Below are 132,277 nucleotides of genomic sequence, written 5' to 3' on the forward strand. Positions count from 1 at the left end.
ATTTTTTTAATTAGATTTGTTTGTTGCATTGACACGTGAAGCTAACATCATCTGACTGTATCATAGCTCTAATTACCCACTTGTGCCCCAGCAGCCTGGGCCACCTCAGCTTAAAGTGTCTGAGGCCACATACCTCTTCCCAGTAGCTGTAATCCCTTGGCCTGTCTCCCTCGAGGCAACATAATTCCATCCCCTATCTTTTAAGAAGCAAATGCCAATACTTCATCACTACACCAGACCGGTTGTAGAAATCCCAGCATGGAAGTTCTAGAACATAATGCTGCAACTTGGTAGCCACGAGCCACGGGTGGCTGTGCACTGAAAATCTGACTAGTGCACTGTAAGCGTACAGTACACACAGTTTTGAAAACTTAGTACAAGAAAAGGTAAAGCATATTATTAATAGTTTTTATGTTACATGTTGAAATGATATTTGGGGTTAAATAAAACAGACTGTTAAAATAATTTTACCTGATTTTTTATAGTGTAGCTACCAGAAGATTGTAAATTACACATGTGGCTGATGTAATTTTCCTGTTGGACAGTGCTGGTCTAGAAGACCAAACTGCAGCCCTGGCCTGCCACTTGTTTTTTGTAAATGGAGTAAAGCCATACCCGTTAGTTTCCATGTGGCACATGGCTATTTTCAAGGTACAACAGCAGCGTCGAGGAGTTGAGACACAGACCATATGGCCCACGAAGCCCGAATTAGGTACTCTTTGTCAGATAGTAAATAGTTCCAGAGAAAAAGTTGGCTGACCTCTGAGCTGGAACAATGGTATGACCTGTGCTTTAAAGCTACCAGAAAGAAAAAAAAAAAATTTTATAGAAAAAGCTTTTTATAGCACTGTTTTGTAGCTAAATCGTATTATTTCTCCCTCTGTAATTTTTACAAAGTCTTCCTGTTCTTCCACAGCCCTTATCCATAATTTATGACTTAACCTATTTCATCATCTCTGCTATTTAAAGGCACGCACAATTTGTTTTTAAAATAACAGTGCACAATTAAATAAAAAATAATGCTGCACTATAAAGTCCTGTCTCGTTTTCCTCCTGACGGCCCAACAGTGTTGCCGGTCCCCTGCCTGTTTCACCCTTCGGGCACCCTGGGCGCTTCAGCTGGTGTGGCTGTTCTACCCACACCACGGAGCGCGGTGCCTGGCAACCTGGTAACCGGGTCACTGTGGAAGCCACGCCCCTCACCCTGGGGAGCGCTGAGGGAATAATCCAGGATACACAGAAAAGAGTCTTTGATGCACCTCTTGGTGGTGGATAATAGCTTGTCTGAGTCTAAAGCCACATTCACAGAGGTTGTAATTGGCTTTGGTGTAATCCGTTGACCAAACTGGCAGAGGGAAGAAAAAGTCACAGTACTTTCCTTCCTAGATGTCTTCCACATCAGCTGGCAAAGATGTAAAACAAACATTTTCAGCCATATCGGTGCCATATGACGGGCTTACGTAGGTAGTGTGTTTGGGTTTATAGCTCAAAATCCAAATGACTAAGTAAGGTGCTTGAGCCATTTCCAGGGGCCTACCTGTGCAGCAAGACCCAGTTTGTATATTGTGTTGGGGACTAGACCTCATTTTGTCGTGCTGCATTTTCCTATTTGAACCATAAGTGTTTGTAAGATTATGACATACTTGGGGCGCCTGGGTGGCTCAGTCGGTTAAGCGACTGCCTTCGGCTCAGGTCATGATCCTGGAGTCTCTGGATCAAGTCCCGCATCGGGTTCCCTGCTCAGCGAGGAGCCTGCTTCTCCCTCTAACCCTCCCCCCTCTCATATACTCTCTCTCTCATTCTCGCTCTCTCAAATAAATAAATCTTTAAAAAAAAGTTTATGACATAATTGATTTTCTTGTCTGCTGAGTATTCTTTCCATTAATGGGTAATCACTTTCACTTGTTTGCCTTACAAAAGTAGACGATAGTAGATCTTCCTTTGTTAAAATTAAAGAGTTTAATTTTAGGCATCTAATATAAATTCTTACCATTACCTAGCTAAATTATCAAATGTTGCTGTCTTTTGGATTCCTAACTCAACAACATTTACACCGATTGTCACCTAATCCAGACAGTGAGGCACCCTTGAATAACAGTTTGCAAAACTGAATGTAAATCAGGGACTTCCAGAGTAATACTGAGGTACCTGGGTCCTTTGTTTGGAAAGGACATTGCATGTTAGGTAGATGGGAATTTGACTTACACAAATCAGAAGAAAATGAATCCTTGACCATGAGCTCAGACTTACCTAGTTATCTCATCTTTCTGATTTCTCAGCTTTATCTTTTGTTAAAAAGAAAAATGAATACTTACCCATGTCGTTGCCACTGGTATCAATAATAATGAAATGGGGTTTTTAATTATTAATCTTAAAAATTGTGACCTGAAGAGACCCTCAACAACATAAGTTATTCGTTTTTCAGGTCTTTTATTAGTACCTAACAGCGTTATTTAAAGGCCTATTATCACTACAGTGCACAGCTCCAGATTTTTATATTTTCCACTTGTCATTTTGTCAATTTTTGTATCTGTATTTCAGAAATAATGTGGCTGCGTTTTTACTGAAATAGGCACATCAATCCACATCTTGCTCTTTTTGTTTATATCTGCAGTCCTATTTAAATTCAGTATTTCCAACCACAAAAGGTGTTAGAAAATTCTATTTCAGGCTTGAGAAAAAGTACAACAGGACGTGGTTCAAATCTTAAGCTGTATTTATTTCTGATCTCCTACAGCTCACATTGTACAAAAAAACAGCCCTGCCAGAATAATTAAATAAATAAACCAGTGGTTTCAAGGTTACCGTCATTGTTTCAGCCCTTCTCCAGTGTGAAGCAGGAGAACACAGTTGGTGAGGTGGTGTCTTTCCAGAATGCTGACATTGGAGTCCATGCAGAGTATCACCATATTGGTCAAAAAAAAATCTGAAATAAGGCTCTTCAGAACCTGTGCCCAGCTGGAGCTTCCTTGTGCCCGGTGCGTGGATGCTGATGAAGCCGCCCCAGCAAGCTGCCTGACAATGTTTAAAACTAAACTTCGTAATAGCAGGGGGAAAAAAAAGTGTGACTCTTCTTTATGGGAAAGCGGTGCCCGCGTTCCCATCTGAAACCAGGGGAGGAAGGTCCGGGCGACAGCCCACCAAAGCTGGGCACGGAGCGGGTGCTGCTGCCTCCACCGGGTTGGAACACGGCCTGGCTTTATACGTTTAAATAATTTTTTTAAAAGATTTTATTTATTTATTTGACAGACAGACACAGCGAGAGAGGGAACACAAGCAGGCGTCCCACGGAGCAGGGAGCCCGATGCGGGGCTCGATTCCAGGACCCCGGGATCATGACCTGAGCCGAAGGCAGACGCTTAACGACTGAGCCACCCAGGTGCCTGGCTTTATCCTTTCTAATCTCTTAGAAGTTCAGCTATTTCTTCGGCTTTCTGAAACGTAAACCTACTTCACAGAGTTACCTGGCTCAAATGAGATTGTCTCTAAAACAGCCAAGTCCTGACACAGTTCTGGACACAAGTCTGGGTTCGAAGCCATGTGACCTTGAGGAAGGCATTCTAGCTTTCTTGAGCCCCCGCTTCTTCATCAGTAGAACAGAGGGCACTACTGAAGCCTCACAGGGCGGTTGTGAAGATTAGGAACCACACGAAGAGAGGGCCTGGCTGTCTAGGAGCTGGACAGGGGTTGCTTCGGTTGGCGCATTGAACTGTGAGGGGGGCTGGAGACGAAGCTTGCCCTTAGAAATCATAGTAGCAAAGATTCTTGTTACAACCTTGGAAAGGAACCTAGGAACCCTGCTGGCTTGTGTTTTGAGGCAGGATACTCAGAATTATAAAAATCATAATTTTTATTATAAAAATAAAAAGGTAACAGTCCAAGAGAAAGTGTTAGAACATCACTCTGTGGCCATCGCGTTAAGTTCATATAATCTTTTTCTCACACCTATCAAGTGCCATTAAGGACCCGAGACCGACCCTTTCCCTCAATGAGCCGGTGAGCTGGCAGCGTCGGCGACACTTCGGCCCAAGGAGAGTGGATCGGATTTAGGGTTGTGTGCGCTCCGCATAATCAGCCGCTAACTGTATGGGAGCGAGTGCACGCGCTGGACCGTCTGGGGGGACGGCAGTTCTGGGGGATGAGAGGAGACCTGTCCTGTCTCAGACCGTGCAAGTCCCTCACACCTAAGTCAGTGTCCCCCCGTCTCCCGGGGCGCTTCCAGCTGCGAGACTGGGACACGAGGGCAGTCCTAGTTCTGAGGCGCAGCCTCTTCCCCTTGGGGGTCTGTCCTCAGGGCCCAGGGCCTAGCAGTGCTCCTTCCACCAAGGGCGCGTCGTGATCTGGTGGGAAAGTGACAGAAGGGGCAGAGAGGAAACCAAACGGCATTCGTGTTTAACCGTTCTCCGCTGGTCTAACTCGCTCTTAAGAATAAACAGAATAAAAGCTTAAGGCTTTTATTTTTTATTTACTTCCAGGTATGAGTTACCCCTTACAAAACAAAAGGATATGTATGGAAGTGAGATACAAAGGGCATGGTTTCCAATTAAAACCTTAAAACATGACACTCATTTTGTCTACAGTAGAAATGCAGAATGAAATTCTAGCTACACCCCTACCTTGTATTAGATACCCCTAGGGGTTTGTGTCTGAAATTCCAAGAAGACACCAAATCTTACCTCTACAGTAACTTATAGCACCCTTCAGCTGATTTACTCAAATACTTAACAAACATCTACTAATTTTTTAAGTAATTTTTTAAGTAATTCAAACTGACTGTTCCTAATGTCTCCAAGTGAGCTCTCCTGATAAAGCCTATCCCAATAAGATTAAATTTCTGGTTAAAAAAAAAAAAGAAATCTATGGGTTTCCACAAAGCAGGGGCCACCGGGGGGAGGGGACTGACAGCTTAGGGAATCCTCATTTAGTAGCCAATTCGACAATCAGGTATCTTTTGGATGGAGTTGGGACCCTTCAAAATACACGTTAACTATGAGTTGCTCTGGTTCTGCTTCACGGTGGTGAGCCATTCCCACGCTCTAGCTTTCGAGAAGGATTCTCTACTGCTGGTGCTCCCAGAGTTTGTGACCGTCAGAGACGAGACTAACAGTGTGCGTGCAACAGCGCACGTTCAACCTCGCCCTGGGGAAGAAAGTACTTCCCACGTGGGCTGTGGCACACGCTCCCACATGTTCCCCAACACCCACTCTCTCTCATGGCTGGAGGGTTTCTAGACGGACCCACATGGCTAGCCGGCTTCCCCATCTCCCTTGCGGCTAAGGTGAGGCCGTGTGACCAAATGAAGGCTAATGGGGTATGAGCAGAAGTGACCTGAAACTACTGGGTTGAGCTCCCTCCCCTTCCCTTCCGTTTCCTACTGTCTGTTTTGTGACCATGGTGAAGAGCCCGGGCTGACTGCAGGAACAAGTGTGACATCCTGGGGAGAGCAGAGCCCCGACACAGACCCGGGGTCCCTGACACTGTGGAGCTGGGCTGCTTCCATGACAGAAATAAATGTCTTGTTGAAGCCACTGTTTTTTGAGGTGTGGCTTCAGCAATCCAACCCGTATCCTGATTAATACTGAATCCTCAGCCATTATTTCTAGCCGCCCCCACCCACGAGCCCATATCTGTGTATAGAGAAAATCCAGTAAAGGGAAAAGCATACCTCCAGGTTGTGGGCAGGGCTCCGGCCACCAAAATTTAACCCGTATCAGTGTCTTAACCTTTTTTTTTTATTGTCACCCCTCTAAGGATATTTTTTCTCTAATCAGCCCCCCAGTCCCTGAAATTTAAATACCTTAAGATATACTGTAGATCTGTGCTTGATACATAAAAAGAGTAAGATTTTTTTCAGCCCCCAAGACCAGTTTCCTCCCTATCAGGGGGATATTACCATGGAGAAGGCCGGCCTTTATATGAATGACCTAGCTGATGATTATTGTCGGGAAAGTAAGATACTACTACAAACTGTTTTCTGGTATCCAGACTGAAAATTCAAAAGGTCATCAAAAGATTTTGAGTAAAAACCTCTCCAAGGGGGCTGTATCTGCTCCCCGATCGTGTGGGGATCACTAAAGTACTTAATTCACCCAGTACACAGTCCACCCAGCTGCTGGGGGTCATGTGAGCCCTGCCTGGCAGGCCTGGAGAACTGCAGCCATGCCTGTGAATTTTTACACAGAAGGAGTCCTTCCGGCTGGCTTACCAATGCTCATGGGGGACTCAGGAGGGTTGCAGAGGAACACTTAGTGTTAGTGACGAATCCAGCCCAGTGCTAGATTAGACATAATTTAAGGCAGAATAAAATAACTTAGTTTGAGAGTGTTAGAAACATATACATTTCTGGCTCAAAGTCCTACTTCTTCCTACGGAAAAAAACTCCCAAGCCAGACAATACGCTTTGGCATCCGTTGGTAGGAAATGTGTACTTCTAGGAGTTTAGACACCTGTTGTGTTAGGCCTGTTGCAGGGAATGACATTAGAGCAGTCCAAAGGGACAAACTGCGAAGACCAGCCAAGGCCACTGGTTTGTGGACTAGAACAGCCAACACCTAGGAATCATCACATTTGGCAAAAAGCTCATATGATAAAGCATCACCATCTGCTTTAATTGAATAACTTGACTATTCATGTCCTCATTTATTTTTTTTAAAGATTTTATTTATTCATTTGAGACAAAGAGACACAGAGAGAAAGAGAGAGAGAGAACATGAGCAGGGAGAGAGACAGAGGGAGAGGGAGAAGCAGGCTCCCCGCTGAGCAGGGAGCCCGACGTGGGGCTCGATCCCAGGACCCTGGGATCATGACCCGGGCCGAAGGCAGACGCTTAACCATCTGAGCCACCCAGGTGCCCCTCATGTCCTCATTTAAAATATGTAAGTCCAATGGTTATTCTAACCATGGAAATGAAAAAAGAAGGTGTAGGTGGGAACAAGAGACAAGGAGAGGTATGAGTAGCAGGTATTAAGAAGGAAAATGAAACAAAACTAGTAATGCTGAAGTACTGTTAACTTTAAGAGTCGGATAATTGCGCACCTATGCTGATCTGCCTATGAGTTTCACTATTTTATTTTATTTTTTTATTTTAAGGAGCCTCCACACCCAACATGCAGCTTGAACTTACAACCCCCAGATCAAGAGTCACATGCTCTACCAACTGAGCCAGCCAGGCACCCCTGAATTTCACGGTTTAAACCACTACAAATCTAGTTAGTACAAAGTTGATCAAAGGAAGAAAAAAATCAATACTAACGATATTTCATAATGCCTTTCTAAAGAATTGCACAGGGAAGGAGCCATATACTGACAGATATCTTCTTTTTTTTTAGAAATAGAAAGAGTGCTCTATGTGTGCACAAGCAGGGGTGGGGGTGGAGGCAGAGGCAGAGGGAGAGGGAGAGAGAGAATCATAAGCAGGCTCCACGCCCGGCATGGCATGGCGCCTGTCCTGGGGCTGGGTCCCATAACCTGAGGCAAAATCAAGAGTAAAATCAAGCTTAACCAACCTAGTCACCCAGGTGCCCCTATATTGATAAATGTCTTAAAGGAGGGAAGGACTCCAGTGTCAGGTCAATTCCTATGCAACTCTGTAATGATCTGTAAGCACTGAGGAAACGTTCCCTTGGACTCAGCACACGTTCCCAAAGACGAAGCACGCCAAGCCAGGCTCAGAGCAGCGCTGCAGGCACAGCCTATCTCTGTGGTCTCTCGTGTGAGTCTTACAGAAGAATGTATAAAACAATCCAGTGGAATGCACGCAGAACATACTAGCATTTCTATTTGTATTTACTTTAGCTAAATATATGTATGTATATACAATTTTTATCCGATAAAGGTATGAGAGCAAAAAGTCTGCTCTTTTATCAAGACACTTGAAAAGTCAACCCTTGTGGAAAAATATGAATTGGATGAAAGCACTGTTAGAAAAACATAGGTGGTTGGCCAAACTGTCTTCAACTGAATACATGTTCCTATAAAAGAATACACACTATTAGAAAGACCTCACTTCGCCCAAATGTTTCTATGCATTTTATACAATGCTAGTAAAAACCTCCATGGATTCTTTCTTGAAAACTGGTAAATAACCAATAATGAAGCAGCAGAAAAAGAAACCAAGGGATTGATCCCATTTACAATTGCACCAAAAACAATAAGATACCTAGGAATAAACTTAACCAAAGAGGTAAAACTCTAAAAACTACAGAACACTTATGAAAGAAATTGAAGAGGACACAAAGAAATGGAAAAACATTCTATGCTCATGGATTGGAAGAACAGACATTGTTAAAATGTCTATACTACCCAAAGCAATCTACACATTTAATGCAATCCCTACCAAAATACCAACAGCATTTTTGACAGAGCTAGAACAAACAATCCTAAAATTTGTATGGAACCACAAAAGACCCAGAATAGCCAAAACAATCCCGAATAAGAAAAGTAAAGCTGGAGGCATCATGACTCGGGACTTCAAGCTCTATTACAAAGCTGTCGTCATCAAGACAGTATGGTACTGGCACAAAGACAGACACATAGATCAATGGAACAGAATAATGGACCCACAACTCTATGGTCAACTAATCTTTGACAAAGCGGGAAAGAATATCCAATGGAAAAAAGTCTCTTCAACAAATGGTGTTGGGAAAACTGGACAGCAACATGCAGAATGAAACTAGACCACTTTCTTACACCACACACAAAAATAAACTCAAAATGGATGAAAGACCTAAATGTGACACAGGAAACCACCAAAATCCTAGAGGAGAGCACAGGCAGCAACCTCTTTGACCTTGGCCATAGTAACTTCTTATTAGACACATCACTGGAGGCAAGGGGAACAAAAGCAAAAATGAACTATTGGAGCTTCATCAAGATAAAAAGCTTCTGCAAAGCAAACAATCAACAAAACTAAAAGGAGGCCTATAGAATGGGAGAAATATTGCAAATGACATATCTGATAAAGGGTACTTCCAGTATCTGATTTGGGTACTTCTAAAATCTATGAAGAACTTACCAAACCCAACACCCAAAAAACAAATAATCCAGGGATGCCTGGGTGGCTCAGTCGGTTAAGCATCTGCCTTCGGCTCAGGTCATGATCCCAGGGTCCTAGGATTGAGTCCCACATCCGGCTCCCTCCTTGGCGGAGAGCCTGCTTCTCCCTCTGTCTCTTGCTCCCCCTGCTTGCACTTGCTCACTCTCTCTCTCTGACAAATAAATAAAATCTTTAAACATTTTTTTAAAAAAGAAAGAAAAACAAATAATCCAGTTAAGAAAAATGGCAGAAGACATGAACAGACATTTTCCCAGAGAAGACATCCAGATGGCCAAAAGGCACATGAAAAGATGCTCAACATCGCTCATCATCAGGGAAATACAAATCAAGACCATGATGAGATATCACCTCACAGCTGTCAGAATGGCTAAAATCAACAACACAGGAAACAACAGGTGTTGGCAAGGATATGGAAGAAAGGGGAACCCTCTTACATGTTGGTGGGAATGCAAACTGATGTAGCCACTCTGGAAAACAGTATGGAGGTTCCTCAAGAAGTTAAAAATAGAACTACCATATAATCCAGCAACTACTATTTACCCAAAGAATACAAAAATACAGATTCAAAGATTCACCCTGATGTTTTTAGCAGCATTACCAACAGTAGCCGAACTATGGAAAGAGCCCAAATGTCCATCGACTGATGAACGGATAGAGAAGATGTGGTGTGTGTGTGTGTGTGTATATATATATATATATACACACACACAATAGAGTATTACTCAGCCATCAAAAAGAATGAAATCTTGCCATTTGCAACAACGTGGATGGAGCTAGATGGTATTATGCTAAGTGAAATAAGTCAGAGAAAGACAAGTACCATAGATTTCACTCTACGTGGAATTTAAAAAACAAAACAGATGAACATAGGACATAGAAAAAGAGAGAGAGAGAGACAAACCAGAAAACAGACTTAACTACAGAGAACCAACTGAGGGTTCCTGGAGGGGAGGTGGCTGGGGGGATGGGCTAAATAGGTGATGGGTATTAAGGAGGATACTTAACGATTAGCACTGGGTGTTGTATATGAGTGATGAGTCACTTAATTCTACTCCTGAAACCAATATTACACTATATGTTAACTAGAATTTAAATAAAAATTTGGAAGAAAAAAAATGAACAAGCAAAAAGAAAAAAAAGAAAAAACTGGTAAAAGACTATAAAGTTCATCTGGGCAAGTGAATATGCAAAACTTGCCAAGACATGTTTAAAAGAAGTATAATAGGGGCGCCTGGGTAGCTCAGATAGTTAAGCATCTACCTTTGGCTCAGGTCATGATCTCAGGGTCCTGGGATCGAGCCCCACGTCGGGCTCCCTGCTCAGCAGGGAGTCTGCTTCTCCCTCTCTCTCTGCCTCTCTCTCTCAAATGAATAAATAAAATAAAAAAAAAAGGGTGCCTGGGTGGCTCAGTTGGTTAAGCGACTGCCTTCGGCTCAGGTCGTGATCCTGGAGTCCCGGGATCGAGTCCCACATCGGGCTCCCTGCTCAGCAGGGAGTCTGCTTCTCCCTCTGACCCTCTTCCCTCTCGTGCTCTCTATCTCTCAGTCTCTCTCAAATAAATAAAATCTCAAAAAAAATAAATAAATAAATAAAATAAAATAAAATAAAGAAGTATAATAAAGGGGCACTTGTTTTCACAAGTATCAAAGCTTTCTAAAAGAAACAGTAATTACAAATGCATAGAACTGTTGTATAGAGTCCCTTTTTTTAAGTCACTTAAACATAGTAGAGTTAACAAATAGCCCATATACATACAGGGATTAGGGTGTGATACAGGTAATTCAAAGCAATAGAAAAATAATGTTGAAGCAGCCGACCAACCAGCTAGAAAGAAATTATGTCAGATCCCCATTTCGCCCCATATTAAAAAGATGCCATATTTTTAAAAACTTGAACAAAGTATTTTTAAAATTTCACAATCTTACAATGGGAACAGTTTTCCTAAGTATGACAGAAAAACCCAGAAGCTATAAAGGAAAGGTGATAGATTCCACAACATAAAAATGGAAAATTGCTCCGTAGCGAGATATCTGACGAGGCATTTGAGAATGAGGAAATATCTGCAGGGCATAGAACTAAAGGCTGATCTCCATAATCTGTCCCTTCCTATCAATATCAAATCCATGACTGGTCAAAGAACACAAAAAGACAAATCCTAGAAAAAGAACCACAAACAGCCAATAAACCCCTGACACAACTGTCTCCACCTCACACAGAGCATTTCAAGTGATCACTCATTTGTCACGTAAGATTGGCAAAGATTAAAAATATCCATTGTTGGGGGGGCGCCTGGGTGGCTCAGATGGTTAAGTGTCTGCCTTCAGCTCAGGTCATGGTCCCAGGGTCCTGGGATCGAGTCCCGCATCGGGCTCCCTGCTCAGCAGAAGCCTGCTTCTCCCTCCCCCACTCTCCCTGCTTGTGTTCCCTCTCTTGCTGTGTCTCTCTCTGTCAAATAAATAAATAAAATCTTTAAAAAAAAAATATCCATTGTTGGCAAGGACGTAATACACATCGGTGTATTGTGTAGAGTAATAGAATCGTTAACCTTTTGGGGATGTTGTTTGCCAGTGTTCATCATCATTTCAAATAGGACTTCCAGCAATTCTGTTTCCTGAAATATGTCCTAAAGAATTACATAAATATAAGGATACATAAGAATTACATAAATATAAGAGAATTCTACAGCATTGCTTGTAACAGCCTATTATGTCCAACCAGAGGGGAATAGTTAAGTAAAACTATGATACATCTACATGGAGGAATATAAATGGATTGATTACCTACCATTGTGTAACAAAAATTACCCCCAAACTCAAAACCACAATAAACATTTATTATCCTTATTGTTTCTGTGTCAGATATTTGGGAGTGGCACAGATGGGCATTTTTGGCTCAGGATCTCTCCTGAGGCTGCAGTTATCTGAAGGCCGACCTGGAGCTGGCAGACCCTCCTCCAAGGTGATGCTCGTTGCTGGCCAGAGGCTGGGTGCAGCCCAGGTGGCCTTCTCCACTGGCTGTTTGAGTGTCCTCACAACACGGTGGCTGGGGGCCCCGAAGTGAGCAATCCAAGAAAGGCTAAGGCTGAAACTGGGACGTCTTTTAAGCCCCACAACGTCATTTCCACGGTATCCTATCAATCACACAGAACAACTACAATTCAGTATGAGGGCAGTCTATGCAGGTGTAAACACCAGCAGCAAGGACCACTGAAGCTGAAGTTCAAAGGCTGAATAGCAGGGAAGTCAGGTAAAGAGAGTGCAAGGGGACACCTGCCAAAACCTTGGAAGAAATTTACCAATAGGAAGTAGAGATGAGGCTGGAGAGGTAAATGGAAGCTAATTCATGGCAATCATTTCAAGCTGTGTCAAGGCGCTTGATTTTTATATAAAGCCGCAAAGCCACCAGCAGAGTTCTATTTCAGTAGGGTCACCCTGGTTATTACATGGAGGGTCGACTGAGTGGACAGAACAAGGGGGTAAGGATGGAGGTTAGGCCGTCCGCTAGGAGGCCATTAAAATGATCCTGACAAGGAATGGTAACTTGGATGAGGGTGGTGGCAACAGAAGAGAAAAGTCAGGCAAGTTCTGAGATATGTAGGGACAAGTCCAACAGGACTCAGGGTTTAGATACATGGATTACACGACAGGGGGGAACCACGTTTGGCTCCTAGGGTTTTGACTTGAACAATTAGGTGATTGGGCACAGGGGATGAAAAACAGGTTTGGGGTTTAGGAAGTTTATTTTTTTAACAAGTTGAGGCGGGGATGCCTGCACACATGGAAAATGTCGAATAGGCAGAGGCCACATGGCACCTGGAGGTCAGGAGCTAAGCCTGGGCATAAAAACTCATGAGCCATCAGGATATCGGTGGAAACTGGCAGCCATGAGCCAGAGAATCGTTGCTTTTAAAAGGAAGAGTTTACAAGAGACTGAAAAGGAATGAGAGGTAGACAGGAGGAACACCAGGAGAGTCTACTGTCACAGACTCTCATCATTTGGTGGTGGTGATCAAGAGTGGTCACACTAAGCCAAGCAATTCAAAACGGAACAAACATTGTACATCAGCTAAGAAAAAGACAGTAGAGACAGAGAGCTTTCTCCCTCAGTCCCAAGACAGAATACTTTTCTGGGAAGGATGTGAGCAGCATTGACGACTTCTGGTGTGGTGCTTCTCAAAGTGGGATGTACATACAAATGACCTGGGGATTATATGAAAACACAGAGTCTGGCTCAGTAGGTCTTGGGGAGGGCCTGAGATCATGTTTCTAAGAAAGTTCCAAGTGATACTGATGCTCCTAGCCCACAGCCATTTGGAATAGCAAGGCTCTCAAACTTCACTGAGCACAGACTCACATGGAGAAGGTCTTGAAACAGATTATTGGGGCCTGCCCCTACATATTAGGATTCAGTAGGTCTGGGGCAGGATCTGATGATGTGCATTTCTAACAACCTCCCTGGCGATGGTGACAGTGATGCCACAGGTCCCCAAGACCATAGTTTGAACTGCACCATCCTAGAGGGTCACAGTTTAACGACTGCTGGCCACAACAGAGAGAGAAATCCATTTGGATCTCAAAACATAATGCAAACAAGTATCCCTGTATACCACTGCAGTCAGTCCGTGACTAGGGCTCACTGAGGGCAGGGCCTGCTACTTGCTATCCATCACCCTCATGGTTACTCTATCACAAAGAAGGACTCCTTCTTAATTGACATATTCGCTCTGAAGACTTAACTCTCAGCAGTGGATGCCTCTTTTTTATTGTTATGTTAATCACCATACATCATTAGTTTTTGATGCAGTGTTCCATGATTCATTGCTTGTGCATAACACCCAGTGCTGGATGCCTACTTTTTATAAATCTCAAAGCTTTATCTTGCTGGTAAAGCCATTTCATGATATTAGACCAAGCAGCTGCTAATGAGTACTACTTCCTTTACTCAGAGGATGTACATTGCACCACAGACACAATCTTCCCGAGTGACACAGTTTTAGACAAAACCGTATATACAAAAAGGGAAAAATTTTATTGAAGGAGGAATCAATTCACGTATGTATTTATAAAGGACCCCAATGCGTTTTATGTAAGGCATCTAAACATGAAAGAGACGGATTACAAACATAATCCCTGCTCTCTAATCCGTAACACCAAAGACACCAACAATCAAGTTAAAACATGACAAATGCCATCTGAAAAGACAGCTACTTATTTTTCTTAAAGCCATCCAGCAGCTACCTCAATCCATTTGCACAGAATGTATGCTTGTTATTAATGGCAACAGACACAGGAAGGAAGAGAAAACACCCAACAGGGGTGGCCAGGAAAGGCCTCCCGGATGAAGTAATTTCGTTGGAATGAGACAGACGGACAGTCTTTTCACACGTGGAAGACCCAGACGACCAGACCATCCCTTAAGAAAAATCAATTAAACACGTGGCCTGAGCATCTGCTGACAAAAGGCTTCATCTACCGTTCCTCGCAGGGTGAAGAACGAGAAAGACACCCAGGTAAGAGCACAGTACCTCCCCTCAAAAAACGCTTACACTCTAGTTTGGAGAGCAAGACAAGCGTATCCGTGAAGGCGGGATTAAGGAACGAGCGCGCCGCCCCCACCCCAACACTAGGGGGTAGTCTTGGGAGAGGCGAAGGATCCCCGGGTGCTCTCACAGGCAGTCAGCAAACGCCTTCCCAGCACACGCCAGCGGGCACCGGGGCCTGGGGGGCGGCCGAGACCCGGGAGGGGGCGCGCCGGGCCGAGCGACGCGGGAGGCGGGGAGAGGCCCGAGGGGTCGGCCTGCTTCGGTCCGCCCGGCCTTTACAGAGTCCCCCGCTCCACCAGCACCGGGGGGGGAACAGGCGGCCACGGGCGCAATCAAGAGATTTCCGCGGCCCCACAGGCGCGCCCCACTCTCAACCCTGGGGGCCTCAGTGGGGCCACCGCCAGACCTGAGGCGACCCTTCCTCGGAGCCGGGCTCCTCCTCCCCCTGAGCCGCCACCTCTCGCTCTGGCCTGGGGCCGGCGTTAGTCTGCGGGGCCAAGAGCAGCCTCGGAGGCTCAACGCTAGCACTGCCAGTCGGTGGGCGGTGAGCTCCGTGGTGGCCGCCGCGCGACCTGGGGGGCGGGGCCGGAGCGGCGAGCGGAAATGCGCTGCTTCCTTCCGGCCGGCGCCGCACGAGACGGGGCGGGGCGCCCCGGGAAGGGGCGGGGGCTCACGCTGACGGACGGCTCCCGGGACCTATGGGTGCGGCCGCGGCGGCCCGGCCTCCCCGGCGCGCCCCTTTCTCGGGGCCGCGGACGCCCCCCGGTTGCCCATTTCTCGGGTGTAGAGCGAAGCTCCGCTGCTGTCCGGTGGCCGCTGCCTGGTCCTCTCTGTCCTCGCGGCGCGTTGCGGGCTGTCCTGCGGCCCCGCCCCCGAGGCCCTCGGCGCCCCCCGGCCGGCCGGCCTCCTTCCCAGCCCGGAGCCGCGCGCCAGGACGGCTGAGGCCGCAGGTCTGTGGCTGCGTGTCGGGCCGCGGGCGGCGCGAGGGGACACGCGGGCGCGAGGCTTCGGCGGCGGTCCGCGGGGTGTCCGGCGTTCCGCCAAATGCGCCGCGACCACCGAGAGCCCGCGGGCCGCCCCGCCGCGCAGTCGGGGGGCGCGGCCCGGGCCCCGGGGCGTCTGGGGGCACCCGCGTGGGGGACGCGGCGCACACTTGTGCTCGGCGCGAACTGCGGGGCAGGGGGCGGCAGGTCCGGAGTGAGGAAGTTTGCGGAGGGCGGGGCCGCGTTCGCCGGCCACTTCTCGCTCCGGGCGCGCAGGCCTGCTCAGTGCCGGCCTCGGCGGCCGCGCGACTCTGCCCAACCCCAGCAAGTCCCCGAACTTGGGCGGCCGCCGCCGGCCCCTCGGCGTCCGCTGGGGACACCCGGAGCTGTGGGGCTGGGGTGCGGTGGGATGCTGAGTGACGTGCCCTGCAGCTCCCGGGACGCTCGGGCCGTGCTGGCGCCTCGGAGTAGAGGACAAGCGTCGCTTTCATCTACCTTTTCCAGTGTTTAAGATGGCATTCCCTTTCATTTGGTGGGGAAACTTTTGTTTCGTAGTTCGTGCGATTATCACAGTTGACTGACACAGAGTTGGCACGTAAATATTTGTTGCCCTTCTGTCCTAACTTGTTAGAGTGTATCCGCTGTGGGATATTTACAACTCCTCCCGAGCCCTTAGAAAGGGCATGATTCTAGGATAAGGTGACTGGGGGATGAGCCCATCTACAGCAGTACGACTTTTTGCCTGCACTCCTTTTTCCTCCCTCGCTGCTACAGGTTCTCCAGTTTCATTGTTTGTACTTAACTGTTTTTGCGTCTCACAGTTTTTTTTTTTTTTTTTTTTGTATGAATGACTGAACGAACGAATAAATTGTATAATTTTGGTTGGTTTGTTCTTTCTATAAAGCAAGTTGTTTACCTTTAGGAATTGATAAACTGCCCAACAGTGGTGCCCGGCACCTGGGCATGTTTCATAGTAATTAGTAAAACGCTGTTCATTATTCAGAGGAGTGAAGCAAGATGTTCTGGAGGACTGTAGCCAGCTTACTCACTGCCACCACTCCCTCGCCTCCCACTCGCTGCTTCCAAACCAGGCTTCTGCACCCTGCCTTTACTCCCACTTTTGCTCCCTGGGATAGCAGGCTGCCCTGATTGGCACACCCCCGCTGCCATCACCACTGAGGCGTATTCCTAAAGCTTCCAGTATGACTTGTTTTTAAAGAACATCGGTGTTAAAATTCAGATACCTGAGACAAAAGAATATTTCACTTCTTCAGAATCTGGCTCTCAACAAATTTACTACTGAATACCTCCTCCCGTGGTACGAAACTGTAGAACATAATCCAGAACTGCATAATTATGTGACCAATTGCGAGGTAACTGCAGTGGCTCAGGAAGGAGAAAGATCAGTGGCCCTTGGCACAACCACAGACAGGAAGGCTTCTTGGAAGAAGGGCTGGGGCTTGTCTGGGATGCCCACCTGTATTCATAATTCTTGATGGGATGTATTAAGTAAATATTTGTGTTGTGTCTTGACAGTAACTTTGAAGGCTGGTTAAGATGGGAAAGTGGGAGGGCATGCTAAGTCAGGGACAAGGCGTCAAGTCACTTGAGCACAGATGAGCACAGGGTGTGTTGGGGAGAGGGTACTGGCTTATGGACAGGCAGCTTACTTTTCTGTCGTTTTGTAGGAGTGGTTGGAAGAACAATGCATGTAAGTCTTTGACACCATGATATCCATCAGGCAAAGAAAAGGAGTAAAAACCACAGAAGTTTCTGAGGATTATGCAGCACAAGAAGCAAATGTGAAGTTGGAAAATAAATTGCCATCTGGTAGGTGATTTAAATTAAAGCAGCATTTGGGATTGCTTTTATTTCTGCATATTAAAATATCACTCTCCAATAGGATAAGAATTTGGTGAGACCTAACAGTTGAGAAGACTTGTTCTAATACCCTGATGTTTTAGTTGGACAAATTATTTGATTGCAGTTTGATAATACTGGCGTTTCAGTTATGATCACATAAAAGGTGAAACAGCTCTGATTAGAACCCCTTGTTTCTCAGCTGTCTGTTCAGTAGGTTCTGGTTTTGCCAATCTTTGACTCTCTAAAATAATGCTTTCCCCCACAGTTCAGATTTTAGTCTGTTTCTTATTTTTCTGGGTTTGTGTATGCTGTTCACTCTAGACACCCTTACCTTGGGAGACTTTCTCATTTCATTAAGGTATTGAAAAATGAATCAAACCTTTTTTTTTTATTCTTTATATGAATTCCTGAAATTTTCTCCTTTGGTTTGGTGAGGGAGGATGGTCAGAATTTGGTGAGTTGTTTATAATATAATGCTGAAGACTCTTCCTAAGCTGTACATCAAATATTAATTACCAACTTCCTGACTTCAGAGTTGCTTTCTTACCTAAGCATGGTCAAGGTTTTTAAAAATAAGCATGAAAAATTCCATGTCTATCAACCATTTTGGATATCTGACAGAATTTACGTTAATGGCAGCTATGTTAATTCTTTTTTTAAGATTTTATTTATTTATTTGAGAGAGAGCATGAGGCGGGGAGGGTCAGAGGGAGAAGCAGACTCCCTGCTGAGCAGGGAGCCCCATGTGGAACTCACTCCCAGGACTCCAGGGTCATGACCTGAGCGGAAGGCAGTTGCTTAACCAACTGATCCACCCAGGCACCCAGCAGCTATGTTAATTCTTATCAGCCAGAACAAGTAAAGTATTTGGGGGAACAGTTTTATAAAATAAAATTAATCTGTATTGAGAAGTCATACCATCCAACTCCGCTGTTAGCAGTTTTGGACAAGACAGAGTACTGTCTAAAGACTTAAACAATGTAACTTCAAGTTTGCTTTTTTGTTTATTATTTATTTTTTAAAGATTTTTTTAAAAAAATTTATTTGAGGGAGAGATAGAACATGAGCGGGGAGGAGAGGGAGAAACAGGCCCCCTGCTGAGCAGGGAGCCTGACTTGGGGCTCCATCCCGGGACTCTGGGATCATGACCTGAGCTGAAGGAGCTGAAGGCAGATGCTTAACCGACAGAGCCACCCAGGTGCCCCAAGTTTGCTTTTTTATATTAAAACATAATTTTGAGGATTCTTCATTTTACTGAAGCAGCATTTATTTATTCATGTCAGAAAAAAACCCCTGAAAACTAAAGAAAAGCAAAAAAAAAAAAGAAAAAGAAAATACTCCCACAAACAAATCCATCCTTAGACTTCCACCCATGAAACTTGATCTTGCTGTCTAAATGTCTCTGCCCGTATATAATTGCAAGCATTCCTATGTGGTTTTACAAAATTGAGATCCCAGCTGTTTTGTAACTTGCTACATTTCTTTTATTATGTTACAAACATAAGTCAATGTATTTTAAAAAAGTTATCAATGTAGTCCGTTGTGTGGCTATAGCATAATTTATTTAATTCCTTGTTGAATATTTAGATGGTTTTTAACCTTTTCCCTATATAAGCAGAACTATGATAAATATATTTGTGGCCAAATGTTTATTTAAAACTTTTATGTCTTTGGGGTATATGTCTGCATTTAGAATTATTGGTCAAATAGTATGCTCATTTTGGTAGCTTTTTACTACTTATTGCCATGTTGCATTCCAGAGAGTTACCAAGTTACTCTTCCACCAGCAGTGCTTGAAAAATACTCATATTTTGTACCCTTATTAAAACAGTGTTAGCATTTTTAAGCTGTCAAATTGGCCAACATCTAGAAAGTTATAGCTCATTGCTTTAATTTGCATTTCTCTTTTTTGAGAGCGAGAACAAGAGAGAGAGAAAGAGAGAGAGAGAATGTGGGCCGGGGAGGGAGGGGGGGGCAAAGGAAGAGGGGGAGACAAATCCCAAGCAGGCTCAAGGGCCAGCACAGAGCCCAATGTAGGGCTCAGTCTCAAAACCCTGAAACCTGAGCGGAAGATCAGGTGCTCAACCCACTGAGCCACTCAGGTGCCCCAGTTTGCATTTCTTTAATACTGATGAATGTGAATATTTTTGTCTAGTATTGGCCGTTTTTTTCTTTTGTACTTTGCCTACTCGTATGTTTAATCTATTTCCAACTGAAATATTTATTTTTTTAATCCTGAAAGTGTTCATCCCATATTAAGGATAGTTAAACTTTCTTATATGTACTATAAGTACTTTTTCCGAGTTTATGTGTCCTTTAACTTGAGTTGTGATGGATTTTTCTCCCCTGATGGGTTTTTGGATTTTAAGTTGTCAAGTTTTTTGGTAGCTTTTAATGAATAAACCACAAATTATATGTAGACCATCTCAGAGATTTTTTATATCCTAGATATGCAACCCATTTACTCCTCCGAATTTCATAGGTAAACTACGGTTATTGAACTATGCCAAACACAGACCCTATGTATTAAAATGAATAAGATAACTTGCTTGTCCTCCAAAAGCTGTCTGGCAAAATGGACAAGTGAACAATTAGATACAGTCGCATAAAAAGTGTAATAAAGTATGAAAACAGGCCTTCAGAATCACAGAAAGGAGCCCCTGAGTGTCTTCTGGGAATAAGGAAAGCTTCAGCAGTGACAGGCGGCTGGAACTTAGCATACGGGATAGGCTGAAGTAGAACTAGTAAATTCTACATTCTTGACTGACTTAGCTATGTGTTTTGTTTTTCTAAAAGGTTGTACCACTAGAAGGTTGTGGAAGCTTCTGTCATTTATGGTTGGTGGAACCATTGCCCTTTGCATTGGACTTCTAACATCTGTCTACCTGGCCACTTTACATGAAAACGATTTGTGGTTTTCTAATATTAAGGTATGAGTTTCCTATGACCGTTGTATGATTTACTCATCAGTATCTCTAGTAGTTAACCATATAGATGAATGACCAAGATAATGCAGTTTTGCCATAAAGAATCTCATCTTTTAAAAGGCTTGGCTGTAGCGTAAAAAGACTTCGTTAGTTTAAAATTGCATCAGAATTTTTGTAATCAGTGAGTTTTTTCATTCTCATTAACTTGCTCCAGTTACACTGCAGATACTGTAAACCGGTATTTTTCAACCTGTACATTGTGAAATTGGCACAGTAAAACAAGAATAACGTTTTTCTTAGTTAAAATAAGATGCGAGAGAGTATTATCACATACACTAGGGTGAGAGTTATTTGTGTAACTATTAATTACATGTATGTATGTACAAACCGGGTCACAGTATACATTTTTTTTCTGTTGGGTACAGTAAAAAAGAAGAGAAATCAGAAGCTAGTGCTGTAAACCGTAGAGCCATAGATGACCTCAGTGTGTTCATACCTTTCTAGTCATAGATGCAGTGCTGAGAGGGCGGGGAGCCACTGGTTTTCTGAGGAAGGGAGTCGTAATTTTCATCACGTTCTCAGGAGGGTCTGTGACTTCTTAAACCCCAATTTCCTTGTTCTCTGTTTTCTCTTTTTAAACATTTCTAGGTGTCTTTTAATTTGCCGTGGTTTTCAGAACAAGTATATCACTTATGCAAGGAAACTTACACATCACCAGTATTTTTCATTGAAATATACTCTGTTTTTGATCCAAAATGTTATGATCTTTGACCGTATTTACTATGGCTCCTAATGACTAGTTGCTGGTAAAGGTAAAATTCACTTTGAAAAGGTTAAATATTTATCATCTCTGTGAGTATTTTAAAAAGTCTGTGCAGAATCTGAAACAGTTCTCAGAGAGCTTTCCCAAAATATTTTGAGCTTTGGTTCCATTATTGGAATGAGTCTCCAAAGGAGAGACTACTTTGAATGACAACTTTAGTTTACAGGAGTAACTTCTTGTATGTTTATTTTAAAAACTTGTCCTGTTACTCTATAGGTATAGTGTGTATATATCTTCATACAGATTATCATGGCACAAAGAATAATTCTTATCCTTCAGGGACAGTGGGTAGTTTTTCTTGTCAAGAAAAATTTTACTCACTTTTATCTCTTTAAAATGGAGTGCTTATAAACAGATTTCTTAGAACTAAACAATGTAATACTTTTTTATCCACACAAGTATTTTGAATAAAGACTGAAATATCCCTGTGTGGGCATATGGCTGAAACTAAATGCTAGTAACTCTGTAGTAAGGAGAAGATGCTGAAACAGATCATATAACTTATTTTCAAACTGTAATTTTAGCTCTTTAAAGTTTTTAAGTGGCCTTGCTAATAACCTCAAATAAATACACCCCATCATTAAGAAGCCTAAGCACCCTTGATTTTTCTCTTCAATGTCGCCAGGTTAGAGAGGCATTATACTTTTACCCAGTATTTATTGAGCACCTCTTCTGTGGTAGCATTGATCTAAACACTGTGGGGAACATGGAAAGAGTAACAAAGACAAATGAATTTGCCGGCAGATTCTCCAGTGTAATACATCAATTCTGTACATACGTGTTGAGCACTATAGGATGCCAGCAGGTGCAGTGCTCAGTAGCAACACTGCCAACTAAAACCAGGCCCCAGCCTTCAGGGGCTTGACTCTCTGGAGGGTATAGGCAAGTAGGTGGACAGTGACAGCCCGTCCAAAGTCAGTACATTGATGGGGTAGGATAGAGTATTGCGGGAGCACAGAGCAGGGGTAGCCCAACCCAGTTTTGGAAGATTAGGGAAGGTTTTGTAGAGGAAGTAATTGTTAAGGAGACCTGAAGGATGAGAAGTGTTAACCAGACAAACTGGGGAGGAAAGATGAATGTCCTAGGGAAGGGACATGTACAGGAACTTCAAGAGGCAAGAGCGTTGAGAGCGTTCAAAGTGTTGGCAGTAGTTCGGCCTGGCTGGAGAGGAGATGGGGAGAGAATGTACCAGGATGGTAAACAGAGGCCGAGTCATGAAGGAACAGCAATGTCATCATCTTGTTTGAGGAAGATGGCTCCGGCTACAGTGTGGAGAGTGGATTTGAGGAGGGTAACGCTAAAGTGAGAGGAAACCACCAAGATCCAATCCAATTCAGTGGATTCAGTAATATCTGAATGTCAGTAAATGCATGTTTTATGTGTGCCAGACACAGATTCAAGCCCTGAGAATATAGCCTTTGAGTCGGATATGGAACTTAATTCTGTTGAGGAGGGAAAAAAACAGAACTAACAAAAAATAAGTATTATGGTGGAAACCAGACAGGGTGGTAACCTAGTTATTGGGAGGCTACTTGAAATTGGGAGGGAAAGCAGACCATTTTGAAGACAAGACCTACATCAGTACTTACATCCTAGGAAGGAACCAGGCAAGCTAAGTCTGTGAAAGTCTCCTAAGCAGAGGGAACAACAAGTGAAAAGGCCCTTGTGTAGGACAAAACCTGTCTAGTTGAGTATCAGAGAGAAGGCACATGGGGCCAGAATCTTATAAGCAAAGAGGAGAATAGAACCAGAGAAGAAAAGACCGGATCCTGCTGGAGAGAAGTGGACAGTCAGTGCTTAGGAAGGACGTAGCGATTCATCATTTGTGCGGACGGTGATTGAGAAGGAAGAATTATCAGTGATGATCTGCTTTCTCCCATTAGCAGCTGAACAGATGGGTGGATATGCCATCCACTGTGATAATGAACCCCGTGGGAGGAACAGATCTAGAGTGCAAGAGCTTCTGTCACCACCTACCCAGAGTTAAGCTGAACTTGACAGGTTAAGGGCATAGTGTGTCACAAAACTGCGCTCACTTTTGACACCACTTACAAGTTTGGGGGTCCTCAGGCTACCCTCACTTCTGACCACAAGTAGACTATAAACTTGGCGATACCCACTATCCCCTCAGGTTCAGTAATTCACTGGAATGCCTCACAGAACTCAGGAGAGCCTTACACTTATGATTACAGTTTTATTAGGACAGATATAAATCAGAACCAGCCAAAGGCAGAGACTCATTGAAAGAGGACCCCAAACTCAGGCTTTCCATTGTCCTTTCCCTGTGGAGTTAGGCACCTTGATGTGTGACGATGTGTTGAACATTGCCAACCAAGGAAGCTCACCTGATCTCTGGTGTCCAGAGCTTTGACTGGAGTTTCATTATGTAGGTATGACTGATGGAATCATTGGCCAGTGTTGAATTCATTCTCCAATCCCCCTCTCCTCCCCAGGGGTTGGGCCACTATCAGCTGGCTCCAAGCCCCAACCCTCTGAGCACACGGCTGGTCTTTCTGGCTTGGTCAGCCCTCATCCTGAGTCATCTCCTTAGAACAGACTATCAAATGTCGTCCTGAGGAACCCACTGTGAACAAAGACACTGTTCTCACTTGAGAAATTCGAGGATTTACTGGCTCTCTCCCAGGAACTGGGGACAGAGGCCAGCCAAATTCTCTCCAGGGGACAGCAAGACAGCAAATGATACATCCTTGTTTGGATACGTTATGAGTCACTTTTGAAGCAGTCCAAGGAGAGAGAAGGAGAGTAAAGGGAGCTGGATTCATGGATCTGGAGGCAGGAGATCCATCTGTGTTGGAAATGGACATTTTCATATTACCAGCTTGTAGACGTGTGGGCAAGAATGTTTGAGTGTGCAGAGTGAGAAAGAGACCCTAGGCTAGTTTCTGTCTATGCCTCAGATACCATCTGGGAGAAGCTATAAAACAGGAACATCCTCAAATCTAACAGGTTTCTTTCCACCAACACCCCCGTCCCCTGAAACTACAGTTGAGCTCAGTCTTACAGCATTTTTTTCTCTTTATTCAAGCAATAGCTTGTAGCACAGAATTTTTTTTTCCCCTCTGTATCACAAGAGGAATCCTCAGATGTTTCAACCACTTCTCAAACCTGACAATACCTCTGCATAGGCGCTTGGTTTATTTTTCCTCTTAGATTATGTAAACCCAGTGCTATCCAATGAAACTTTCTGCAGTGAAGGAAATGATCTGTTTCTGCACTGTTCAGTGCAGCAACCACTAGCCAAATGTAGCTGTTAAACACTTGAAATGTGGCTATTGCAACTGAGGAACTAAATTGTACATTTTACTTAATTTTAAAATGTGTATACATTTTCTGTGAATAAACCAATGAAAATGGTAGCCATTAGTGATCAGAGACATTAGTCAGCCAAAAGGAAAGCTCATTTTCAGAGTTTATGCGCCTTCAGAAATTTACTCCTTAATTTATACCATTTTCATGTTGGAGGATTATGGGAATATTTGAGAAGTGTAAATCTGTTTTCCTTTTGTACTTACGGGTTATAACTTACCAAAATTGCTAGGCTATTTTTTATGAAAATACTTTGCTCTTCTCTGAATACTTTGAATTAGTTGTAATTATTCAGAGTAAAAACATTTCTTCTAAAATAGACAAATCATAAATTGAGTTTATGCACTCAGAATGATAACTTTAAATGTTAGTTGCTAATCTTAACACTGTTAGTGTTTGCATGTGGGAACTTTGGACCAGAGAGCAACTTGAAGGTTGAAGAAGATGTTGGTTTAAATGGTCATAGAAAATGTGTATATACTATCCTTTCTTAGCATATTTTTTAGTTTAGTTTTAGTTTCTATTTAAATTCCAGTTAAAATGCAGTATAATATTAGTTCCAGGTTTTGTTTCTTAAATTTCACATATGACTGAAATCATAGGGTATTTGTCTTTCTCTGACTTATTTTGCTTACCATTATACACTCTAGCTCCATCCATGTCATTGCAAATGTCAAGATTTCATTCTTTCTTTTATGATTTTATTATTGTTTTAAAGATTTTATTTTTATTTATTTGAGAGTGAGACAGAGCACAAGGTGGGGGGAAGGGCAGAGAAAGAGGAAGAGGAGCCCAACGCTGGGCTTGACACCAGGACCCCAGGATCATGACGTGAGCCGAAGGCAGATGCTTAACTGACTGAGCCACCCGGGGACCCCAAGATTTCATTCTTTTTGATGGCTGAGTAATATTCCATTGTATATATACACCACATCTTCTTTATCCATTCATCAGTCGATGAACATAGGGTTCTTTCCATAATTTGGCTGTTGTAGATAGTGCTGCTATAAACATCAGGGTGCATGTATCTCTTAGAATTAGTATTTTTGTATCCTTTGGGTAAATACCTAGTAGTGAAATTGCTGGATAGTAGGGTAGCTCTCTTCTTAACTTTTTGAGGAACCTCCATACTGTTTTCCCGAGTGGCTGCACCAGTTTGCATTACCACCAGCAGTGCAAGACGATTCCCCTTTCTCATTTTTTTAAAAGATTTTTATTTATGGATGCCTGGGTGGCTCAGTTGGTTAAGCGACTGCCTTCGGCTCAGGTCATGATCCTGGAGTCCCAGGATCGAGTCCTGCATCAGGCTCCCTGCTGAGCAGGGAGTCTGCTTCTCCCTCTGACCCTCCCCCTTCTCATGTACTCTATCTCATTCTCGCTCTCAAATAAATAAATAAATAAAATATTTAAAAGATTTTTATTTATTTGAGAGAGAGAGAGAGCACATGAGCAGGTGGGAGGGGCAGAAGCAGAGGGGGAAGCAGACTCCCCAGTGAGCAAGGAGCCAGACTCGGGGCTCGATCCCAGGACCCCAAGACCATGACCTGAGCTGAAGGCAGACACTTAACCGACTGAGCCATCCAGGTGCCCCCCGTTCTCCTTATTGAATGTCTGCTGTGTGCTTAGCACTGTTTTAGGTACAATTTAAACATTTTATTTAATCTGGCTGTCTCCAAAGCCGAAACATTTTAATTCTAAATTGTCCTTTAAATGCAACGTGCTTTTTTGCTGCCTTTTACTCTAAACAAAACACACTAAAAGGGTTCAAAGCCAATGCTCTTACTTGCTGTGCTACCCTTACGGTGCCCAGCACATCATCAGTGCTGAATAACAGTGGTCTATTTGGAGTCAAGTTAACCTCTATAGGTGAGGGAAGCGATATAAGCAGGAGAGAGGGGAGATGGGGACAACAGCTGCTATACAAGATCTGGGCTGGAACGAGAGCGGAGGGATACAGCTTTTGGAGCTGGCCTTCAGGGATAGGATATAGTTAGTACTGGCAAGTAGGGTGCTAGTCAGTGCATTTTTAGTGACTTGTGTTTAGTCGATGCTAGAGTAAAAATATATATAGCATAATTCTTCTTATTTTTTGAACACGTGTTGTGTCACTTATTACAAACTATACCGTAACAATAAAACTTTAAATAAAAAAACATTACCCACTATTCATTACCCTTAACAAAAACCAGTTTTTATTTTTCTCTTCCATGCTTCATCCTGTATGTGTATATATTTTACATATTTATGCCTCCCTGAGATCAAGACCTGATCCGAAATAAGTCAGATGCTGAATCTACTGAGCCACCCAGACACCCCTCCAATATACTTTTTATAATCAGATTTATCTGATGTTACATCATATGCTTTTCCCATACATAGTTACATATTTATATGAACTTTCACAATTATTATGTAAATGATTATGTTTATATAATTTAATATTTTTGAAAATTTTATACTCTTAGTTATTTCACTATTTCTATGCTTCCCAACTTGGGGTAAATTGTTCCTAATTGTGTAGTTAAACCCCTCAAATTGCTTATTAGTTCTTGTTTTAAAGTGGTGGTGTAGAGATGTCGGTTCCTTCATCTTTTTAGAATTACCTCAAAGCAATCAAGGAAAATGAAAAACAGATAGTCATTTTCCATCCTTGATGAGACTAAGAAAGGTCTATGATCTGGAACCACAATGTGTGAGGGAGGGCCGCCAAACCCAGGGAAACTCAGAGGAGTGTGGGAAGTGGGGGAGACTCTCAGAGCTGCAGATTTTAGAGGAAGTCACCAAAGCCTACTTCTCCGAGGTTGCTGGCATACCCTGAGGGGTGAGACTGAGGTGTCCTGTGGAGAACCATGGGGCCAGATGTGTGCAGTAATGACGGAAGCTTTCCTGGAGACTCTCTGGTAAGCTAGCAGGCTGAAGGGAGTAATCACAGAGATAAGCCATTTTTGTAAAAGTGGCATTTAAGAAGACCAGGATAAAGGGAGAAAACTTGCATGTTGAACAGCTCTGAGGCTGCCAGTCTTGGTTGACTAAAATGAGGAAAAGACTAAAGAGCTCACTCTTGTAACCTACGCTGTATCACAAGGAAAATTTTTGCTGGCCTGACTGGTGACCCTGGCCTCTCCCCCACATAAACTTCCTGCAAGTAGCTGATTTTGGTAAGAACTTGCCACATTCAGAAATGGCTCACAGCCGGAAAGGAACTAGCACAGGATCTGTACAATGAAACTGCAAGGAAAAAAAGGAAGAGAAAAACAGGAGCAGATGACAGATGAAGAGTAGTCACCAGAAACAATTTATAGCAGAGACATGAAGATTGTGACCAGACATGTCACATTAAAAAACTAATATGATAAGCATTTGCCACCATAGAAGATGAATTCAAAGCAGGGGTGTAAGAAGGTATAGACCATCTTCAAGGACATACAGGAAGATAACAAAAGGAAATGAAACATGAGCTGGCAGAACTTAGGCAAGAAGTAGAATTAAAAGATAAAACCATAACAGAAAGAACGATGATGTTGGAAGCAACACATAGAAGATTAGAATCTGCAGAAGGCACAGAATAAGAAATATTGCACTGATAAAAGAAAACAAAACAAAATGAAATTAATACAGTTAAAACAGTAGAGAGAAACTGACAGGTGAGGAAGACAACAGCAAACATGCATAATTTGTCCCAACAGAAGAGAACCAAAACAATGAAACAAGGGAGAATCATGTTTAAAGACATGATTCAAGAAAATTTTTGAAAAATGAAAGATGACTTGATTCTACAAATCGACAGGGCACAATGGGCCCCAGGAAAGGAAGACTTGGCCTAGAAAAATCATTAGCTGCGTATAGTTCTGTGAAATTGCTGGGCTTCAATAGTAAGGGACCCCTGGACATCCAAACCAAAGATTGCCTTACCTATAAGAGAAGTCAGTCTGGCTTCCAACTTCTCCATGCTAATATTTAACGCTTAAAGACCTGGAATGATGCTGCAGAAGACTCAAATAAGAGAATGTGGTTTATATATATATATATATATATATATATTTTTTTTTTTTTTAAGATTTTATTTATTTGTCAGAGAGAGCGCACGCACAAGCAGGGGGAGCTGCAGGCAGAGGCAGAGGGAGAAGCAGGCTCCCCGCTGATCAGGGAGCCTGATCCCAGGATCCTGGGATCACAACCTGAGCCAAAGGCAGACACTTAACTGACTGAGCCACCCAGGTGTTCCTATTTTAATCTGGTCATTCTATCATGTATAAAGCACCATGACAAATTATTTTGATTCTGAGAAATATATTTTTTAAGAACACCTGAAGAAATTGGTAGAGGGAAAACTTTATCCAGCTGAGAGAGAAAAGGCAAACCAATGGCAGAAAGACTACCCCTGAGGTGCAAATATATTTAACTGTAGAACTAGCACTAAATAGTTATAAAACAAATATATATGATGTAAACAACGTAACACCTAGCAATGTTATACTATGAAATAGTAACAGAATAACAATGTAATAATAAGGAGAGGAAAGAAAAGACATGGTAGAAGACGGAGGAATCCATTTCTTTATTTTTTATAGATAGAAGTCAAGTTTCATTTAAAAATGAAAAGTCAAGGGGCATCTGGGTGGCTCAGATGGTTAAATGTCTGACTCTTGATCTCAGGGTCGTGAGTTCAAGCCCCATGCTGGCCTCCACGCTGGGTGTGGAGCCTACTTAAATACGTAGTCAAGAAACGTGTAGTGTGGGGTGCCTGGGTGGCTCAGTCGTTAGGCGTCTGCCTTCAGCTCAGGTCGTGATCCCAGGGTCCTGGGATCGAGCCCCACATCAGGTTCCCTGCTAGTCAGGAAGCCTGCTTCTCCCTCTCCCACTCCCCCTGCTTGTGTTCCCTCTCTCCCTGTCTCTCTCTCTCTCTCTCTGTCAAATAAATAAATAAAGTCTTTAAAAAAAAAAAAACGTGTAGTGTATGTAAAAGAAAATTCCAAGAAAAATATTATCAAGTAAAATGGAGCAGGGAAGAACTATAAATTTCATGAGATTATCATTACTTATTATAGGAACTCAATAGATACTATCTGTAGAAATAGAGAATTAAGTTATCCTTCAAAGTTATAGTTACAAAGGTAACTCCTAGAACAAAAACATAAACCTTTCAAATTAAAAGACATACATGCACACAGACGCACACACACACCCAGACACAGGCCATATAGTAAAGGATTTATTCTAAAGAGTAACAAAAAATGTGATAAACATGTATTAACACAGATGTGTCAAAATACTTTTGTATAAATAAATCTGTCTGCTTTAGTCACCTGATAAAAACTCTGTGTCATAAAGCAAAATCCAAATCACGTACTATATGCATAAGATTCTCCCAGAACAGAGTTCCTTAGAAGGATTAGTCCAAAGGTGGATAAGGACTTGCTGAAATATTTCCCCAAAGAGGGGAAAGAAAGTCTCGACAGAAAGTGTTAAATGAAGTGAAGAGGGTGCCTGGGTGGCTCAGTTGGTTAAGCGACTGCCTTCGGCTCAGGTCATGATCCTGGAGTCCCGGGATCGAGTCCCACATCGGGCTTCCCGCTCAGCGGGGAGTCAGCCTCTCCCTCTGACCCTCTTCCCTCTCGTGCTTTCTATCTCTCATTCTCTCTCTCTCTCAAATAAATAAATAAAATCTTTAAAAAAAAAAAATAAATGAAGTGAAGAAGGGCAATTTTTCAGTAATAAAGATGCCAACCACAGATAGGACTATCCATGTGTCAGATAACTTACCAATATTTATAAAGCAAAAACCACAGGAAGCATAAGAAATAGAGAAACACATTAATACTGGGTTTTAATTCTTTCTCAGTTCATAAAAAAAAGCCAGGTGGTCAAAAATAAGAATATAGAAGACCTAGGGAAAATAATAAGAGTTCTAATCTATAAATATCTAAAGATAGAATGTATATTCTTTTCAGATATCCACAAAACATTAACTAAAACATTGATATGTTAAGCCATAGAGAAAATCTCACATCCAAAACTAGACAATATTTCCTTATCACAGTGTGATAGTGCATAGTCTTGGCTTGTTCTTTTTTTTTTTTAATTTTATTTTATTATGTTATGTTAGTCACCATACAGTACATCATTAGTTTTTGATGTGGTGATCCATGATTCATTGTTTGCATATAACACCCAGTGCTCCATGCAGGACGTGCCCTCCTTAATACCCATCACCAGGCTAACCCATCCCCCCGCCCCTCTCCCCTCTAGAACCCTCAGTTTGTTTCTCAGAGTCCATAGTCTCTCATGGTTGATCTCTCCCCCCAATTACCCCCCTTCATTTTGCCCTTCCTTCTAATGTCCTCCACGCTATTCCTATGTTCCACAAATAAGTGAAACCATATGATAATTGACTTTCTCTGCTTGACTTATTTCACTTAGCATAATCCCCTCCAGTTCCATCCATGTTGATGTAAAAATCCTTTCTGATGGCTGAGTAATATTCCATTGTATATATGGACCACATCTTCTTTATCCATTCATCTGTTGAAGGGCATCTCGGCTCTTTCCACAGTTTGGCTATTGTGGACATTGCTGCTATGAACATTGGGGTGCATGTGGCCCTTCTTTTCACTACATCTGTGTCTTTGGGGTAAATACCCAGTAGTTCAATTGCTGGGTCATAGAATAGCTCTATTTTTAATTTTTTGAGGCACCTCCATACTGTTTTCCAAAGTGGCTGTACCAACTTGCATTCCCACCAACAGTGTAAGAGGGTTCCCCTTTCTCCACAACCTCTCCAACATTTGTTGTTTCTTTTTTTTTTTTTTTTAAGATTTTATTTATTTATTTGACAGAGAGAGACAGCGAGAGAGGGAACACAAGCAGGGGGAGTGGGAGAGGGAGAAGCAGGCTTCCCGCCGAGCAGAGAGCCTGACACGGGGCTCGATCCCAGGACCCTGGGATCATGACCCGAGCCGAAGGCAAACGCTTAACCACTGAGCCACCCAGGCGCCTCCCATTTGTTGTTTCTTGCCTTGTCAATTTTTGCCATTCTAACTGGTGTAAGGGTGGTATCTCAAGTCTTGGCTTGTTCTTGACTTTGGGGATAATGGTCACAGACTCTTTTAATCTATTCATTCATTTAAATAAAAACTGGAGATAACTAAAAAGAAAAAGGTCACTTCCTAAAAATATTTCCTAACTTTTTGGTCACAGGAAATTAAAACTGAACTTATAGAAATTATAAATGAAATCTAGAAAAGGGTGGAAATCATATTTCAGGACTAGGGAATACAATTAGAGCAGTATTCAGAAGAATTTATAGCTTTAAGTATTATATAATGAAATAAGAATGAATAAACAAACGGATTATCCCCTTAAGTAGTTGGAAAGTAAAAATCTAGCAACGGAAGGAAGGATAAAGGTAAAAGGAGAAATTGATCAACTAGAAAGTAGGAAAATAATGAATGAATGGTTATTTGGGGAGTAAAAAATACGGATAAGGATGAGGTAGGAAGTACAAATATCCAAAATAAGAAATAACAGAGAAATAATTACAGAGATCATGAAATGTAGCAGAGAAATAACTATAGAGACCATGAAATAGGAAATAGCCACACAAGTCTATTTTGTTTGACTCAGTGCAAATTAAATGAACGGATGAAACATGATTTTCTGGAATATAAATTACCAAAACTGGCCCCAGAAAATGTCATTATTTCTGCAGATGTGATAGAGAAGACGTGGTGAAGAGCTACCCATCCTACACCCCCCTAAATAGCAGACCCTGTTGATTTTATGGAGGAATTTTACCAAACTCTTAAAAGAAACAAAATATTCTAGTACTATTTCAGCCCTTCTAGAACACCAAAGAGAAAACTTCCAAATTATTTTTATAAATCAGATATAACACACCAGAATTGAGGATCAGAATATAACTACCGTCAATTTTCCTTAATTCCCAACGTTATGTTCTAAAAGTCACTGAGAACACTGAATTAGAGAATATTGAACCATTGCTCCTGTGGAAGTGTGTGTATCACACATAGGTCTTAAATTCTAAAAACACTTCCTGATAGTTTCTATTTTCTTTATTTTACAAAAGAGAAAATGAGGTTCAGGATGGTCAGGTGACTTGCCTAAGGCTGCCCCATAACAGGTACCAGAATTGGATTCAGACCTCATCCACGGGGGCTCAGAGCTGGGGCTTCAGTCACTGAGTTGCACCCACTGCCCCTTACTGTATTCATCTTCAGATCGTTTCTGTATGAGAGCTGGAACAAGGGGCAGAGCACAGCTGGGAACCATGCACATCAGGCAACTTCCATTTTCACTGCTCTGCACATGGCTGCAAAAGCACAGCAAGTATTAATTTTGTCAATTTTGTTGTTACAGATTTTAGCTAGTAGGCAGATTTGCAAACCAGAAATCTGTGACTAGTGAGAATCAACTGTATATAATCTAGGTAATAGAAAAAAAACAAAGTTCAGAGACTAATCCCACTTATGTATCTTGAAGCAAAACTTCTAATTAATACTAAAAAAGACAATCTAGTTGCATATCAGAAGTGTAATGCACCATGAAAGAGTCATTTTTATGCCAGGAAACTAAAGGAAATTGTTGGGAAATCTAGTAATATACTTGTTTGTTACGTCAGTACTTCAAAAGATGCAAAAAAAAGGTTATTTGAAAAAGAATCTATCATTTCCATGTGACATATGTAACTTAAAATTAAGAATAGGCCAGATGAGCCCATTAAATCACTGGAATAAAAGACAAAAACCATATGATTATCTCAAAAGACACAAAAAGTATTCGGCAGAATTCAACAACTCTCCACAATAAAAAACACTCAACAGACTAGAAATAGAAGAGAACTTCAGCCTCCTAAAGGGCATCTGCCAAAAATCGCACAGCAAACATCATATTTAATGGTGACAAATTGAAAGCTTTCCCCCTCAGTTTAGGAACAAGACAAAGATGTCTGTTCTAGCCACTTCTATTCAACATTATACCAGAGGTCCTAGTCAAAGGACAATAAAATGAAACAGAAGGTCTCCAAATTGGAAAGGAAGTAAAACTGTCTCTGTTGGTGATAACATGATCTTCTATATAGAATTCACCAAAAAGAACTATTAGAACTAACAAATGGATATATCAAGGTTGCAGGATACAAGATCGATATACAAAAACTAATTGTATTTGTATATAGTAGCAATGAGCAAACCAAAAATGAAATTAAGAAAATAGTTTCACCTCAAATAAATAAAATCTTTTTAAAAAAAGAAAATAGTTTCATTTACAATAGCAACAAAAGAATAAGGTACTTAGAGGAATAAATTGAGCAAAAGTATAAAACATAAATCATGTTCATGAATTGGAAGACAGTACTGTTAAGATGACAAGTTGGTGTACAGATTCACCGTGATCCCTCTCCAAATCCCAGGTGGATGTTTTTGCAGAAGTTGACAAGCTGACCCTAAAATTTATATGGAAACTGAAAGGACCCAGAATAGCCAAAGCAGTTTTGAAAAAGAAGAACAAAGTTGGAGGACTCACACTCCCTGATTTCAAAACTTACCATAAGGATACAGTAATCAAGACAGTGTAAGGAGAGATGAAATAGAATTGAGAGCCCAGAAATAAACCCTTACATTTATGCTCAGTTGATTTTCAACAAAGATACCAAGACAATTAAATGAAGAAAGAATAGTCTGCAACAAATTATCTGGGGACAATTGGATATTCGTGAGCAAACAAGGAAATTAAGCCCCTTCCTCATACATACACACGGATTAGCTCAAAGTGGATCAGGGACTTAAAAGTAACTATGAAACTTCTAGAAGACAACATGAATAAATTATCATGGCTTTGGGTTAGGCTAAGCCATCCTAGATACAACACCAAAAGCACAAGTGATTAAAGGAAAAATAGTTACATTGGACTTCTTCAAAATTAGAAAATTTTGTGCTCCAGAGGATATAGTCAAGAAAACAAAAAAACACCACTTCTTACAAATCGTATGCCTGGTAAGGGAATTGAGTCTGTAATCTACAAAGAACCATAGTAACTCAATAATAAAAATACAGTTTAATTTTTTTAATGAACAGAGGACTTGAATAAACATTTTTCCAGAGATGATCTACAAATGGGCAAAAAGCACTTGAAAAGATTCTCAACATCATTAGCCCATCAGGGAAATTCTAATCAAACCTTCACATCCACTAGCAGGCCTATAATAAAAAGACATGTAATAACAAGTGTTGACAAGGGTGTGGAGAAACTGGAACCCTTCTACAGTGCTGGTGGGAGTGTAAAATGGGGCAGACGCTTTGGTAAAGGCTCTGGCAGGCCCTCAGACAATGAAACAGTTATCGTATCATTTTAGCATTCTACTCCTAAGGAAATACCCAAGAGAAATGAAAACACGCCCACACAGAAACTTGTACATGAATATTCATAACAGCATTTTTCATAATAGCCAAAAAGAGGAAACAACCCTAATGTCCACTAATGGATGAATGGATTAAGTAAAATGTGGCATATCCATATAGTGGAATATTATTTGGCAATTTTGCAGTGAATTCATGATACAGGCTACCACATTAGAGGAGCCTTGAAAACATGCTAAATGAAAGAAATCAGGCACAAAGCACATATTGTACCATTTCATTAAAACGAAATGTCCAGGATAGCCAATCTAAAGAGATAGAAATTAGTGATTGCCCAGGGCTAGAAAGCATGAGGGATTTGCAGGGTGACAGCTCAGGGGTATGGTGTTTCTTTGTAGGGGTTATGAAATAGTCTAAAATTCATACTAGTGATGCATGCATAACTTTGTGAATATAGTAAAAGCCATTGAATTATATACTTTAAATGGATGGATTGTATAGTGTGCGAATTCTATTTCAGTAAAACTTAAAAAAAAATCGATGTATCTTTTTTTTTTTTTTAATATAGCATGCATACATTTCAGACCAAATGCTGTGAGACCTTACCCATTAGGGAAGCACTAGAACAGTGCTATCTAGTAGAACTTTCTGTGATAATGAAAAGTTCTTTGTGCTGTATTAATACTCTAGCCATTAGCCAAATGTGTTCAGGAACTGAGAAACTAAATTTTTCATTTTAATTAAGTCGGCACATCATGGCATTAGAAGCATATCCCAAGGGTTACCTGGGTGGCTCAGTCGTTAAGCGTCTGCCTTCAGCTCAGGTCATGATCCCAGGGTCCTAGGATCGAGCCCCACATCGGGCTCCCTGCTCAGCAGGAACCATGCTTCTCCCTCTCCCACTCCCCCTGCTTGTGTTCCCTCTCTCGCTGTGGCTCTCTCTGTCAAATAAATAAATAAAAATCTTAAAAAAAAAAAATAAAGGGCAGCATATACCAAGCCAAAGCTGTCTGTTAGTACTATTTAACATTGCTTTGGAGGTACCAGCAACATAACATGAGAAGTAAAAATTAACAGTTGGGAAGGAGGAGGTAACATTATTTGCAGATCGTGTCATTATATACCTGGAAACCACAAGAGAATAAGCTGAGAAATTATTACAAGCAGTAGGAAAACTCAGAAAGTAGTAGGGACTAAATCCAAAATTAAATATACAGATACCAAAATATTTTTGAAATTTGTCAAGTTGAAATTAATAGGGAAGGAAAACCTCAAACGTGCCTTTTTTAGAAGTGCTCCCTGGCAGGCCTATTCCACTTCCTTTGTCCATTTACACACCGCCCCCCGCCCCAGCTCTCCTGGGACGATTCACCTTGTGTTCCCTCCTTTCTCCCCCCAGACCTTCCCCAGTCTTGACTGTCAACTGTTGCACTGCCTCCCGTTTCACTGTAGAGGGGAACCCACTGCCCCGCTAGGTCGTCTGGCTGGGGTCCTGTTCACTGAGCTGACAAAGGACAGACTAACAAGAGAAAAGCATTGAAATTTATTTAATACAAGTTCTGTGTGACTCTAGAACCTTCATAAGGAAATGAAGACCTGAAGAAATGGTTAAACTCGAGCGTTTTTATACTAGATTTGACCAAGAGTAGAAAACCATGGAAAAATATAATAGGACCATAAGGTATGAGCTAGGGGTAGTAAACCGGGGCGAACTTAGCAAAGCCTGCCTGTTTAGATCCTGTCCTGTCCCTGCATCTCTGGAGATAAGGATGTTCTTTCCTCCGAGGATGGGTAGTACAGCTTTCACAAGAGAGTCATGACCTGCTTCAGGGGGAGAAGGGAGAGGTCAGAGAGTCCTTCCTGCACCTACCATTTCTTGAATTCCTTCAGCTTCAAACATTCAGTTATGCCAGCATGCCATATTTGGAGGTAGCATATTCCCAACCCTGTCAACTGAGAAAGGAGAAGCAAGCTGAAGAGGCCTTCCACATGCTTTCACCCCACATCTGCCCATATGTTGCCCATGTACACCAACTTGCCCCCACCCCTCCGCATGTGTGAGACCGCCTCCCCTGCCTTCTCCTGAATTATCTCACTCCAGCCATTGAGTTTCTCTTGCCTTCTCCCGTCCTGGGGGTGGGGGAGGCTGTTTGAGCCCCACTTTCTCTTTCAGCTACTGTCTCATTGTTCTGCTCACCTTCACACCCAGACTCCTCCCAAAAGTTTGTGGCCCTGTAGGCTCTGTTCCTCTCTTCCCGCTCTCTCTCTCTCGAGCCCACTCCAGTCAGGCTTCAGCCATGGCACTGCTGTTAAAAAGTTCTGGTTAAAATCACTGATGCCCTCCAAGTTGCTCAATTTAGCGGTCATTTCTCAGCCCTTGTTTTCCTTGGGCTCTTAGCAGTTTTCCTTGGCTCTGGGACACATGTTCTCCTGGATCTACTCCTACCTCTCCAGCTGATCCTTTGGCTCCTTTACTAGCTCCTTCTCAGCCTTCTGACTTCTTGTTGGCAGAGAACCCAGGACTTGGCTCTGTTTTTTTCTGTCCACTCTCATTCCTAAGAACAATCTTATCTCTAGCTTTAAATACCATCTCTCTGCTGATGGCTCCCAAATGTCTGTCCCCTGCTCAGACCCCTCCCCTGAACTCCAGACTTGTATATACAGCCACCTACTTGGCCACCTGAGTTTGGATGTCCAATGGGCATTTCACACTTAACAGATGCAACAACCACCTGACCGTCCCTGCCCTCGGGTGTTTCTCTTGGTATCTCCATCTCTGTAAATTGCAGCTTCATCCTTCAGTGGCTTAGGGTTCTGCTCTCACACAGTCCTGGCTCTCAAGTCCCACCTTATAGCCTCAGGAAGTCCTATAAGGTTTCCTTTGACAATATCTAGAATATGATCACCTCTCACAACCTTTATCCCCACCTGGGTTATTACAGCCACTCCCTTCCTGCTCAGAATTCTTCACAGTCCAGCTCAGCATGTCTGAAACCACACTCCTGACCTCCCCCTTCCCCCGCTCCCCACACACGCACCTAGCTCAGAGTCCTTGTCACCTGCCAGGACTGGGTGTCTGACCCCACATGAATTTCTCAGACCACTCTGCACTACCGCCTCTGACCTCCTTTGCTCCCTCCAACTCAGACCACACTGCCTTCCTCGTTGTTCTTCGAGGTGTATGTGGGCTGTCTCTTCTGCACATGGCTCACCGCCTCACCTCATCTCTGTTCAGTTGTCCCTTCATGGGTGCAGCCTTCCCCACCCACCTACAAGACCACAGCACCACCCCTCCGTCGCCACCCCCTTCTCTGCTTTACTACTTGTATTGTATTTGTTTACTAAACAAGTAAATCCATCCCTCTCTTCCAGATTATAAATTCTAGGAAGACAGAGATTTGTGTCCCTTTTGTTCCCTGCTGAATCTCCCAGCAGGTGAATGTTTGTCACTTGTTGGTCAGTAGCTGTTCGTTGAGTGAATGAATGAATGAATGAGGAAGATAGAGGAAAGGAGAGACCAATGAGAAGCACAGAATCCAGTGGGGGCTGGGTTAATAGTTCAGGCAAAAGGCCCTTCCTTCCCTCTAATTGATACCTTTCCTTGAATCGTCCTTTTTCCTTTTTAACAAATGCATTATTCTTTCTCATTGAAGCATAAACCCCTTGGGATCAAGGACTGAAGTTTTACACCTTTGTTTCCCAAGCAAATAAATGTTGAGTGATAAGATCATTCTCATTTGGCTAAAAAAGCACTCCTGTCACTCAATTTTGTACAATCTTTTCTTAGGCTAGTATTTTCCCCTGTTATTGTCATATTGGCTTGATATTACAGAATTTGCATCTCGTCCCCCTTAATGAATGCTCCTGCTAAGCAAGGACTCTTTAGACTAAACAGGGCAAATCCACGAAGTGGCGACTTCAGGTGGTACCAAGGACTGGTGGTGGCTTCTGTGCGAGCCCAGCGGGTGCCGGTCTCTGCAACAGCCGTCTACCCTGCCCCCACACACTGCTTGGCAGCTGTCACACATCAAGGCATTCATCGGCTCTAGGGCAAGAATCATTCCGTTCCAACAGATGGACAGGAATCTAACCAGACCATAAACCATGTATGTGTCGTAACTATATTTGCTAAGGGCATGATTCCCAGTGCAAAACTTGAGGAACAGCTGTCTTAGCGTGAGCTACTGTTTCTTCGTGAGATGATTGGTTACCTAATTCTGAAACAGATGACATGTATGAAGTTAGTCTTTCCATGGCTTCCCCACTACAGGCGGCCTCGTTATTTTGGGTGCAGTTTCTGTAAACAAAAGTTACTTACATGAGATTTTAAAAAACTAATGAGAGGTTTCCTTTGGCAGATTTGGCGTCATTTGTCTAAAAGGGGTTGTTATATTTTGTGTGTTTCTAGGGGATGCAGATTTCTAATTATGAGCATTTTTTAATGCTTTTTCCTTTTTAGCACTTCTGTTAAATTACTATATAAACTACTACTTAAATGGTGTTAGCTGTACAATTCTTAAAAATACAATTATTTCGTCTTTTTGTTTCTTTCTGTCATTGTCTTCAGAAAAGATGCTTTCATTCTCCCAACGTTGCTTTCCCTGTGGAACTGATGCAAATTAAAATATGAAGTATTTGTTCATTTTGCATTCTTCAGAGGGTAGCTTCTATTGGTGTACGTTTTCCTGAGCACAATCCAGCAGGCAAAGTATAAATTGCTGTAAAACTGGAAAAGTGTTTGAATGAGTAAAGCAGATGTTCTCTTAGCATGAAGCAGATGTAAAACTTCCAAGTGTCTGTCTAATAAAAGTCTAGCATTTGGTTGCATACAGCTGGTGCCAAGATTACCAATTAATCATGTTTGAATGCTTTTTTACTAATTAGGACCCCCTCTGTTCTTTATACATTCTGGGTATAGTAAAGAGAGAGGTGGAACACTAAAGCTTTCTACCTTTGTGCCCTGAGCAGTGTTTTGTTGTTGTTTTTTTTCCCCATCTTTGTGAGGCCAGTCTTCTTTTATCCTTAGCCCGCTTCATGTGAATGATTGATCTTGCTCTCCAGTTTGATTTGGGGATATAGGTTTGACATTAGAATATTCCATTGAAGACAGCCGTACTTTGAACACTTTAAGGCAGCTGGAGAGAAGAAAAGGAATGTAATTAGACTTAATGGGGTTTTTTTCCCCTTATTTGCATGAACAAAAGCTAACATTTACTCAGTTAACATCATTTCACAGCCTCTGTGGCTACTTGACCAAGTAGGAGTGTGAACATTATGGAAACAAGTGATAACCAGTCTAGTTTTATGTTAAGAAAAGCAATAGAGCAGTTTTTCTCAAAAATTAAAGATGAATGGATTAACGTGACTGCTAAGAATTGCCTTTACTGCTGTGAAAGATACAACACAAATCAGTAGCAAATGCAAAAGCTCAAAGAGCTCCATTGTTATATATTGTCCTTTTTATAAAGCAGGTGCTGCTAATGAAAGTAAATTTCAGAACCTGACTGGGCCTTTTTTCCATGTTTGATTTCCCCGAGATAAACCTGTTTTCTATGGAAGGAAGCTCATTATATAAGGTTTGCTACTCTGCCCCTCCCTCCCGGTTTTTTAAAAAAGAGTGAACAATGATAAACAATGATAAACACAAGTTTGTTTCTCAAGATCAATAATTGGATATTTATACTCAGATAACTGAGTACTTCTTGGAGTATTTTATTCGTGAATCAATTTTAATACTTTTTTTAAAGGATAGGAGAAATATTTAAAGGGTAGAAGAGATACGTGAAATAATTTCAGGCCTGAAGATAAGTGGCATGAGTGGTTCTTTTCACGAAATGTTTATTACAGTTTGAAAAATAGTTGGAGGTAGGGGAGAAAAAACAAAGGTGTGTTAAAAGCAGCTTATCCCCTAGAATGTACCATGTTTCATGTTTAGCATCTTCCCCCAGTAAGGTTGGGTTTGTAGAATAGGGATCTGCTATGGTAGGAAAAACAGAGATGGAAATACACTTCTAGGGCCTGACTTCTTAAACACTGGTGTAAAGGAGTCTGTAATGACAAATTATCCTTTCATTCATTTATACTGTTGTATAGAGAGAGAGATATATAAATATATGTGTATATATATGAAATACAGTATTTAAGAATATTAATATGGTTATTCCAGAATGTCTTCCCCATCCTCACCACCAACTGCCTCCAGATTTTGTTAATGATTTAAAATTTAAATTTCATAAAAGCATCTTAAAACCAAATTGACTAATAGTTGTCACTTTGAATTTTCAGTTCTTCTAAAATTGAATACTTACTTAAAAGCAGTTTACTCTTGTATCCATTTGCCTACATGAGCATCTTTCCACTAGGGTGACACGTGGCAAACTAAAATTCACATGTAAAAAGGTTTGCCCTGTTTCACTCAGAATACCTTCTATTCTTAGAATAAATAGAAAGTTATTAATTTTATATAATACTGTTAGCTTTTAGGTAGATGTTTAATGCAATTATAGTTCTTTTCATTTGGGAGTTTTTTTTATACTGTCCCTATTTTGATTCTCACTCATATTACATAAGATTGGTGGTATTTTTTTTTTTGTTTTAATCTGTGTGAAATAAAAGAAAAACGTTAACTGTGAAACATCAACGTAAATGGAACTAGATGTCTCCATTTTGTAAAATGGTTTGTTATGGAAAGTTGTAAACATACGCAAAGGTAGAGAGAATCATATAATATACCCCTGTAATTCCCACCCAGCTTCAACAATTACCGACCTCCTACTGTTTTGGTTTGCCAAGATTTCTTAAGACTATATTTTGAGAGGTTTTTTTTTTCCTTTTAAGTTGCAGTTTTGGATCCTGTTTCTGCAGTGACAATAGATATTAAAACAAACAAACAAACAAAAAAACAAAAACAAAAAACTAGGTCATGTAAACCCAGTAGACCTAACTTTGTTTCAGGAAGTGGAGCGAGAAATCTCATTCAGAACAGAATGTGGGCTGTATTACTCCTACTACAAGCAAATGCTGCAGGCTCCAACCCTCATGCAAGGTAATTACAACTAATAGCTTTATGGGGATCTATTTCATCCTTTTCAATATTTCAGCCAAACCCACTTATGCACTCAAGCATTTTAAATGCTTTCTAGAACGTGTGTACTTTTTTTTTAAACTTGTGCAGTTTTGCCCCGCTCAAGTAACCAGTGTTTTGCTTTGGAAGAGGTTCTGTAATAACTAATGTAACTCTCCTCTCCTCAGCTCTGCTCCCTCCCAAAACTCATCTGTTTGCAATGTCTTGGTTCTGCTGCAGTTTTTTTCTCATGATCGTTTTGGAAAACGTCTTCGCAAGTGAAAGGAGTATTGTCTAGAAACAGGAGGCATTTTGGTCAGACTGAAATTACGGTAGTCCTCGTCCCAGGGTCCGCATCCGGCCTTTTATTTTGCGATTGCCATTTTCCCACATTTTCACTGTTTGTGAGTGGTTTAGAGCCCATAACCTTTACTTTGACTCCACCAGTTGAAGCCCCAGAAAGGATCTCCTACTACTGGGTGCTTGCTGTGCTCAACACGATCGCGCACGGCAGAGACCTTTGCTGGGCTTTGCTTGGATTCGGATGCGTTTTTGGCAGGAATCCTTCGTGGGTGATATTTTGCACTTCTAATTCTATCACAGTAGGAGACATGAAGAGTTCGTAATCTTTCCTTTTGCACTCTAAGCATCAATCAGTTGGTTTCTGTGTAGATAGCCAGGTTCCCCCATACTAAGGCTATTACCTGTCTGCCTTTCACTTCCTGGTTTTAGCAGCCGTTGATGCGTATTGCCTGTATCTGTAGTTGCAAAAGTGACATTCTCCATTCCTCTTGTATTTGTTAGCTGGAACTCTGTTATTTAAGAAACCTTTTTCTCATCAACTGTTTGATGACCCTGAGGTACAGCTTATACAACAAAGGCAGGAGCAGGTGTTGATTTTCTTTCCCTATGTAGTCGATCCTCTTTATTCATGGACTCCGTATTTGCAAATTCACTTACTAAAACCTGTGTGTAACCCCAGAATCCATACTCGTGGTGCTTTGGCGGGCATTCAGGGGCTTGTGCAGAGCAGCGAGAACGCTTAGTCACCTGGCTTGCGTGTCCCCAGCTGAGGTGGAACGAGGTGATGACTGCCATCTCGTTTCAGCTCTCCTTCTACAATGTCCTTTTCATGGTCTACCTAGGGCCGTGCTTTTTGCATTTTTCTGCTTTTTGTTGGTGATTCTGCCGTTTGAAATGGCCCCCAGCACAGTGCTAAAGTGCTGTCTGGAGTTCCCAAGTGCACGCAGGCCGGGAAGGCATACAGAGAAAACACGCGTGTTAGATAAGCTTTGTTCAGGCATGAGGTAGAGTGCTGTTGGCCATGTGTTCAGCATTAATGAATTGCTCATATATATTAAAGAAGGTGTCTTTAAACAGAGACACGTAAATCAAGGTCATGTGTCGGTCAGTTGATGAAAATGCACGACCAGAGGCTCATAAGAACATAACCCTGTATTTCCTGCAGGGCTCAGTATTGCTAATTCAGTGTTTACTGCAACTTTATGGAACATAACTACTGAGAACAATGAGTCAGTGAGTTCTCAAAATTGTCATTTGCTTCCCTAGGATCCTCTAAAGCAGGGGTTCTTATTAAGGGGCAGTTGTGTCCCTAGGGGACATCTAGAACATCCAGATACGTTGTTGGTTGTCACAGCTGGGGTGGATTGGGGAGGATTGTGCTACTGGAATGGGCAGAGGTGAGGGATGTTGCTAAACATCCTACAATGTCTCAACAACAAAGAATTATCAGGCCTCATATGTCAAAATACCAGAGTTGAGAAACTCTGCTCTTAAAGATGAATAATGGGTATTTTCTTTCGAATTATTACCATTATTATCTCAGTGGTTCTTCTGTTTCACTTCCTCTAAGTCATTTGTTAAGATCTTCCTTCTAGAAAATTTCAAACATATAAAAGGGTAGAGAGAATCTTCTGGTGGATTTTCACATGTCTATCACCAGCTAACACAGTTACCAACTCATAACCAATCTTGTCTCCTTTCTATACCCCATTTTCAAACTGGATGATTTTGGAGAAACTCCAAGACATCATATTTCTGCATTTGTAAATATATCAGTATATTTCTCTAAAGGATGGTAACCCCTTTTCTAAATATTACCACATTGCTATTATCACACTTAAAGCACAATTAGGAGATTTCTTACTATCAAATATCTAGTCAGTCTTGTCATTTTTCTGATTGTCTTCCAGAGTTTTAATATGGTTTTTGAGATCCAAATAAAGTCCACACATTGCAATCATTTCCTCTTTTTTTTTTTTTTAAGATTTTATTTTTAAGTACTCTCTACACCCACATGGGGCTCGAACTCACAACTCCAAGATCAAGAGTTGCTTGCTCTACCGGCTGAGCCAGCCAGGCACCCCTCTCTCTGTTTCTTTTAATCTGTAGATTTCCTTCCATCTTCTTTTCTTCAATTTTTTTGTTGAAAACACAGACTCATTTGTCTGATAGAGTTTTTCACTTTCTGGATATTGCTGGAGCCCCATGGTGTCATTTTCATGATTCTCTGTTGCCTGCATCTCCTATTAATTGGTAGTTAGATCTAGAGACTTGCTCAGGTCTAGGTTCTGTTTTAACAAGAGTACTTCCTATATGGTGGTGTACAGTTCCACACTGGGCACATGATGTGCACTGTCTGTTTTAGGGTCGAGACTGATCCATTAATAAGTTTCAATTAGCCTTTCATCTAATGGGTTAGCACCATTGGTGATCATTACCTGAATCTGTTAATTTCATAAGGACTATAAAATAGAGGACGTTGTCAGACTTCTTAATTTTTTTCCAAGCTGACAGGTGAGAAATGGTATCTCAGTGTAGTTTTAATTTGCACTTCCCGTAGGAGCGAAGTTGAGCATCTTTTCACATGTGTAAGGACTGTGTGCATGTTTTCTTCTGTGATCCATCTCTTCAAACCTTCTGTTAATTAGTTAGCTTGGTTACAGCGGCAAATGACCTCAGTGTAGCCACGGAATTCTGTAACAGCAGGCTAATTTCTTACTTTTATTATCCAGCCCCTATTTGGAACCTGCTGTTGTCATGACAAAGGGAAATAATCACAATGCTGGTGGAAACAGGCATCGTCTTTCATTAAAAGATGTCACATCCTTTCACATGCCGTTGGTCAGAGCAAGTCAGTGGCCAAACCCGTAGGCTACTTATAGCCCCATAGGAGGTACTATAAGTCTCATGGCCCTAGGGCAGAGTGGGGACATAAAATCCTCTTGGCCTAAATTTCTGTAAAAGAACATATGCTTGTTTTTTTTTTTATCATACTCACACAAGTTATAATTTACCTGTATTTGTGTAAACATGTGAATGTCCATCTAATATACAGTAAGCTCGTTGAGGGTGGGACTGTGTTTTTTGCTTACTGTCATATCCCCAACGCCTAGCACATTCTCTGGCATGCACTAAAGAATCTATTAATAGTTTTAAATGAATGAATAATTTATAATTATAATTCTTTTTTCCTGATCTTTCAAATATCAACCTTAGGTTTTCATGGCTTAATATATGATAACAAAACTGAGTCTATGAGGACAATTAACCTTCTTCAACGAATGAATATTTACCAAGAAGTTTTCCTTAGTATTTTATATAGAGTCCTGCCCATACAGGTATGTTGTGTTCTGTGACATTGAATTGTTAATACCACTCAAAAGTCAAAATCTGCTATTTTAAGTTGCAACTTTCACATATGTTATTCTGATCTTCCATTGGCTTGGTAGAAAAGCAACAAAATCTTAATTTTCTCCAGATATGTTTTGAACTTTGCTTTTTATATATGTTTTTATAAGATTTTTTTTCCTCCTTTTTATTTTTTTTTAAGATTTTATTTATTTATTTGACAGAGAGAGGAAGAGAGCATAAGCAGGGGAAGCTGCAGAAGGAGAGGGAGAAGCAAACTCCCTGCAGAGCAGGGAGCCTGATGGAGGGCTCAATCCCAGGACTCTGGGACCATGACCTGAGCCGAAGGCAGACGCTCAACTGACTGAGCCACCCAGGCGCCCCTATAAGATATTTTTTTACATATAGGTGCATCCTGGCTAATAATACATGCATGCAGCCTAGAGGCTGGTATATATTTTCATTTAGAAACATGTAATCATTTCTCCCTTATCTTTAAATTAAAAAATTGGAAATTCGCAAATCACAGTGACCACTTCGTGTGAATGAGGCAATACTGGTCACAGTTAGATGTCAGGCTTTTCTAAAGAATGAAGCCAGAGTTCTCCAGGCCTTCCTTCCCTCTCCCACTCTGCTAGTAAGAAGAAAGGCTGCCAGCACACTTTTGCCCAGAAAGGACTGATGTAGGCTTATTGCTTGTAATTAACACCCAGTTGCTGAATATTAAATTTCCACTGTCATATTTTTTGTAATTTTTTTTTTTTTTTTTTTTTTTTTGTAAGTAGGTTCTACACCCAAGGTGGGGCTTGAACTCTCGACCCTGGGATTAAGAGTCACATGCTCTTAGCGAATGAGCCAGCCAGGTGCCCCTCACTGTCATATTTTTTAAGTGACAATGAAAAGGTAATGAGGGCTTCCATAACAAATACTTTTTATTGTTCCTTTTTCCAGAAATACTTAGAGCCAGTTTATTTTTATATTTATACCTTGTTTGGACTGCAGGCGATCTATGTCACAGCCCTGTACATAACCAGCTGGCTCCTTAGTGGGACATGGCTCTCGGGGCTTCTAGCAGCGTTCTGGTACGTCACCAATAGGTGAGTTGCAATCAGTATCCCTTCTCTCTTCGTAAGTTGGAAGTGAAAACAAAGATTTTCACTTCACTTCCTTTGATTTCCAGTTCAGAGGAAGTTGTTCGGCCACATTGGTTTGTATGGGAGTATATTCTCTTTGGTTTTCCTAGTGGTATTTACTTGTCTTATAATTAGCAAGGTAGAAAGTCCTACTTATATATATATTTCCAGCTGAGGAAGAGAACATTGAATGACACGTCAATAGAATCATCATCATAATTCCAGTGCTATTACCAGTTGGATGTGTGGTCAGTATTTCTCTGGCCACATGTCTCCTCTCTTAAAGACGTTTAATAGTATCCTTACCGTCAACCTTGACAGGGTTGTGTGTGGCTCATAATCAGCAAAGCATAAAGCACTGTACAAATGTAAGGAGGTTCTTACATTATTTAGTTAATATTTATTATTCTAAATACTAGAGGATGAAAGAGCATTTTTTTTTATTTTTTTATTGTTATGTTAATCACCATATATTACATAATTTGTTTTGGTGTAGTGTTCCATGATTCATTGTTTGTTCATAACACCCAGTGCTCCATGCAGAATGTGCCCTCTTTAATACCCATCACCAGGCTAACCCATCTCCCTACCCTCCTCCCCTCTAGGAACCTCAGTTTGTTTTTCAGAGTCCATCATCTCTCCTGGTTCGTCTCCCCCTCTGACTTACTCCCCTTCATTCTTCCTCTCCTGCTATCTTCTTCTTTTTCTTTTTTCTTAAAATATGTTGCGTTATTTGTTTCAGAAGTACAGATCTGTGATTCAACAGTCTTACATAATTCAGAGCGCTCACCGTAGCACATATCTTCCCCAATGTCTATCACCCAGCCACCCCATCCCTCCCACCCCCGACCACTCCAGCAACCCTCAGTTTGTTCCTGAGATTAAGAATTCCTCATATCAGTGAGGTCATATGATACATGTCTTTCTCTGATTGACTTAGGATGAAATAGCATTTTTTAAAAGATTTTACTGATTTATTTGAGGGAGGGAGCGAGCATGAGAGGGGGAAAGGGCAGAGGGAGAAGGAGAAGCAGACTCCCCACTGAGCAAGGAGCCCAACATGGGGCTTGACCCCAGAACCCCGGGATCATGACCTGAGCCAAAGGCAGACGTTTAACCAACTGAGCCACCCGAGCACCCTGAAATAGCATTTTTTGAAAAACATAGTCAAGATACATTGAATTATTGCTTGACCTACAGTAGCAACACCAGGATTCAGTAGGAGTCTTAAAACTTCAGCGCCAAGTTCTAATATTGATTTTATTTTATAATCCTAAGCAAATTACTTATTATAACCTTATTGAGTGCTACTTTATGCTAACCACTTTAAAAATGCTTTATATATATTCTTTTAACAATCCTATAGGATAGATATTATGACCATTTTAGAGATGATGAATTTTTTTTAATAAAAGATTTTATTTATTTGAGAGAGAATGAACATCAACAGCATGGAGGGGCAGAGGGAGAGGGAGAAGCAGGCTTCCCGCTGAGCAGGGAGCCCACTGAGGGGCTCTATCCCAGGACCCTGAGATCATGACCTGAGCCAAAGACAGTTGCTTAACCACTTGAGCCACCCAGGTGCCCCAGAGAGTTGAGGAAATTAAAGCTTAAAAGGTTAAGTTTTATATATATGTATATGTATTATGTGTATATATACACACATACACATACACACACTTAAAAATACATATTACTTAAAAAGTAAACGTGTGTGTATGTATATATAGATAAAGTCATACACACACACATACACACACGGCCCCAGCTTAGTCTCCATCAGAATTCAAACACAGAGTATGAAAACACTATTATGCTACCTCTTAACATTTTAACATAGTATTCTTGCTAAGAGTAAATGAAGCCTACTTAAGATTCTCTCTCTCCCTTTGCCCCCCCCAAAAAAACAAAAACATTCTTTAAAAAAAAAAAAAAAGAGTAAATGAAAGTCAAATTTGTTGTTCTATCAAGAGGAAAGAGAAGACATTTATTGAATGCCTAGTCTGTGTGAGGATGCCTCTTGGTACTGGGTGTACAAAGGTGAAAACTTAGCTATACTTACCGTCTGATGGTTCACGTTCCAGAGGGACAAGAAGCTTTTACAAATAATTCCAATGACAAATTTAAGATTCAGATTTAAGCACCAAAGAAATGGAGAATGCGACACGCTGCCAGTGTGCACTGATGAACTTTTAGGGAAATAAAAGTTGGAGGCAGTTAGGCATGAGTGCGTAGTCCTGGGTTTTGGAGTCACCCTCCCAGGCTTGGAGGCCAGTCCTACCCCTTAGCTAGCTGCATACCTGTCGACGGAGCGCTTAAGTTTTCCCAGTGCAACTTGGTGGTACAGGGATGATAATGGCAAGGACAAATCATTGTTGTTGAGAACTGATAACCAGAATCTTAAGTGTATTTAATGTCCTACATCTTTCTCTGTAGGAAATCTTTTCAGGTGATTATAGTAAAAATTATTCCTGTGGCCGTTTGTGTTTTCTCTGTGCAGAATAGATACCACAAGAGTTGAGTTTACCATCCCGCTGAGGGAGAATTGGGCTCTGCCATTCTTTGCAATTCAGATAGCAGCAATAACATATTTCCTGCGACCAAACTTGCAGCCTCTTTCTGAGGTAAGTTTTGGTAATACCTTACATATTTTTTAATTCTCCGGTTTTGTTGAAGAAGCTTCAGAAAATATGATGTGCATGGTGTCCCATCGTGTGTGAATAGTTCTCCATGACCAGTTTTTTAACTTGAGTTAAATTAAATTTTCCCTTTCTGAGCCCTTTCCTACTTTGCAAAGTGAATGTTTTCATTTTTGATGTTAAAATATACCCTACATCATCTGCCCTCAAATAGTTGCAGCAAGCCCACACACAATTTCTGCGAAACTGTCAGAATCCTTAAGCCATTGCCCTTGAGATGTGACTTGGTGCATTATCGCCTCCATAATACTGTGGAGTACACATACCTTATGTGAATATTTATATGCCCAGTGTCACTTTAGGATATTTAGAGCTTAAATAACAAATGCAAGCGTTTTCAGAGCCACAGTTTATGGTTTTTCTATTTGGTTTATAGAGATATTGGCTGATCTTGAGGGAACTTGTTGGCAGGGCTCTTTATTACTAGAGACATGGAAATTACACAGAGGTTTTCTTTTTACAGAGGCTGACACTTCTTGCCATTTTCATATCAACTTTTCTCTTTAGTCTGACATGGCAATTTAATCAATTTATGATGCTGATGCAAGCATTAGTGCTGTTCACACTGGACTCCTTGGACATGTTGCCGGCGGTGAAGGTAAACTTCGCTCTTTTCTCTCCCTTGAGGTAGCCGCCGTTTAGCAGTTTAGATGACAGAACGAGTTCAAAATGTGCACATGCTTAACAATCAAGTCGAAGCTGCTTCTGAGTTCTAATGTAAATACGCTGTGGTCAATTGTGGTTCAGTAATCTGTGCAGCCTAGATTGACCATCTAAACTTTTATTCTGTTTATCCTACAGTAAGAGATGGATTTAGCACAAATGTCTAGGTCAGTTGTCCTTTACAGAGATGACTTAAATTTTAAAATATAAGATAGCTAAAATGTATTATTATGTAGTGCTTTTGTCCCCCAAAGAGATCAATGGGCATACAACACCCTTTTCATGGTAACATTGATCAAGTATGAGGTGGGACTCCCCATTGCCTGACCAAAGGCCACACATGGGACAGGGCCTTTTTTTTTTTTTTTAAGATTTTACTTATTTATCTGACAGAGAGAGCACACGCATGGGCGCACAAGCAGGGGGAGCGGCAGGCAAAGGGAGAGGGACAAGCAGGCTCCACTGAACAGAGAGCCTGACATGGTGCCCGATCCCAGGACCCCGGGATCATGACCTGAGCCAAGGGCAGCTGCTTAACCGACTGAGCCACCCAGGCGCCCCCTATGGGACAGCGCCATTTTAAGGAAGCCGTTGTTTGTTCATGGTGTGTGACAACCATGTGTGCTGCTATCATTTCATGGCAAGGGGTTTTTCACATGCAGAAATGTGTTTTAATGTATTGTGGATGTTGTAAAAACTCTTCATTGTTACTATTCTAAAGTAACTTAAGTATTTCCCAGTATCGTAAAATATTCTCATTCTAAGGCAGCAAGATCGTGTAATACAGAAGAGTCACATTCATTCATTCCGTGTCAAAAGAGATGCAGCAATCTTTAGAGAATGGCTGAATCTGAATTAGGAAACCTTAAAGGCCACCAGCAAGTATGCGTTGTCCATCTGGCAGGCAGTGGACAGGCACGACAGAGCTCGCCACCTGTGTGAGACATCATGTGTGTGCTATGGTGGGAAGTAAAGATGTGGACAGCTAGGACGAGATGTCCGTATGTCTGGAGAGGTTAATTTGTAGTACCAGGAAGCGCTAGAGATCTAAGAAGGTTCGTTGTAGGCTAGAAAGGTTTCACAGAAGTGGGAGGCTCAAGCTGAGCCACAGATGAGAAGATGGAGTGCTGAGGGTGGGGTCAGGATATGAAGGTAAAATACAGGAAGGAAAGCAAGTAGACAGAGCAGAGGAAAGTGTGTGTGTGTGTGTGTGTGTGTGTGTGTGTGTAGGGCATATATATGACATTTGATAATGGTAATGGAGCTCCAGGTGCCTCAGAATGTCTCGTGTACAAATGAAGCGGAGTCTGTTTGTATTTGCTTTTACTGTTTTGTAACCTCTTTGGACTTTGGTCATGGTGACGTAAGCTTCGGGGAAGGGATGCCTGGATGCCTTTGAATTTCTTCATGGCCTGTTCTCTGGAGCCGGTTGGTCTCCCTTTCTCTCTTTGTAAGTAATAGCCCATTTCCCCCCTTTCAAGCAAGTACTTTCAAAAGAACTCTGTACGTTGTCACATAAAAAATAAATACGTTGGGCCATTTTGAAAACTATATAAAATTTTTGTACAGTGTAATTTCACAGAAAAGCCTAGAAATGCATTTTCCCTTTCACTGACACTCTCACCTCTAGAGATTTAGCCTAAGGAAATAATCAAGCATGTTCATGTTAGTTGTACTTATAATAAGAAAAAGCTAGCTGGAAAAAACCTAAGTCAATAACAATACGGTATTGTTAAATAAATATGGTATATCAGTGTAACAGTATTATATAACCATTATTTTCCCTCTCTCTCTTTTTTTAATTTTTTATTGTTATGTTAATCACCATACATTACAACATTAGTTCTTAATGTAGTGTTCCATGATTCATTGTTTGTGCATAATACCCAGTGCTGCACGCAGAACGTGCCCTCTTAAATACCCATCACCAGGCTAACCCATCCCCCACCCCCCTCCCCTCTAGAACACTCAGTTTGTTTTTCAGAGTCCATCATCTCTCATGGTTCGTCTCCCCCTTCAATTTCCCCCCCTTCATTCTTCCCCTCCTGCTATCTTCGTTTTTTTTTTCTTAACATACATTGCATTATTTCTTTCAGAGGTACAGATCTGTGATTCAGCAGTCTTGCACAATTCACAGCACTCACCATAGCATATACCCTCCCCAATGTCTATCACCCAGCTACCCCCTCCCTCCCATCCCCCACCACTCCAGCAACCCTCAGTTTGTTTCCTGAGATTAAGAATTCCTCATATCAGTGAGGTCATAGGATACATGTCTTTCCCTGATTGACTTATTTCACTCAGCATAACACCCTCCAGTTCCATCCATGTCATTGCAAATGGCAAGATCTCATTCCTTTTGATGGCTGCATAATATTCCATTGTGTATATATACCACCTCTTCTTTATCCATTCATCTGTCGATGGACATCTTGGCTCTTTCCACAGTTTGGCTATTGTGGACATTGCTGCTATAAACATTGGGGTGCACGTACCCCTTCGGGTCCCTACATTTGTATCTTTGGGGTAAATACCCAGGAGTGCAATTGCTAATCATATGGTAGCTCTATTTTCAACTTTTTAAGGAACCTCCATACTGTTTTTCAGAGTGGCAGCACCAGCTTGCATTCCCACCAACAGTGTAGGAGGGTTCCCCTTTCTCCGCATCCCTGCCAACATCTGTTGTTTCCTGACTTGTTAATTTGAGCCCTCTGTCTGGTGTGAGGTGATATTTCATTGAGGTTTTGATTTGGATTTCCCTGATGCCGAGCGATGTTGAGCACTTTTTCATGTGTCTGTTGGCCATTTGGATGTCTTCTTTGGAAAAATGTCTGTTCATGTCTTCTGCCCATTTCTTGATTGGATTTATTTGTTCTTTGGGTGTTGAGTTTGATAAGTTCTTTATAGACTTTGGATACTAGCCCTTTATCTGATATGTCATTTGCAAATATCTTCTCCCATTCAGTCGGTTGTCTTTTCGGTTTGTTGACTGTTTCTTTTGCTGTGCAAAAGCTTTTTATCTTGATAAAATCCCAATAGTTCATTTTTGCCCTTCCTTCTCTTGCCTTTGGCGATGTTTCTAGGAAGAAGTTGCTGCGACTGAGATCGAAGAGGTTGCTGCCTGTGTTCTCCTTTAGGATTTTGATGGACCTCTGTCTCACATTTAGGTCTTTCAACCACTTGGAGTCTATTTTTGTGTGTGGTGTAAGGAAATGGTCGTTTCATTCTTCTGCATGTGGCTGTCCAGTTTTCCAAACACCATTTGTTGAAGAGACTGTCTTTTTTCCATTGGACATTCTTTCCTGCTTTGTCAAAGATGAGTTGACCATAGAGTTGAGGGTCCATTTCTGGGCTCTCGATTCTGTTCCATTGATCTATGTGTCTGTTTTTGTGCCAGTACCATACTGTCTTGATGACAGCTTTGTAATAGAGCTGGAAGTGCGGAATTGTGATGCCGCCAGCTTTGCTTTTCTTTTTCAACATTCCTCTGGCTATTCGGGGTCTCTTCTGGTTCCAAACAAGTTTTAGGATTATTTGTTCAATTTCTTTGAAAAAAGTGGATGGTATTTTGATGGGGATTGCTTTGAAAGTGTAGATTGCTCTAGATAGCATTGACATCTTCACAATGTTTGTTCTTCCAGTCCATGAGCATGGAACGTTTTTCCATTTCTTTATGACTTCCTCAATTTCTTTCAGGAGTATTTTATAGTTTTCTGAGTACAGATCCTTTGCCTCTTTGCTTAGATTTATTCCTAGGTATCTTATGGTTTTGGGTGCAATTGTAAATGGGATCGACTCCTTAATTCTCTTTCTTCTGTCTTGTTGTTGGTGTATAGGCATGCCACTGATTTCTGTGCATTGATTTTATATCCTGCCACTTTACTGAATTCCTGTATGAGTTCTAGCAGTTTTGGGGTGGAGTCTTTTGGGTTTTCCACATACAGTATCATATCATCTGCGAAGAGTGAGAGTTTGACTTCTTCTTTGCCGATTTGGATGCCTTTGATTTCTTTTTGTTGTCTGATTGCTGTGGCTAGGACTTCTAATACTATGTTGAATAGCAGTGGTGATAGTGGACATCCCTGCCGCATTCCTGACCTTAGGGGGAAAGCTCTCAGCTTTTCCCCATTGAGAATGATATTCGCTGTAGGTTTTTCATAGATAGCTTTTATGATATTGAGGTAGGTACCCTCTATCCCTATACTCTGAAGAGTTTTGATCAAGAAAGGATGCTGTACTTTCTCAAATGCTTTCTCTGCATCTATTGAGAGGATCATATGATTCTTGTTCTTTTGTTAATATATTGTATCACGTTGATTGATTTGCAGATGTTGAACGAACCTTGCAGCCCAGGGATAAATCCCACTTGATCGTGGTGAATAATCCTTTTAATGTACTGTTGGATCCTGTTGGCTAGTACTTTGGTGAGAATTTTTGCATCCATGTTCACCAAGGATATTGGTCTGTAATTCTCCATTTTGATGGGGTCTTTGTCTGGTTTGGGGATCAAGGTAATGGTGGCCTCATAAAACGAGTTTGGAAGTTTCCCTTCCATTTCTATTTTTTGGAACAGTTTCAGGAGAATAGGTATTAATTCTTCTTGAAATGTCTGATAGAATTCCCCTGGGAAGCCATCTGGCCCTGGGCTTTTGTTTGTTGGGAGATTTTTGATGACTGCTTCAGTTTCCTTAGTGGTTATAGCTCTGTTCAAGTTTTCTGTTTCTTCCTGGTTCAATGTTGGTAGTTGATACATCTCTAGGAATGCATCCATTTCTTCCAGGTTATCTATAGTTTGCTGGCATATAGTTGCTCATAATATGTTCTTATAATTGTATTTCTTTGGTGTTGGTTGTGATCTCTCCTCTTTCATTCATGATTTTGTTGATTTGGGTCATTTCTCTTTTCTTTTGGATAAGTCTGGCCAGGGGCTTATCAATCTTGTTAATTCTTTCAAAGAACCAGCTCCTAGGTTCGTTGATCTGTTCTACTGTTCTTTTGGTTTCTATTTCATGGATTTCTGCTCTGATCTTTATGATTTCTCTTCTCCTGCTGGGTTTAGGCTTTATTTGCTGTTCTTTCTCCAGCTCCTTTAGGTGTAGGGTTAGGTTGTGTATGTGAGACCTTTCTTGTTTCTTGAGAAAGGCTTGTATTGCTATATACTTTCCTCTCAGGACTGCCTTTGCTGCATCCCAAAGATTTTGAACAGTTGTGTTTCCATTTTCATTTGTTTCCATGAATTTTTTTAATTCTTCTTTAATTTCCTGGTTGACCCATTCATTCTTTAGTAGGATGCTCTTTAGCCTCCATGTATTTGAGTTCTTTCCGACTTTCCTCTTGGGATTGAGTTCTAGTTTCAAAGCATTGTGGTCTGAAAATATTCAGGGAACAATCCCAGTCTTTTGGTACCGGTTGAGATCTATTTGTGACCTAGGATATGATCTATTCTGGAGAATGTTCCACGGGCACTAGAGAAGAATGTGTATTCCGTTGCTTTGGGATGGAAGGTTCTCAATATGTCTGTGAAGTCCATTTGGTCCAGTGTGTCGTTTAAAGTCTTTATTTCCTTGTTGATCTTTTGCTTAGATGATCTGTCCATTTCAGTCAGGGGGGTGTTAAAGTCCCCCAGTATTATTGTATCGTTGTCAATGTGTTCCTTTGCTTTTGTTATTAATTGCCTTATATAATTGGCTGCTCCCATGTTAGGGGCATAGATATTTACAATTGTTAGATCTTCTTGTTGGATAGACCCTTTAAGTAGGATATAGTGTCCTTCCTCATCTCTTATTACAGTCTTTGTTTTAAAATCTAAAGTCTAATTTGTTTGATAGAAGTATTGCCACCCCAGCTTTCTTTTGGTGTCCATTAGCATGGTAAATGGTTTTCCACCCCTTCACTTTCAATGTGGGGCTGTCTTTGGGTCTAAAATGAGTCTCTTGCAGACAGCATATCGATGGGTCTTGTTTTTTAATCCATTCTGATAGAGTTTGTCTTTTATTGGGGCATTTAGCCCATTTACATTCAGGGTAACTATTGAAAGATATGAATTTAGTGTCATTGTATTGCTTGTAAAGTGACTGTTACTGTATATTGTCTGTATTCCTTTCTGATCCATGCTGCTTTTAGACACTCTCTTTGCTTAGAGGACCCCTTTCGATATTTCTTGGAGGGCTGGTTTCGTGTTTGCAAATTCCTTTAGTTTTTGTTTGTCCTAGAAGATTTTTATCTCTCCTTCTATTTTCAATGACAACCTAGCTGGATATAGTATTCTTGGCTGCATATTTTTGTCGGTTAGTGCTCTGAATATATCATGCCAGTCCCTTCTGGCCTGCCAGGTCTTTGTGGATAGGTCTGTTGCCAATCTAATCTTTCTACCATTATAGGTTACATATCTCTTCTCCCGAGCTGCTTTCAGGATTTTCTCTTTGTCTCTGAGACTTGTAAGTTTTACTCCTAGATGTCGGGGTGTTGATCTATTTTTATTGCTTTTGAGAGGGGTTCTCTGTGCCTCCTGGATTTTGATGTCTGTTTCCTTCTCCACATTAGGGAAGTTCTCTGCTATAATTTGCTCCAATATACCTTCTTCCCCTCTCTCTCTTTCTTCTTCTTCTGGGATCCCAATTATTCTAATGTTGTTTTGTCTTATCGTATTACTTATCTCTCGAATTCTGCCCTCGTGATCCTGTAGTTGTTTCTCTCTCTTTTTCTGAGCTTCTTTATTTTCTATCATTTGGTCTTCTGTATCGCTGATTCTCTCTTCTGCCTCATTTATCCTAGCAGTTAGTGCCTCCATTTTTGATTGCATGTCATTAATAGCCGTTTTGGTTTCAACTTGGTTAGATTTTAGTTCTTTTATTTCTCCAGAAAGGGTTTCTCTAATAACTTCCATGCTTTTTTCAAGCCCACCTAGTATCTTTAAAATCATGATTCTTAACTCTAGGTCCGACATCGCACTAATGTCCGTATTGAGTAGGTCCCTGACAGATGGTACTACCTCTTGTTCTTTTTGTTGAGGTGATTTTTTTCATCTTGTCATTTTGTCCAGAGGAGAATAGATGAATGAGAGAACAAAATGCTAACAGGTTAACAACGTCCCCAGAAAATATATTCTAATCAAATCAGAAAAGACCTGAAACCAAGGGAAAAGAAAGAGAAAAAAAAAGAAAAAGATAAAAACAAACAGAAACAGAACAAAAGAAAACAAAAAAAAACAGAATATGATCAAATATCATCAGGCTGGTGCATAGATCAGTGCCACACTAGATTTTGGGTGTATTTTCGTCTGTTAGAAGAAAGTGCCTCCTAAAATTTTAAAGAAAGAAAGACATATATGTACAAAATAAGGGTTGACACGATGAAGTGACGGAATATGAGTGTAAAGATGAAAATTGTAAAAAATTTTTAAAAAGGAATTTATAAGAAGATGTTTGAAAAAAGAAAGGATTAAAAAAAAGGAAAGAAAGAAAAAAAAGGGGCGGGAGAGAATGTGATCAGGCAGGAGACTAGAACAAAGCCATACACTAGAGATTTAGGGTATATTTTGATATGTTAGAAGACACTGTATCTCAAAATTTTAAAGAGAGAACAACTTATATATATATATCTGCTAAAAATAAGGGTAACTACTATGAAGGGATAGAATATGACTCTAAAAATGAAAAATAAAAATGTGTTTTTAAAAGAAGGGATTGATAAGATGTTGGTTGAAAAAGGGAAAAAGAAAAATTCAAAAAAAAAAGTTAAAAAAAATTAACTTTGAAAGACTAATGAATCATGGTAAAAAAGCCATGAATTCTATGTGCAGTATTCCCCTAGCACTGGAGTTCTGCCGTTCTCATTGATCGGTAAACTTGGTCTTGGCTGGCTGTTTGTGCTCATCTTCTGGGGGAGGGGCCTGTTGCCGTGGTTCCCAAATGTCTTTGCCAGAGGCAGAATTGCCCCGCTGTGTTGCCGATCTGGGTAAGCAATCTGCTCGGGTTTGCTCTCGGGAGCTTTTGTTCCCTGCAAGCTCTCGGTACAGCTTTGGAGGATGAAAGTGAAAATGGTGGCCTCCCAATCTCCGCCCGTAGGAGCCAAGAACTCTGGGTCCCGCTCCTCAGTGCGCCCCCAGAGAAAAGCAGTCAGTCACTCCCATCTCCCCGGTCCCTGGCCGCACTCTGTGCTCACCCGGCCTATGACCGAGCGTTTGTATCTCTGGCACCCGACCCCATGTGGAGTCTCCAAACCCAGCAGATCCCTGCGGTGCGCTCCCGCGCCGCTCCTCCCGGAGGAGGAAGGGGAGTCTCCCCAGCTCTGCCGCTTGTTGGGTCCCTGCTGGAGGAGCAGTGGCCCAACTGGGCCGCCAATCACAGTTTATGGCAACCCCGAGCTGAGAGCCCGCGCCTCGGCCCCGTCTCTGCAGCCGGCTTCCCCGCTCTGATACCTGGGAGCTCTGCCGCACTCAGGCACCCCCGATCTTTCTGTGACCCTGAGAGTCCTGAGACCACACTGTCCCACAAGGGTTCCACCCCCCGCTTAGACACTGGAGTGACATCCCTCAGTGGAGCCGACTTCTAAAAGTTCCGATTTTGTGCTCCGCGGCTCTAGCACTTGCCAGAAGCGGCCGACGGAGGCCCCCTCCCCCGCCATCTATCCTCCTGAATATCGCCTCAGATTCACTTCTCTGCACATCCTACCTTCCAGAAAGTGGTCGCTTGTCTGTTCAGAGAGTTGTTGCTATTCTTCTCTTCGATCTCCTGTTGAGTTCGTAGGTGTTCAGAATGGTTTGATCCCTTTCCAGCTGAATTCCTGAGACCAGATGAAATCCGGGTTTCCTACTCCTCTGCCATCTTGTTCCGCCCCCTCCCTCTCTGTTTTTTAAAAGTAAAACCCATATGGGGCACCTGGGTGGCTCTGTCGGTTAAGTGTCCAATTCTTGAGTTCAGGTCAGGTCATAATCTCGGGGTCATGGGATCAAGCCCAGCATTAGGCTCTGCCCTCAGCATGGAACCTGCTTGTCCTTCTCCCTCTGTCTCTCCCCCTGCTTTCACTCTCTCTCTCTCCCTGTCTCTAAAATAAATAAATAAAACCTTTAAAAACATAAATAAAAATAGAAAAAAGTAAAACATATAGGGAAAGTGAGAAAAGTTTCTGAAAAGATATACATTGAAGTACTAGCAGTCAGCTGACTGTGATTGATGTGACTGATGTCCTTAAATTCCTTTTGTCCTTTAAATCTTTTAATTTTTCTGTAATGAACATGTATTATTTTTTTGTTTTCTTTTAAAATCAAAAACAATAAAAGATACTGTTGGCACACATACCCCAAAACTAAAGAATAATACAGGTGATTTATGCCATATTCAGTTCTACACTTTGTTAAACTTTCATAGTTGAAACTATGTTAATGTTAGTGATAGTAGTTGGAAGTATCAAAATTTGAGGAGGAACAGTATAATAATGAAAGAATCCTGAGCTGTAAACCCAAGCTGCTGCTATTGGGTATGAAAATAACTAGCTCTTTAAAGTGACTTAACTTCTTGGAGCCTTTGTTTCTTCATAAATTGGAATCGCTGACCTCTAATCATGTCAAATGGGAGAGTCAGAATAGTTGGTATAAAAAACGGTAATGCAAATTCAGCATCTGATGTGCTGACAAGAAGCAGTATCCTCTTCAGTACATTTCATCTTTTCCTGGGTAATGGAAACTCTCTTACCATCAAAAGCTCCAGTTTCACTCAGAAATGTGTCTAGGCTTTTTAAATATAGAGCAGAATAGTAGATGGTATAAGGCATATACTTTGGCTCCGTTAAAGAATATGGAGGCTAATGAAGTTTTATTAACCCATTGTGAACATAGTAAGACACATGAATGATCACTACGTAAGAGGGAATTTTAGAGTACTCCATATGGTTCCAGACAAGATGGGGTGAATGCACTTCTCCCTGTTCCTCCTGCTTAGTACAACTAAAAGCCTTGGACAGTGTGTATAAAACTCACAGAAGAAGATTTCAAGCGGGGAAGAAACAAAAACAGGCTGCTTAGAGCCCTGGCGCCGAGAGGAAGAACACAGCAGTGAGGCCCTTAGATTTTCTTTTTGCCCCATATATTCCAGAGAAGGTGCTGGAAAAGTCAGCAACCAGGAAACACCAATGGACTCAGAAGCCCCAAGAAAAACCAAAAGGACCAGGAAAAGGGAGGCAAGATATCTCTAGCAAGAAAGAAAACATTTGGACATTAACTGCAGTACTTCAGCCAAATAGCACAGAAAAAAATCAGTTTCACTCCCACCTCCATCGGCAGAGGGCTGGTGGGCAAGCCAGACTCCTACCCTCACCCAGCTCTACCAAGCCACTCACTTTCTGCCAGGGCCGTGTCTGAAGTCTGCCATCTCCCAGAAGCATCAGTGAGGGCCATAGGGAGAACCTTCAGCCCTCATCCAGTGGTCATGAGCTAGCCCTTCCCCCTTCCTGACAGGATGGTGTCAGGAAAAATCAACAGGGAAACAGGGATTTTAACCACCGCTCAGAAGTAACAAGCCTCCCTCTCTCCCTTCACTCCCCCCCCCCCCAACATACAGAGTCAATGAAGGCCACGAGAAGAGCAATTTAATGAGGCATCCTTTCCCTTCTCAGCCAGAAGCCTTGTAGGGAGCCTAAACTTTCACCATCTCCCGGCAGTGAGACACCCTTCTCCCCTGTCTCCCAAAAGTCAGTGGAGGTCCAGAGGAAAACCCAGACATCTAACCCCATCTGGAAATAAAGAAGCAGCATCCTTCTTCCCCCACTGCCACAGCACTGGTACTGTGTCAGAGGAGGCCTGCCAACACAGAAATTTTGAAAAGGTCCAGAGTCCCATAACATAATACAATGCAATTGAATATTACTTCTTATACTAAGAACCAGGAAAATCTTCTTGAGTGAAAAGAGACAATCAACAGATGCCAACACCAACACACAGAAGTTGGATTATCTGATGAGGAATTTAAAGCAGCCATTATAAAAATTTTTCATTGAGCAATTACAGACACACTTGAAACAAATGTAAAATAGAAAAATGAGCAAATGGAAACTTGAGAGCTGAAAAACTCCAATAATGACAATTAAAAACTCAGTAGATGGGCTCAGCAGGAGAATGGAGTGGTCAGAAGAAAGAACCAGTGAACTTGAAGCTAGAACAAGTTAGAAATTACCTAATTTAAACAAGAGAAAATAGCCTGGAAAAAAAAGAACAGCACCTCGGGCACCTGTGGGACTATAACAAAAACTCTTAATATTCTTGTGATCAGAATCCCCAAAGGAGAGAGAGAGCATGAGGCTGAAAAAAGTATTTGAAAAAGTACTTTTTGAAGGAATGTTTGAAAACTTCCCAAATTTCACAAGAGATAGGAACTTATAGAATCAAGAAGCTGAGCTAATGTCAAACATCAGATCTACCACTGGTAATCTAGGACTTTCTAATACACAGTACTGCTCAGTTTTACATTCTGGCTGTTCACCAACAATGTTTCTTATGAATCTAGGATATAATAACATTTATAATAACTATGCAATCTTGTTGTAACTTAAACTGTTCTCTTTTCTAGAATTATGCCTACTTGATATAAAAAGAACTGGCAGCACCAAAAAACACCATAACTCAAAAAAGGCAGACAAAAAATTGTTTTATTTTTTTTAAAGTATTCATGTTATCCTTAAAAAGGTCCTACAAATCAGTAAGAAAAATATTTACACCCCAGTAGGAAAGGGAGCAAAAAATACTTCCTAGAAGGAAAAGCATCAAAAAGAATAAAATACTTAGGTATAAATTGAACAAAAGAAGTGCTTATGCTTATCCTCTGGAAACTACAAAACACTGAAAGTTTTAAAGACCTACATAAATTGGAAAGATATCCCATGTTTATGGATTGGAAGACTCACTATTGTTAAGATGGCAGTACTCCCTAAATTGTTGTACAGATTCAACACGATTACTCTCAGAATCCCAGGTGCATTTTTTGCAGAAATTGACAAGCTGATCTTAAAATTCACGTGGAAACTCAAGGGACCCAGAATAGCTGAAACAATCATGAAAAAGAGGAATAAATTTGGAAGACTCCCACTTTCCAATTTCAGAACTTACTTCCAAGCTATAGTAATCAAGACAGTGTGATACTAGTAGAAGGATGGACATAAATCAATGGAATAAAATTGAGAGACCAGAAATAAATCTTCAGAAATAAACAGTCAATTTGATTTTCAACAAGGATGCCAAGATAATTATGGGGAAAGAATAATCTTTCCAACAAATGGTGCTGGGATAACTAGATATCTACATGTGAAAGAATGAAGTTGGACTCTTCTCTCTCAGCATACATAATAATTAACTCAAAATAGATCATAGACCTAGTTGTAAGAGCTAAAACACATTAATTTTTTTAACTATAAAACATTTAGAAGACAGGAATAATTTTTCATGACCTTGGAGTAGGCCAAGCCTTTTTGTAAGGATCCAGCACCAAAAGCACAAGTGACTAAAGAAAAAATAGATGAATTGGACTTCATCAAAATTTAAAACTTTTGTGCTTCAAAATATACCATCAAAGTGAAAAGACAACTCACAAAATGGGAGAGGATATTTGCAAATCCTATATCTGATAAGGCAGTTCCAGAATATATAAAGAACTCTTACAACTCTTTCAACAATAAAATATGGGCGGAAGATTGGGTAGGCATGTCTCCAGAGAACATATGCAAATGTCCAACAAGCACATGAAAATATGCTCAGCCTCATTACTCATTAGGGAAACACAAATCAAAACCAAAATAAGATACCATTACCTTCCCCCCCCCTCAGATGGCTAAAATCTAAAAACAACAACAAAGACAGATAACAAATGTTGGCAAGGATATGAAGAGTTGGAACTCTCCTACATTGCTGGTGGGATTACAGGATGGTGCAGCCATTTTGGAAAACAATTTAGCATCTCCTCATGTGTTAAACATAGAGTTACCATGTGATCCAGCATTCCACTGCCATGTACATACCCACGAAACACGAAGACATATCCACATAAAAATTTGTACATGGATGTTTATAGCATCATGATTCATAATGGCCAGAAAGTGGAACCCACCCAAATGCCCATCACCTGATGATTGGCAGGGTGTTGCGGAAATGATGAGGATGTCTTAAAATTAGATTCTGGTGATATTTGCGCAACTCTATTAATACTAAAATTCATGAATTGTACACTTTAAATAGGTGAATTTTGTGCTATGTGAATTATATCTCAATAAAGCTATTAAGAAAGAAAAGCTATTTCTTCACTAACCAGTAATTGTACTTTTAGGAAATCTATCCTAAGGAAATGCATTCATTCGTTCGTTCCTCCCGTATTTATTTAGCAACACTGTTCTAGTGGGTGTTGTTTTAGGTGCGAGGCATACAACAATGAACAAGGTTAAGGAGCGACAGTAGTCCCCACCCTCACCCCCCCACACACCTTATCCAAGTTTCAGTTACGTGCAGTCAGCCACGGTGAGCAGCTGATAATCCACCTTCTGACGTGCGGTCAGTAGCGGCCTAACACTGTGTCACCACGGCACTAGCACTCACCGCCCTTCATTTTATTCCTTAGCTATCTAACCATGTCCCATCATCCTCCGCAGAAGGGTGAGTACAGTAGAAGATATTTTGAGAGAGACCACATTCACATAAATTTTGTACAGTATATGGTTATAATTGTTCTATTAGTGGTTATCGTTAACCCCTTACTGTGCCTCATTTATAAATGGAACTTTATCATAGGTATGTATACTGTGTACAGGATTCAGTACTCTCCGTGGTTTCAGGCATCCACTGAGGGTCTTGGAACATATCCCTGGCAGATAAGCTGAATGAGTGTAACCAGATACAATGATCTGAGGGTTTTTTTAAAAGGATGTTCATAACATTAATTTTAATAATGATAAAAAGCTGGAAACAATCCACTGGCAGACAAATTGTGGCATATGGTAGAATGTTATATAGCCGTTTAAAATTAAGTTTTCACAGAATAGTCATTGATGTGAGAAAATGATACAATATATTGTGAAATAAGTAAATGCTATATGAAATATCATACACCACTATGAAATCAATATTATTTCTGTAGGTAATGGTGTTGGATTTTGATTTTAGAGCCCACCTTTCTATCCCATTATTGTTTCTTTTTATGTTTTCCTGGATTTTCTAAATCTCCTACAATAAAATACTGTATAATCCTAACATCCAAGTTTCTGTTAACACCAACCAAAAGCACTGAACCATTGCAGGCCATGCCTTTAAATGCTTGACATAGGTTTGTTTCCTTTGAGGTGAAGAAAACAAAACTAGGAGGGAAATCTGATTTGCTGCTGAATAAAAGCAGAATTTTTCATATGCCAATAAGAATATGGAATTGTCCAACTTAGGAGACCAAGTATCAAGTCTTGGGGTGCCTGGGTTGCTCAGTGTTTTAGGCGTCCAACTCTTGATTTTGGCTCAGGTCATGATCTCGGGGTCCTGGGATCGAGCCCCACCTCTAGCTCCACCCTCAGCAGGGAGTCTGCTTGAGGATTCTCTCAGTCCCTTTCCCCCGCCCACACACTCCCACGTTCTCACTCTCAAGTAAATACATAAATCTTTAAAAAGAAAAAAGAAAGTATCAACTCTTTATTAGAGACTGTCGTTTTTTCTTTGTGGTATATTTTCTGTGTTCAAGTTGGTTGAGTTTTGCATCTTTCAATATCAACCTGTCAACAGTCCTTCTACACCAAGAGCTGTCTTTAGTGAGTGCTCATTATATGCTAGGCTTTTAAAAATATCACCACATCCGGTCCTTAGGCCAGGCCATTATGGCAGCTCTGAAGACGGTGTCATCATCCCTCTTCTACATGAACTGCGTCCAGGCCATTAAGGTCCCATAGCTGGTTTATGTCAGAATCGGGGCTGTAGCGCAGGTGCTGTTCACCTCAGGGCTTGTGTTCTCGACTGCGGCACTGTGCCGCCTGCCTCAGAGCCAAGAGGCAGAGGGTCGAAGGCCTCACTCCGGGAGGAGCTGTCTGTCTAATGGAATTCAGCACACACAGAAAATGAAGCAGTAAAGGACACAGGCCTCAAGTGCGGAACATTCAGAAATAACAGAAGATGAGAAAATACTGTAGACAGTAACTGTAAAAGAATTTAGAAGAAAATGGAAGGCTGCAGATCACATTTGCCTGTTTCCAGAATATATTTATGCCATTGTTTGCTTCCTGTACTTCAGTTTTTCTGTTTGTTTCCGCCTTAATTAACATTACAAAGTTTAAAGTGCTGTATATTTAGAAGGTAAACAGGATGTAAATGATTTCATTTGGGGGACTTTTTTTTAGACTGAACTACTTGAAGCTAGGTGTGTTGTTTGTAACTCGAAATGTTATCCAGCCAGTGGCCAACACGTCAGCATGCGGTAGTCTCTTGATAAAACCCATTTCACCATCTGATCTTTGCTTGTTGCAGGCGACGTGGCTATACGGCATCCAAATGACAGGTTTGCTCCTGGTCTGCATCCTTCAGTTTTTTAATTCTATGATTCTTGGATCATTGCTTATCAGTTTTAACCTTTCTGTATTAATTGCAAGAAAGCTTCAGGTAGGACATTTTTGTGTCCTTAAAGAAAACTTTTTTTTTTTTTAATTGTGCGGTTGGTTGGGCCTTGTTTTCATACAGCACACAAAGGAAGATGCCTGAGCAAATGCCCACTGAAGAGCACTGAGGGTATTATTTAGGTGTTTTGTGGGGTGGGGGAGTTACATGCATGGTATAGCATTTCTGTTTTCTAGCTTTCTGATGTGCCATCCCTTTGTTTTGACATGTTTCTTTTCTTAGAGAATTGGAATCTTAGTTCAGGGATTAGCCAAAGATGCTTATTTGAATGCCATTGATAGAAAATTGAAATAAAAGAGCAAAAATCTTTAACTTTTTTTGTGTGTGAATGAAGAGTAAGAAGAACCTGTGGCTTGGGGAAATATGCTCGCCACAGTGCCTTTCAAGTCGGTGGACACCGTATTACTGATGCAGTAGCAATGCTCTTTACCTCAATGTTCCATACCATGGTATTGATTTGTAAGTGAATTAAAATTAACTCAGAATTTTGAGAATCCAAAGACATACATTTAGAACTATGGGGACATTTCCTAGAGTGTCACGTTTGAAAACATTGGCCTGATCTTTTGGCTTAATTCAGTAATTCACATTTCTTAAAGTTACATGAGATTTAATTAAGAGTCCATTGTTCTTCTTCATACAGTGTCACAAAGCCTGTTTTCTTTCTCAAGAGCATATGAGAGACATTTCTCATGAACACTTTTATATCAAGAAGCTGTTTTACTTTCTGCTTTGGGAAGAATAAATCCTTTTTCTCTGGAGTGAGAGCTGTCATGGACAAGCTGTCCCGACTTTTAATTCATCCTTCTAACTTTACTTATAAATAAACATGCGTACTGAACTCTTTAGATATTATATTTGATAATCTGTAAAGTTATCTAAGGGTTATAAGAAAACTATTACATATCAAAGAACACAGTTTACCTTTTTTTATACTGATAGGTCTTTTATTTAATTGGGTTATGGCCATGTCTGTGCTACATGAATTAAGGGATCAATGATCACAGGATTTGTTCAGTCAGTGTATTTTGAGTACCTTCTGGCAGACTCCATACTCTGGTTGCAAAGGTCTGAAGGAAAAAAAAACAACACTAGGACAGTTTTCTGATCTTATCAAGCTTGTTGTTAAGGAATTCATTTACCCTTATATTAGAAATTTACAAATATTAAGACATTGTAACTTCATAAAAACTAGGTTATATTTTCCACATATTTTTCTCTATGTTGCATGATCTAATGTTTTAAATCCTTAAGTAATCTCATCTTAAATGTTTATGAAATAACTTAAGAATTAAAACTCAACTCTCTTAATTTCTAGAAGAATCTGAAGACTGGAAGCTTTCTTAATAGGCTTGGGAAACTATTGTTACATTTATTTGCAGTTTTATGTTTGACACTTTTTCTCAACAACATTATTAAGGTAGGTTAATAAAATGACCTTTAATTTACATTACTACAGAATTACCAGGTTTACTTGTAACAAGCTCAGCTTTAACTTTGTTTCAGTAACAGTTGTCTTCTTGATTTTTTTTAGTCACTGATTTCCATTTACTCTTGTTAAAGATTTTTTTATCCATTTACTTGATAGAGGGAGCATGAGTGGAGGGGGGAGAAGCAGTTTCCTCATTGAGTACAGAACCTGACATGGGGCTCGATCCCAGGACCCTGGATCATGGACTGAGCCACCCAGGTGCCCCTGTTCACTCTTTAAAATATTCTAACTTGAACTCACTTTTTGACTTATTAAACTTTGTAAAAGCTCAACTTTAAAAGCATTAAACAAGTGTTTCTCTAAAGTTAAAAAATCCTACTTTTTAGAGAGCGTTTTCTTATACTGTGGTACAAAAAAAAAAAAAAAGACATTCTTTTTATTGGCTTAAGTTAAATAAACTGGCAGGGCACCTGGCTGGCTCAGTTGGTGGAGCATGTGACTTTTGGTCTCAGGGTTGTCAGTTGGAGCCCCACGTTGCGTGTGGAGATTACTTTGAAAAAAGAGATAAGTAAACTGACTTTACTATCAGAAGCACAGTGATTTGTTAAGATGATTTTGCCCCTCCTAGAAGGCTGGTTTCAGGACGGGAGACATCTGCATGGACCTGACAGACTCCTTCTCTTCCATAAGAGAATGGTAGTCCCTCTTCCCGTCTGTATGACTATCAAAGACTCTCACTCATCCAGCTGCATTAAACACTTCCACTCCGGGTCCTCGTCCCTATGTTCTTAAACCCCATAGAGTTCAGTACTTATCAAAAGCTTATTTGAGCTGAGCAATCAGCATTTCTGAAGCATTGGCTGAAAGATACGCAGTTCATCCATTTCCCCACTCTAGATGTTCAGTGATCTGTGCCTGGATTAAGTCAGTGGAGAGCTGCCTGCCTGGACCATTGATTCTTGACTTCCTGAAGAATAACATCTATTGAATTGTACCTGATGTCTTGCCAACTATGTACAATGAGAGGCGTTAGAAAAAATCTTCTTTGAGACTCCTGCTGTTTTTACTGTACCCATGGGGAAAATTTCTCTTGAGTCTCAGTTCTGGGAGTGTTAGGACCTCTTTTGAGCAACTGGTTTGTTTTCATCTTAGAACCTGTGCTTTTATCTCCCTCTGCATTTGCTAGTCGAATATGTAAGCCCAAATTTGTGGCTCATCTCTAGCGAATATATTTTATGTACTGACCTCACTTCCCGGATTCATCTTCTTTTCTATCTTCATTTTCCTTCTGACAGGATTTCTTCACCCATTTGTGTTGGATGGATTTTTATAAGTCATATATTAAAAATAAAATGTGAATTATAATCATTAATGGTGCGCACTGGCATTTGTCAGTTCCCCCAGAGGGCCACCACAAGGGTGTCGATTGTCTTTATGTGGCTGAGTCTTGCATCAGTTGTGTTTGCAGACAGAAATCCCAAAGCCAGACAGGCCCTGTGGGCTCTGTATCTGTGTGAGGTTTCAGATCATCATATGATGGGTTTTCTGATCAAAAAATGTGTACTCCTACTGGGCTTCAGCCCTTTCCCTCACTGAGACCAAAGAAGCTCATCTTTTATCTATTTTACATGTTGAACTTACATGTAAGATGGTTTGAAAAAATGATTCTGCTAAAAACAAAAAAAAGGAACAGAGGGAGCTTGAAAGTCCCTGTGTTAGAATTCTTCAGTTCTAACAACTCTTGAGAATATTTGCTAATTTTATAAACCCATGTGCACACAATCCTATGAAACTGAACACTGAATATATGTATTCAATGGGAAATTATCAGGAAACCACGCACAAGGCACTAATAACAACTTTCATTTTCTCCCTCCCTGATAGAAACTTCTTAATCTGAAGTCAGACGAACACATATTTAAATTTCTGAAGGCAAAATTTGGGTTTGGAGCAACAAGGTATGACTGAATTTAAAATTTGTGTTTGCTTTTTTATATTAAATCAGCAGGGACTTTAAAACTTGTTATCATTATGCCTTCAACTATTAATTCCAGGCTCATTTTGAGGAAGAATTTGTGGTTTACTTATCTTGTACTGAATTTAATACTTGGCTTTCTTTTCATTGTTCCCTAGAGATTTTGATGCAAATCTGTATCTGTGTGAAGAAGCGTTTGGCCTCTTACCTTTTAATACATTTGGAAGGCTTTCAGATACTCTTCTTTTTTATGCTTACATATTTGTTCTGTCCATCACAGTGATGGCAGCCTTAGCGGTCGCCTTCCATAATCTCAGGTATGGCATGTTTCAGAAACCTATCCTATGCTTTAATGAACTTGTTCTGTGTTGCAGAAAAACTACACAGTTGAAATTCAAAATGTCAGATACAGACAGGGTAGCTCAAAGGGGGATCATAACCAGATTAGAAGGGATGCCACACTCAGTAGTTGAGGATCAACCAGCTAAGAGACAGCAAATAGCAGGCAAGGCAGTAAAGACTGGTCTGGGAACAAGGTCCTCTTTGAGCCAGCTCTGCATTGCCCTTATTATGGAATGGGGATACTCAGAGGACTTACTCTGCAGGGTTTTATGGGGAATAAATAAGTTAAAACAATAGTACTTAGAATGCTGCCTCACTTCTTGGAACATTTTGTAGATTTTATTAGCCGTCATTAGCTGGTGTTATTACTCATAGTCTCTATTTTGTTCTCATTATTAGTTTCCTGTTGTTTTTCTACCTTTCTTCTAGCTGCCATTTTTATTGCTCCTAAAATATCAAGAGTTAACTATTTTTTGTTTTGTTGCATCTTGCTATAAGGGGCTTATAAAGTTGTAGCGGACCATAACTATTAGCATCCGCCAAAGTCTTCAGTAATAATTGACTATGTCTAAAAAACTTAATGTGTCTACTAATCTGCTAAAAGAACGAGTGAGGGAGTATAAAGACTTTTTTAAAGCTTGTAGAATGCCTACCTACAAAGCTGATGGAGTTTTTGCATTTACTATCCATGTTCAATTGAGAGAAAATTAAGTGCAAGAAATTGAAGCTACTGTCATTTGTGAAAACTTAATGAAGCTCAGAAGGAAGCCCTTTTCTCTGTAGTTTTCCTGCCAGTTAAGGTGCTGGTGAGCTGTGATTCGCAGCCACCGGAGAGCTGTGCTGGGAAAGGGCATTAAAATGAGTCCAGATCAGTTGAGATGTTTTATGATTATTAAGAGTGAAGCCACATTGAACCATGAAAATATTTCATTGACTATAAACTATTTTAGTATCTTTCAGAAGTGTTCTTAGCCCGATATCTAGCCCAAGATAAAGTTTAGCCCTGTGAAAATAGATGGAGATTATTCTAGACAGTGTAATTTAATATTATTCCAGACACGCCAAGTGTCGACAGGACTCTAGACTGCATGCAAAGCAGGAAGTTCAGTTGGCCTGCAGTATTTTGTGAAAATGTCTGCCATGCTCAGTGTGAATCTATGAGCCATCTCTGCAAGCCGACTTGATGTATGAATGTAGGTAAAGATTTTAGAGCATCCTCATCTACCAGGTAGGGGTATTAGAACCTTACTAAAGAAAAACATTACATTAATTAAAGTAATACAAGAATTATAGTATCTTAATATTAAATAACTTTTAAGTAATTTGAAGGATATTTTATCAATGCTAAGTATTTGAAGTATTTCTACCAGTTTAGTACTGGGAAGGATGATACTATTATGTTTACACAACACATCTGCATTAGTGTAAAGGATAGGACTCTGAAGGGATTAACTCATGGGCTCTGTATTCACGGGATTGATTAAGAGCTTTCCAGCTTGGCCAGGGAGATGGGGAGAGGTGTTGCAGAATTCTCTCAGGTACCAAGGGGAGATGAGAACATATGTTCTCCTTGTCTGCCGCAATCTTTTAGTATAAGCAACGTAGAAGCCAGAGTTCAGGTTGTAATATATAAGATCTAAGTAAAGATTATTACCAGTGGTGAAAATTACCCCGCAATATCAGCTTGATTCTCATGTGAATCTAGGGTGGTGAAAGGATTTCTAGGAAAGAGGAGTTCTTTAGTTGCATGGAAGCATCATACATACCCAGGTCTATTGGATTTTATGAAGGGTAAGTGGGGCCTTGCAAAGGTATTGTTTTGATCTTAACCTGGCAGCCCTTCCTGCTGTTTCCTATCCCCTTGACAACAAATGGTGCAACATCCGAACCCACTCGCCCATCTCAGCGTCTCTAAAGTTCAGACAACGGGATAGGGACAGTATGCGCTTGCCCGGTGTGATGCAATTTAGAGTACAGCATATCTATGCCCCATGCAGTGTTCTTGCCAGAATAAATGAACTTGACTCTAATAATTAACCTCTAGATCTAATTACAAGTTTATAAGGAGCATGGGAATAGAGAAATGTATTCAATACCACCACAAGGAGACAATCAGCCAAATCTAGAAGGTGGGAGTAGTTACAGGACAAATGATACATTTCCTTCGACCAATAAATGGCCTCCATTTATTGGTCACAATAAATTAGTAACCAGTTTATTGGTCATAATAAATTAGTAACCAGTTTATTCCTCCTACAAGTGGAGGATACTTGTATTGATTGAAAATAATGTAAGAGATGTTGATGAAATGCATTGTGAAAGCTGTGGGTCCTAATTCAAAGAAACCACCTGAAAAAAAGCAATGGCATTAACAGAAAATAGAACATGAATTCAGTGTTAACATGATGAGGAATTATTGTTCATTTTATGGGTGTAATTATTTGAATGTAGCCATATTTGATTTAAAAAAATCATGTCAGGCATCTTCAATGAGATATTGGTTGGTTAAAATGTGATCATTTGTTCGTAAGGGAACTGAATTCTACGTTTATGGATTCATTTTTATTTTTTCTTATTTGTAAAAACTTGTAAAATGCTAGTAACTCATGAAATATCTTTAAAGAATCTTGCAACTTAAGTGATTCCAAAAGAATTTTTTTTCTATTTTCTTGTAATTTAAAGGGTAGAAGCATTCTAAATTTTTACTTAAAATGAAATTTGTTAAATTTTAGTTATTAATGCATTATGTTATATAACAGTTTTATCCTCACGAATTCAGAATTGATTAATGCTGATTCATTTTATCGTAGAGCAGTAACACATTACTAAATACATGAAGGCATAAGTTTCTGGTATCTTTAAAAAAGATTTAACTAACTTAAAATGATATATCTAGCTTCTGTTTTGTATGTGTGCTGTTTTATTCAGTGATTCTGCAAGGCAGCAATCCACGGGTCAGATGGGAAAGTGCACGATCATCCTGAAACCAGAAACTGCCTACAACCTAATACATACCATTCTGTTTGGATTCTTGGCATTGAGTACAATGAGGTATTTTGTCTTACCTGTTTGCTTGATTAATTTTTTTATTCGACCACTCTTTACCCGACATATTTTACCAATGCAACTTGGAAACTAACAGTCCTCTTCGTTGATAATTACGGGTCCCATAAAAATGCCCTTGTTTACTATCTTCTCCAGTACAAAATATTATTAGTAACCAGTTTATTCCTAATTACCAACATTCCTCCATTTTTACTTATATGATTTTCTCAAAAGGCAGTGAAATGCATAGCTAACCCTTGGTGGATGGCTCAGATTTTCCTCCCACAGACAGTACAGCTGAGTCACACTGTGGGTGTGTCCGCCGCTGGCACAGCTCTCTGTTCTTACAGAATGAAGTACCTCTGGACGTCGCACATGTGTGTGTTCGCGTCATTTGGCTTATGCAGCCCTGAGATATGGGAGTTACTCCTGAAGTCGATCCATCTTTATAACCCAAAGAGGGTCAGTGCTGTCCCTTTGCCATTTCACTCTTACTATTACGAGTTTGAGGATTTTTTTCATACCAGTTACTGTTGTTTTCGGTAGTTGCCTCTTCATCAGTCTGATGAAACGGAGACTAAAATTTGAAGCTGAAAATAGAATAACTGACACATTATGATTTTTTTAAATTTTATTTTAGAGAGAGAGCGAGCGCAAGCAGGGGAATGGGGGAGGGGCAGAGGGAGAGGAAGAGAGAGGATCTTAAGCAGGCTCCATGCCCAGCACGGAGCCTGATGCGGGGCTCGAGCTCACAACCTGAGATCATGACCTGAGCCAAAATGAAGAATCCAACGCTTAACCAACCGAGCCGCCCAGGTGCCCCGACATTATGATTTTATAAGGAGTTATTTTTTAAATAAATTTATTCTTAATTTTAATTTTATTTTTTAAATCCTTTGTTTTTTTCCCAGACCATAAGCTAGATATGCTCATTATACTGAATTTGGAAGTACTGTAAGCATACAAGGAAAAATTAAAAATCACCAGTAACCCCATTATCCAGAGTTATCACTATTATTATTATAAATTATACTTAGAACAAATATTAGTAAGTGTATAGTTATGATTAATAGCCTATAAATGCAGTTTTGAGTTGTTCTCCCTTATAAATTCACAACGTGGCAATATGGTAGAAGCTATGAGTATCTCATGAGTGATTGGGACCCTTACATTGACTTAGTTGTTGGGCAAATTGGAGACTCATGCTCCATTAAAGTACATTTCTGTTGTTTTAAGAAGAAAAAAGTCATGTGTTTACAAAGCAAAACTGTAAGGCAAAAATACCTGTGATCTAAATAATGTCTTTCTTATATAGATATGTATAATGCGATATTCAGTACCGATATTAATACTGCTGTATCTGTGCTATAAGGTAAGACCGATTTTCCTCATTCTTGCCATCATTAATTTAGCAGAATAATTGCTTTGACTCAATGTACTCTGTATGTTATTGGCAAATAGAATGGTTTGCAGAGGTTACAAACATCTCCTTTGCTTCTCATGAAGGCACTTGGCGTTGATAGGAAAACTGATCTGTTTCCCAAATAGTATTTAACGAGTAAAAACAACTACAGTTTAATTTTTCTAATTAATTTTGGTTCTGACTTACTATTCAGCTGATGCAAATTCTGAAAATAAAGATGTTTTCAGACCTATATTGAGGTGAATAAAGTAGGAAAATTATTTTCCCCTGTTACCTGCCTTATAGAGAGTAAGAGATCCTAAAATGCATCTTACTTTAACCTACACATTTTATTAGACGGTTAAAATCATCTTTGTAAGAGGCTGGGTATATGTATTTGGTGACCCTTTTGCCCCATCTTTGAGATTTAGAGGCTTGAATCGGTACCTGGGCGGGAAGCCCAGACTATGCTATCCAGTTGAGCTTTTACCCTCTTTTTAAAAAATCTGACATATTTTTTTTTTGAGTTTAGATTTTTTTTCCTTCAAGTTTGGCTTTATGTTAGAACAATAGATTTCCTACTCTACTGTGTGTAGCCCCTCATTTGGGCGGGGGGCTACAGAGAGGAGGGGGGCTCACCCACGGAGAGGATCAGCAGCTAGAGCAGCTCAGCTTTTGGTTTTATTTGCTTATACTTTCATGTAAGATTTTATCTGAAGCCAGAGGTTTTAGGCTAAAAATCATGTTTGCTAATCACTATATTGGATGATTCTACTGTAAATATTTCAGAAAATTATGCTCTATCATGTTCCTATCTATCAAAGCATCTACTGTTGCAGGCAGAGCGCTGTGCTAACTCAGATACTGGAAAACAGAAATAGGTTATTTCTTCCCCCCGCCTCTGGGAATTTTATTGCTCTAATTTAAATAAATGAAACTTCTTTAAAACCTCTGGAAAGCAACAACTGAAAATTATAAACAGAGTGTATGTTTAAAAATGAATGAGGTACCTTGACCTCTCCACATTGGTTCTGAACGATAAAACACCCTCCTCACAGAAGAGATTGAGCTCATCGTGCTTCTTGTCTCTCACTAAGGATGGACGCACACTATCACAGTCTTTTTTCCACAGTCTCTCTGTGCGTAGGCTGAGTACTTAGGTCTCAGCTATGTATTTGGAATTTTATTGATTTTTTTTTACAGCTATTTGAGGACTTAAATCTCTTGTTCTTGGTAAAATTGAGGGAGGAGAGTATAGAAGAAATAAACTGCGCTGTACAGCACTGGTTCCCAGAGTGTGGTCCCCAGAGAAGCAGCATCAGCATCACTTGGGAACTTGTTAGAAATACAGATGTTTGGGTCCCACTCCAGACCAGACCTACTGAATCAGAACCTCTGGGAGTGGAGTCCAGAAATGGTGTTTTCCTCGGCCCTCTAGGTGGGGCTAATGCATAGAACTGGGCTTCTCAGCAGAGGGCTTGACATTCTGGGCTAGCTTATTCTTTGTCGTAGGGGGCTGTCCTGTGTGTTGTAGGATGTTTAGCAACATCCCTACTTTCTACCCCCTGGCTGCCAACAGCACCTCCCTCCAGTCTTGACCATCAAAAATTTCCAGACATTGGGCAACATCCCCTTGGGGGTGGGGCAAAATCCCTCCACCCACCCCTCTTGAAAAACATTACTATAAAAACAAACAGTTATAGCACCAGAAAAGCCATCATTTTATGAAATCTCCGTAGACATTCTTTGAATAAGAGAGTTAGGAACTTGGAAGATTCCCTCCAAAGATTGGCCTGGCATCAGCATTGGCCTTCCCAGTACAAGAAACCCCGATGCATCCAGCTTTCATGGTACAAAACAGTCTAGATAGTCCAGCCTCTCAAAATGTAAAATCACAAAAACAATTAAGATGTTATGTATAGTAAGAAGTACCCTGAAAGTGAGGCTGTTTTCCAGCTATTGAACAGATTTACCTGTAAGTAAAATGACCTCCTGTATTTTGAAGCCTGATTTTGAGTTTTATGGAGCAATTGTAATGAGGATTTCAGATTTTCTTGTTCATAGTAGCAATTTTGCTGTATGTCTTTAAGACAATCCTGTTTAAAAGGGAAAAGCATGTACTTCGCTCTAAAATCAGGAGCTTAATAAAATTACTACTCTCATGTTGATTAACTTACTGGCATTGCTGAAATCTCACATCATTTAGAAACAGCAGTTAGTTAATCCAACACTTACTTTCACGTTGTTTAAGAAGTTTATCACAAGATGGTGTTACTAGATTTGAACGTTTTCAGAATTAACAACAGCAACTTCTAAGCTAGAAAAATATCTAATATCCATTGAATTCATAGATTTCAACATGTTTTGTACCAAAAGAATGAGGACATACCATTAAAAAGTTGGCATTCTATTGACTCTCCAAGTGAGTAGGGATAATTGAAATGTTACACAGGTATCACTGAGTCCCTGTGATTACATCTCTTCTAAAACTCGGAGCCAGAAGTGCTGATTTTCTGTCACCAGCAGTTTTCCCGGTTCACGCACCCAGGGGAGGAGAGGAGAATGAGCGCCAAAAACGGCCGAAGATGAGATGACAGGATACGAAAGTGACAGGGCTAAAGCAAGCACAGCCAGCAGCCAGTCGGGCACCGCTCTGGTTCCGGTTAGGGGTTCTGAAGTACAGTTACTCCATTTTCCGCATTAATGAAGCACAGACCCACTGGCAGTGGCCTTCTTCCAACATAGGAATTCTGCTGTTCACCCTAGGGTGTATGTAGATGATCAAGGCTTCATAGCCAATCATCATTTGATACAGCAGCGAACATGTAATTAATTGTTGAACTAAACAGGCAATTATGTTAGAAAAGCCGTGGACTCGGAGTGGGATGTTTACACTCTCTGCATCACCTTAACTAACTCAAGTCGAGTAGGAGGCACTGGTGGCATAAACAGAATATTCAGATGCCCCAGATTTTCCAAGAGAGTCCTACTTTCAAATACTCTGCTCTCCCATTGTACCTGCAGTTACATTAAAATACATCGAGGCATTTGTCCAGATTTCCAGTGCAGATGCTGTAACCACAGTGAAGAGGGGGCTGGATTTGGAGTCCGGTTTCAAGCGGTAGCTCTGCCCCTTTTGACCTGGTCAAGTCATCTCCCTGAGCAAGCGTCTCCAGACTAGTAAAATAAAAAGTAAACAGCAGTAGGGATGACGCCTTCTGTGTCCACTTTCTCCCTGGGTAACTGCAGGGATGAAGGAGATTCTGTGTTCCAGAGCATGTTTGTAGCTCTACAACAGTGCTGTCTTGTGAGGGCACTTTCTGTCTCGAAGGGTAGATGGCGCGATGGAAGTCAGAGTTTCTGGCACCCTGTGAGCTTCCTCGTGGTTGCCATTCCTGATACCCAAATTAACGTTGGCCTAGATATTAACACCACATACGACAGCATTTTTACTAGACTCAAATAAAAGCTCTTTTTTAAAAAGTTGACAACCCCTCTAGCCCTGATCAGCTTTGGCTCAAGGTAATTTGGGGGAGTGGTCTCAGACATTGGCTCGCTTATGCCAGGAGGGCGGACTGCAGAGGTGAGGTTGTTCTGATACTGCTGTTGTCCTGTTGATCTAGCTCGCAAGTTCTATGCAGTTTCTCCTCTTTCGTTTGAATCTTAGTGATAGCTGTGGGTGCGGGGGTGGATTTTGTTTTTGTTTTTGTTTTGTTTTTAATTTCAGTTCTGGCCAGGAATGATGGATGAACTCTCCGAGTTGAGAGAATTCTATGATCCAGACACAGTGGAGCTGATGGACTGGATTAAGTAAGAGGATTTTTTTTAACCTTTAAAATGTAAAGTGCCTTTTAAGAGTCACTATAGACCTCATTTGGTGTTTTCTTTTTTCTGAATCTAATTGTAAAGATAACATTCATTTTCAAGTTTTTCTTTGAAACTCTGTATTTGGAAATAATTTCTTTCCATTCAAGAAATATTCTCTCTAACCACAATCTCACGAAGAAGGGAAACACCCCACAAGGAGAGGAAAACAGAGCTGGAGGATGTACTTCAGGCCACCGACAGCCGTGGAAAGAAAGCTTTCTACTCTTGGCCAATTTCACCTTTATCGTTGCTTTCCTTTTAACACCATTCAGATTTTCTGTGGCTGCTGACACATGGAAGTATTCTTTCCTTGTTAATCATGGAAAAATAATGCTGGAAACCACAGTTAGAGTCCTCCTAACTCCGTGCACATTTCATTTTAACGAAGTGTATTGCCCAAGCCTAGGCCTAAAGGAAACTGAAAATACAAAGTCTTTTCTCTTGAACATCGTGTTTAGTATTATACTGGTTCTCACTGTTGCCTGTGCTCTGTTGCTTTGCCTCAGCATCCGGCATCAGGAGGAACTCTGTGTTAGTGAAACCGGCCTCCCACCAGCACACATAAACTTTTCTACCCAGAGCAGTATTCCTGTGCCCTGTACCACTGTATTTCTCTGCTTCATAACCAAAAAGCAGCAGTGTAATTATTCACATGTAAATACATGTCGCAAATCTTGTGTGATGTATTCCGAAGGCATCGGCTGAATCGTCTCCATCCCTTACTTAGAATTTTAGTAGCTATATTGGCACTTGCTCGTGACTGATGTTGACTAACCAGTATAGTTTAGCACCGCTTGTGTATTAAGAGATGGTAAATGTTTGATAGCTTAGGTCTCTTGAGTGCAATACATGCGTTTTATAGAGATTTATGTGTAAAATATATATGTGGCTTTGGTCCCAGTGTCGGACTGGCTTTGACTAGATGCAGGGAGTATAATTTTTCATCTATTTCCAGTGCTGAGATTACGAAGCAGGGCTTTGTCTTTATTTATTTATTTAACTTTAAATCATGGCAGACAATTATAGAGTAAATAATTCTTTCAGTATTTATTGTGTATGGGGAAAGAGGGTTATTCATATAAAGAAAAGCTAATTACTTTTGCATTAACTATAGTCCGCTGGAAATTTATGACACGTACATCTGAAGGTGAGGCTGATGTTTTCTGTTTTTAAAATTGCACTCCCGATTCGAATGGTGCAGGGCACCCACCCTCTGGTAGAATCCCAAAGCCCACGGTTCTGGTGGATCTACCCAGATCATTGTTGTAAACATCCCCCCTCCACTCCCCAGTCGTACGGGAATGACTTGTAGCGTCAGTCAGCACACGTCCTGGCAGATTCCGGGTTTGGCAGAGTGTCGGCCTGGGTGTACTCACTGTAGAGCTTCTATTTCCGTGCTTGTCCTCACAGAAAATTAAAGTTTCTGGTTCTGAAAAATTGTGGATGAGAGATTATATTCCAGGTGTAAAGAAGACAGTCTGTTAGTCTGTTACTTTTCTCATGTGGGAAAGCGATCTTTGTTCCTTACTCTCTCCTCTCATTAACAAGGTCCTCTCCCTGTATGGAGACATATTCTTTTTACTTTTTAAAAAATCCTCAGCAACTGGAAAGCTTTGTATTGTTCCAAAATGTTGGTTCCATTGTGATCGAATCCTGCTTGTCTTCCTCTTAAAATTCTTCAAGTCCAAATTATTGTTTTTGCAAAAATAGCTGCTGGGCATGTTTGTGAAATAAGCTTAAGTGATGAATATATGCCAAAATAGGGTCTATTTAGACACAAAATGTATTTGTTTAAATCAACATTTAAATTGGCTCTGGTCTGTCACCTTCAATTCCAAACACAAGGGAATGTACTTAATATTCCTTTAACTCGCCTTGATTTCCTGTTTTGGAAACGTAAACTCTGACCTTCAGCTTTCATTTTAGTACTTTGATCAGTCACATGTGCCCGTGACATGAGTAGGTCGGAGCTGGGCTAGAGACCAGGCTGTGGCCTAAGGATACATGGCGTGTGTCCAAAAGTCTGTTTGCAATTGTCCGAGGGGCCCCCACCAGGCCTCCGCTGGGGACCCAGACCTGTCAGTGAGGAACGCTTCCCTCTCTCGGCCTGGCCTGTTGCTGTCCTCAGCCAGCCACTCTGGCAATGCCACAGCTGTCCGCCAGCAGCACGGATGGGGGCGGGGAGGCACCCTCCATTAAGGATGGCTGCCCTTGAGGATGCGCCAGGATGAGAAACAGTGACCTGCAGAAACTCTAGGGGAACCTCGAGTGACCCTCCAGTCACAGGGCACCTCCCGTGTGAAACGTTGAGTGGAAGCTTACCCGCCATGTCCCAGTCTCTGCTTCGTGTACTTAGCGCCGGCCTTCGGCATTGCTCTTGTGCTCCAGGGACCCCTGAGCTTCTGTTTGGGGATTAGGTCTTGCCAGGTATTCACTTGGGCTTCTCGGGGTTGGAGGGTGAGTTGAAGGATTCCATCACCTCAGCAGGACTTAGTTCTTTCCTTTTCTTTTCTTTTGGAGGGGCTCGGGTATGACCTTCTATTGGCTAACCAGACAGCCTCCAGGGAAGATAAAGGGCATTCCATCAGGATACCACTGATTAATATGAGAGGGGCCATACCGGGGGGGGGGGGGGGGATTAGATTTCTGTGAAAATATTGAAAGCCTTAATACATGAAGTTATGTCTGAACTTGTATACTTATGAATACAATTGAATAGCTATTTACTGAGCACCAACTATATATAGGACATGATGTTGAACGTGTAAATGGGGTGGCCGTCCTTTTTTTTTTTTTGAGAGAGGTGGGAGGAGGGGAAGATGGAGAGAGAGAGAATCTTAAGCAGGCTACATGCTGGGCATGGAGCCTGATGCAGTGCTCGATCTCATGACCCTGAGATCATGACCTAATCTGAAATCAAGAGTCAGACACTCAACCAACTGAGCCACCCAGATGCCCCTCCAGCCATTTTAATACTGCCTCTTTGCTAGGGCAAATGTTGAGCCTCATCTCAGCGCCATTGTGTTCATTCTTTTTTTTTTTTTTTCCATATTCTCGTTGACTCTATTTTAAGACTTTGAGAGGCTTACCAGGTTTCAATTGAAATATTTTTATTTTTATTTTTTTTAAAGATTTTATTTATTTATTTGAGAGAGAGAGATTGAGAGATAGAGAGCACGAGAGGGAAGAGGGTCAGAGGGAGAAGCAGACTCCCTGCCGAGCAGGGAGCCCGATGCGGGGCTCGATCCCGGGACTCCAGGATCATGACCTGAGCCGAAGGCAGTCGCTTAACAAACTGAGCCACCCAGGCGCCCTGAAATATTTTTAAAGTTCTAATTTTTAGTACAGAAATGTCCTATCTTTAGTTCCTTAGAGATTTATTTTTTTAAAGATTTTATTTATTTGAGAGAGAGAGCATGAGTGGGGGGAGGGGCAGAGAGAGAAGCAGGCTCGTGCTGAGTAAGGAGCCCGATGTGAGGCTCGATCCCAGGATCATGACCTGAGCTGAAGGCAGATACTTAACTGACTTGAGCTGCCCAGGTGCCCCTGGAGTAGAGATTTAAATATAAGTATAAATTAAGAACACTTTGAGATTCAATTCCTCATTAATCAGCAAGGACATTTTGTTGAAATCAGCCCCAGAACCTTCCCTGGGAGAACTGGGAGGCCGCTCACCCCACCTCTTCCACAACACCACCTGTGTGCTCGCTCACTAGGTCGCCTGCCTCCCACGTGACACTGACGGGCTGCACACCTTGCTCCCGCCAGATTAAGTGCCGTGTTCATACTAACTCCTTTTTGCTGATAATGTTTCCCAAATACAAAGGTTAAAAACCTGGTATGTTGGGCTTTTTGGTTTTTTGAGGTTGTTGGGTTTCTTTCCTTTTTTTTTTTTTTTTCTGTTCTGGTATCGCTTTCAGTGAGCCCGGGGTGGTATTTGTTGGGCTTTCTCTGTGACTAGGAGGCACATTTACTTCCACGAGGCCAAACGCCACAACAGCGGGCTCCGTACCTCATTCTTTTGTGACCTCTGAGTGTTTCAGTCTCGGTTCCTGAAATTCTTCTCTGACGTTTTGCAATTAAGACACTCCTACGGGACTGCCTGGGTGGCTCCGTCATTAAGCGTCTGCCTTCAGCTCATGTCATGATCCCAGGGTCCTGGGATCGAGCCCCACATCATGCTCCTGCTCAGCAGGAAGCCTGCTTCTCCCTCTCCCACTCCCCCTGCTTGTGTTCCCTCTCTCGCTGTGTCTCTCTCCGTCAAATAAATAAAATCTTAAAAAAAAAAAAAAAACGCTCCTATAGATTTGAATATTTTGAGATGTGACATTTTAACTATGGGGCTTTAGAAGAGTTTTCACTAGCAGTAGTCTGTTTTCAGTGATGAAGCCTGCATGTGCAATATTTTCTCAGTGGGACGAAGAAAATGGCCCAAAAACTTCCTTAGCATTTTATCAAAGCAGAAAGAATTACTGGATATTTTAAATATGATGAAGGTTAAGCTCAGACCTTAAATGCCCATAAGCCTCTTTTATATTTAATGAATCATTTTGTGGTATTTGCATAATTCTATAAATTTTTGAAGTGTAGATAAAGCAAATGTTCGCACATTATATTATAATGCTCAGTTTACCCATTAGTTCAACAGTAATTAACTTGTTGAAGCTTAGAGCTTCAAAAATAAATGAGATTATTTGTTCAAAATGCCATCAGGTCTTCCTGGAATGACATTTAAATTATGTAATGTAAATCCGTTTGACCTGTGAGTCCTTGTCATTATTTAGTGACATTTCTTACAGAAAAAATTGTTTGCAGGTTGGGCAGCGTGCTATAGAGCTTGGCAGAGAGCTATAAAAACGAATTATCCTTTCATTTTATACATCATTTGTTCAAACATTGGTAAAAAATGCTTTGTTTTTCTATAATAGAGAAGTGTCATTCAGTGGTTAAAAGCACATTAGCTATTTTAGACACAGACCACAGTCTGTGTCAGCAGAAGTATCTGGGAAGGAAGAGGAACAAGCATTACACCTGCCACACTGTATATTTTAAGTTAAGGACAAAGAATGCCTTTCCCTTCTGCCTGCTAAGTTTACCACAGAAAATATAAAACATAGTGAATCCAGGTTTTTAAAGTTCAGAAAATGTGTGATTGTTTTTCATTCTGTTCCACTTTGCTTGTTTGTTTTACTTTGCATTTGCTTTATGGGTAAACTTAAATATTTAAAGTAGCAGTGAAACGCCCCAGATTTACTATGGGCTAGCGTAGGAAACCGAATCAGTAGAAGAAAGCAAATAAACATCAACTCCACTATGCTTGGAAGTCACTAGTTTTCAAAGTAGTCTTTCTAGTTCATTTGATAGGCATTAGGATACTTGTATTTTGCTCCTTTAAAATAAAACCAAGGACCTTAGTGAAAGACTCTGTGAACAATCCAGAAGATTGTTGCACCAACAGTTGAAACAGATTACATTACTTTTAAACTTTCTGACTCTTGACTAGTGAGGCCAAACATTAAAACACGCCCCAAATGAGAGCAGTTTATTTCATTTTTCCCTCAGCGCCTCTCAGCAGTCATGGGACCCATCACCTTGCTCTGTCTCGGGATGACTGCTCTCCCGGGGACTGCACCCTGTGTGTTCTGTTTCCAGGATAGCTAAAGGCCCACAGAAAGAGCTAGTAAATACGTGCTGGACTAACTACTTGTTTATTCGGAAGTGCTTACCTATAGTGGGAGCTGAGTCTGGTTCTGTTTGCTTATTAGCTAGTAAGCTTCTTCAAGGCAGGTTATCACCGTACGGTGTTGTGCCGGCCCAGCACATTGTAGGCCGTCGGTGCTGTAGTTTGAACAACAAATAACTCTCTAACTCCCCAGCAAGCGGTTCAGGACTTGGGACATTTTAAACCTTTGTGAACTGTGTAATTCATACAGGTGGTATGGTCCAAGTCCAGGGAGGGAGATGAAACCTTGGTCATGAGCCATGAATAGACAACAGTCATCTGTGTCTGCCACAGTTATAAGATAAACGTATACTGCAAATATACATTGTATACAAATATACATTGTATACAAATAGACAAATAAAACGTATACTGGTGATGCTGAGACAGTCTGAAGATTTGAATGGATGTTATCAGCTCAGCTGTGTAGAGAGACCAGTTGGGCACCCTCTAGGCAGAAACCAGGATAGCTCAGCCACGGTTAGGTCTCACCTCTGCCCCACGCTCTGCCAGATAGGGAGACCAGACTTCGCTCCTTCCTGCATTCTGCATCTGTTCAGGTCAGTGGCCCCAAAGACAGGCACTGTGGGGCATTATTTGATATGCGGCATTATTGCATTATTTATCACAGTGGAATGGTTTAAGCCAGTTAGGAGTATACAAAAGGAAAGACTGGCTTGGAAAAACGTTGACGCCCGTGCTTACTCTCCTCGGCAATTCTAATACACTATGATGAGGACGGCCCAGGCCTGGGGCCCAGACTAAGTGTTTAATAAGGGGCAGTTGAATTAAACTAAGTATTTGTAAAATCTGCCGCTAAGGAGCACTACACCTTCCCATGTTGTCACTGAAACCCTCGTGTCCCCCTGACCACATGGGGCTAGGTATCAAGAATTCCCTGTAAATTGTCAGTTCAAGGGGACAGAGCAAACATCTGTCTGTTCTTGTGCTCCTGGGTCTGCTTGTTAGAACGCTCACAACCTACTGAGCACAGCCAAGCTCACTAAAAACTGTTTTCTCTTGGAATCCACACCTTGGGCTCTGGCATGAGTAAGGGGGGATGCAGGTTATGTGTCATCCCCAGGTGCCTGTTGAGAAAGCTCCTTGAAATCCAGGTGAATGAGAGTGGCATTGTTAGAAAAGCCTGAGTTCTTCAAGTAAATTATTTGTAAGTGTTGCAACTTAAACTGTAGGATGTCTTACTCATAGGCATCCTGAGGCCTTCATTGGATGGCATTCACACTGTAGTGTTATCTTAGCCTTACACTGAAGTACATGGAACATCCTCATGCCGTGTGGGAATATGATGGCGGCCTCTCTTAGAAACGTAACACCAGAGTAAGTCTCTGCCCTGACCTCCAAAAACACTGAGGACGACAGCCTGCTCTAGCTCTTTCTACAGAGCATGTTGAGTTTTAATAATTTCAATTAGACTCCTTCTCAAAACTGTCTCCATCTTCTAACTCCCCCTGGCAGGCCGAGGCTCCTCTCAGCACAGGAAGGGCACGTGTGGCCGGTGGTGCTCCCAGTGGGCCTGTTGAGGACGCGCCGCGCTGAGGAGAGTCTGTAGAAGGGCGCTTATGTTCTTCACAATAAACTGACACCTTGGCAGTTTGCAAGGGACTCCCAGGTTCCCAAAAATATGGAATTAAAATCAACTACTAAAATTCTTCTTTTCCAGAGGGAAAAGGAAAAATGCTCTTACTGTAATCAGGGAGTCTTTCCTTTATCCTCCTTCCTTGTTCTTCACACCCCACGGGGAGGCGGAGACTTGCAGCTCGGTGGCACGTGGGGAGCGAGGCCATGTTTTAATACTATGAGAGTGCCCGTGTTCCCCCACGTTCCTTAGACTTTCATAATCAGGACTAAGGAAAGGAACACAGGAAATACTTGTGTTCCCACATCAGAAATGGTGTACATCCCCATACTGAGTAATAAATTACTTTTTCAGAATCTTCTGTGTTCTTTTATTTTTATAAATTTTTTTTTCTGGAAAGCAATTTATAATATCTGTGATCTTTTTTTCTGGTTTTAAACAAAAACAAGGAAATTGTTGGAATTGACTCATGATCAGCTGCAGTTTCTGGCTTTATAATTTGTTTTTTTTTGTTTTTTTTTTTTAAAGATTTTATTTATTTGAGAGAGAGAGAGCATGAGAGGGGGAAGGGTCAGAGGGAGAAGCAGACTCCCCCCTGAGCAGGGAGCCCGATGTGGGACTCGATCCCGGGACTCCTGGATCATGACCTGAGCCGAAGGCAGTTGCTTAACCAACTGAGCCACCCAGGTGCCCTATAATTTGTTTTACTCTAGCCCTTTAGTTAACTTTAATACAAAATGTGATGACAGTCTTCTTAAGTTCTTTTTTGTCAGAATCTTTTGTCAAGAGTAGGAGAGGATTATGGGATTTAGCCTGGAAGACTTCGAGCCAGGAGATACCCACATCCTAAGACCATTCGTTATAAGAGTAAACCCAGCAAAACAGTGAATGAGAAGTTTCCCAACCATTGTCAAAAACGGAGAGGAGAAGTTTCATACAACAATTTGAGTGCAAATGTCAAGGGACCTCCTGCGTTTTTCCCGAAGTCTCAGCCCTTCCTGACACAGCTGGGTGATTCTGGGAGTGTGATGTTGTCTTCATTGTTGTCTGTGAGGAGATCTTAGCCGTGAGGTTAATTCAGACTCTTGAAATCTTTCAGCTCTCACACTCCAAGGAAGGCCGTGTTTGCTGGGAGCATGCAGTTACTGGCAGGAGTCAAGCTGTGCACAGGAAGGACCTTGACCAACCACCCGCACTACGAAGACAACAGCCTGAGGGAGCGGACCAAAGCGGTGAGGACCCGGCTGGCCTTTCCTTGCCTTGTAGCTGATCAGAGCAAGTCGGGCCTGAGCCCCTGGGGCGGGCGGCTCCTGAGTCTAGACTTTGCCCTGCCCTGCCCCACATCCACTAGAGGCATCCATATATGTTCCCCTCGGTTGGAAGAATCACAGAAGAAAAACAGCTTGAGATGTACCGAAAAGAGCATTTGAGAACAAAGCTCTCAGCTTTTGAATCGGAGAAGGAAGGAAAAGGAGTAGGGGCACACTGGTCACTTATTTTATGGACCGTTGTGTGCGTGTGTGTGTGCGTGTGTGTGTGTTAATTGGTAATACGGCCACATGGTTCACAAACTTCAGAATAAACCAAAGGGAACTTGGTGAAAAGCCTACATCCCAGCCCTCTGACAGCTACTGGGTCCCCTCACTGGAGACAAATAGTGTTACCAGTTTATTGTATATCTTTCCACAGGGATTTTATGATACACAAATGTGTATACATACACACACGCCCTGTATTCATATTCTTTTCCCCCTCTTTTACGAGACAAGTCACATACTACATCTTGGTTTCTTTGGCACTTAATATATTTTGCAGCTCATTCCAAATCCGTATATTAACAGCTTTCTTGTTTTTAAATCTACAGAAATTGTGTTATGCAAGTGTAGCATATTTTATTTAACCATTGGGGTTGTTTCCCTGTCTTTCGAAGTTATATAAACAATGTTCCAAATGGTAGACTTGCGTACGTATGACTCTGCACATCAGATTCTTAGAGGTGGACACGCCAGGGCAGAGAGTATGGGCGTTTGTAACTGAGCGAGACGGACCGTTCTAAGTCACCCTCTGTACAGAGGATACCAGTTACGTTCCAGTCAGCGGTGCAGGAGGCCACCTGTTTCCCCAGCAGTGGCTTCAAACGTTTTAACGTTTTATATCAGTCACTTCTTAATCTTAGTAGCTGAAAATTTGCTGAAAAGTCTTGTTTTGGCCTGAGATTTAACTAGCCTAAAAGCACATGATTTTTACTAAATCCATTGGATTTTATGAGACTATCTGAACCTAGAGTCCTGCTAAAATGGGAACTTTTCAATTGGCGCAAGTGTTCGAGATTGCCCCAGGTTAGCTGGAGGAAGCAGGGAGGGTGCCTGGCTCCCCAGACTCAGAGTTTGGCAGGGCGGTGGCCTGTGTGGCTGGGACTCGGGGGAGGGGCGGAGAAGCCACGGCAGGTGCACAGGGGCTCCTCCACACACCACCACCTCCAGGACCCCGCCCGTGTCTGGGGACTGAGCTTTGTGCTCTCACAGAACTAACATCCTGAAGGTCCTGGTCCCTTCTGCAGTCGTAGGAACACCTTCGGCATGAGGCCCGCTGCTGGGCTCTGGCCAGGATAGCCCCACGGCGTCAGCAGCAGAAGCAGACCACCCCCGTAGTGTAGCGCCCATCTGTGCGGGCACACTGGTCCTCGGTGCCCCATCTCTTCAGTCAGAGCCACATCATTAGAAATCGGTGTGCCGGAAAGGAGTCAGCAGCCCTCTCCGCCACCCCCCGCACACATACACATGTGCACACACACATAAGACACACAGCCTCTTCCTGATGCCAAGTCGCAGAACACAGGGTGCTCGCCATCTGTGTCTTCACGGAAGGGATGTGACGCTGGTGATGAGCAGGAAGGACGTGCCTCCCCCTGAACCGCCGCTGGGGGCTACAGGGTGCTCTCGCTCTGGGAAGGGTGAGAGAGAAGTGTAGGGTCTCCTGCTGCTCACGCGGAGACCAGCCTGGCACCAAGGACCTATGGCGCTCCTTCTCCACAGCTGCTGTTGTCAGAAGCTGGGGCTCCTGACAAGTATAGGTGCCCCAAACTGCACCATCATGCTTAACGGACTTCGTCCAAGGATCTTTTTAAAGGTAGAGAGTGAGTCTTATTTACTCCACCGTGTTATTTACCTTTGGGAAGCGGCCTTAGAATTGGCACCTACCGACGAACAACTCCCAGTGATATGTTCTAAATCCATATCTGTTGGGTGTCTAAATCCATATGTATGCGGCATGACTCACCCTTCCTTTTCTCAAGGCTGAGTCATGACAGGATTCATTTGGCATGTCCCCCGCGTGCTGCAAGCCTGCAGATGAGGGAGTGGCCCGCATGGAAACAGGTGTCTGGGTCTTAGACAACCCCTGTGGGACGTTACCGCATTAGAGCCCCTCCACTAACTTCCTGGCAGTTGAGTGGCATTTTTCCCTATTCCCCTTTCCTCTCATCGTGCAGGTTTATCAGATTTATGCAAAGAGGTCCCCAGAGGACGTGCATGCCCTCCTGAGGTCCTTTGGCACGGACTACGTCATCCTGGAAGACAGCATCTGCTACGAGCGGAGGCACCAGCGGGGCTGCCGGCTGCGGGACCTGCTGGACATCGCCAACGGGCACGTAAGCCTGTCCCCTCGTCCTGGGCGGGACTCCTGGAGATGGGGGGTCCGGTCTGAACCTCTGTATGTTACAGAATGATGGCATGAATCGAGTACCCAGCTTCACCACATTCTGTGGGACCCCCGGCTCTGGCACTTCAGTGACGGCCATGGGGACTTGTGAGGGGCCAGATGAGGGAGCTTCATATCAAATAGAGCAGCTCTGTCTTTAGCTGATTTGTATCCTGAGGCTCTGCATAACATCTATTTTTTTAAGGCTTTGCTCTTAAAAACAAAACCGTGACCTTTTAAAACCTACACTCCAAAGCATCGTTTTGGCTGGCACGTGAGTGTGACTGTGACAGCAGGGCTTCCCTCCCAGCCACTCCTGTCACTGTCCCCTTTGTCCATGGGCACAGTGCCACGGAGATGGCTTTCTGTGGCCAAGCCTCTGCTCCAGAGCAGAAGAACAAGCTATTTCTCCCTCCTCCTTCTGAGGAAAATGTTCTTGGAGCTATGCCAGGGCAGCGCAAGCAGAAGATTTTAACCCTTTAAGAGGTGGTGTGTGCTGTAATTATTTGGTATAAAAGCTGACAGATATTTTTAAAAATGAATGGGAAAAAATGATAAACCTGGCCTAAATCTCAAAAAAAAAAAAAACTTGACTGTACAAAACTGGAGATTCGGAACACCTAAGATCTACTCTCATGGCAAATTTCAAGTATAGGGTATTGTATTTGTAACTGTAGTCACCATGCTGTACATTAGAGCCTCAGGACTCATTCACCTTATAACTGTAGGTTTGTCCTTTGACCAACACAAATGTATTCATTAATTTGATTGTGGTGATCATTTCACCATGTCTGTGTGAATCAGACCATCAGGTTGTATCCCTTAACCATACACAGTCTGATTTGTCAGTTATGCCTCAGTAAACCTGGGGGGAAGAGAACAGGAGATTCAAATTTTTGCCCAACTCTCTTGAATTCAGAGGATAACAGACCAAAGACATGCATTTATATTTTGATTTGTGTGTAATTTTTTCTAACTAGTCCATCTAATGAGTTGGAGGCTTTCCTCTGGTCATAGTCATTCTTCTCTGTACTTCATTTTTGTGAGAGCGACAGTGTAGTACATTCCTAAGAACAAGGAGATCCAAGTTCTACTTCTGGCTTTGCCATTAAAGGTGATCATCGTGTTACACTCAGCTCCCCTCCTCAGCCTTGATTTATACTTCCAAGGGGAAGGTGGACCAGATAATCTTTTAAGTAGCCACTGACATTGAAATAATACAATTTATGTTCACCTAACATACCACTCTCAAAGAAACCCAACACCTATTCCTACTTCTCTTGTCTCCTATAAATATGATATTTCCCCCAAATTGTATTTGGTTTTGTTTTGGCTTTAGATGATGGATGGCCCAGGAGAGAATGATCCCGATTTGAAACTTGCAGGCCACCCTCGCTTCTGTGAAGAGATAAAGAGAAACCTGCCACCCTACACAGCATACTTCACTAGAGTGTTCCAGAACAAAACATTCCACGTTTACAAGCTATTGAGAAACAAGTAACCAAGCTTTCTGTTCAACCTCTATTTTTGATACGTGAGAGTCCATCCTAATGAAACTCAGCAGTAACATTTCATATGTCCTTAGGTAGCCTGTACCACAAAGCTGTGATATGAGTAAGTTGTAGACATGTTTACACAAGCGTCACTGTCCTTGAAAGTATCTTACACAAGCTTCTGTCTTTTTTATCTTGTTTCATTAATGTTCATTAGCCTAAACTTCTCAGCTTTCTAGGCGTGGTCTAGAATTTCGTCGTTGGGGAGGATGCTAATTGGGCCACGGTGGCCCGAACGGCCACACAGCATGTGGTGGAAATCCAGAGGCCGTTCGGGATGGAAATACCGCTAATTGACTTCAGACAGCTATGGTGGAATCGAATTAAGGGCATGTATAATTAAATTCTTTAGTGTTGTTTCACTAGTGAAGACCAATGGATGGCTTTTTTAAAAAACTCCTTATCATCCTGTTTCACCTAAAAATTTTACAATGTTTTCCAACTGTCATGCTTTTAATATTTTTTAAAACAATCATGTTAGGTCTTTGTATATATCTAAAACTTTTTGTTGTGCCCTGTCTGAAATGTAAAGTTTAGCACCTCAGTATATGTGTCGTGTGTGTGTGTGTGTGTGTGTGTGTGTGTGTGTGTGTGTGTGTGTACGCGCATGCGGGTGCATGTTTAAATGCCGGATACAGAAAAGTGTGACAAATTCCTTATTGTAAGTCGTGAAAGGAGCAGAAATGTGATGTAGCCAAGCAGGTGTTGTTACTGTTTAGTGTTATTTTAAAACCTACTGATACTATTTAGCCTATCCTGCAAGTAAGAAAATTTTTCTTCATTTCTTACTCATTTAAATTTACTGGGTTTGCAAAATTTTCTAAACTTTTTGTTTTTAGCCTTTGTATTTTTTACAGCCTAGAACCTTGCAAAGTCTGAATATTTTTAAAAATGTTCTGTCTTAACTAATTCACTAATACAGTATTTTTGGCAGAGAGCATTTTCATACCAAATTTGATTTGTGGTCTCCAATCTTACTGTGAGGGCCTGGGTAGTGTTATTGTTTTTCTTACTAAAAGGTAACCAAGTGCCTCTAAGTCATGCTTATTTGTAAACAACAAAGAGGATTATGTATACCTGTTCAAAAATTTTTGATAATTGCTTTTATAATTAATTTCTAATGAGGGGGACATGTAAAAGTTGCTGATAAAAGCATATTACACATTTAATTAAATCAAAATGGGTAATGAAATTAACTTTCTCCCCTGTTCTTGGCAGTTGGAAATGATGTAAAGGTTTCTCCTTGCAGTTGTACTGAAGTAACTTACCCTAGGCATCAAGATAGATATAGCACATGTTCAAATTATTTCACATTCAGTTACTACGTATTAAACAGTATTCAGAAAGAAATGTTACACTGTCATGTTGGACTCCAGGATACTTGGCTTTTTTATCAAAACTTATTTAAGTAAAAAAAATTGACACTGGCTGGGTTACTAAATTATGCAGCTGCAACTCCTGAATTATCTCTTTCCTGTATCCTGTAATAAGGTTGGAGACCACTGCAGTTTAGGATAATACAATAATAAAACACTTTAATCAGTACTAAAACTTTAATTAAGCCAGTAATGATGCATGCCTGGTGTGGCTGACAGCATGGGTCAGTACATCCTTCAGCGAGTGCCTTACTCTTAATTGAAACAAAGCACATGTAAGGTACATGTTAGACCACGTAGTTTTCTTTTCACGTCCTCCGTTACCTTCCTGATAGATTTCAGTTTTATTTTAACTATTTCTCTGTATGCACTAATCTGAGCATTTGGGTATGTGGAGTCTCAGTGTAAGAAACACGTACTTAAATTTGTACACTGATCATCACCGCCTTGATGGCACACAGGAATCTCTTTCTCCTAGTTTAGGTGCCATTGTTGCCAAGACATTGAGTGTTGAGTCTTCAGTGAAAAATATAAAGTGCCAAAAAAAAAAAAAAAGTCTTGCAAGACACAATCCATGCATATGCTCTTCCCAAGACACTGTGACCATGTAGACATTTTTCTTTTCTGATGACCAAGTCTGTCAACAAATCATGTTGAACATTCTTAGCGCTCATCAGTTTCTCTTTTACGACCTTCTCGTTGGAGTCCACAGGAGGAAAGAGGAAGAGTGACTGACTCCTGGCCCTCTACCAAGCCGGAGCACGCCGCCCGGGGCCCTGGCTCCCTGCCACACAGATCACAGCAGCCGTGTGACTATTTGGTAATAGCCTCAAATTGTGGCTGGGTTGTTTTTATGGGTAGAATAGCCATTTGATTTTGCTTCAGAGTTAGCGTTCAGAAGAACCTCTCAGTACAATAAGTGCTCTTACCGATCCTCTGCTTACGTGACTCACCAGATTCCCCGACAGTCTCCATCCGTCCTGCAAGCTGACCAGGCCGCTCCCCGTGTCCCCTCCCTGCTGTGTGCTCGGTGCCCGTGCCAAACTGCTCTGTGCCAGTTCTCCTTGTTGTGAGGACACGGTTCAACACAAACTAGGAAATAGGGGTGGGAAAAGCTATTTCTGTGAACATTAACTGGAATGCTTTGGTAAGGTTTGAGAAAGGTTGAGTTGCTAATAAAAATTGCTTTTAAAGAAATTAGGTATGGTTGGGAAAATTCTAAAATATTGGGAAAACATAAAATTCAAGAAAGTTTCTGAGCTTCGATTGCTTTATAGATTTAAGTACTCATTCCACCTTTAAAAACATCTAGAGTGACCAGAGGTATTAAAATGTACCCAAACCATATTACAGGTATGATTTATGCAAGCATAGAACTGGAACCATTGAACGCTTATTGCAAAGGAAAGACCTTGGCTTCACAGCAGATTAGCAAATGAATGGACAGTTATACTTTTAAAGTTATGATTCCCTACTTAAATCTACTTACTTCATTAAATGACTGATACTGATCACAGTGGCTAATAGAGATTCTACTACAGTTGAAAGGTTCCGGTCACTCTTTTATTACAGACTTAAGAAATAGGGATTCATTTCAGATATAAGAGCCAGGAGCCTAATTAGGTGTTATCTAAGCCATCTGTTGTCCACTTAGAGATGAGTTTCTTGAACTTTGTGAAATCAGCTAGGGGTGTGTGTGCGGATGTGCGTGTGCGTGCATGTGTGGGGTAGGGCAAGGACAGATGTAGATATTTCATCTGGTCTGCATCTTTACTTCACAATTAACTAAAAATGTTTATTCTGATTCCACGTGAACTTTGTCTAAGATGTACCAATTTTAGCTCATCTTTGGCCAAATCCTACCTGAGTTAACATAGAAATTCTCCATTTTTTTAAAATTTCATTTAAATCTTGGAATTAATAGGAAGATATTAAAACATTTTCAGATCATGTATCTTGGTTAATATGCTCCCAAATGCTTTATATATGACAACCTTTTGGCCCAGAGTGCTTATCTGTTGATGGAAAAAAACTTTTAAGATGAGAGTAGCTTGCTTTCTTACGGCAACTGGCAATTGACTTTCTGTATTTAACATCCTCTGGGTAAAATCTTACAAAGAGCTTTTATAATTTGTTGTATTGAGTTGTACGGAGATTATATACTAAATAAAGCTCTCTTAAAGTACACAAGATGAGTGTTTTTCCTTTCTTTGAAGGTCAGAAACCAAGGAACCAGCTATTAAAGTATATTAAGTATGTGCCACATGGAGTCGATAGTCCTTAAAGATGGATGTGCCAAGATCTTGGCTGGACTTGCTAATGTCGTAGGAGTTTATTTTTTCATGGAATTTGGTTTGATAGCCGCTTACTTGTTTCACTTGAACCTCAGGGCGATAGTTCTATTTCTGAAGAGAAGAATTTATCCTCAAAGAGGTATATGCTGTTTGTTTTCACCTCTGGAATTCTTTTTTTTTTTTTTTAATTTTTTGTTATGTTAATCACCATACGTTATGTCATTAGTTTTTGATGTAGTGTTCCATGATTCATTGTTTGCCTGTAACACCCACTGCTCCACGCAGAACGTGCCCTCTTTAATACCCATCACCAGGCTAACCCATCCCCCACCTCCCTCCCCTCTAGAACCCTCAGTTTGTTTTTCAGAGTCCATCGTCTCTCATGGTTCGTCTCCCCCTCCGATTTCCCCCCCTTCATTCTTCCCCTCCTGCTATTTTCTTTTTTTTTCAAAATATTGTATTGTTTGTTTCAGAGGTACAGATCTGTGATTCAGCAGTCTTGCACAATTCACAGCACTCACCATAGCACATACCCTCCCCAATGTCTATCACCCAGCCACCCCATCCCTCCCACCCCCCACCACTCCAGCAACCCTCAGTTTGATTCCTGAGATTAAGAATTTCTCATATCAGTGAGGGCATATGATACATGTCTTTCTCTGTTTGGCTTATTTTGCTCAGCATAACACCCTCCAGTTCCATCCACGTCATTGCAAATGGCAAGATCTCATTCCTTTTGATGGCTGCATAATATTCCATTGTGTATATATACCACCTCTCCTTTATCCATTCATCTGTCGATGGACATCTTGGCTCTTTCCACAGTTTGGCTATTGTGGACATTGCTGCTATAAACATTGGGATGCACGTACCCCTTCAGATCCCTACATTTGTATCTTTGGTGTAAATACCCAGTGCTGCAATTGCTGGATCGTATGGTAGCTCATTTTCAAATTTTTGAGGAACCTCCATTCTGTATTCCAGAGTGGCTGCACCAGCTTGCATTCCCACCAACAGTGTAGGAGGGTTCCCCTTTCTCCACATTCCCACCAACATCTGTCATTTCCTGACTTGTTAATTGTAGCCATTCTGACGGGTGTGAGGTGGTATCTCATTGAGGTTTTGATTTAGATTTCCCTGATGCCGAGCGATGTTGAGCACTTCTTCATGTGTCTGTTGGCCATTTGGATGTCTTCTTTGGAAAAATGTCTGTTCATGTCTTCTGCCCATTTCTTGATTGGATCATTTGTTCTTTGGGTGTTGAGTTTAAGAAGTTCTTTATAGATTTTGGATACTAGCCCTTTATCTGATATGTCATTTGCAAATACCTTCTCCCATTCAGTCGGCTGTCTTTTGGTTTTGTGGACTGTTTCTTTTGCTGTGCAAAAGCTTTTTATCTTGAAGTCCCAGTAGTTCATTTTTGCTCTTGCTTCCCTTGCCTTTGGCGATGTTTCTAGGAAGAAGTTGCTGCGGCTGAGGTCGAAGAGGTTGCTGCCTGTGTTCTCCTTTAGGATTTTGATGGACTCCTGTCTCACATTTAGGTCGTTCAACCATTTGGAGTCTATTTTTGTGTGTGGTGTAAGGAAATGGTCCAGTTTCATTCTTCTGCATGTGGCTGTCCAATTTTCCCAACACCATTTGTCGAAGAGACTGTCTTTTTTCCATTGGACATTCTTTCCTGCTTTGTCGAAGATGAGTTGACCATAGAGTTGACCATAGAGTCCATTTCTGGGCTCTCGATTCTGTTCCATTGATCGATGTGTCTGTTTTTGTGCTAGTACCATACTGTCTTGATGATGACAGCTTTGTAATAGAGCTGGAAGTCCGGAATTGTGATGCCGCCAGCTTTGTTTTTCTTTTTCAACATTCCTCTGGCTATTCGGGGTCTCTTCTGGTTCCATACAAATTTTAGGATTATTTGTTCCATTTCTTTGAAAAAAGTGGATGGTATTTTGATGGGGATTGCTTTGAAAGTGTAGATTGCTCTAGGTAGCATTGACATCTTCACAATATTTGTTCTTCCAGTCCATGAGCATGGAACGTTTTTCCATTTCTTCGTGTCTTCCTCAATTTCTTTCATGAGTATTTTATAGTTTTCTGAGTACAGATCCTTTGCCTCTTTGGTTAGATTTATTCCTAGGTATCTTATGGTTTTGGGTGCAGTTGTAAATGGGATCGACTCCTTTATTTCTTTTTCTTCTGTCTTGGTGGTGGTGTATAGGCATGCCACTGATTTCTGTGCATTGATTTTATATCCTGCCACTTTACTGAATTCCTGTATGAGTTCTAGCAGTTTTGGGGTGGAGTCTTTTGGGTTTTCCACATACAGTATCATATCATCTGCAAAGAGTGAGAGTTTGACTTCTTCTTTGCCGATTTGGATGCCTTTGATTTCTTTTTGTTGTCTGATTGCTGTGGCTAGGACTTCTAATACTATGTTGAATAGCAGTGGTGAGAGTGGACATCCCTGCCATGTTCCTGACCTTAGGGGGAAAGCTCTCAGTTTTGCCCCATTGAGAATGATATTCACTGTGGGTTTTTCATAGATGGCTTTTATGATATTGAGGTATGTACCCTCTATCCCTATACTCTGAAGAGTTTTGATCAAGAAAGGATGCTGTACTTTGTCAAATGCTTTTTCTGCATCTATTGAGAGGATCATATGGTTCTTGTTCTTTCTTTTATTAATGGATTGTATCACGTTGATTGATTTGTGGAGGTTGAACCAACCTTGCAGCCCAGGGATAAATCCCACTTGTTCGTAGTGAATAATCCTTCTAATGTGCTGTTGGATCCTATTGGCTAGTATTTCGGTGAGAATTTTTGCATCCATGTTCACCAAGGATATTGGTCTGTAACTCTCCTTTTTGATGGGGTCTTTGGTTTTGGGATCAAGGGAATGGTGGCCTCATAAAACGAGTTTGGAAGTTTTCCTTCCATTCCTATTTTTTGGATCCGTTTCAGGAGAATCGGTATCAATTCTTCTTGAAATGTTTGGTAGAATTCCCCTGGGAAGCCGTCTGGCCCTGGGCATTTGTGGGGAGATTTCTGATGATGGCTTCAATTTCCTTAGTGGTTATAGGTCTGTTCAAGTTTTCTATTTCTTCCTGGTTCAGTTTTGGTAGTTGATACATCTCTAGGAATGCATCCATTTCTTCCAGGTTATCTAATTTGCTGGCATGTAGTTGCTCATAATATGTTCTTATAATTGTTTGTATTTCTTTGGTGTTGGTTGTGATCTCTCCTCTTTCATTCATGATTTTGTTGATTTGGGTCCTTTCTCTTTTCTTTTTGGTAAGTCTGGCCAGGGGTTTATCAATCTTGTTAATTCTTTCAAAGAACAAGCTCCTAGTTCCGTTGATCTGTTCTACTGTTCTTTTGGTTTCTATTTCATGGATTTCTGCTCTGATCTTTATTATTTTTCTTCTCCTGCTGGGTTTAGGCTTTATTTGCTGTTCTTCCTCCAGCTCCTTTAGGTGTAGGGTTAGGTTGTGTATGTGAGACCTTTGTTGTTTCTTGAGGAAGGCTTGTATTGCTATATACTTTCCTCTCAGGACTGCCTTTGCTGTATCCCAAAGATTTTGAATAGTTGTGTTTTCATTTTCATTTGTTTCCATGAATTTTTTTAATTCTTCTTTAATTTCCTGGTTGACCCATTCATTCTTTAGTCGGATGCTCTTTAGCCTCCATGTATTTGAGTTCTTTCCGACTTTCCTCTTGTGATTGAGTTCTAGTTTCAAAGCATTGTGGTCTGAAAATATGCAGGGAATGATCCCAATCTCTTGGTACTGGTTGAGACCGGATTTGTGACCTATTCTGGAGAATGTTCCATGGGCACTAGAGAAGAATGTGTATTCTGTCGCTTTGGGATGGAATGTTCTGAATATCTGTGACGTCCATTTGGTCCAGTGTGTCATTTAAAGTCTTTATTTCCTTGTTGATCTTTTGCTTAGATGATCTGTCCATTTCAGTGAGGGGGGTGTTAAAGTCCCTCACTATTATTGTATTGTTGTCGAAGTGTTTCTTTGCTTTTGTTATTAATTGGCTTATCTAAGTGGCTGCTCCCATGTTAGGGGCATAGATATTTACAATTGCTAGATCTTCTTGTTGGATAGACCCTTTAAGTAGGATACAGTATCCTATCCTATCCAATCTTTGGTTTAAAATCTAATTTGTCTGAGATAAGGACTGCCAGCCCAGCTTTCTTTTGGTGTCCATCAGCATGGTAAATGGTTTTCCACCCCTTCACTTTCAATCTGGGGGTGTCTTTGGGGCCTAAAATGAGTCTTGCAGACAGCATATCAATGGGTCTTGTTTTTTTTATCCAATCTGATAGCCTCTGTCTTTTGATTGGGGCATTTAACCCATTTACATTCAGGGTAATTTTTAAGATATGAATTTAGTGCCATTGTATTGCCTGTTAAGGTGACTGTTACTGTATATTGTCTGTGTTCCTTTCTGGTCTATGTTGCTTTTAGGCTCTCTTTGCTTAGAGGACCCCTTCAATATTTCTTGTAGGGCTGGTTTCGTGTTTGCAAATCCCTTTACTTGTTGTTTGTCCTGGAAGCTTTTTTATCTCTCCTTCTATTTTCAATGACAGCCTAGCTGGATATCGTATTCTTGGCTGCATATTTTTCTCATTTAGTGCTCTGAATATATCATGCCAGTCCTTTCTGGCCTGCCAGGTCTCTGTGGATAGGTCTGTTGCCAATCTAATCTTTCTACCATTGTAGGTTACAGATCTCTTCTCCTGAGCTGCTCTCAGGATTTTCTCTTTGTCTCTGAGACTCGTAAGTTTTACTATTAGATGTCGGGGTGTTGACCTATTTTTATTGCTTTTGAAAGGGGTTCTCTGTGCCTCCTGGATTTTGATGCCTGTTTCCTTCCCCAAATTAGGGAAGCTCTTTGCTATAATTTGCTCCAATATACCTTCTGCCCCTCTCTCTCTTTCTTCTTCTTCTGGGATCTCAGTTATTCTAATGTTTCGTTTTATGGTATCGCTTATCTCTTGAATTCTGCCCTCGTGATCCAGTAGTTGTTTCTCTTTTTCTCAGCCTTTTTATTTTCCATCATTTGGTCTTCTATATCGCTGATTCTCTTTTCTGCCTCATTTATCCTAGCAGTTAGAGCCTCCATATTTGATTTCACCTCATTAATAGCCTTTTTCATTTCGACTTGGTTAGATTTTAGTTACTTTATTTCTCCTGAAAGGGTTTCTCTAATAACTTCCATGCTTTTTCAAGCCCAGCTAGTATCTTTAAAATCGTCATTCTGAACTCTAGTTCTGACATCTTACTAATGTTGGTATTGATTAGGTCGCTGGCAGTAGGTACTGCCTCTTGTTCTTTTTCTTGAGATGATTTTTTCCGTCTTGTCATTGTGTCCAGAGGAGGATAGATGAATGAGAGAACAAAATGCTAATAGGGTAACAACGTCCCCAGAAAATATACTCTAAACAAATCAGAAAAGCCCTGAAACCGGGGGAAAAGAAAGGGAAAGAAAGAAAAAAGAAAAAGATAAAAACAAACAAAACAAAACAAAAAAACAGAATATGACCAAATATGACCAGGCTAGTGCATAGATCAGTGCCACCCAGTAGATTTTGGGTGTGTTTTGCTCTGTTAGAAGAAAGTGCCTCCCAAAATTTTAAAGAAAGAAAAACATATATGTACAGAAATAAGGGTTATTAGATGAAGGGATGGAATATGACTAAATTTAAAAACTATAAAAATTTTATAAAAGGAATTGATAAGAAGTTGGTTGAAAAAAGAAAGGATTTTAAAAAAAATGAAAAGGAGAGAATGTGATCAGGCAGAAGACTAGAACAAAGCTATACACTAGAGATTTAGGGTATATATTGATCTGTTAGAAGAAACTATACCTCAACATTTTAAAGAGAGAATAACATATATATGTATGCCAAAAATAAGGGTAACTACTATGAAGGGATAGAATATGACTCTAAAAATGAAAAAAAAATTTTTTAAAAAGGAATTGATAAGATGTTGATTGAAAAAGGGAAAAAAAAATTCAAAAAAAAAGTTGAAAAAAATTAACTTTGAAAGACTAAAGAATCATGGTAAAAAAGCCATGAATTCTATGTGCAGTATTTCCCTAGCGCTGGAGTTCTCCCGTTCTCATTGATCGGTAAACTTGGTCTTGGCTTGCTGGCTGCTCTTGCCGATCTTCTGGGGGAGGGGCCTGTTGCCGTGGTTCCCAAATGTCTTTGCCGGAGGCAGAATTGCCCCGCCCTTGTCGGTCCGGGCTAAGCAAGGTGCTCGGGTTTGCTCTCGGGAGCTTTTGTTCCCTGCAACCTTTCCGTACAGCTTTGGAGGACCAGGGTGAAAATGGTGGCCTCCCAATCTCCGCCCCGGAGGAGCCGAGAACTTGAGGCCCTGCTCCTCAGTGCGCCCCCAGAGAAAAGCAGTCACTCCCGCCTCCCCGGTCTCCGGCCGCACTCCGTGCTCACCCGGCCTGTGACCAAGCATTTCTATCTCTGGCACCCGACCCCGCATGGAGTCTCCAAACCCAGCAGATCCCTGCGGTGCGCTCCCACGCTGCTCCTCCCGGGGGAGGAAGGGGAGTCTCCCCAGCTCTGCCGCTTGTTGGGTCCCTGCTGGAGGAGCAGTGGCCTGTCACCGATCAGTTTGTGGCCACCCCGAGCTGAGAGCCCGCGCCTCAGCTCCGTCTCTGCAGCCAGCTTCCCCGCTCCGATACCTGGGAGCTCTGCCGCACTCAGGCACCCCCCCGGTCTTTCTGTGACCCCGAGGGTCCTGAGACCACACTGTCCCGAGAGGGTTCCACCCCCCCCCCCCCACTTAGCCACTGGAGCGACGTCCCTCAGCGGAGCTGACTTCTAAAAGTTCCGATTTTGTGCTCCACGGCTCTAGCACTTGCCAGAAGCGGCTGACGGAGGCCCCCTCCCCCGCCGTCTATCCTCCCGAATATCGCCTCAGATTCACTTCTCCGCATGTCCTACATTCCAGAAAGTGGTCGCTTTTCTGTTCAGAGAGTTGTTGCTATTCTTTTCTTCGGTCTCCTGTTGAGTTCATAGATGTTCAGAATGGTTTGATCCCTATCCAGCTGAAATCCTGAGACCAGACGAAATCCAGGTCTTCTACTCCTCCCCCATCTTGCTCCAGGTCCTCTGGAATTGTTTCTATTTGTTGATTAATTATCAATCTTTAGTAATTCGGGAAGATGGGTGGTAGTCCACATTTTGGTAAGAGTTTATAGATAAGTGTGTTTGTTACATTGTTCAAAGCAGATATTGAAATTCCAAGTAGAAATAGACCAGTATAGCTGCAAATAGAAGAAACTGGCTGTGAAGTCTCAGATATTTTGTGCTGACTCCTAGAAAGCTCTTAAGCTATTGAGCTAGAATGGTCTCTAGCACGGGTAGAGTTACAGACAGCACAGATAAATGAGAGATTCAGGATAGGAATGAACTGCACAGGTAATGGTTTGGCATGTGACGCCAGACACATAGTAGATGAAATGCTGTTTCTCTGCCCCTTCTTTCAAAAGTGGCATCTGAAACTCATCTCAAACCTTTTCAGCTAATTTAATACTCAGAAGTTTGCTTTAGAGTATTGTTTTTTGAAGTGCAGGTAATAGAACTATAGTGTAGTGTGAAGTCAATTTAGTGGGTTGCAACCAGCATCAGAAGACTGAGAGAAAGAAAAGGAGGTAAGGGGACAGCCCACATGGGGAACGCAAGTATTGTTTTGTGCATTAGTTGTTTGTTACACATTTGGGCATTATTGAACTGAGGTTCAGTATAAAATGTATTTCTTAGTGTTTGAAAACCACACGCTTACGGCAGGGAGTATTCTGGGAGGAAGGCATCTTGAACTTGGCTCTGTTCTGTCCGCCAACCCTAGTAAAACCCTTTGAACAATGATGATATTGAAGAATTCTTACATATTTTTAGGAGTGATATAGACTTGTTATTTTTTTTAAAGTACTCATCCTTTAGAATTTAAACAGCCATACCTTGGAGATATCGTAGGTTGGGTTCCAGACCACCACAATAAAGTGAACATTGCAATAAAGTAAGTCAAATAAATTTGTTGGTTTCCTAATGCATATAAATGTTAAGTTTACATCATACTGTAGTCTATTAAGTGGTGCAACAGCATTATGTCTAAAAACAAGCCATGTACATCTGAGCTTTCAGCAAGTCTTAATCATTGATCACAGAAACATAAGAAATATAATAATGAGGGGTGCTTAGGTGGCTCAGTCAGTTAAATGTCTGCCTTCAGCTCAGGTCATGATCCCAGGGTCTTGGGATCGAGCCCCGCATCAGGATCCTTGCTCAGGGGGGCGTCTGCTTCTCCCTCTGCCCCTCCCCCCACTCGTGCTTACTCTCTCAGATAAATAAAATCTTTAAAAATATATATATAGGAGGAGGAGAGGAAAGATGGCGGAGGAGTAGGGGACCCCATTTCAACTGGTTCCCAGAACTGAGTTGGATAACTACCAGACCACTCTGAGCACCCACGAAATCAGCCTGAGTTGTAAGAAGATCTTGATCTCTACAAACAGAATATCGCAGGCGGTTGGTTTCGAGGTACAAAGCGGGGAGCCCTGATTCCGTGGCCAGATATCGGACGATAAACAGCAGCGGGAGGGAGCCTGGCCGTGGGGATCCTAAACTGCTGGTGAGCAACAGCCTCCTGCACTGGGGACCGAGCACAAACTCGCAGACCAGTAGTGGCAGGGAAAGGACTTCAGGGCAGCCCCAGGGGTGGAAACCCAGAGTGGTGGGGTCGCGCATGCGAACTGGGGGCGGCTGGCGGTTTTAGAAGCACAAAGGGCAGAGACGTGCCCCGACCTGGAGGCAGGACTGGGTGCGCTACAGAGGGGCGCACAACCCAGGCAGCTGCAGTTTATAGCAGCACGGACAGAAACAGAGTGTGGCCTGGAGAGCTCACTGAACAGACTGCGATCTCTCTGCTCTGAGGCAGATGGTTGGAAACGGTCTCTTCTGCTCTGACTCGTGGAAGAGATGCGGAAAGCCGCCAGGGAAAGCCACCAGAGAACAAAAGCCCCAAAAACTGATTCCCACTGAGCCCATCCCCCGCCACAGGGGGGCAGGGCAACTCCGCCCAAACAGGGTTGCCTGAGTTACAGTGCAGCAGGCCCCTCCCCCAGAAGACAGGCGGGGAAAACAAGAGGCCAGCAACCCTAAGGTCCCAAGAAAACAGGTGCATCTTGTTTGGGTTCTGGTCAATAATTTGGACTCTATACATTCCCTCAAACACCCATCAACATAATGACTAGGAGGAGGAACTCCCAAAATAGAAAAGACTCAGAGATTATGACTTATGCTGCAGATTTACAAATGGATGCAGATATAACCAAGATGTCGGAGATGGAATTCAGGCTAGCAATTGTGAAGACAATGGCTGGAATGGAGAAATCAATTAATGGCAACATAGAGTCTCTAAGGGCAGAAATGAAAGCTGAATTGGCAGAACTTAAAAGTGCTATCAGTGAGATCCAATCTAATCTAGATAATCTAACAGCTAGGGTAAGTGAGGCAGAAGAATGGATAAGCGACCTGGAAGACAATATAATAGATAAAAAGGGAAAAGAGGAGGCCAGGGAAAAACAACTCAGAATCCATGAAAATAGAATCAGAGAAATAAGTGACACCATGAAGCATTCCATTGTCAGAATAATTGGAATCCCGGAGGGAGTGGAGAGAGAGAGAGGCCTAGAAGATGTATTTGAGCAAATCGTAGCTGAGAACTTCCCTAATCTGGGGAATGAAACAAACATTCACGTCCTAGAGGCAGAGAGGACCCCTCCCAAGCTCAAGGAAAACAGGCCAACACCCCGGCGTGTAATAGTAAAACTTGCAAAACTTAGAACCAAGGAAACCATCTTAAGGGCAGTTAGGGGGAAGAGATTCCTTACGTACAGAGGGAGGAACATCAGAATAACGTCAGACCTATCCACAGAGACCTGGCAAGCCAGAAAGGCCTGGCAAGACATATTCAGGGTACCAAACGAGAAGAACATGCAGCCAAGAATACTTTATCCAGCAAGGCTGTCATTTAGAATGGATGGAGAGATGCAGAGCTTCCACAACCGGCAGAAACTGAAAGAATATGTGACCACTAAGCTGGCCCTGCAAGAAATATTAAGGGGGGTTCTATAAAAGGAGAAAGACCCCAAGAGTGATATACAACAGAAATTTACAGGGACAATCTATAAAAACAACGTCTTCACAGGCAACATGATGACAATTAATTCATATCTTTCAATAATCACTCTCAACGTGAATGGCCTAAATACTCCCATAAAATGGCACAGGGTTGCAGATTGGATAAAAAGACAGGACCCATCCATATGCTGCCTACAAGAGACTCATTTTGAACCTAAAGATACATCCAGACTGAAAGTGAAAGGATGGAGATCAATCTTCCATGCCAGCAGACCTCAAAAGAAAGCTGGGGTAGCAATTCTTATATCAGACAAATTAGATTTTAAACTGAAGTCTGTAATTAGAGACACAGAAGGACACTGTATCATTCTTAAGGGGTCTGTCCAACAAGAAGATCTAACAATTGTAAATATCTATGCCCCCAACATGGGAGCAGCCATCTACATAAGCCAACTGTTAACCAAAATAGTCATATTGATAACAATACGTTAATTGTAGGAGACCTCAATACTCCACTCTCAGCAACGGACAGATCATCTAAGCAGAAAATCAACAAGGAAACAAGAGCTTTGAATGATACACTGGACCAGATGGACCTCATAGGTATTACAGAACATTCCACCCTAAAACAACAGAATACTTATTCTTCTCGAGCGCACATGGAACTTTCTCCAGAATAGACCACATACTGGGTCACAAATCAGGTCTCAACCGATACCAAAAGAGTGAGATTATTCCCTGCATCTTCTCAGACCACAATGCTTTAAAACTGGAACTCAATCACAAGAAAAAATTTGACAGAAATTCAAACACTTGAAAGCTAAAGCCCACTCTGCTCAAGAATGTTTGGGTCAACCAGGAAATCAAAGAAGAACTTAAACAATTCATGGAAATCAATGAGAATGAAAACACATCGGTCCAAAACCTATGGGATACTGCAAAGGTGGTACTAAGGGGGGAATACATAGCCATCCAAGCCTCACTCAAAAAAAAAAAAAAGAAAAAGAAAAAATCCCGAATTCACCAACTAACTCTACACCTTGAAGAACTGGAGAAAAAGCAACAAATGATGTCTAAGCCACGCATTAGAAGAGAAATAATTAAAATTAGAGCAGAGATCAATGAATTAGAAACCAGAAACGCAGTAGATCAGATCAACGAAACTAGAAGTTTGTTCTTTGAAAGAATTAATAAGATCAATAAACCACTGGCCAGACTTATCCAAAAGAAAAGAGAAAGGACCCAAAGTAATAAAATTATGAATGAAAGGGGAGAGATCATGACTAACACCAAGGAATTAGAAACAATTACTAGAAATTATTATCAACAACTATATGCCAATAAACTGAGCAATCTGGATGAAATGGAGGCCTTCCTCGAAACCTATAAGCTGCCAAGACTGAAACAGGAAGAAATTGACAACCTGAATAGGCCAATAACCCGTAACAAGATCGAAGCAGTGATCAAAAACCTCCCAAAAAACAAGAGTCCAGGGCCTGATGGATTCCCTGGGGAATTCTACCAAACATTCAAAGAAGAAATAATACCTATTCTACTGAAGCTGTTTCAAAAAATAGAAACAGAAGGAAAACTTCCAAACTCATTCTCTGAGGCTAGCATGACCTTAATCCCCAAACCAGGCAAAGACCCCATCAAAAAGGAGAATTTCAGACCGATATCCCTGATGAATATGGATTCCAAAATCCTCAACAAAATCCTAGCAAATAGGATCCAACAATACATTAAAAGGATCATCCACCATGATCAAGTGGGATTTATCCCCGGGATACAAGGGTGGTTCAACATTTGCAAATCAATCAATGTGATAGAACACATTAATAAGAGGAGGGAGAAGAACCATATGGTCCTCTCAATTGATGTAGAAAAAGCATTTGACAACATAAAACATCCTTTCCTGATTAAAACTCTTCAGAGACTAGGGATAGAGGGAACATTCCTCAAGTTCATAAAATCCATCTATGAAAAACCCACAGCGAATATCATCCTCAACAGGGAAAAGCTGAGAGCCTTTCCCTTAAGATCAGGAACACGTCAAGGATGCCCACTCTCACCACTATTGTTCAACATAGCAGTTCAACTAGAAGTCCTAGCAACAGCAATCAGACAACAAAAAGAAATAAAAGGTACTCAAATTGGCAAGGAAGAAGTCAGACTCTCTCTTCACAGACGGCATGATACTTTATGTGGAAAACCCAAAAGACTCCACCCCCAAATTACTAGAACTCATACAGCAATTCAGTAATGTGGCAGGATACAAAATCAAGGCACAGAACTCAGTTGCTTTCTTATATACTAACAACGCAACTGTAGAAAGAGAATTTAGAGAAAAGATTCCATTTACAATAGCACCAAAAACCATAAGATACCTCTGAATAAACCTAACCAAAGAGGTAAAGGATCTATACTCTAGGAACTACAGAACACTCATGAAAGAAATTGAAGAAGACACAAAAGATGGAAAAATATTCCATGCTCATGGATTGGAAGAATAAACATTGTTAAAACGTCTATGCTACCCAGAGCAATCTATACCTTCAACGCCATCCTGATCAAAATTCCAATGACATTTTTGAAAGTGCTGGAACAAACAATCCTAATATTTGTATGGAATCAGAAAAGACCCTGAATCGCCAAGGGAATGTTGAAAAAGAAAAACAAAGCTGGGGGCATCATGTTGCCCAATTTCAAGCTATATTACAAAGCTGTGATCACCAAGACAGCATGGTACTGGCACAAAAACAAACATACAGACCAATGGAACAGAATAGAGAACCCAGATATGGACCCTCAACTCCATGGTCAAATAATCTTTGACAAAGCAGGAAAAAACATGCGATGGAAAAAAGTCTCTTCAATAAATGGTCCTGGGAAAATTGGACAGCCACGTGCAGAAGAATGAAACTCGACCATTCTCTTAACACCATGCACAAAGATAAACTCAAAGTGGATGAAAGACCTCAATGTGAGGCAGGAATCCATCAAAATCCTAGAGGAGAACATAGGCAGTAACCTCTTTGACATCACCCACAGCAACTTCTTTCAAGATGCATTTCAAAAGCTAGTGAAACAAAAGCGAAAATGAATTTTGGGGACTTCATCAAGATAAAAAGCTTCTGCACAGCAAAGGAAACAGTCAACAAAACAAAGAGGCAACCCACAGAATGGGAGAAGATATTTGCAAATGACACTACAGATAAAGGGCTGGTATCCAAGACCTATAAAGAACTTCTCAAACTCAACACCCAAAAAACAAATAATCAAGTCAAAAAGTGGGCAGAAGATATGAAAAGACACTTCTCTGAAGAAGACATACAAATGGCTAACAGACACATGAAAAAATGTTCATCCTCATTAGCCATCAGGGAAATTCAAATTAAAACCACATTGAGATGCCACCTTACACCAGTTAGAATGGCAAAAATGGACAGGGAAAGAAACAACAAATGTTGGAGAGGTTGTGGAGAAAGGGGAACCCTCTTACACTGTTGGTGGGAATGCAGGTTGGTACAGTCACTTTGGAAAACAGTGTGGATGTGCCTCAAAAATTTAAAAATAGAGCTACCCTATGACCCAGCAATTGCACTAGTAGGTATTTACCCCAAAGATACAGATGTAGTGTAAAGAAGGGCCACATGCACCCCAATGTCCATAGCAACAATGTCCACAATAGCCAAACTGTGGAAAGAGCCGAGATGCCCTTCAGCAGATGAATGGATAAAGAAAATGTGGTCCATATAGACAATGGAATACCACTCAGCCATCAGAAAGGATGAATACCCAACTTTTACATCAACACGGATGGGACTGGAGGAGATTATGCTAAGTGAGATAAGTCAAGCAGAGAAAGTCAATTATCATATGGTTTCACTTATTTGTGGAACATAAGGAATAACGTGGAGGACATTAGGAGAAGGAAAGGAAAAATGAGCGGGGGGGGGGGATTGGAGGGAGAGATGAACCATGAGAGACTATGGACTCTGAGAAACAAACAGGGTTTTAGAGGGGAGGGGGGAGGGGAGGTTGGTTAGCCCCGTGATGGGTATTAAGGAGGGCACGTCCTGCAGGGAGCACTGGGTGTTATATGAAAACAATGAATCATGGATCACCACATCAAAAACTAATGATGTATTGTATGGTGACTAACATAACATAATAAAATTAATAAATAAATAAATAAAAGAAAAAAATGTATATAATAATGAAAACTTTTAAATATTGCAAGAATTATCAAAATGTGACATAGAGACACAAAGTGAACAAATGCTATTGAAAAAATGATGCCAAAAGAATTGCTCAATGCAGGGTTGTCACAAAAATTCCATTTGTTTAAAAAAAAAAGGCAGTATCAGCAAAATTCAATAAAATGAGGTATGCCTCTATTCGAATAATTGCACATGGAATTATAATGACAGGATTTACATCAAAATGATTTTGTTGGGGCATATACGTAAAACAAGATTGAGTTGCTATGGTTTGAGCTAGTTTGGAATCTTTCATCATGAAAAAGAAATTAGAATCAACAAATCAGGAAACTGGGAAGATTAAAATTTAAAAGAACTGGAATCCATCAGCTAGGGAAATAGTAGAAAGGACAAATCCCTAAAAGAGCCGGTGATTTAAAGCTAGTTCTTTTTAAAAGACTAATGAAATCAACACCTGGTATATCTGATTAAGAAAGGGCAAAAATACATGATTTAAGGATGTGAAAGAAGACATAATCCCAGAATCAGAACTGGCAAAAGAAATATATGAACTTACATATACAGTTCTGTGGCAAACGATAAATCGGTAGCAGAATCAAATTACTTGTGGCCGCAGGAGGCCTTAGCTCCTGGAGGCCACTCATCTTCACTCTGCAAGGCCAGCAGGAGAGTATCTTTCCAGGAAGGTCCAGTTCCTCTTTTAAGGCCTTTCACTTGAGTGAGTCAGGCCCCTCCATGATAATCTCCATTTTTATTAACTCAAAATCAACTGACTCGGGACCTGAATTACATAATCCACAAAGTCCCTTTGCCTTTGCCATAGAGTGTAACATAATCACGGATTTGACATCCATCATATGCACAGGGCCTACTCATACCCAAGGGGAAAGGATTATACAGAGCATGTTCACCAAGGGGTGGCAATGTTCAGGGCCATCTTAGGATACTGCCTACCACAGATAGGTTAAAAAGAAAAGCAGGGTCTGGCCAAAACTAACTATTTGGTAGCACTTAGCCCAGGACTACAAAATTTAAGAGAAGGGAAGCACACAAGGAGAGTCCCAATCTCACCCTGCCTTTCTTCCTTGGAGTTTTCTAAACCATGGCACAGGGAAATGGAGCTCAAGCCATGGCAGTCTTACTGGAAGAAATGGATTGGAATTCATAGCTAAGGTGGCTGGGATTTGGTAGGAGTTGGAGGGGCAGGGCACCAGAGAGGAGGGTGTTGCAGGAAAAGAAACCTGAGAAGTTCCCTTTGCATCCTTGGCTAATTCCTAACGTGCACATGTGTATGGCTTACCAGAGGACATCTGGTAAATGGCAGACAGGTGAACAGAGACTTCAGAGGTTACGCGGTGCTGAGGAGACATTGGAGTTGTGGTCCAACCAGCATGGAGAGATTATGGTGGACCTCCCTAGCCACTGAACTGAGACACCAGAAAGGCTATACCTTATCCTAGGAGTAGAGGCTGTTATCCTGCCTGTGCAAAGCAAATGTAAATCTGCTATGAAGGATGATAACCTAATCCATAGCCTCAAATTATCTCTACATTTCCAAATATATAATGTATAGCACTCAATCAAAAAAACAAGACTGAAACAATGGAAATAGAAACAGCCACAGTCTAATCAGATATTAGAGTTTAAAGCATAGACTTTAAAATAACTATGCTTATTATATTTAAGACAAATGACAAGATGGAGAATCTAGGTGAACTGAAAACTATAAGAAAGAACAACATGGAAATACTAGAACTGAAAAGTAATAAATTAAGTACTCAGTAATGGGTTAAATCATGAATTAGACAAAACTGAAGAGAAAATTGATCAACTGGAAAATAGGTTAGAAGAAGATATCCAGACTAAAACCTGGGGGGAAGAGATGCAAAAGGAAAAAGCATGAGATGTTTGTTAGAACATGTCACTTTATCCTGGAAATGTAACTCAAGTCCCACAAGGGAAGGAAATATAGTGGACCTATATGACTTTGGGCAAGCTACTTAGCCTCTTCGCTTCAGTTTCTTGTTTTGTAAATGGAAGTGCAATAATTATCTATGGGGTCATTGAGGGGATTTTTTTTTTAAGATTTTTTATTTATTTGACAGAGAGAGCACAAGTAGGCAGAGCGGCAGGCAGAGAGAGAGGGAGAAGCAGGCTCCCCACTGAGCAGGGAGCCCGACGTGGGGCTCCATCCCAGGACCCTGGGATCATGACCTGATGCGAAGGCAGACGCTTAACGGACTGAGCCACCCAGGTGCCCCCATTGAGGGGATTAAATGAGAGAACATTTAAAACAGTAGGCCCAGTACTTTGCACATGGTAAGTACAGTAGGTGGAAGCCATACGATATTATCATCATTGTCATCAATCATCATCAAAATTAGAATGTCAAGGAGAAAAGTCTGAAAAACAAAGTTATATGAGTCAGACAGATACTAAAGAGCCCTTCATAATTTTATATGAACTATTCTTGCTGTAGAAAAGATCTTAAAAAATAAATAAATAAAACCCTGTACGGGCTTAGAAGGAGATTAACAAGAGCAGTTTGTAAGGAAACCAGCTTCTTAGTAATCTTTCAGGTATATATTTACATCACAAGGAGGGGTGTGTCTGTATCTCCGTGCGTGTGTATATGGGAAAGAGGGGAAAAAAAAGTGGACAAAGACTAAGAAAGGCTACTGATTGCATGTTTTTTGGAAGACATTATCATTGGTGAAGATAAATGTCAAAGCATTGCCAAGATGAACATATAAAGAAAGTATAAGTGTCTGATTGTGTACGGATCTGCTTAAGAGAGGGAAGAGTGAAAGAACGTGATTTGGGGACTAGCACAGTACCTAGTGCAGCAGTGTGCTAATTAGGGCTTATACATTTAATACAACTATTAGCATTTTCTCCTGCGAGAAAAGGTGGATTTTCCTCCCCAGGAAATAACACCTGTAAATGATTATCTCTCTTATCATTGCTATTAAGATTATTCACATAAGTTGTGCTCATTTAGAGTCACTGCCATTAATTATTTTTTTTACAACACCTGATCTCACACTAGATTTTCCCTGACTAGGGAGGTACTTTTGGATTATTGATAATTAATGGTGTAGTACAAATATACAAGACCATTATTAGGGGACCTACTGTCCAGTTATTTTGCTCTGCCTTGGTGGACAGCATTTTTGTTTCTTTAATGCAGTATGTTTCAGAATCTGAGTATCTGGGGGCACCTGGGTGGCTCAGTTGGTTAAGCGTCTGACTCTTTGATTTTGGTTCAGGTCGTGATCTCAGGGTCATGAGATTGAGCCCTGTGTTGGGCTCCACACTCAGTGGGGAGACTGCTTAAGATTCTCTCAAATAAATAAATAAATCTTAAAAAAAAAAAAAAGAATGTGAGTATCTGTAAGAGCCTGGTGAACTAAGAACTTCATGAACACAACCTTCCCTGTGTCATTATTGGGTTCAGTGATTCCTTCCATGAGAACTGACTGAGCACCTACTCTGTAGTAGGCTGAGACCGGAGGATAGGACAGGCCCTGGATATAAATACAGATTTTAACATTTGTCGTTATATTGAATAAAAATATTATGATGACATGCTTTAGACAGAGTTATAAAAACTCCTGTAAGAGAAAACAAGGGACGTGCCCATTAGGAATTTTCATGTTGGGAGTTACAGAATACCTAACTCAAATTGGTTGAAATCATAAAAGGATCTGGTAGCACATTTCACCATATTTTAGGCCTTTGGGTCAGGCTTTATCTTATGTCCACTCATTGAATTCATTCACTTGATATCTCTTGAGACCCTATAGGCACTGGGATATATCAGTGTATAAGACAGACAAGGTCCATAGTCTCATTGAACTTATATTTTATCAGGATACAGACAACAGATGAACACATAAGAAAATGCCAGATGTTTGAAGAGAATTAAAATAACAGGCTGTGATAGAGTGTAACTGGGTGGTTACTTGGTTTTAATTGCTCAGAAAGGCAATAAGGCTGATTTGACTGACAAGACAAATCTGGAGGCAAGAGGGGTTGCAGGTGGGTGGGAGGAGCTCGGTGTAATTACGGGTCAGAAATAAGAACACGGGGACGAGAGCGAGCAGGCCAGAGCACGTGGGCCTCAGTAAATAGGTTGAATTTTACTCCAAATGTGATTTAAAACGACAACAACAACAACAACAACACTGGAGGATTTTGAGCAGAGTAGTGATATTTTCTAATTTATGTTTACAAAAACGTGTCTATGGATGCTGTATTCGTTTCCTATTGCTGCCATATCAAATACTAAAAACCCCTGTGCTTAACACATTACAGATATACTGTCTCTCTGTCTTGTAGTCAGAAGTCAGCATGGCTCAGCTGTTTCTCTGCCCGGAGTCTCAGGACGAGGAAAGCGAGCCCCCCTCTGAGGGCTCTAGGGATGAGTCCACTTCCAGCATGATTCAGGTTGTGGGCAGAATTCAGTTCTATGTGTTTGTGGAACCAAATTTCTCATGTCTTTACCGGCTATCAGCTAGGGACCCCCCCCCCCGCCTTAGCTCCTAGAAACCTCCCTGGGATCCTTGTGCACAGCCCCCTCCTTCTCAGAACCACAACAGCGCTCTGGCTCCCCACCCTGCTGCACCACTTTCTACTTCCTCTCTGCCACATCTTCGTGCCTACAGCTGGGAAACGTTCTCCACTTTGAAGAGTGTGCAGCATTAGATTGCACCCACCAGAAAACACAGGATGATCTCCCCATCTCAAGGTTTGTAACCTTCATCAGATCTGCAAAGACCCTTCTCCCAAGTAGCATGAGTATCCACAAGTTTTAGAGATTAGGAAGTGGAGACCGGGGATGGGGGACAGATTCAGCCTACCAGAGACGTTGTGTGGAAATTAGACTCGGGTGTGCAGGGGGTAAGATTGGAGGCAGGAAGACCTACATTAAGGGTATTTTAGTCCTCCCAGTGAAAGGTTATGGTCTGGTGAGCAGAATGGTAGTGGTGGAGAATGAAGAGAAGTAGGGTTGATAGAACTTGCTGGTGGATTATACATTGGAAATAAGGGAAAGGGAGATCAAGGGTAACACCTAGATTTTTTTTTAACTGGGTATGTGATGGTAGTGCCTTTTCTTGAGATGGAGAAGACTGGTATGGTAGTCATTATTGGTGTTCAACAAATATTTCTGGTTCTCCCTTCTTCCTGTCCTCCTTTTGGTTGAGTGTGGCCTTATGACTAGTTCTGGCCAATGAGATGTGTCCCTTCTGGGTCAGAGCATTTAACCCCAGCCCCAAATCCTCAAGATTCTTTCTCTCCCGGATGGTGGCTGCTACTCCATCAGCCTGGGTCCTGGAATAAGGGCAGCATGGAACAGTGCTTCCTGCTGACTTGCATTTGACATGCAGTTGAAAAATTAATCTCTGTTGTTTTAAGTCACTGAGATTCAGGGCTGTTTGCTATTGCACCACAATCTTGTTTATCCTGACCTAACACAGTGAGGAGGAGCAGGCCTTTTACAGGAAAAGGAATAAAGGGTTATGGAGCGGCCATGGTAAATCTGAGATGCTGAATCAATGGCGTGTCCAAGAAGTGTGCCTCTCTGCCCACTTCACTGCTCTACCGCAATTAGTATTAACATACTACCTCCACTCGCTGTTCTTGGGTTCCATGAAGCACCCCTGTTACCTTTTCAATAAATTACTTCTTTGACTTGAGCTAGTGTGAGCGTCCATTCTTTATAACCAAATGATCCCTGATAAAGACACTCCAGTGAAGGCAAAGACTTCTCATGAGTCTGGTTTTCTTGAGGCAGACATCTTTTTTAAATGTTCTTTATTCTCATTACACCTTTTCCACATGGTTCTCATGGCACTTGTCACCCTGAGTTCTAGTTAATTACATATGTTTCTACCCGTCACACTGTGCTGTGAACTTCCTGAGGGTGGGGCTATTTCTTTTTTGTCTTCAAGTTCCCAATGGACGCTCAGAGTGAGTGTGTCGTAAAGGCCTGCTGCATCGGAGTCTTCAGTTGAGATCAGGTTCATCAGATTAAATAATATTCAGCGAGCTATAGTCAGTTGACTCCTCCCAGAGAGAGAAGCAGAATGGGACCATGGACCGTAGTGTCTGGCAAGCTAACTTTCCTTTCCTGCTGCCAACTGAGGAAACTGATCCACTACACATTCCAAGAGGGATGTATGACTGTGAAAACTCCACTGAAAAACTGTCCGGGCATCAAGTCAACAGAAACAACAACAACAACAAGACCTGCTAGTGACAGACTATATGTCCATTTCAACAGGATATCTACTATGTCATTATCAGGAGCACTGCTCCAATATTTATGAATTAAACGACATTTAATTTTGTTGTTCATATTTTCGATATATATAATTATTTCTTTATTACTAGTTGTCAGTTGTTGCAAAAAGTGTTAGAATCTCCCATTGTGATTATGGATTTGTATATTTCTTGGTTTCGTCCTGTTAATTTGCTCTATATGTTTTGAAGCAATGCTATTGGATACATTAAGATTTAGAATTGCTGTAACTTAATGGCAGAAGAATCCCTTTAACATTGTGAAATGCCCCCACTTAATATCTAAGTAGTGCTTATTGCCTTGGTTCACTTTGTCTGATATTAGCAGAGCCATACCAGTTAGTCTGTATGGTGTATATATATTTCTACCCTTCTTGTTGGAACTTTTCTGTATTCCTATATTTATGATGTGTCTTATAAACATAGAGTTGGAGGGATCTCCATCCTGACCATTTTTTTTTTCTTTTGATAGGAGTGTTTAGTCTGTTTAGATGTCAATGTAATCATGGATAGATACATTGGGGTAGATACAGTGCTACTACACAGTGATGTTATGTCCTTCTCGGGTTATCTATACCATTTGGAGGCATGTGAGATCCATGTTTCCCTTTTCAGTGATATTGATTTTGATCACTTAGTTAAGGTGTTGCCCAATGACTTACTGTATAGTTATTAATTACAAAAGGATCAGTAGTAAGTGGTGTGTGGAAAGATATTTTGAGATCAAAAACCCTGTTCTTCATCAATCCCTGCTTCTCCTACTAGATCTACCACCCATCACCGATCTTTTTATTTTGGTGTTCATGTTCTTCCAGATTTGAACAGTGGGAGTCCATCAAGCTGGCTCTTATGGTTGTTTTTTGTTGTTTTTTTTTTTTTATGTGCCCCGTCTTTTCTCTTAGCCTTTAATCTCTTTCTGGTACAACAAGACCTCCCATGCCTATTTTGTTATTCCTTACCCCAGCCTTGTAATCAACCATTTCTCCAAGGAGCCCTGGTCATTTTAGTGGGAAATACTATTTAGACACCAAAATCTGGATGCTAGGTGTGCTCATTGCTATTAAGTGTCATGGGCTTCTAGGATTTTTTGCTGGACTATGTGGGGAAATTCACACACACACACACACACACACACACACGAGCACAAGAAAATTAATATATATGATATATAATAATATAATATATTATAATAATATATATAATATAATATATAGGGACGCCTGGGTCGCTCAGTCGTTAAGCACCTGCCTTCGGCTCAGGTCATGATCCCAGGGTCCTGGGATCGAGTCCTGCATCAGGCTCCCTGCTCCACGGGAAGTCTGCTTCTCCCTCTCCCACTCCCCCTGCTTGTGTTCCCTCTCTCGCTGTGTCTCTCTGTCAAATAAATAAATAAAATCTTTTTTAAAAATTTAAAAATATATATAATATATAAAAATATATAACATATATAATATAAATAATATAATTAATATAAACACATACACATATGCACACATGTAAGTTTGTGCTGATACCACCAATTCCAATCCAACTCCACAAGGTTCTACCTTACCTTCTCTCAATTAAAAAAAAATCTATATTTATATCCCCCTATTTCCACACTGAGAACTCTGGCTCCCAATACTATCAATTCAAAATCCCATAAAATAGGGATTCAGTCAGGAGGGCATACAACTCTTGATCTCAGGGTCATGAGTTCGAGCCCCACATTAGATGTAGAGATTACTTTAAAAAAATTTTTTTAAAGAAAATCAACAAAATAGTTTCAGAATTGCTATACTTCTAAATCACTATGAAAATCAAACCTACTCAAAAGAGTTCAATATTTGTTTGCATTTCTTTTATTATATTTGTTTCCATTTCTTTTATTATTTCTTTGTGTGTGGGGGGGTATCTACTCAAAAGCATTATGTTTAAATGCCACTTGAATTAATTCTACTCCCACCACTTCATTGTGGTTGTTATTCTAATTATTTAGTATTTAGAACATTAATGTGATCCCAAAAGTCAAAACAATCAAAACGGTGTGCTCAGAAAAGAGTCAGTCCCTCCATTATCCCTTCCATTCCACCCGCCCCCCTTGTATGTAATCCATTTTATTAATTTCTGGTTTATCCTTTCTTTGCTTCTTTTGCAAAAATAAGCAGATGTGTGTATGTTTTCTTGTTTTCCATTTTTCTTACACAAAATGAATATATATTCTTTTGCACTTTGCTCTTTTTGCTTAACGGTATAGCCTAGAAGTCATTCCATACCTTCTCAAAGAGATTTTACCCATTCTCTTTAACAGCTGTTCACTCAAGTTAAGCTCATTAACATTTACTGATTGATATATTTTGTCTCTCATATTGTGTTATAATTACTGTGTGTATCATATTTACTGTGTTTCGTTATATGATGTGTCAACCTCTCTCTAAAATTATTTTTTATATTTAGGAAAATTCGTCTTTGGTTCCACGGGTTGCCTTTGTATGTGTGCCTTTGGTGCTCTTTATTTTAGGCATAAATGAGAAAAACTCATTGAAATTTTACTATCTGGTGCCTCAGTTTTACAGATAGGTGTTGGGGCACCTGGGTGGCTCAGTCGGTTAAGCGTCTGCCTTTGGCTCAGGTCATGATCCCAGGGTCCTGGGATCGAGCTCCGCATCGGGCTCCCTGCTCAGCGGGAAGCCTGCTTCTCCCTCTGCCTGCCTCCTCTCTCTGACAAATTAATGAATAAAAAAAAATCTTTAAAAAAATAAAAATTAAAAAAAATAAATATAGGTGTTGATTCTCACCTGTCATCTGGTGAACAATCAGTGATCATATTAGACTTTTTCCTTTCTTCCCCTTCTTGTTATGTTTAGTTATAGTCTTCCTACATTGTCAAAACATATTCTGTTTACTGCTCTTAATTCACCCATGTCTCCACCTGTTGTAAGGTTCTTATATTTCACCTGAAGTGATATGGAATTATTTGAAGGTACAAAGTTGCATATTGTAATCCTTAGAGCAATCTCTCTCCCTCTCTATAGATAGATAATTGATAGATTAGATAGACACAGAGATACAAAGATAGTTATTTACCATACTTTAAGAATTAGTGTCTTTTTCAATGGAATATTATGCAGCCATCAAAAGGAATGAGATCTTGCCATTTGCAAGGACATGGATGGAACTGGAGGGTGTTATGCTGAGTGAAATAAGTCAATCAGAGAAAGATGTATCATATGACCTCACTGATATGAGGAGTTCTTAATCTCAGGAAACAAACTGAGTGTTACTGGAGTGGTTGGGGGTGGGAGGGTTGGGGTGGCTGGGTGATAGACATTGGGGAGGGTATGTGCTACGGTGAGCGCTGTGAATTGTGCAAAACTGTTGAATCACAGATCTGTACTTCTGAAACAAATAACGCAACATATTTTAAGAAAAAAGAAAAAGAAGATAACAGGAGAGGAAGAATGAAGGGAAGTAAGTCAGAGGGGGAGACGAACCATGAGAGATGATGGACTCTGAAAAACAAACTGAGGGTTCTAGAGGGGAGGAGGGTAGGGGGATGGGTTAGCCTGGTGATGGGTATTAAAGAGGGCACATTCTGCATGGAGCACTGGGTGTTATGAACAAACAATGAATCATGGAACACTACATCAAAACTAATGACGTAATATATGGTGATTAACATAACAATAAAAAAATTAAAAAAAAGAATTAGTGTCTTTTTTTAAGATTTGACTTACTTATTTTTCAGAGAGAGAGAGAGAGAGCGAGCATGAGCAGGGGGAGGGGCAGGGGAAAGGGAGAGGCAGACTCCCCGCTGAGCAGGGAGCCCAATGAGGGCCTCAATCCCAGGACCCTGGGATCATGACCTGAGCTGAAGGCAGACACTTAACCGACTGAGCCACCCAGGCGCCCCAAGAATTAGTGTCTTAATAGAATGGAATTTGTTATTAAAAGCCTCTCCAAAAATATGCAGCCAAGAATACTATATCCAGCTAGGCTGTCATTGAAAATAGAAGAGATAAAAAGCTTCCAGGACAAATAACAACTAAAGGAATTTGCAAACACAAAACCAGACCTACAAGAAATATTGAAGGGGTCCTCTAAGCAAAGAGAGCCTAAAAGCAACATAGACCAGAAAGGAACACAGACAATATACAGTAACAGTCACCTTACAGGCAATACACTGGCACTAAATTCATATCTTTCAATAGTTACCCTGAATGTAAATGGATTAAATGCCCCAATCAAAAGACACAGGCTATCAGATTGGATAAAAAAACAAGACCCATCGATATGCTGTCTGCAAGAGACTCATTTAGACCCCAAAACACCCCCAGATTGAAAGTGAAGGGGTGGAAAACCATTTACCATGCTAATGGACACCAAAGGAAGCTGGGGTGCCAATCCTTATATCAGACAAATTAGATTTTAAACCAAAGATTGGATAGGATAGGATACTGTATCCTACTTAAAGGGTCTATCCAACAAGAAGATCTAGCAATTGTAAATATCTATGCCCCTAACATGGGAGCAGCCACTTAGATAAGCCAATTAATAACAAAAGCAAAGAAACACTTCGACAACAATACAATAATAGTGGGGGACTTTAACACCCCCCTCACTGAAATGGACAGATCATCTAAGCAAAAGATCAACAAGGAAATAAAGACTTTAAACGACACACTGGACCAAATGGACTACACAGACATATTCAGAACATTTCATCCCAAAGCAACAGAATACACATTCTTCTCTAGTGCCCATGGAACATTCTCCAGAATAGATCACATCCTAGGTCACAAATCCGGTCTCAACTGGTACCAAAAGATTGGGATCATTCCCTGCATATTTTCAGACCACAATGCTTTGAAACTAGAACTCAATCCCAAGAGGAAAGTCGGAAAGAACTCAAATACATGGAGGCTAAAGAGCATCCGACTAAAGAATGAATGGGCCAACCAGGAAATTAAAGAAGAATTAAAAAAATTCATGGAAACAAATGAAAATCAAAACACAACTATTCAAAATCTTTGGGATACAGCAAAGGCAGTCCTGAGAGGAAAGTATATAGCAATACAGGCCTTCCTCAAGAAACAACAAAGGTCTCACATACACAACCTAACCCTACACCTAAAGGAGCTGGAGGAAGAAGAGCAAATAAAACCTAAACCCAGCAGGAGAAAAGAAATGATAAAGATCAGAGCAGAAATCAATGAACTAGAAACCAAAAGAACAGTAGAACAGATCAACGGAACTAGGAGCTGGTTCTTTGAAAGAATTAACAAGATTGATAAACCCCTGGCCAGACTTACCAAAAAGAAAAGAGAAAGGACCCAAATCAACAAAATCATGAATGAAAGAGGAGAGATCACAACCAACACCAAAGAAATACAAACAATTATAAGAACATATTATGAGCAACTACATGCCAGCAAATTAGATAACCTGGAAGAAATGGATGCATTCCTAGAGATGTATCAACTACCAAAACTGAACCAGGAAGAAATAGAAAACCTGAACAGACCTATAACCACTAAGGAAATTGAAGCCGTCATCAGAAATCTCCCCACAAACAAATGCCCAGGGCCAGACGGCTTCCCAGGGGAATTCTACCAAACATTTCAAGAAGAATTGATACCGATTCTCCTGAAACGGATCCAAAAAATAGGAATGGAAGGAAAACTTCCAAACTCATTTTATGAGGCCACCATTCCCTTGATCCCAAAACCAAAGACCCCATCAAAAAGGAGAATTACAGACCAATATCCTTGGTGAACATGGATGCAAAAATTCTCACCAAAATACTAGCCAATAGGATCCAACAGTACATTAGAAGGATTATTCACCACGACCCAGTGGGATTTATCCCTGGGCTGCAAGGTTGGTTCAACCTCCACAAATCAATCAACGTGATACAATCCATTAATAAAAGAAAGAACAAGAACCATATGATCCTCTCAATAGATGCAGAAAAAGCATTTGACAAAGTACAGCACCCTTTCTTGATCAAAACTCTTCAGAGTATAGGGATAGAGGGTACATACCTCAATATCATAAAAGCCATCTATGAAAAACCCACAGCGAATATCATTCTCAATGGGGCAAAACTGAGAGCTTTCCCCCTAAGGTCAGGAAAATGGCAGGGATGTCCACTCTCACCACTGCTATTCAACATAGTATTAGAAGTCCTAGCCACAGCAATCAGACAACAAAAAGAAATCAAAGGCATCCAAATCGGCAAAGAAGAAGTCAAACTCTCACTCTTTGCAGATGATATGATACTGTATGTGGAAAACCCAAAAGACTCCACCCCAAAACTGCTAGAACTCATACAGGAATTCAGTAAAGTGGCAGGATATAAAATCAATGCACAGAAATCAGTGGCATGCCTATACACCACCACCAAGACAGAAGAAAAAGAAATAAAGGAGTCGATCCCATTTACAACTGCACCCAAAACCATAAGATACCTAGGAATAAATCTAACCAAAGAGGCAAAGGATCTGTACTCAGAAAACTACAAAATACTCATGAAAGAAATTGAGGAAGACACAAAGAAATGGAAAAACGTTCCATGCTCATGGATTGGAAGAACAAATATTGTGAAGATGTCAATGCTACCTAGAGCAATCTACACTTTCAAAGCAATCCCCATCAAAATACCATCCACTTTTTTCAAAGAAATGGAACAAATAATCCTAAAATTTGTATGGAACCAGAAGAGACCCCGAATAGCCAGAGGAATGTTGAAAATGAAAAACAAAGCTGGCGGCATCACAATTCCGCACTTCCAGCTCTATTACAAAGCTGTCATCATCAAGACAGTATGGTACTGGCACAAAAACAGACACATAGATCAATGGAACAGAATAGAAAGCCCAGAAATGGACCCTCAATTCTATGGTCAACTAATCTTTGACAAAGCAGGAAAGAATGTCCAATGGAAAAAAGACAGGCTCTTCAACAAATGGTGTTGGGAAAATTGGACAGCCACATGCAGAAGAATGAAACTGGACCATTTCCTTACACCACACACAAAAATAGACTCCAAATGGTTGAAAGACCTAAACATGAGACAGGAGTCCATCAAAAGCCTAAAGAAGAACACAGGTAGCAACCTCTTCGACCTCAGGCACAGCAACTTCTTCCTAGAAACATCGCCAAAGGCAAGGGAAGCAAGGGCAAAATGAACTATTGGGACTTCAGCAAGATAAGAAGCTTTTGCACAGCAAAAGAAACAGTCCACAAAACCAAAAGACAACCGACAGAATGGGAGAAGATATTTGCAAATGACATATCAGATAAAGGGCTAATAGCCAAAATCTATAAAGAACTTATCAAACTCAATACCCAAAGAACAAATGATCCAATCAAGAAATGGGCAGAAGACATGAACAGACAGTTTTCCAAAGAAGACATCCAAATGGCCAACAGGCACATGAAAAAGTCCTCAACATCGCTCGGCATCAGGGAAATCCAAATCAAAACCTCAATGAGATATCACCTCACACCCGTCAGAATGGCTAAAAATAACAAGTCAGGAAACGACAGATGTTGGCGGGGATGTGGAGAAAGGGGAACGCTCCTACACTGTTGGTGGGAATGCAAGCTGGTGCAACCCCTCTGGAAAACAGTATGAAGGTTCCTCAAAAAGTTGAAAACAGAGCTACCCTACAACCCAGCAATTGCAGTACTGGGTATTTACCCCAAAGATACAAATGTAGGGATCCGAAGGGGTATGTGCACCCCGATGTTTATAGCAGCAATGTCCACAATAGCCAAACTGTGGAAAGACCCAAGATATCCATCGACAGATGAATGGATAAAGAAGATGTGGTATATATATACAATGGAATATCATGCAGCCATCAAAAGGAATGAAATTTTGCCATTTGCAATGACGTGGATGGAACTGGAGGGTATTATGCTGAGTGAAATAAGTCAATCAGAGAAAGACATGTATCATATGACCTCACTGATATGAGGAATCCTTAATCTCAGGAAACAAACTGAGGGTTGCTGGAGTGGTGGGGGGTGGGAGGGATGGGGTGGCTGGGTGATAGGCAGTGGGGAGGGCATATGCTATGGTGAGTGCTGTGAATTGTGCAAGACTGTTGAATCACAGATCTGTACTTCTGAAACAAATAATACATTATATGTTAAAAAAAAAGAAGAAGAAGATAACAGGAGGGGAAGAATGAAAGGGGAAATCAAAGGGGGAGACGAACCATGAGAGACGATGGACTCTGAAAAACAACTGAGGGTTCTAGAGGGGAGGGAGGTGGAGGGATGGGTTAGCCTGGTGATGGGTATTAAGGAGGGCACGTTCTACATGGAGCACTGGGTGTTCTACACAAACAATGGATCATGGAACACTACATCAAAAACTAATGATGTAATGTATGGTGATTAACATAACATAAAAAAATAAAAAAGCCTCTCCAGAGAGTTCCACTCCCACAGTGGCAGCATGAGGAATTCTGCAGACCTGCTCCTCGGTGAAACAGGCATCACTGGGAGGATTATTTTTATTTTTTTTATTTTTATTTTTTAAAGATTTTATTTATTTATTTGAGAGAGAGAATGAGAGATAGAGAGCACGAGAGGGAAGAGGGTCAGAGGGAGAAGCAGACTCCCTGCTGAGCAGGGAGCCCGATGCGGGACTCGATTCCGGGACTCCAGGATCATGACCTGAGCCGAAGGCAGTCGCTTAACCAACTGAGCCACCCAGGCCCCCGGGAGGATTATTTTTAAAAACCAACCATGTGAAGCCTGATCTTTATCTTAAGGAAATTATCTTCAGGACATACAGACAACAAGGAAACATTTCTTCCAGAAAATCTATCAAAACTTGGCATTGGAGCCACAGCCTGTCTCCCGCTCCTCCCCTCCCGGTTGGGCATGACGGAAGCCACTCCAGGCAGGTGCCTCTAAGAAGTCCTGCCTCCTGCTCCCCCCACCGATCCCCGGCGCCGCTGCGGCGTCCCTCCGGGAGGGGGGCAGCTCACCGGTACATCTCACCCTCCGGCCGCAGCTGCCTGTGGTGGAGGCCACAGGCAAGTCTGGCCAAGAGAGTGGGGGCTCTGCCTTGGCATGGCACACAAACTAGGCCAGGCCCTGCTGATGGGGCAGAGGTTCCACACCAGGGAAGGCAGGGTGGGAAGACCAGCGTCCTGCTCCTGAAGCAGGGGTGTCCCTCAGAAGTGGGCCACACTGTCTATCTCACAGTCCGCATGACCCAGCGAACATGCTCCTCCGGGGTCACCCAGATGTGCTGACCACCTATGCCCACGCAAAAACCTGCCCAGGGATGTCTGGAGCAGTTTTATTCATCGTTGCCAAAACCGGGAAGCAACCAAGAGAAATAAAGTGCAGTCCACCCAGATAATGGAATATTATCCAGCGCTAAAAAGAACTGAGCTTTCGAGCCTGCAGAAGACATGGAGGAACCGTCATGGCTCTGACTAAGGGAAAGAAGGCAGCCTGAAAAGGCCACCTATATGACATTCTGGGGAAGGTGAAACTGTGGAAACAGTAAAAGGATCGGCGTTTGCCAGAATGTAGGCGGGGAAGAAGGGTGAATAGGCAGAACCCCGACGCCAGCTATGGACCTGGGGTGATGATGACGTGTAGCGCAGGCTCACCGGTTGTAACACACGTGGGGACGTTGACAGGGCAGGAAGCGGGGCGGGGTTTGGCGGGGTTGGGCGGGGCTTCTGGGGAAATCTCTGTGCTTTCTGTTCAGTTTCGCTGTCTTCAACCTAAAACTGCTCTAAAAAGTAAAGTCTTTCTTTTAAAGGTTAATTACATGAAAATCAGTCCCGAACAGACTGAGCTCAAAACTAACAAAGAGAATACGATGCAGAGTATTTGAACTTGATAGATAATAGCAGAAACTATAACACATGAAGAATTACCGCCACCCTTGCTCTGTTTGAGTTTTTCCAGATTGGCAATATTTTCAAGGATTCAGCATATTAGCAGCTGAGGTTTCAGCATAAATACATAGCCTATTAATAACCTCATATTTTAGGTTAGTATGCAAACTCAGTGTGTGTGGTATTTTAAGAATTCTAACCCAAAACAAGCAGTGAGTCATCTATAAAACCTAAGCTGCTTTCTGACTGCCAAGAACCTAATGGTACTTGTTACATTAGGATATTTGAAATTAATTTTCCCTTCACATCTATCATGCACTCCATTAAACTTAAGTTATAATGCACATTATTTGCTAATATTTTCTAATGTTATTCCAAGAGATTTGGAGGAAGGCAGTGCAGTGGTGAAGGTTTCTGCCCAGCACCATCTCTTGCCAGCAGTGTGACCTTGGGCCCATCATCTGTGTCTCAGTTTCCTGAACTGTAAACAGATTAAATCAGTAGTCTCATCCCATAAGGTTTTGGAAAGGATTAAATTAGTTAATAATTTAAAACTCCTAGAACAGTGCCAGGCATGGACTAAGCACTAATAAATATTTACTGCTGTGATTAACGCAAATTTGACACTTCTTAAAAGGGAGTTTGGCTTGTGTGATTATTCTTTTTACACTATGGCATACAATGTTGACCGCCGATGGTGCCGAACCATCTATTAATAGACACTCCCCGCCCCACCCCACCCTCCTCTCCTACTTCATGACCACTTTGAAGCACTTTGAAGCCATTAGCACAAAGCAAACCTGACTTCCCCGAACACTGACCACTTCTGGAACATTCCCAAGCACGGTCTCATCTGAGAGCATTTCCACATGCCAGACCCTTCACGCTCACCTGCATGACTCCTTCCCTCCCTGCACTTAACTCTGCTCAGACAGTGCCTTCTGAGAGACGCCCGCCCTGCTCACCGGATGCCGACCTCCTGCCATGGGTCAGCACCTGCAAGCCCATTTTGCTGGTTCTATTTTCTATTTCCTCTTCTAGAATGTAAGTTTCAACAGGGCAAGGACTCTAGCTTGCTCACTGCTCTATTGTCTTCTTCCAGATCCCTCTGTAGGCTGCGCTGCGCCCCCCCATATGCCAGAGCACCCCTTCACTTCATCCCTTATTCTCCTTTGCTTTTGTTTTTAGTATGTGTTACCATCCCGTTTACTTATTTATTTTCCATGCCCCACGCTAGAATGGTGTCTGGAATGCCTGGCACCAGTTAGACCGTCAATCATACTTGCTGATGTATAAAGAGGGTCTGGCATATAATAGGTCCTCAGCGAATGTGCGGAATGAATAAATGTCCCTGAAGATGTCATGGAAAGATTAAGGGGGGGGGCTATATTTCCTGTGGCCCACCAACACATAAGAAAAGTTTCCATTAGAAAAAACATAATAATAACCCATTATATCTACCTTATGACCAGCTGGTTCTACCCTAAAGCTGTGATTGCTAAGCTCATAGGGGCTCTCGTTACAGCCCAGAAATCCTATTGTGCTACACTTTGTCTCACTTTGCACAATGACCATTTCAAATCTCCCCTCTTTTTTAAATATTTTATTTTATTTTACTTTAAGTAAACTCTACCCCCAACGTGGGGCTCAAACTCACAATTCTGAGATCAAGAGTCACAAACTCTACCGACTGAGCCAGCCTCTCAAAATCTCCTCTCTTTAAACTTCTAGCCTCCTCCCATCCTACACTCTCAGGAGATAAAACTGTGTATTATTTATCTATGGCTGTGTCACAAATTACCCCAAAACTGAGTGACTAACACATAAAAAGCATCTATTATCTCCTTGTTTCTGTTCAGGAATCCAGGCCTGGATTAGCTGGATGCCCCTGGCTCCAGGTCTCAATTAGGTTTCAGCCAAGTGGTTGGGGCCCATGGTCACCTACCTCTTCTGGGGTAGGGTCCTCTTCCACACTCAATCCCGTGGTTGTTGGCAGTGTTGTGCTCCTTGCAGGCTGCTGGTAAGAGGCCTCCCTCACTTCCTCACCTTGTGAGCCTTTCCATAGGGCAGCTCACAACACGGCCGCTGGCTTTCCTCAAGAGCACATTCATGGGACAGAGCCCAAGACATCTGCCTCTTAAATCATCTAACGTCCGAAGTGGTACCCACTAGTCTGCCATATTGTAGTTGGTGGAGGCAAATCACTAGGTGCAGCCCACACTCAAGGGAGGGACCAGACAAGCACACGAACACCAGGAGACTCCATGGGGCCCGTCCCAGAGGTTGCCTCCCAAAACTGCACTTCCAATCACAGAGAAAAGAGAAGCCACGGCACGAGAACATTCTCAACTGCACCAACCTCCTGCCCTTTCCTCCTGCAGCAGGAACTGCCCTTCCTTCCACCTGAGGTTTGGTTCCCATTTTGATCCTTCTTCTCAGGACGCTTGCGTAACTGATTCTCCCTCTTTTCTTACACAGTCAGACTCTCAATTCAACTGGATCTTCTCCATAAGCCTTTCTGTGTACACATGCCTCTTCTCACAGAAACAAACTAACAAAAACACAAACCAGTGTAAACCCTCACTTATCCTGTATTTCACTCCTTTATTTAACGGTCCAAATGTCCTCCGATCCCCTCCCCCAAAAGGAGCTGCCTGTTGTCACTGTCCACCCACTCCAAGATGGCAGCATTACTTGGGCAGCAGAGCTCTTGCTGGTGTCACCAATGACTTCCTGAGGCCTAGTGAATATTTTAATCCTGGTGTTCTCTTCCTTTTAAACGCTGGACCACTCCATCCTTTCTGAAACACCCTCTTCCCTTATTTTGTAAGACAGAGCAGTCCTGGTTCTTCTTCCTCCTCTGGTCTCCCCTTCTCTAGCTCTTGTGCAGGCATATTTTCTACTACTCATCCCTTTAAATGTTGGAGTCCTTCAGGCCTTGGGGGCCTCTTAGGACTTCCCTTCTCTGTGTTTTCTCTCTCTTGGTGATCTTCCATGGCCCAGCTTCCAGGACCATTGAAATGCATACGCCTCACAAACTGACTTCTCCAGCCCAGACTTGTGCACATACTGGCCCATTTGACTTCTCTTCCATGATGCCTCAAAGGCAGTTCAAGTTCAACACTTCCAACACCAAGCTCATTATTTCTTCTATCAACCTGTTCCTTTTTCGGTGTTCCCTAGGGTATAGTTTCCTGGGGCTGCTGTAACAAAAGGCCACAAACTTGGTGCCTTAAAACAATGGGAATTTATTCCCTCACAGCTTCAGAGAACAGAAGTCTGAAATCAAGCCTCCCTCTAGAGGCTAGATCCGGGGGAGAATACTTCCTTGCCTCTTCCCGCTGCACGTGGCCCCAGGTGTCCCTGGCTTGTCACTGCATACCTTCCATTGTCACATGCCTTTCTGCTCTTCTCCATACATGTCTCAAATCTCCCTCTGCCTTTCTTTTAGAAGGACTTGGAAAAATCCAGGAGGACCTCATCTCAAAACCCTAACTTGATTATATCTGCGAAGACCAAATAGGGTCACATTCACAGGTCACATGCAACCCACATCTGGCTCTGTGAATGGCACCTTCCTCCATCCTGTTGGTCAAGCCAGAAACCTCATGACTATTCTGTTCCCAGCATCCAACGAAACCAGAAGTCGTTTTCCTTCCTCTGCATCTCTGGTATCTGTCCGCTTCTCTCTCTTCATCACACCTGAATAATCCAAGCTATTATCGTCTCTCACCTAGTCATACAGCAGCCTTCCATCCACGCCTACTCCTGGCCATCCATCCTCCACACTGTGGAGTCATTTCTAAATGTGATGCGAATCTGATCATGCCGCCCCTCCGGCTTCTTCTCCCAACTTTCACTGTTCTTGGGACCATAGTCGTTATTAAAAACCAACATGAAATAAGAGCCTCAGTTTACTTCATGAAGCCTTTAAGAAGGTGGTACATAGCAGGCAAAGAAACATTGTGTAGAGCAACTGAGAGGAGTCATGACAAAAATTGATGACTTTGTGTGGTCTGCTCCACACCCAACAATTGACTATACCATGACCTTACTTGGCTCCTTCTCTAGACTCTAAGAAACCCATCATTGGACACTGATGTGCTAAAGAGCATCTGCCTCCCTTCAACACTCATCATGTAGGAAATACTGAGAAGGCTGGGGTCCCCTAAGGGTGATGCCAGCATTTTAGACTTAATCACGTCTGCTTTCCGCCCCCTCCCCCCAGGGCTTCTTGTGGCTCTTCTGTTGGAATACCTGAATGGGAGCTGTCCAAATGGCTTCAAAATGCAGTGCCTCGAAATTACCAACTTTAATATTCCTGTCACCACAAAGCCGTCTATCCCAATTTATGTTCTAACAATAGCTAAGCAGAGACCTTATGGGTCCAATGGAAGGAAATCTCTAGCATAAAAAGTATGAAGTCCACCAATCAATCATGACCCACCTTCTGGGTATCCACGGTGCATTCAGCCCGATGCTAATTCTGCTCTGGCAAAGGTTTTGGCTCCAAAACAGGGAAATGGAGAGCAAGGTAATTTTATACAAGTGCAATGTTCCCTTCACAATTCCTGTGTCTGCAGGAAAGAGTTGATTCTTCTAAAGAAGCAAACAACCCTACAATCTCAGGGACTTAAAGCAATGAATGGTTAGTTCCCCTTCTTGCTGCATAACCAGCAGGTTGACTAGCGCTTTCCATCCTGCTGTCCTCCCTCCTAGACCGGTTGATGGAACAGAGCCCGTACGGATCTGCCCGTTCGCTTTGGCAGAAGGTTGAGATGGCTTTTGGGGGTCTTATACCCATCATTAAATGCTCTGGCCCGGAAGCAATACACGTTTCTTCGGCTCACAACTCATTGGCCAGAATAGTCGCATGGCTCCACTCAGCCACCAGGGGGCCCCAAAGCTCACCCTGCAGTGTGCCTGGAAAGCGGGAGAAGTGGAAATACTGGCAAACGTTGCTAAAGATACGCACTGTCTTTCTTGTCACTAAGTACTTAGACCGCCGTTCTCTCCAACAAGCAATATATATACCTGCACGACTGCCCCCAAGGGGAAGAATCCAAAAGCTCCATCCAATCATCAGGCTTAAAGCCCAGAACCTATGCGTGGCGCACAGGAATTTCTAAATTGGGTCAAAGGAGGCACGGTCTCCATCCAGAGAATTAGGAACTAAACACCAGGTTCTCTATCTGACCTCCAACGGTATTGCTTCGTTCCCAGTATATAAAGATAGAACAGTCACGCTAACCACAACCAACACACCTGCTAGCAGGGAGGAAGGAAAGGGAAGGCACTCAGGCACTGACCCTATTCCCTCCTCTCTGTTGTATTTACTGCATTTAACATTCACATGGCATCATTCATCTGCCAGGAATCCCTGTAAGCACTGTATATATAGCAATTGATTTAATCCTCACTACAACCCTATGACAAAGGTACTGTTGTAGATCCCATTTTCAGATGAGAAAATTCAACCCATTCGTGTGTTCAGGGTCCCCCAGCGAGTAAGTGAAGGAGCCGGGGGTTCTGACTCAAGCAGCCTGGCCCTAGAGTTTGCTCCCACCCATTACACTGCACTGCCTTTGCAGGACATCTTCATCTTTAGAGATTCGTTTACGGTAAAAACTCTAAGTTAAACTTGCAACCTAAAAGTGGGAAGACGCTTATTATGAGAAGCACATTTTAGCCAAGGAGGGAACAGATTTGTTACTGGAATCACCATTCTCTACTACTCCTTCCCGCTGTTGTTTTCACCCAGGATGGGTTGGTCGGACCCTCGTGCCTCTCACAGAGGGGTCTCTCACTGAAGGCTGGAACACAGATGGAACATTCCTGCCCTTGGCTGTCAGAAAGCCTCCACGCAGGGAGCATGGCTGCATCACTGTGTTACCAGTAGAGGAAAACGCCTGCAAACGCGTCGTACACACTGGTGTCGGTAGAAATGGCAATGGAGCTTCTGGATCCAAACCAGGGAGTATTTTTTGAAGATGGCCTCACACGTAGCCCTTCGTTGCTGGCTGAGCCCATGTTCTCCTCCAAGGGGAAGCAAGTGGGGAGGAGACAGAGCCAGCCTGCAGAGAGGAGGAGGTGGGGTGAGGGAATCCTAGCAGTATTCATACCCCATGTTCTAGCCCTTCCTAGGGATCCCCACAGGGTGGGGGGAACCCTTTCCTTCTAAGATTTCTTCAAGCTGAAATTCTGTCCCTCGCTGTCAAAATGGTAGTTCTACCACAGTCTAGTTAACCCGTCTCCTACTGACGCCTTTCAGTTTTTCTAATGTTTTTGCCAATGCAGATAATGCTTGAAAACTTTCTTGTTCTTTGAGCCTGATTGAATATGTCAAGAGGATGATCCTAAAAGTAGAATTGCTTTCTACTTTTAAAAAAGTTATTGATGCTGGTGTGCCTGGGTGGCTCAGTCGGTTAAGCATCTGCCTTCAGCTCTGGTCATGATCCTGGGGTCCTGGGATGGAGCCCCGCATCGGGCTCCCCGCTCAGTCTGCTCTCCCTCTGCCTGCCGCTCGCCCGCTCCCATTGCTTGTGCTCTCTCCCTCCCTCTCTCTCTCTCATAAATAAATAAAATCTTTTAAAAATTAATTTAAAAATAAATAATTAATTAAATATATCAGTACTTTTAAAAATGTATTGATAATGATAACCCTAAGCATGGTGCCAATGCACAAACTCCATAGCAGTACCGAAGGGGCCCAATTCTTTGTGTCTTCGTCAGCACTTGCTATAATAAGTTTATTTCTTTTTTTTAATTTTTTATTGTTATGTTAATCACCATATATTACATCATTTGTTTTGGTGTAGTGTTCCATGATTCATTGTTTATTCATAACACCCAGTGCTCCATGCAGAATGTGCCCTCTTTAATACCCATCACCAGGCTAACCCATCCCCCTACCCCCCTCCCCTCTAGAAACCTCAGTTTGTTTTTCAGAGTCCATCATCTCTCCTGGTTCGTCTCCCCCTCTGACTTACTCCCCTTCATTCTTCCTCTCCTGCTATCTTCTTCTTTTTCTTTTTTCTTAAAATATGTTGCGTTATTTGTTTCAGAAGTACAGATCTGTGATTCAACAGTCTTACACAATTCACAGCGCTCACTGGAGCACATACCCTCCCCAATGTCTATCACCCAGCCACCCCATCCCTCCCACCCCCCACCACTCCAGCAACCCTCCGTTTGTTTCCTGAGATTAAGGATTCCTCATATCAGTGAGGTCATATGATACATGTCTTTCTCTGACTGACTTATTTCACTCAGCATAATACCCTCCAGTTCCATCCACGTCATTGCAAATGGCAAGATCTCATTCCTTTTGATGGCTGCATAATATTCCATTCTGTATATATACCACTTCTTCTTTATCCATTCATCTGTCGATGGACATCTTGGCTCTTTCCACAGTTTGGCTATTGTGGACATTGCTGCTATAAACATTGGGGTGCACGTACCCCTTCGGGTCCCTACATTTGTATCTTTGGGGTAAATACCCAGTAGTGCAATTGCTGGATCGAACGGTAGCTCTAATTTCACCTGTTTGAGGAACGTCCATACTGTTTTCCAGAGTGGCTGCATCAGCTTGCATTCCCACCAACAGTGTAGGAGGGTTCCCCTTTCTCCACATCCCCGCCAACATCTGTCGTTCCCTGACTTGTTAATTTTAGCCATTCTGACGGG

General features: G+C 41.6%; 1 protein-coding gene across 8 annotated transcripts; it reads left to right on the forward strand.

Annotated features, from left to right (window-relative positions):
• Window positions 1-15,312: 15,312 nt before the first annotated feature.
• Window positions 15,313-93,924, forward strand: DPY19L3 (dpy-19 like C-mannosyltransferase 3). Of its 8 annotated transcripts, XR_003612356.2 has the most exons (20): window positions 15,314-15,547; window positions 17,269-17,410; window positions 20,240-20,373; window positions 41,848-41,938; window positions 45,476-45,597; window positions 46,559-46,704; window positions 49,241-49,364; window positions 49,903-50,037; window positions 65,578-65,709; window positions 67,043-67,144; window positions 69,041-69,114; window positions 69,290-69,448; window positions 72,402-72,524; window positions 72,869-72,980; window positions 73,834-73,890; window positions 77,648-77,730; window positions 86,206-86,338; window positions 88,597-88,755; window positions 90,145-92,554; window positions 92,691-93,924. XR_003612356.2 is itself a non-coding variant. In XM_028123525.2 (19 exons), exons 2-19 carry the CDS (start codon window positions 17,308-17,310, stop codon window positions 90,304-90,306), a joined length of 2,151 nt encoding a protein of 716 aa, XP_027979326.1. In that variant the 5' UTR covers window positions 15,314-15,547; window positions 17,269-17,307; the 3' UTR covers window positions 90,307-93,924. The 8 variants fall into 8 exon arrangements, 7 of the variants coding, with proteins under 7 accessions (XP_027979329.1, XP_027979326.1, XP_027979328.1 ...); XM_028123525.2 differs by having other exon boundaries at window positions 90,145-93,924; XM_088027562.1 differs by lacking the exon at window positions 15,314-15,547 and adding an exon at window positions 16,829-16,898 and having other exon boundaries at window positions 90,145-93,924.
• Window positions 93,925-132,277: the final 38,353 nt, after the last annotated feature.

Source organism: Eumetopias jubatus, unplaced genomic scaffold, assembly GCF_037043125.1.
Source record: "Eumetopias jubatus isolate StellerSeaLion01/CBP00866 unplaced genomic scaffold, mEumJub1_p1.0 scaffold_10, whole genome shotgun sequence".
In the NCBI taxonomy this organism is placed as follows: domain Eukaryota; kingdom Metazoa; phylum Chordata; class Mammalia; order Carnivora; family Otariidae; genus Eumetopias; species Eumetopias jubatus.

Bases quoted from the DNA above. Each gene is read 5' to 3' on its own strand.
- DPY19L3 (XM_028123525.2), top strand. From the start codon at position 17,308: ATGATATCCATCAGGCAAAGAAAAGGAGTAAAAACCACAGAAGTTTCT. The intron at 69,115-69,289 runs GTATGACTGAAT...ATTGTTCCCTAG, and splicing joins TTTGGGTTTGGAGCAACAAG to AGATTTTGATGCAAATCTGT. The intron at 72,981-73,833 runs GTCAGTGCTGTC...TTTCTTATATAG, and splicing joins ATCTTTATAACCCAAAGAGG to ATATGTATAATGCGATATTC.